Genomic DNA, 144,179 nt, shown 5'->3' with positions numbered 1-144,179 from the left:
TGTGCTTTTGTAAAATAAAATAAAACAAACAGGGCGCGCTTTCATGGTCTCCGTGGCGTGAACTGGAGCGCGTCTCAAAAATGAACTGATACACAGTGTATAGCCTCACATACATGATGAATATTTCTATATAAAGCTTGAAATGTCCACTTTTAAACGAAAAAATTCGAATCGAAAGCAAATACCGGCTGATTAGGCTGATGATATGAAAGGTGCATTTCTCTCTAAAGGCGCATCCACTTTACAGCGGAGATATAGATATGATTGCAGCCGAGCCGACACTGATTTAATTTATTTATTTATTATTATTATTAAACAATAAAAATGCCTAGTTTTTTTCCAGACATATATTATCATTAGCCTGCTTTTGCCGGTGCTTTGAGGCAATATTTATGCATGCGCTTGCTTGAGCGTGGAATAGGCTATATGCCTCCACTCAGTATTTAAGCAGAAATTAATATTAACTTGAGATTAGTCGACTAATTGCTTAAAGGAATGACTACTAGTCGTCGACTAGAAAATCTTTATTCAATGGCAATTCTAATCAATGCATTTAGGCTAGTTGACATTTATTTAGTTTTATTTAGTAGCCTAATTCTAGTATCCAGGTCTTTACGTTAAATTAGTTGAGTTAACAATTAGTTAATGAACTAAAATAATAAAACAAAGATTAAATTAAGATGCTATATAGCATTGCTTGTTCCACCACAAAAGACACTTTTTAAGGTGACAATCCGTTACACATTTGAAGATTTACTCTTGAAGATTGTTGTATTGTATTATATCTTCTGTTATAAAGATGAAGATTGACATTTCGTTAAAAAAATAAGCCCATAGGCTATTATTGTAAAACATAAACAACTTAGCCTATGTTCTGCCTTGGTTGTGGTTTTAAACTCATTTTTGTTTTGGTTTTTGAGTAACCGTCTTCTACGCGTGACTTTTATATTACGCAATGCTTTTCACTCGCCTCTAGATGTCCTTCTCAACAGCGCAGCAATACATTAAAATTATTTATTTGATTTATTTACTAGTTAATACTTTGCAACTGCAAAAAAAATCACATTATTCCTCAATATTTAACACAATTTTACTGAAAATAAAAATAAAATAAAAATAATTATTTGAAAAGAATAGACACAGTACATTTTACAGGGCCCCCTGCTGCCCCAGTGCCCTGGGCAAGTGCCCAGTAGGCCCGTGCGTTAATCCGTGCCTGTGTGAAGTATTTCCACCATAGGATTTCCACACAGCGAACATGTTGGCAGCTCAATGCTATCCTGTTAGCTGGCTGCAAACTGCGGAATGGATTTCCTGAGGGGGGGTCTCTGTGTCTCATTGAGCCGCACCTCCGTTCAGGATATCCATTCCACAGTTTGCAGCCAGCTAGCAGACTAACCGGCGGGCCGCGGGAATCACTTTTGGAGTCGTTTCAGCAGACTACGTTAAAGCGCAGACATGGCTCATGGATATCGGATATCTCCGATATCTCCGATTCTCCGATATCCGATTCTCCGATATCTCCGATTCCCGATCCTCTTTTGGATCGGGAAAATCCGATACGTGAATTACGCTGGTATCGGTCCCGATACCGATACTGGATCGGATCGGCCCCATCCCTAATGTATATGCATATTTTGCAATAAACAAAATATATTTTGAAATTAGTAGTTTTATATTTCTACATTTGTTTTTAATTTGATTGTTGTTCGCAATGCTTAATGGGATTGTAGTTCTTTTTTCTCACAACAGCTGTTAAGTACGCATTCTTGAACCTTTTGTATTTTTGGCTCGGTTATATGGCTTATAACGCTTTAACAAATTATAATTTTTTTAAATCCCTATGTGAGAAATGAATGGGAAAAAATACTTCCGGAACCAATGCCGCTGAAAAAGTGGGCAAGCACTGTTGAACCCTTTATATTGCCTTCATATCTCACAGTGTGACTTTATATCTAAAAGTAAAAGGTTTATTTCTTATTTTAAATCTCACGATTACAGTTTTTAATTTTTAATTTGAAATATCAAATATTTTTGTTAGAAGGCACGATAAAGAAATGAATTTTTTCCATTTCTTTACCATCTTCATCGTGGTCACTCTACTATGTTATTATTCTTTTTTAGAATAGGAAAAGGGACCTTCCCAACCTCTTATGCTGGTACACATTGTATGATTTTGGGCTGTTCCAGATGAACGATGACCAATCGTGGCGATTTCTGTGGTCGTGGCTCCTAAACGTCGTACAGTGAGAGAGGTTCAAAGATGGCAGTTGTCATGATCTAGCGAACAAAGATAGTCTGCGATAATTCTCTGTCAGTGTGATAAATTTAGCATAATCAACTCACAGTGTGTTTGCTGCTACGACCAACATCTACTGACTAGCCAATAAAAATGAAATGGCGTATTGATCAATGCAACATGATGCTAAAACAAACCTACTTACCTCAAGCTCCATTTGCAAAATTGGCATGCTAACTATGTCTGTAGCAGGCATTAGAGGCACACAGTTCCAATGTCATGTGTGAATATGGTGATGAGGCAGAGCAATCCACAGCACACAACACATACTCAGTCTCAGTTGGTAAGAAGACATGGAATAATAAAATGCAGTCATTTATATTTCAGTCTGAACAAATGTAAACCCTATTTGTTCAGTCAATTTGTTCAAAACCACCACAGCAAGGATATTAGACATCCAAGTACTTCAGAACATAATCATATGCATTTAAAGCACCCTCCTGCCCTCTCACCAGTCTCTACGCCCAGGTCTTTCTCTAAAAGCACATAGTCATACATTAGTGCTGCCTCTTTCCAAATCATGTCTGCATTTGATGCACAAACATACCTCCCCAATCACACAGTAGCAATTCAAATCACCAATGCCATTTGTGATATGATTTGTACTGATTTAAGACTATATTGTAGTGTGTAATGTTGCTTTTGTCATTCCCACACAACAAAATACCCTCTCTGGCTCACTTTGGCTTCAATTTGTCCTCCAGCTCATAGTGAACAGGTGCACAATAAGGTGAAAATGACAATTGAATTTGTGGTGGGACAAGCTGTCCATTGTACAACTGACATCTGGACAAGCAAACTCTCCGCAAATGCATATTTGCCCTTGAGAAGGCAACTGTGCCATGCATTCAGGGAGGCAGGTGCTGTAACATGACAGCGCAACTGCAAATGGATTTGTTAAATGAGGGTCACGGTGTTGCCAACATTCAGGAACATATTGGTCAGATGGTATATTTCCCTATTAGACAGATATGAGAGCGAGGTTCTCAGTGGAGTGTTTTGTAACTGATTAAACCAGCAATATGATCAGGGCCATGACTAATTACGACCACATCTGATGCGTGGCACATTACTTAGTGGTAACAAGTTCTTTGAAAGTTTGCCAGAGCGTATGTTATGTCATCTGTCTGACAAAGAATATTTGGAATCATCTAGAGATCCAACAAAGCCAGAGAAAAGCCACCTACCTGATATCCAAGGCCTCCCACAGCATGCTATTATACAAGATGTTTCCACTTGGTGCAATTCCATCATGTATTCTCCCAAAGCGGTCATGGTTTCAGAACAGTGTCCTTGTTACCCTGGGGACTAAAGGTGATGATACACAAGGCAACATTTTGAGCAATGTTGCTGGGCAATCTTGCCGAACGATTGTTGCTTGGGCACTTTCCCATTGAAAATGGGCAATACATTTCTATCTGGATATTTTAGATCAGTCATGGGCCCTGTGTCTCATCTGGTTGCCCGTTGACGGCAACATTGCCCAGCAACATTGCTCAAAAATTTGCCCTGTGTATCATCATCTTAAGACAGACATGAGGGAACGTTACCCCATCAGTGCATGGGAACTACTGTTTTGAAGCATCTCTGCAAACACAAAGCTTATACAAACACATAAATTACGGAAACACAAACCTGAAATGTCAAGAAACATCTAACCTCAGTGGTTCTCGAATGTTAAATGACCAAACATCATTAGGCTATGTGTACAATGATCAATGTTTTGATTGGATCTGAGAGTGAATAAAGGATTACATGATTAAGTTCTCACTACTTTTATGTCTTCTTTCGAGCTTGAACGTTATGCGTTATTTTTTGTTATGCAGAAGAAAGAAGCCAGAAGAATTATGACAGAATTTCCATTTTTAAGTGATCTATTCCTTTGACACAAACCCACTGTGACATTAAGACCCCATTTACACCTGGTATTAAAATGAGATCTGTATCCAGATAAGTTATCCGGATAATAAGTGTTCTGATCTTACCTTTGCGTTTACACCTTGTATTTTTAATGCGTTCTCGTTATCCACATTGAGTTCGGATCTCTGGCCTTGTCCACACGGACACGGGTATTTTTATAACCAGAGTTTTTCCTCCTGCGTAAAAAAAAAAAATCCCGTCCACATGAAAACGCAAAAACACGCTATCAAGTGCTGTCAAGAGCATGCCACACCACCAGGCGGCGATATAACCCTAACCGTAAAGCCACGTTGGCCAATCAGAAGCCTAACAAAAAGTTATTACAGGTTCCGGTAGCCGGATAACGGCGCAGCGCGGGCGCACACTGACGTCGCAAGGCAAAAACCCCGGTTTTACTGTCTACGCGACAACACTGTAACCGGCGTTTCTGAAAATCCTCACCCTGGCGGGGGTTTTAAATTTTTTCCGGTTTCAGTGTCCTGATACTGCGTTTCCGTGTGGACGAACGGCCGAACCACATAAAAAAAGTCACGGTTATAAAAATAACCGTGTCCGTGTGGACAAGGCCTCTGTCCTCCAGAAAAAAAATGACGTTTGGCAGGTACAAATGCCATCACGTCGTACGGATTGCGTTTACACCTAGTAAAGATCCGAACACAATGCGAGCCAGACTACCTCCAGATGTGGTCAGGCAGATCCGATCACAATCCGATCACAACGTATTTACACCTTGCATTAACATGCGTTTTTTTTTATCCGGACAGCTTATCTGGATACAGATCGCATTTTAATACCAGGTGTAAATGGGGTCTAACTTGCAGTGCATTCGTGTCAGAGGTACAGTGAGAGGTACAAGCGCTCTTCACATACGTGCGCATGTTGAGTTGGAAGTCTTACTTGTTACTTGATATTACAATACTGTAGAAAGACTGGTATCTCTACTAAATGAAAAGGATTTTTTTAGGTTAAAGTGGTATCAATGAAGTCTAAATAAGATGTCTGAAATAAGGGTGGTGTTTTTGCTACTACTGAGTCAACAGCGAGTAAGTCAACCCAATACTTCATGGAGCAAAGTTAACTATCTATGACTCAGGCAGGGAACACTCCACTCTTCCTCCTCCATTGCTACTCCAGGTGGAGAGATCTGGTCTGTATCACTAACATCTCATCCAGTGGCAGGAAACAATCTTGAACTGGCACTTGAAATTCTTAACAGTCTTTTAGCACAGTAGAATCTCTCATTCTTGTGGTAGTTGCAAATGCACCAGACATAAGAAAGAAAATGCAAATCTTCTACACACTGAACAGCTTTTTCCACATCAGTCAGGCGACTTCCATGCCTTCTGACTCTGTACTTTGCATCCCAATTCATCAACAGCAATTTGCTCCAACACTGCCCAAGGTGCCTTTCAGTTCGGTGCAGTAACAGCACTGAACAAGTTGCATATAGCACACACAGGATGTTTTTACATTCAAACACATAGACAGAGAAAATGAATGGAACAGAAAGCAGGTTCTTGAGATTATATTTTTTAAATCATTTACATGATTTAAAAGTCAAAAAATATTTTGCTCATACTGTACTGCTGCCTGTTTGAACTCATTTCTCTTTAAAGCCATTGCCTTTGAAAATGCCTACTCTGATTGGACAGTTGGCCCTCTCTGGCGTGATTGGAGTGTGTTTTGGAAATGTAACTGCACCATAATGGGGTCTCTGCTCCCGAGCCTTTATATTTATGGTAACCCTCGTTGGTATTGCCGTGCCAATTTGAACCCTATTTCTATAATGAGAGTGTCTCCTTGACATAGCAAAATCACTTTCCCAGCTGCTCTTTAAGGACGGGCCAAGTCAGTAGGCTGATGTTATGCAAATGTGTAACATGGTGATGTAGTGGTCACAGAAATAATGGCAGGACTACAAACGAGACATACTGTATCAGGCAACTGTTTTCTTTTGGTGTGGACTTAGTGCTTTGTAACTTTGCAGATTGTTTATGTACACCTATATTACAAACTAAAGGAAATGTAAAATAAATAAATAAAATAAACATAATAATTGGTGCCCTTTAAACAACAATTATATATTTGTCACTTCATAATACAAAACCGCAATACCTGCAGCGACTCCAGTCAAGCCAGACATGATTTTCAAACACACGTTCAAGTCAGGTCTGATGAAAATAAGGGTGTATGCTTGTTAAGATAATTACAGTAATCTGCATGAAGAGCAGAGTGAATACTCTGATTTATATATATAATGTTTTGTTCTTTGTTCACTGGTACAAACGTTAATGTAACTTTAAGCTACATTTAGAAATAAAGGTCACAATTTAGATTAGGGTCCAATTCTCACTAACTAATTATTAAATATGACTTTTTCCTCAATAAACTCCTAAAATGCTATGGAAGTCAATGGGGTCCATTCAACTGTTTGGTTACCAACATTCTTCAAAATATCTTCTTTTTTGGTGTTCAGCAGAATAAAGAAATGCATACAAGTTTGGAACATCATGAGGATGAGTAAATATAATATCATAAATGATGACAGAATTTGCATTTGTTGGGTGAACTATCACTTTAATGGATAAGCAAATGTTATAAAATTAATGAGAATAGATGATGACTTTACTCCAAAGACTGCTACTTTATTTACTTTATTTTATACAAATGAGGTTAAAAAAAGACTAAACATTTATCTCACTTCTCTGTAAAATTCTTTTCTCCAAACTATGGTTAAGTAGGTACCACATATTAAAGAAGGGAAGAAATATAAAATGGTAAATGCCAAAAAAGACAATTAAAACTATGCAACTATAACAATATATTTAATGATAGAGCAAGGGTACAATGGTACCCTATACCAAAATGTATTTGAAATACATTTATTTTATGATAAGTATACTACAAATAAATTTACATATTTATGTTCCTTAATAAAAATACCCTACAATTTAACTTTTGGTATACTAAACTTTTACACGTAAAGTCTGCTAAATTGGAACAACTAAATTTGTACTTAATGCACTTTAGTTATCCAGAAGTAGTGCTGAAGTTCAACTAAAGATATACTTAAGTATATTTGATTGTGCTAAAGTGGAACTATTGCAAGTATACTTTAGGTACACTGACTGATATTATACAGTGATCATACTATCCTTACTAATAGTGAAATTAAAACACATTTAGGCTTAATATTGAGAAATGTGCATTGTGCACTCCAAATAAAGTTGAATTGTCATATTTATATCAGTAAGCGTTGATATGTCAGTAAATATGTTAATGGATTTGTATACTTAGTATGAAATAAATATATTTTAAATATATTCGGTATAGGGTCTTTCGGTTCAGCGGCATGTGTACCAAACGAAAGTGTAGCGTAGTTTTAAGGACTGAACGTGTGGAACAGTTGTACTTCAATAATTCTGTATAAAATATTAATTTTGCTAAAATGTTATCCATCCAAAAGTGGAAGTACTTCAAATTGCTTCCCCCATTTACAACAGCACAACTGCAACAGCACAAAGAGTGTGTCACAGCAGGCTGCAGCAATACTGACATACTTTTCATAAAAAAGGGGGGGGATTTTGCATTATCCAGCAAAATCACATCTACTGTCCTGCAACCGAGCAATCTCCAGGTGGTCACCCTGAAATTCAATTGGGTTTGAAGCAGCAGTCATGTGAAAGGCTAATTAGTTTAGCTTGCATGGGTCTCTCTCGCATGGGTGGGGAGGTCTGTGGTTCACATCCAATTAAGACTTACACAATCAAAGAAAAAATATCTGCTGGTGGGCACATAGGAGGCCATTAGAAAGCATGAAGGCTACCTCAGAGAAAGCAGGGGATCTGTGGGCCTAATGGAAACATCTCTGCTGTAAGACTGAAACCTGCTGAGCAGTGGTTGGGATTTAGGATTTAGTGCCAGACATGTTGCTACTTTTAGTTTTAGTTTTCAAAGCATACAATATTTAGAAGCATTTGAGAATGGAAGAACAGCCGAATGAGACTCCCTGCGAGAGTCTGGGTAAAAGGCTAACACCGTAGGTGTCTAGGATAGTAAGTCTGGATGTGTCTGTTCATTCGTGTCTGTGCAAGTCACTAGTGAAATCACAGCGAACGCAACGCAAAGAAATTTAGGCTTAAATTGGACAGATATATTTGCATGAGGAACCATTACAAATTTATTGAAACTAGTCCATATTGTTTATTGGCCGATATTGATTTATCAGTATTGGCCAATGTTGGATATGTAATAGTTTCTGAATTTTTTAGGATTTAGGTAATTATCTTTTATAAATGTATATGATCAATTATGGCAAAGATTTGCTGTTTGCATGTTAAAATATTGTTTTATTGTGGTTTAATTCTTTTTTTTTTTTTTTAACAAAGCTGTATTGATTTGTATTATTGGCCATTTATTGGTTATTTGGCCATATCGTCTTATCAGTATAAACTGCAATTTCAATATCTGTACATCCCTAATAAAAACACAGTGTCCTAACCAGACTCAACGAGTTGTCGCGGCATGCGATTAGTCATTTTTCCAAGTTTGCAGACTTTTTGTCCTAACCAGCGATTCTATTTTAGAAACAGTTTCTATTTCTGGAATGTCATGACTGGAAAAACAGCGTACAAACTATGACAATGATAATCTCATGATTGTGTGCTTTATTTAATGTTAGAATATCATTGAATATTATTTTGCGTGACCTTTATAGATGGCAATGGATTGGAAAAAATGAATTCAAACTGTCAACTCTAGAGCCCCTTTCACACAGCGCGTTGATCCCATAGACAGTATAAGAAGTGGACAGAGCATCTCATTGGAACTCAAATGTGGACAGAGCATCTCATTGGAACAGTTGAAGCCCATTTTTAGCGATTTTTGAGCACTTCCGTTCCTGACGCGCAGACTCAAACCGACTCAAACTAAGCTTGATGACGTGAGCAACCTGTCTGACAGACGTTAATCTTCTAGTAGCTGTGCGTGAAAATTGCCAACGTTAATCTTGCAGAGACGGGGAACTTGAGCAAAGAGTTCTTTGGCGTGAGTGAGCAGGAGTAAGTATCCCGTTGCTTTTATGGACTCATTATCTATGGGCTTCTCCCTTGACGGGACGTCCCCCCGATTGCCTGCGAGCTTCTCCTCCTGTCTGTACGGTAACTTCTGTACAGCGCGACAGAGAGTCGAGTGGTTATGACGCAATCGTTAGCCTATTTTTACAAAATCTGTTTCTACGGGGCCATAATGTAACATAGAAGGTAATGGAGCCCTTTATACATTGTCGTGTTTCTTTAGAAATAAATCATGGACAAATGGAGTCTTTAAACGCCTCAGATGTAAAGTTATTCGCTGTCAAAGTGACGCCAAAATGAATGGGAGTCAATGGAAATGCTAACGCAAGTGAAGTTCTGCTACAAGATGGCGGCACCCGGCCGGCTTCAACTTCCGGTCGATGGATTACCCCCTTGGTTGATCCCGGGAAATTGCCGGGAAATTGCCAGACCGCCTTCTGTGTGAACGCAAACACGACCCGGGATTGATGCCGGGATCGATGCCGGGTTGGGGACCTAGTAACATTGCCGGGATCAGTCCAGGAACGCGCGCTGTGTGAACAAAAGCCGTAACCAATGCCGTGTCGTAATGATCATGCTGAAGTGAAGTGAAAGCAGGCTAGTGAAGCGGTATACGTAATGCGCTAGTTTACGAATCAGAGAAAAAAATGCACAAGCGTGGTTTCTCCAGAGAGAAATCGCAGCTCATAAGCAAACTATACACGCTGCTGAGACATTACAAGTCACATCGATGTCACGTGTCTTTACGGGATTTTTACGGGTTGTGTGTGAACGCACTCTAGGATTCCGGAAAATCACTGGCAGTGTGAATGAACCAAAATCAAACGAACCCGGGTCAAATCCCGGGTCGCTTTATCCGTGTATTTTCCGGAATCTCTGTGTGAAAGGGGCTTAGGTGTATTCTAAGACAAAGCTTTTCTGATTGGCTGTGGTTTTTGATTGATTTTGTTGCATCTCATAGTCTTGTCATGTTTGGTGTGGACAGACAAATTGCTTGTCGCTGGAATCATATCGCATCACGTCTGGTTAGGACACGGTATTGTACTAAGGCCTGGTTCACACTGAATAGCCAGTAGTGTAAGTGGTGCTGTATGCTTTGGCTGAGCTTCCAATGTTCACTACATAGAGTACTTTCTTTAATATTAGCTATTATAAAATGCTATCAGGAGTGAACTGTCTGCTCCCTCAATGAGGCATGAAGTCACTTTCCAAAACCTTCACCCTCTCTGCTCCTCTCTGGGGGAATGAGCTGTTAACACCGTGCAAATATTGCTGGCTCTTTGTCAAATTGCTTATGCTCCTCTGTTGTAAGTCGCTTTGGATAAAACGTCTGCTATAAATGCATAAATAGAAATATCTGCTAAATGCATGAATGTGAGTGGACGACTGAAAACTATTACAAACCTCATCTTTGGGAAAATTTTCGCTAACACTTTGTTTTGAGGTGATGTAGTTACACATTACTACATGTACTTACTATAGTAATAGCTGTAAATTATGCATAATTACAAGTAGCTAACCCTAAAACAAACCCTATATTAAGTACATTAATTAATATTACTCAGTATTTGAGCAAGTACCATGTAACTATATCGTCTTAAAATAAAGTGAAAGCAAATTTTCAATACACAAGGATTTGGGTCACTTTTTGGAACCCCATCTAAAAATGGCCATTCATTTACCGAGAACAGAACCCAAACTCCAAAGTGTTGCTGTAAACTACTTAAATAATCGGGATCCCTCTGGTTATCTTCGGGGTCTTTTTAACCCGCAAATGACTTTTGCTCAAATAAAAAAAAAATGTTCTCTTTGTCCAAATGGTATGAAACTTTCTACGGCTCTCAACACTTTCTAGATCTACAAAAAATAAATAACTAAATAAATAATTGGAATGATATCTGTTTTTATGTTAGCGTGAAAAAAATAGTGACACTCGATGTCTTCGGGGTCCCTGGAGACCCCGCATAGTAAATATACAAAAAATTCATCATCAAAATCAAAAACAACGCCGAACACATAAACAGAAATAAAGTGGCACACGTTTTTCCAACAATGCAAAAAAACATCCACAATGCAAAATTAGCATGCTCACCACACGCACACACACACACACACACACACACACACATACAGAGGAATACATTTTTGAGACTTTAAAAACTGTTCTCTTATCATTTGTAAAATAAACCACCACAAAAATAAATTGATGACACTGACAGATTGAAACTAAGCAAACTCACACACACAAACACACACACACAGGAATACATTTGTAAGGCTATAAAAAACGTATTTGTTATTGCTGTTCAGTTCATTGCATTTTGATGTTCATGTCATGTATTTTTACTCAAAATGTATAACTGTTCATTTATGTTAATTTTTGTTCTGTTACAGTTAGTAACTGAAATGTTGATTACAATTGTAGAATTATATTAAAAATTGATTGAAATAAATGATAAAATCTAAAGACTCCAACATTTCTCTTTATAACATCTTGTTCAGGTTTGATTCTAAGCATAATGTAACATGTGCTAAACTTTGACAAAAAGCTTCTTTTTTTTTCCTTTTTTTTATAATTGTGATTTTATAATATTTAGATATGAATCCAACTTGTGAAAAGATATATTTCGGTTAGTCAAATAGCAAATAGCATATGGAGCTCTATAGTCATGGCTTACATTAAACCATGCAAAATTATCCATGTTATTCCCATGAATGAAAGTTAGAAATCTGGGTCTTTTATAAAGTGAATTTTACATAAAATGTTGTTTTTTGTAAAAAGCCTATTTAGATAAATATGTATTTATTTATTTATAGAAATTTAAAAGACATCATAAATCCTCCAAAAACTGCACGAATGTGAGTAAAAACATTAATAAACAGAGTAAAATTACATTTGTAAAAAAAAAAAAAAAAAAAAAAAAACTATTATTCTGTTTCAAAATTAAATGTTATTGTCTGGGGTGCCTGGATACCCCAAAGATAACTAGTGTCGTCCCCAAATGAAGAGAATCAGAGGGTTAAGTCATATTTACTGATAAGAACGTGCTGTATGTGTGCCTGTCATTCTCAAGTTGCACCAATAGGGCTGTCAAATTAAAATTCTCAAAATGTGTTGAATTTAAATTTAAAATCCACATGTGAATGCAAAAACAGTGCAAACAACTTGGCCAATGGTAATATCCTGAGAAAAACAACTAAATAAATAAATATATTTTAATTAATTATTTCATATTGCTTCATAAAAGGCGATATTGTGGTGATGTATAGGTTAATAGAGCGTTTCTAACATGTCTTCTTCTGAGTTCAGCGTGATACGTGCAAAAATAACCTCAGCGCTGAAACTGTAATTTCATCTGCACTTTAGCTGTTCCTGCTACACAGACCCGCGCTGCTTATGAGGGCAGTGTGAATGCTGTAACCTGTTAATATAGGAACCAAAATAAATATGCAGTGCTTACGTGTGGTGTGAAACAGGACTAATAATAATCATTTTCATGAACATCCATCTGGCCATGAATACAAATTGTTTAAAGACTACTAATGTGATATACAGTAGTGTAACACGGCGAGCCGGTATATCCAGCATGCACTGTTAACTGCTGTTGCTTTTAGCTTTGATTTCTTAAGAATTCTATTGGTCTGTTTGTAACAAACGTTAGAGACACCATATGGTCTTGCATATTTAGATGCCACAGCATCACACATCATTGACAGTCCTTGAGAAACTGAACCTTAAGATGTGGTTGTGTGATATTTTGAGTTTTGGTATGGTTTTAGAGTTCAATGGAAGCTTTGAATTGTTCTCAGCTTTGACTGCATTTTTAACATTTCTCTATGTCTCACTCACACATAATCAGGATGGGTTTTCAAAAAGAACGTGAAAGGCTCTTGGGTGTACAAAAATAGGTCATTACAGACTAATACATTCTGACGACAATAAAACAGACGAGGGTGGATCTAATTTTGTGTCAACATCAAAACAGAAATGAAACAATGCTATTGTTGAAAGGAGGTCCTGGCCATGTGGTGCCGCTTATGAAATGCCAAGTCTATTTTAAAAACTCTGCAGCTTCTTTGACACAGCAGGGGTAGACAAAGTGTGACTGTGGAAAAAGCTGACTGACAGCAAGCCACGAGGAGAAATCTAGTTCCCCAGAACCTTAAAGACATCCTAGCTGAACACCCTAGCTGTGTTTACTGTGAGAATGAGGGAAACACGCAGTATATAGCCCATTAATCTCCTGAAGCGCTCAACTCTTACTTTAGGTATTACCTAATTGCAGAGGCAGTGAGGAAACATTAATTGTTTTATGACATCTTTCTATCATCTTTATTTGCTAAATGTATTTCCGAACACTCTTGAAGTGATCATAGCAGTGGGGCTTCAGCAAAGCCCTTTGGCAGTGCGCTAATAAGTGATTGCTTCCAAGCACTGTGTTTCAATTAATAGAACGGACGACTGACAGACTGAATGTTCCTTATCAGTAATTATTCTCAGCAGGAGCTTCTCAAGGGCAGACATGAACACACAAATACACTTATACTAGCACACATACATATTTGGAAAACTGACAAAATTGTTGCTAATCACTACTTATAGCAATCATTAGTTTGTTGAATATTAACATACATTGGAAAATAAATAGTTCAGTTTCTGAATGCTGATGGACAATAGCCATGCTAAAACAATATAGTAAACGTTATGATGTGAAGTAACCGTTATGTTCTGTTTGCAATCACATTCTATAGGGCGCAGCTGATTGGTTCCTGCTGTATCAGTAGCCAATGAGCTCGCTGCTCAACCTTCAAATACTTGGTTAGCATTTTCTGTAGCATTGCTGCGTGCTTTCAGGAACCCTCCACCTTCCCCAGCTCCACCTGTATAGATCTGCTACGAGTAATGTACGCTATATTGTACAGCAGCAGCATGTCTTACTTGCTCACAGCAGCGTGTCGTGTATGTATTGGCAGTAGCAAGTCCCGTATAGCTAACAGTATAATAGCAGCAGAAGTGTAGCAGATCTATTCCACCAAAATCAAATATGTCAACATTGTCATATCCATTACCATGCCAAACACAGAGAGTTATCATGACAGAACTACTCTCAAGCCAACAGTCAACATTCAGTTTGTATTAGCAAACTTTGGTTACCGAGTTACAAATTACAGTAATATTTTAATTGCAATTCTGCATCAGTTCAAATTCAATTCTAAATAAGTATTAAACTGTAATTTAAAAGGCATTCTCAATTCACTTTTGAATGTTGCACAACCCTGCTATATACGAATGCTGAATGTATTGATTCATTTAATAAATGTCATAATATGCGTATTAATTAATCAGATTAATCAAATGTATATTTGCTAAGAAAACCTTGGTATTGTTTATAATAATAATAATAATAATAATTAATCAGACTTAAAACATTGATTTTATAATTGCTTTCCTGCTTACAACGCTAAGGTCATGGGTTCGATTCCCAGGGAAAGCAAGACCTGATAAAAATGTGTACCTTGAAATGCAATGTAAGTCTGCCAAAATGCGTAAAATGTATAACCATAATAACACTAAAATAGTATATATAAAATGTCAATTTCTATCTGTGTTGATGAATGTATGTGTACTGTTTTTGTATAAATGCAAACATTACAGTAGACTATACGGTAGATAAGTATTTTACTAATAAAACCAATCTTTGACTTTGATTAGATGTGATGATTCTCCATTAAAGGGTATGATTCAAACAGCTGATATGAACCCCATTGTATTTTTTTGTCCATACTATTGTCAATGAGACTAAAGGCCTGTTCACACCAAGGACGATAACTATAAATATAACGATACAGATGTAGTTCTAAAAACCGTTCTCAATATTAAAGAATAGCAGATTCCACACCACAGCTATAACGATAACGGCACAGACAAACGATATCGTTGGAATCACTTTCAGAACGATTTTATGTTCAGAAGAAGAAAGAAATACATACAGGTTCGGAACAACTTGACGGTGAGTAAATGATGACAGAATTTTCATTTTGTGTGACCTATCCCTTTAAGTAACTGAGACTTGTGACTTATTCTCAAAAGCATTCACTTATTTTAAAGACACTTTCTGCGATCTGGTCATCTGCTTGTTTAGTGTCATCAAAGAAAAAAAAAAACTCTGCATGTAGAACATTTTCTGGTTGCTTGGTCAGACTTGAGCAGGGATTGCTTTCATTGATTTTAGGTTTCCACACAAACACACATATTTGCTCTTGTGTGAAAACAATCTTATTTGCTTGGGTTTAGCGCACAAATTTGCTTAGCTTGAATACATGCACAAAATATTCCAATCTGTGTTCCAACACAGTGTGATCAGACTGCAATCCATATTTCCCTCCATGATGTTAATCTTTTTGAGATTGCGTTTTTTGGTGAATGTTTGAAACATTCATACAGAGGTCACTCATGGGGGAGATGTAGGGTGAAATATATGTGACCTGCAAATGTGTATTACCTGATTAAATCCAAGGAATGCTTTGAAATGAGAATTCCTAAATTGCAATGAGACTTAAAGTACACTGGTGGATTTCTTAATCTCATTTGATAAACGACTTTAATATTAGATGAACATTGGCTATCAATCCTTCAGTCTGACACAGATGTATATTTAACAAAGTCCCACAGTGATCACCAACATTCACTTTATGGCCTTTTGGTTCAAGTATGATGGAATACACATGCATTTAACCATATATGAGATAATTTGTCTACACATGATTCCAAATCGGAATGTCAAACCACCCGTAATGAATGCCAATCACATGGAGCAGGGTTTTTTTCCCCATGTCTCTTTTCTTTGAGAGCATATTTTATTTTCTCCATTTCAACTAATTGTCAGTACCTCTGAAGCAAAGCCACAATGAATCGTTGAGGAATGGAGGGATTGTTTCAGCAGAGCACACAACGCTCAACAGGCAGATCTATTGATTAACACATTAGTTTCTAATATAATTGCTCATTCAAATGCATTCATGCCCCCAAGTGTAATTACTCACGCTATTCTCATTCAGGAGCAAGCAAACAGCATGAGGAATTGTAGACAAGAAAAGCAGCAAACGATAATCCAATAACACAGCGCTCAGTTGGGATCTCTACTGCCTGAACTCAGGTGATGTGTGGTCAATAATCTAACATCACAGAATAAAAAAAAACTTCAGTAATATTAATATGTATAAAATATATACTGTTGTTTATTCATATTGATTCATGGGTTTGTTCATTTGAATTCAACAGACATGTAAAATAAATATTCTATCTCATATTTGCCAGCTTAATGGAAAGTTGGTGGTCCTTTAAGAAAACAATTCGGAGAGTGAGCAGTTGCGACGGATGCATTTATTTTACAGTTTATGTGTACTTACTGAAATAAAATACTGTTAATATTAGATACCTACGTTGGTTAAGGTTTAGGAGTAGGTTCAGGGTTAGTACCTAGTTATTACCCAGTTATTGCAATTACTATAATAAGTGCATAGTATGTACATACGGAAACGGACTGTGAATTAAAATGGATTGTGACATTCTGGCTAAGTTCAGACTGTCAGTCCAAAAGCAATTTTTTGTGCATATCCGAGTGAAATCCGATCAGATTTAGCAAGTGTGGATGGCAAAAAAATCACATGAAATGGATTTTTTACAAATCAGTTTCGTGGTACATTCATATGTGATTTGAAATTTCTGGAAATCCGTTTCAGTCTTCAGGCTTTGATCGGATTTCGCACGGTTTATGTGACTTTCTCATGCCACACATTATCATGTTGTAAATAAGAAAACATCTGTATGGCAACCCCCTCTATATTGCAGTTGTTGTTTTTGGCGTATACCTATCAACGCAACGTCATTGCCATTGAAACCAATGCAGATATTGCGGAAAAAGAACGAGCGCATTGACACACAAATCGGATCTGAAAAGTGGGCAGTCAATACTACGATTCCATTGTCTCGCATACACAATTAATCAGATTTGGACTGAAAGTGTGAACATAGCTTTTGTGTGCTCTGCAGTATGTGTTTTTGCTGGGACTACAAACCCGTTTCCACTAAATCACCCTTGTCTACAGTCGTGTAATGCAAGTGTGCAAACCTGTCTAGATAAAAATACCAAAAAATAAATGAAATAAAATAAAATACATAGTTTGTTTGGCAAAAACTGGGACAGCATAGAATGTGTCACAACTATGCATGTATTCTGAGTATATGAAGTGAATTATTTACTCCAATTAGATACGTATGCAAATGTGGGTTTTATTAATGTTCTCTAAAGTGAAATGCCCCCTTCCCCAAATACCGCCTGCCACAGATAATATTAGCAACAAATCATGGCTCATGTTTGTGATGTAAACTAAACACTATAGGGCAACTTCAGATCTTGAGGGCCACTGTCCTATAGAGTTTAGCTTCAACTCTAATCAAACACACATGAACAAGCTAATCAAGGTCTTCACGATCACTAGAACCTACAGACAGGTGGGTTTCTCGGACCGGCGTTGCCCATCGCATTGCTAAAACGAGGGAGGAGACTTTCAATATATGTCCCATCCCAACATCCAATAAGAAATGTATTAGCATCGTAGATAAAATTGTGTTTGACAAGACATTTCACAGTGTCTAACCTAGAACATTCTGAACAAAGTATTATTCTGAGAGATGATGAAACATTGGTATACTGACCTGAAATCCTTGACATGTCTGATATTTCTTAGTGCACAATTACAGCTGGATTCATTACGGAAGCTGATGAAACAGGTTGTCTTGACCTGTACGGCCCACTAGATTGCTCTTCCCAGCCCTTTCCATTATAGATTTATTTTCAGTTTTGACATCATATACACCCACTTTTGTCTTTACTGTATGGTGGCAGCCTAATGGTTAGCGAACAAAGCTGATAAAACAGCAGCTTCAGCACAAGTCCCAAGTAGGAGGGACCCAAGAAGAGGAAAAACTGCTGAAGCCACAATACCGCTTGAGTCGCCACACTCTAAAAAATGATGTGTTGGATTTACTTAAAATATATATGCACCATTTTTGCATCATACTTTTTAAGTAATCCCAACTTGGAATAATTTTACTTAAAATTAACAAGAAAACCGTTGTTATATGTACTTAAATATTTGAGTTCACGCAACATTCTTTACTTAAAAATATATGCATCACGTTACATATATTTTTAGGTAAAGAATGTTATGTGAACTCAAATATTTAAGTACATATAACAAAGGTTTTCTTGTTTATTTTATGTAAAATAATTCCAAGTTGGGATTACTTAAAAAGTATGATGCAAAAATGGTGCATATACATTTTAAGTAAATCCAACACAGTGCAGGCCATGTGAGATCAAAACAAATCTTAGTTCTGTTAACTTAACATTTAAGCCCATTTGTATATAAAAATAAGACAATTAAATGAGCTGAACCAACCATTTTAACTTATTTTAGATCTTCAGCTATTGGTCTGCTAACTGCACTGCTCCACATTCAATGTCTTAAAATAAATTAAACATGCAAATCACACACAATAAAGCATTTAACTTTATTATTTTTTATTTTTTGCCAAAGGCTTGAAAGCCTGAAACCACACATGAAATGTAACAAAATGTGGCAAATCGACAAATGGAAAATCACTTTTAACAGGTCACTTTTACACCTTTGCAACACTTCTCAAAAGATTTACATTTTTCCAATATTTACTTTTGCAACATACAAAAAACCTCTTAAAGGACAATTCCGGTGAAAAATGAACCTAGGGGTAATTAACACATGGTTACCGAGTTGATTGTTCTCTGGGATGCGTTTTCATGATAATTGAATGTACGTAGAGTTTTATCTCTAAAAACTGTTTAGCTTATAACGCTAGTATATGGGGCATAGAATAAGCAAAAGAAAATCGCTAGTTAATACCACTAACAAGGCTCAAAATAGCCCCACACTAACACGGTAGCATAATGAGGGTCTCTACATGCAAACCGAAGCATTGAGAACTTTGTAAGTGTACAAACAGTTTAATAAGAAGATAATTAATATAGACAGTACATTATGCGTATACAGGCAGGAGCCATCTTGGAAAACAGTCTCGACCAGTCGAGCCACGAACGCCATGCTAAGTGAGATGAACTGTGACTTGGAATCTCATATGGTCCGTTGTTTCCGGAAGAAACTATTTTAATAAACAGATATAATTCATGCATTTCCATGTAATTAGTTTCACAAACGTAATTCCTATCGACCAGCTCACTTAGCACAGCGTTCGTGACTCATCACCTCTATGCCTTCCAGCGTTACCCCAGTCTGTGAAGGATCATCTGCTGAGCCACCTTTCGTGATGATCCTCAATGTGAGATGTTCCAGTTCCTCTTCGTTCCTATGAGTATATAAAAAAAAACATAAAAAAAAAACAGGAAATCTGCATTTACTTGCAACATCACTTGTTATTGTTCAGACTGTTTCAAAAAATCAATTGCATTGAAACACAGAATGAGAAAGAAATGTACCTTTATATTTTAAAATAAAATAAATCTCTTACAGCCTCTTACATTTGCAACATTATAAATGTCTATACTGTCACGTTTTTATCAATTTATACTTGCTGGATAAAAGTATTCATTTATTTTATTTCTTTAAAAAAAATAAGTTCTAATTGACCCAAAACTTTTAAATTGCATCTTAAAATATATTCAAATGGAAAACAGTTGTTTTAAATTGTAAAAATAATAATCATAATAATCACAATATTACAGTTTTTGCTGTATTTTGGATCAAATAAATGAAGGCTTGGTGGGCAGAAGAGACTTATTTTAAAAATATTAAACAATCTTGTGTGTGTGTATATATACACACATTTTTTTCTGGTTATCAAAAATATATCAAAAAAAATAATAAAAAAAAATAATTAAATGTTACAAATTAGTCCATTATTAAATGCCTATAAATATAAAAATGAGTCTATTAAACAATATCTATTAATTTAAACAAAACAAGTTAATTAATGAAGACTTTTGTCCAGAGGTTTTGAACGAATCTCTTCAAAACATTTTAACAGTCAGTCAGTCATTCACTACTGGAATAGCCAAACAGTAAATAAAGATCTACAATCTTTGTTTGAAGCCAAACTTTTGCTTAAAGGGTATTTACTTATTTTGATAATAATTTTGAAGGTTTAATAGACAGCTGTCATTTAGGAATAATATTGTGTTTGAATCAAGATCGCCATTATTTAATGATAAATCGTGCACACGGAGCTGTAGCCAATGTGTTTTCGAATTTAATATTTGTATGTTAACGAACGTTACCAGTAGGCTAACCCGCGCCCAAGGCCTGGCCGCCCCCCTTTCCCGCGATCCATTTATAGATATTAGAGAACAGAATATATGGGAATTTGTAAATATGCAAAGTAAAAAAAAAATAATCATAGCCTGCATATAATAAATGACAACTACATTTCGTTAATAAAGTAGGCCTACGAATTTATCCGTGGGGGAAAGCGCCGTCCGAATTGTCCTCTTATGGTGTGTTCAAACCGAACGCGAATAGAGCGTCAAATACGCGTCTATCGCGTCTAGTTAGACGCTTGAATCTGCTCGAGTTCAAATTTTTCAACTTGCGTGGAAGACGTTCGCGGCAAACGCGTCACCCAATTCGCGTCATTCGCGACGCCCGGCGCGAATGATGCGTCTATTCGTGTCTTTGCATTGACTTTGTAATCTACTCGCGCAAATTATTAAATTCGCGTTCGGTGTGAACACACCATTAATGCATACGTGCCAACGTCATGGTCATATATTTCGAAAAACACAATAAATACTCTGACTACTATAAACACTTGACATAGCCTATTCGATGGAAGCACACTCGCTTAATAATTCAAATATACTCTCGTGTAAAGTCACTCATTTCATACATTAACTTATAGACTACATAGGTGTTCATACCACGTTTCTAATTGTTGATGCAAAATTCGTAGCAATTCTGAAATTCAGTTTAAAATGCAATAAACGATTGAGTGTACCTTAAGTTAAAAAAAGTTAAGCTTACCTCTTTTCAGCGTCTTCACATATGTGCTTCACAAAATGGCTCCAATTTTTGGCTGGAAAGGCATCACGGGAAATTGCATATCACGTGGCTCGTATAGTTACTTAAAATGTTATGCTCGATTTACTTAATTTTGAAGCAATTATTATAGTAGTTGACATGACTTATGTTTTTTCATTTTATTTATGCATACATTTAAGTTCACCTAGTTACTTATATTTTTGTGTTACACACACTAAATATGTTAAGTAGAGGTTGAAAAGTTATGAATACTTAATTTTTTGTGTTAAATCTAATAACTTTTATAAGTAATGGTTGTTCAGCCAACGAATCGTTTTTTAGAGTGCATAGACTTTTACAAGCTCCATGAAAAGTTGTTCCAGATCAGCTGACTAGCAGGAGCCCCTAAAGGGAAGTGGTGAAGGAAAAGAAAATGAGATGGGAAGAAAAATTATCAAAAAATGCTTAATTTCCACAAGAAATTTTGCGCTCGCTCGCAAAGAGCACACATTTTCTTTCCTCAAATTTTTCACAAAATATATTTTTTCCACACATCTCATATTTTTTTCATCACCATGTCCCTTTAGGGGCTCTGTAAGAAGCACCATATCCTTGATAAATCCTGTATACTAAATTATATATGTATATACTGTATGTATTAAAATGTATATTCTTTATTTCTTTCTTTTATAGCACATTTAAAAACAACTTAGTTGCCCAAAGTGCTTCACAATTTACTTAAAAAGAAAAAGAAAATATATAAAATAATAATAAATAACAAGTAACGTACTATAATTACACACGTTAAACTGTATAACTCACAAAAATAAAAGCTGCAATTCCTGAATTGCTTCAAATGCAAGGGTTAAAAGATGCATTTTCCACAGAGACCTAAAAACCTTGATTGATGGGGTCTTCTGAATACAGAGGGGAAGATCGTTCCACGGTTTAGGAGCTACCATAAAGGCTCGATCACACTTTGATTCTTCTTAGAACAGCCAACAACATTTGATTTGATCTCAGAGTCCTTCCTGGTGTGTAAAACTCTAGGAGGTCAGTAATGTATTGAGGGGCATATGTAGTGCTATAAAAAGCAATAGTGGAATCTTAAAATCAATCATGTCCTGAACCAGCAGCCAGTGGAGAGAGGATAGCATGGGAGTAATATGTTTTTTTATTAATCCAACACAAAAATGACTTCCGTTGATGTAATTTGGCAGGTTGATATAGTCAGATATAATCATTATTGACTTGCATGAAATCAGGTAATTTAGATGTTACCTCGTAAAGCACATTAGGCTATTTAGTGTATCTGTTAAAAAAAAAATCAACTTATATTTACTGCTTACATAAGGCATCAAGTGAACTAGGACTGCAACTTGTGCCTGCTCGAAATAGGTGCATGAAGTCCCAGGGTGATTTGCATGTATCAGCAAAATGGCAAGCAACGTTAACACAAACCAGTGATTCCATCAGTTCCATCGCTATAATGATATCAAGTTTCTTTGACTTTCTCTGTCTCTCTTTTATGTGTACTTTTAATACCGACTCTGTAATGAAGCACTTCTTGAGTGGTGAATTAATGAAGGTCTATTTGAATAGTGTGAATGAGACAGGAAGTGGCCCTTCTGCAGGCGTACACATTTAGCTGGTGGATAAAGAGAAAGAAGCAGAACGATAGAGTTCGGTGTTCCTTGGCCCGACCCTGGGGAGTTGGTGACATTTCAATGGGCTTCCGTGTCACTATCACTCAAGTGTAGAGAGTGAGTGATCTTTCACCTAAACTCCTGATGAAAGTGCAGACTGATGTGAGTGTTGAGAGAGTCTTGACAGACTGTAAATGAGGAGAATAAACATTAAAAAGTCAGTCTCAGCTCTGTTCTGCTCTGTAGTCAAGCAGCACGGCATGGTGTTTTTCAGAGGTAAAAACGTAATGTTTTAAAGCAAAGATAATGAGATTTAAGAACCCTATTATGGGTGTTATAGAATTTCAATATAACACAACAAAACACAGCATAGCGCGCACAAAGAAAAACACACGTTTCCAAAGGGACTATCATGATACTGATAGGATAAAAAGCTCTGTTAGATATCAAAAGGTTTACAGAAAAGCTTCCCATGTGATTTCCTTTACCTGTCTAGCAGAAAGACATTACACCCATACAAAACAAGAGGAGTTGTGTTACAGGTCACACAATATCCAATAAGATTCATAGAGGATAAAGTGAGATTCTTACAAGATTAGGGAATGTTACTGTAGAATGTGCAGTTTTGGAAAGGCACATACTGTGCAGTATGTGCTGTATTACCCATGTACTTACTATGTACTTATTATAGTAACTAGGTAATAACCCTGAACCTACCCCTAACCCACTTACCTTATATTAGCCAGTACTTTCTAGGTAAGTACACTGTAAGTACACGTAAGTACTGTACTGTAAAAGGAAGCGTTACCTAAAATCCATGTCTTGCCCTTAACACAACAGTATTTATTACTGTTTGTAACGTCCACCAGTAACTGGTTCTCCGAATTTTCAGTAGGGAATGGGTGTAATTCAGAAAATAATAATAATAATAATAATGGGCATGAGCTGGAGTGCAGCTGTGATTTGGCCAGCCTGTTGATAAAGAGCCATATCGCACAACTGCAAGTGTGATATTACTTATTTACTACAGTTCGTCTTAAAAAAACATCTTGTTTGTGGAACTAAATTTTCTTCGGCGACGGATTCAAATCTGTCCATTGATTGTTAAACAGAAGAGGCCAAGCCTCCATTACTACTGTAATAAAAAAAAAAAAAAAAGTCACTTTAGAACTAGCAACGACAGCTTGGGCTGCTTCAGTGAAGTTATTAGTGAGAGTATACCTGCGTCTGTCTGCGAGCTTTCATTATCATAACTCATACATTTGTGAAAATAATTCAGTCTGTGTCAGCTAATGAAATCGATATCTTATTTGTCAACATCCTTTCAATGATTAAAGTGATAGTTCACTCTAAAAGGAAAATTAAGTCATAATTTACTCACCCTGGTGTTGTTCTAAAGCTGTATGCCCTTCTTTCTTTTTCAGACCACAAAAGGAGAATTTGTAAAAAAAAAAATGTCCCGCTTTCACTCGTCCATATAATAGTAGTCCCACCCCAAAAAAATTACACGTGTTAAACGCGACATATACCCCAAAATACTTGGGATGTACGACACGTGTAGCATCGGATCATTCTGTGATACTTTTGATACCTATGTCTGTCCCCATTGGGAAAACCACTCTATGTAGTAAAAACAGCTTTTATTAGTCTCTCTAACCCCCCTCAAAAAAAACAAAAAAAAAAAAACAGGGGGGAGGGTTAGAGAGACTATAAAGGCTGTTTAATTACTACATAGAGTATTTAAAATTTAAGATCCTTTGAATGCAAACTTTGACATCTCTGATATCCCAATTCTAAACTAATAAAATTTATCAATTTTCTGAATGTACATTATCACAACTTATCATTGGACATCATTAGACATTCAGTTAGAATCATATTGCAATCATTTGTGCAGACAAGTCTGTTTCAAATCCCTTCTCCAACAGTGCCATCAAGTGATTCATGTAGTCATTACAGCCAGCCAAATCTAAGCCATGAGTGGACCGGCGTTGACACAAGGTGGATTATTGAAGTTTATTTAGAGAGTCAAATAATGCTGAACATTTTAAGAGCTCCAATAGTTTATTGATGAAGTAAAATACAAATGGACTACACCATCCCAAGACTACAGCTCTATCGTATTTTCGCTCCTGAGTGCTTTCACATTTACTTAAGGCAAAGCAACACAAAGCTTTGCTGAGCTCATGCAAAATGAAGATGGTTAAATAATGAACTTGTGTGCAACGTGATGTGGGTAGGATCAACACGTGTAGTTCTTTACGTTAGCATGCAGTGTGCATAATCCTATAGAGAAACTTCTGTTCTCAGAGAGGCAAACTGCAGCATGAATGCTAAACTTGAACATGTACACCACCAACTAATACCAATGAGACGCTATTAAATGAAGGCTTACTGTACAACTTCTGGCTCTGCTGTCCCCAACAAGGCTTCTTAAAGGAAAAATCTGTCATTATTTACCAGCTTTTCTCGCATTACTTATTTTTTCTGAAACACAAATGTTGAATAACAAGGTCACTCTTTTCAATATATATGGAGATGGGTGTAACAAGGGGTTAGATATAACAACAAGTTTGAACTTCTTAGAGAATTAGGTTCAGGGATTAAATAATAAATGACCAACATCCTCCTGACATTAGAGTAAGTCTCTGTACAAATATGAAGGATTTATAAGACCAAAAAAATGGGGGAGGCTATTCACTTGAGTTGTTATTTTGGGAACAGCATTGCAACTAAAGGCCTGTTAACAGCAACACAAATGTCTTGAGAGAATGTCACCAAGATGTGTCTGTTCAATGTGTAAAGAAATGGCAGATGGACTGAATTAATGCTGCAGTTCGTAACTTTTTTTTTGTGTTCAAATATAATAAGCGAGTACATCATGAATCCATTTTCCAAACCATGTTTTTGTCTTATCCGGAATCACTACGGTACACCTATAATAAGTGTTTATATTGGGACTATTTTAGACTAGTTCCGGTCTTACCACGGCGGAGTAGCACAGTACCTGCGTGACCCGTCATAGACAGAAACAAAGAGAAGGAGCTCCGGCTACAATGTTCTTCCGCAAGACGCATGCAGTTCTGTTTATTAACCGCTAGGTTACGGACTGCAGCTTTAAATCTGAACTGAACTGAATTGAAAAATCCTGGCTGAACAGACAAGGAGGATTGGAACTATTTTTAGGATGTTGTAGTTATGGACTTGAACTTCTACTGTTTTAATTTGTTTCGAACTCGACAATTGACTACTGTGGACTTCGAACAAAAACAGGAAGTAAATACGGTTATGTGAGCTGGCTGAATTAACATCATTTTTATTAATATATTTCACATCTACTGCAGTCAGATTGACCGTGGTCACTCTTAATAACACCACTCACATGGCTGTGCACTTGTAATGACAAATCAAGGATGTTAAGAGGCTAAAATCAGGTTTAGAACTTGCCCCATTGAAGTCAACAGGGTGCGAATTTTAAAAAGAGGATAACACGGTGTAGGCAACACCGATTTTTGTCGTTTTTGTCTGTACTGACAGCACTCCAATGTACAAAAAAATGAGCTCAATGTTAAAATTGACCGGAGTTCTCCTTTAATAACGTTTTTGTTTTCTTGAGAACATTATACTATGACTTACTTTGAACGAATATTCTATTAAAGTAACTGGATATTTTTTTCATAACTTTGTTATGTTTCATAACTTTGTTACTTTGTTAGGTTCTCTACCTTATCCCATTACATTCTGAGAACATTCCCTGTTCGCTGGGCTTCTTCTGTTTGTTCTGCTTCTTCTGTTTAAAAACAGCTGGATGGACGCAACAAACAAGTGTTGAGATGCATTTTTAAAGGTTGCACTATTTTTAACTTGACATGTATTCTTAAAAACGCAACGCTTATCTACATGCATACATAGATCAACAAATAGATAAATTAAGAGTCTTAAATGTATTGTTTTAGATGTGGATTTGCTACAAAAGTGTTTTGATGGCTCAGACTGATCTCATGAAATGGCGTATGTATGACACGCCAATTCGTATTTCCATTTTTGGCGTGCTATCAACACGCATAATCGCTTTTCAGCGTGTTTATCAACGCCTTGACTTAACGTTACATTACTGTATATATAAACATATGACCTAGCCCAACCCCGTCCCTAAACCTATCCGTCATTGGGGTTAATACCATTTATGAGTCTTCCCCTACCATCCTAGGAAAAACAATGTTGCTCCACAGATGTAAATATACATTTTTCTTCGTTTCGCTCGGACATTTAACGGCGTACACATACACGCGGAATCACTCGGACGTTTAACGGCGTAGACATACACGCAAAAGATGACGGTTCGTTTCGGCGTGGACATAGGCCTACACGCGGATAGCTCAAAATGCGTATAGATAACACGCCACTTGACTTGAAAGTGACGTGTATGTTTATGCAAAGTCATGATGTCATATGTTGCGATGGCTATAGCATGCTGACAGTCTGATAGTCACTGTTAGTGTTAACCTGCTAAAGCACAGCATGCTGTCAGCACACTCACAAATCAGATACTGTAAATTCATTCCAAGCTGCTCTGCCATCAAAAATATTTATAAAATCTATAAAAATTACTAGACAAGCAGTTAAACAAGCATTAACCAACATGGACATTCATGCTATAGGCTAGTCTGATCTTTATGACAGGGTTGTTTAAGAACCATAACTCAGATCTGGTTGAGTACATCAGAATGCTCTTCAAACACTTTCCATAAGAGACAAAGATCATGTTTAATTAATGTTTCTTGCAAATGTTTCATGAGCACAGTATTCCCACATCCTGCAGCAACAACCAGGCGCTGGCAATATCCACTAGCGGTGCTGCATGTTTGATCCAATGTCATTTCACTTTAATAAAGATATTTTTTTTCTTCCTGATGTTCATTTAATATCAAAGCTGATAGACACGGGCAATCTTGATTACACTGTGCAAATCCATATCTGAGTCCTCCTGTGTTTGATCAAGTCAGACCATGATGGATCTCACTGTTTTCAGATGTGCTTCTGAACAGCATGGACTTTCCTAATAACCAGCGGTTCATTGTTTTCATTTACAGCATAGCATTGGGAACAACTGTCTCCCTCTGATCTACCCAGATTTATTTGTGGGGCAGATTTCCGATTTCAAAATTAAGTTATTTTGAAAATATTTTAGACACCTGTCAATTTTTCTGTACATTTTCTGGATTGTTAGATTTGATATAATAGACATCAGCATTGTCAAGCAGTAGATCTTAGAATTTCGATGTGAAGACAGAAGAGACGTGATGGAGAGAGTATTGCATTGTCCTTTGGATTTCTTCCAAATAAGCAATAACCAAGAATGCCTGAGACTGAGAGTGACATGTTGACAAAATAATGAGAATGATAGAGAGATGTTAGATGATGTTTACTGCAAAATATACTTTCTACAAAAAAGAAATTCAAACACTCAAAAAAGTCAGTAAAAATAGTAGCAATGTACTTGTCACGTTAGTACTGAGGGACGAAGACACAAAGATAGAGTGACAATGTTTATTTAAACAAACATAAGCAACTTCATAATACTTGAAGGCTCGTGATGACACAGGGAATTCCAAAGTCCCAGAGGATCCGTGAACGTGTGTGAAACAGAAAGAGCTTGACTGGAATCAGTGGATCACTGGATCTTACTGATAGCCACTTGAACTGCCGGAGATCAGTGCAGGTGAAACACAGGAAGGTGATCGTGAGTATCAGGAAACCCACTTCACGGATGCTGCAGAGGAGATATAAACAGGATGTTAGAATTGTGAAGAAACCACTTGAAGTCAGGCAATAACTGGAACCAGGCAATGAACACAAAGAACCAGTGAGTCACGGGTAACGGAAAGACGAGACCGGACGCTGAATGAGAGGAGACTGAAGCTTATGAACGGTGTGCATCAAGGTGAGTAATGATGAAGAGCAGGTGGGAGCGATTAGAATTCCGGGGATGATGAGCGAGACCAGGTGTGCTGAGTTGAGATTGATGGAGTGGTGTCATTGATGATTGAATCCGTGACAGTACCCCCTCCTCCACGGCCAGCTCCTGAGGGCCGTAGCCCCCGACGACGAGGGCGACCCCGCGGACGAGGTCTTGGACGATCCGGATGATCCCGGTGGAAGTCTTGGAGGAGAGCGGGATCCAAGATGTCATCCCGATGAACCCAGCTGCGTTCTTCAGGTCCAAATCCCTCCCAGTCCACGAGGTACTGAAGTTGACCTCCCTGACGTCGAGAGTCTAAGAGGGTCTGACCTGGTATACTGAATCCTCTGCGGGGTCCACTGGAGGATGAGGGGGCGTTTCGTCGGTGCTCGTTTCTGTGGTTCGAGATGAGAGGGGTGTGAAGTAAGGCTTTAACAAGGAGACGTGGAAGGTGGGAGCTATCCTGTAGTGACGAGGAAGTGTTAGACGGTAGGATACCTGGTTGACCTGCCTCTCAATCGGGAATGGCCTGATGTACCTGGGACTCAGATTATGTGAGGGCAGCCGGAGGCGTATGTCCCGGGTCGAGAGCCATACCAACTGACCTGGAGTGTAGAGAGGAGTGGCCCTGCGACGGGTATCAGCCTGTAGTTGATGCCTCCGAACTACCCCTTGTAGATGGACATGGGCTGAATCCCAGACCCTCTCACTCTCCACGAACCAATGCTGAACTGCTGGTACGTCAGATGGTTCCCCAGACCAGGGGAACAGTGGTGGTTGATAGCCTAAAACGCATTGGAAGGGTGTGAGACCAGTGGAGGACTGACGAAGGGAGTTTTGAGCATACTCCGCCCATGGAAGGTACCGGTTCCAGTGGTCCTGTGTATCGTGACAATAGGTCCTCAGATACCTTCCGATATCTTGAATTTTACGTTCCGCCTGCCCGTTGGACTGAGGATGGTACCCCGACGTCAAACTGACCGACACTCCTAATAACTTAAAGAAGGATTTCCAGACGTGAGATATGAATTGGGGTCCTCGGTCAGAAACCAGGTCTTCTGGAATGCCGAAGTGACGAAATATTTCTGAGAACAGGAGTTCGGCGGTTTTGAATGCTGTGGGAAGTTTGGAAAGTGCTAGTAGCTTGCAGGACTTTGAGAATCTGTCGACGACAACGAGTATGCAGGTTTTGTCATCAGAGGGAGGTAAATCAGTTATGAAATCGACAGCGATGTGTGACCAAGGTCGATTCGGTATGGGGAGAGGCATTAGTTTACCCTCAGGTAGACGCCGTGGTACTTTGGTCAAGGCGCAGGCGGTGCAACCCTGTACGTACTGTGTGACATCCTGGGACATCCTGGGCCACCAGTAGCGTTCTTGGATTAGTGTCAAGGTCTGGTGGCTACCTGGGTGTCCGGATCCCGGAGAAGTATGCACGGAATCCATGAGGGGTATCCGGAGTCGAGATGGAACGAAGATCTTCCCCTCGGGACCCCCCGGGGGAGCAGGTTCCGACAAGGTGGCCTCAGCGATGAGGTCGTTGAGGTTCCAGAGAATGGGACTCATTATCAGGGTTGAAGGGAGGACTGTTTTGGTGTTTTTCTGAGAGGTTTCCGGTTGGAACAAGCGAGACAGTGCATCGGCTTTGAGGTTTTTGGTTCCAGGGCGATAGGTTACCGAGAAGGTGAAACGAGAGAAGAACATTGCCCACCGGGCTTGGCGTGGATTCAACCTCTTGGCGTCTCGAAGGTACTCCAGGTTACGATGGTCTGTGATTACTTGGAATGGATAGTTTGCTCCTTCCAGCCAATGTCTCCATTCTTCCAATGCCAGTTTGATGGCCAATAGTTCCCGATTGCCCACATCATAATTTTGTTCCGCCGGTGTTAACTTGCGTGAGAAGAAGGCGCACGGTCGGAGTTGAAGAGGAGTTCCCTGCCGTTGGGACAGTACAGCTCCAACACCGTTGGAAGATGCGTCGACTTCCACAATGAATGGCTTATCTGGGTTCGGATGGCAGAGCATGGGGGCTGAACAGAAGGCTTTCTTTAGGTTCTCGAAGGCTGCAGTGGCTTCTGGAGACCAGGTGAGACGTTTGACCTCCTTCCTTACCATGGAGGTTACAGGAGCACAGGTTTTGCTCTAGTCTTTGATAAAACGACGATAAAAGTTCGCAAAGCCAAGGAACCTCTGTAGTTCTTTCAGGGTCTGAGGTTTGGGCCAGTTGAGGACAGCTTTCACCTTGTTTTGGTCCATGGAGATACCTTCTGGACGAATGACATAACCCAGGAAGTGAATGGTGGTTTGGTGGAATTCGCATTTCTCGAGTTTTAGATATAACTGATGCTCACGAAGACGTTTCAGGACTTGATGTACATGGCTTACGTGCTCCTCAAGACTGGTGGAGTAGATGAGGATGTCATCGATGTAGATGATGACGAATCGGTTGAGGAAGTCACGGAAGATTTCATTCATGAAACCCTGGAAAACTGACGGTGAGTTGGACAGACCGAAGGGCATGACCCGGTATTCATAGTGGCCTGCGGGGGTAATGAACGCCGTCTTCCACTCATCTCCCTTGCGTACGCGTACCAGGTTATAGGCGCTCCGTAAGTCGAGCTTCGTGAAGATTACCGCAGATCGTAGTTGTTCAAGAGCAGCAGGTACCAACGGCAGAGGATAGCGATATTTGATTGTAGATGCATTCAGGACCCGGTAGTCGATACACGGTCGAAGACCACCATCCTTCTTTCCGACGAAGAAGAAGCTGGATGCGGCTGGGGACGTAGAGGATTGGATATATCCCTGTCGTAACGCCTCCTCCACATATTCCTCCATAGCCTTATGCTCAGGAATGGACAGGGGATAAATCTTCCCTCGTGGTAGAGTGGCCCCAGGCAACAGCTCAATGGCGCAATCCCAAGGTCGGTGAGGTGGAAGGGTGGTGGCCTTTTGTTTACTGAACACGTCCTGAAATGCCTGGTATTCAGAGGGAACATTCGGGACAGAATCAGTGACTGGACTCTCAACAGAGGTGGATCCCAGGAAGACTGGAGTTGGAGGCTTAGACGAATTCCTTTTAACAGACAGAAGGCAGTTTTCTTTACAATGTTGGCTCCATCGACATACCTTACCGGTGGCCCAACAGATGACAGGTGAATGCTGATCAAGCCACGGACGTCCCAGAACGAGGTCTGCTGTCGAGTCTTCCAAGACATAAAAAGAACACTCCTCACCATGCAAATAGCCCACTGACAGATGTACCATTGGACTGTAATACTGGATGTTTCCTCTCCCCAAGGGTTTGCCCAGAATGGAAAGGATACTCAATGGGCGAGTTAAACGTAGACGGCGGGCTTGGAGGCGGTTGAGCAGCGATGCGGAAATGAAATTCCCCGCTGCGCCAGAGTCTATAAGGGCTTTTGCTGGAACAGAGTGTTCACGATATTTGAGAATTACAGGGGTTAGTGCCAGATTAGAAACTGAAGAGGGTAGATCAATGGTACTCACCGCCGAGCGCTTGGGGCGGACAGGACAGTCCATGCGATAGTGATCAGCAGCTCCGCAGTAGAGACACAGATTATTGTTCCGACGACGATTACGCTCGGTGGTGGTTAGATGACCTGCACTGATCTCCATAGGCTCAGGTGCGGGGAAGTTTACTGACGGGGAGTGTGGTATTGATAATTCAGTGATTGCTCTCGGGCTACTGGCCGAAGCGGATCGCGGATGAAAAGTTGTGGATGACCTGAGACAAGCAGCGCGATGTTGAGCAATCAGGATAGATCGCTGAATTAGTTTCTCAATCCCAATCGAGTCTTCATAAATGGCGAGCTGCAGACAGATGTCGGGATTCAAACCTCGTCGATAAGCGGTCATTAAAGCAACTTCATTCCATCCACTGTTAGCGGCGATAGTGCGGAACTGCAGAGCATAGTCTGCCACCGTAGAACGGCCCTGACATAAACGTAGCAGCTGATCGTGGATGGAAACCGCATTCGAGGTTTGTGCGAAGACAACTCGGAAGTGTTCCAGAAAACAACTCAACGATTGTAGAGCAGGTGCATTTGAATCCCATAACGCTTGTGCCCAATTCAAAGCGCGACCTGTGAGTAGGAAGATCACAAAGGATATCTTGGCTCTTTCAGAGATTAATTGGTGGGCGTGGATCTCCATGTAAAGTCGACACTGCAAAAGGAATCCACTGCATTCCTCATCTCCTGAATATGAAGTGGGTCGGGCCATGGGGCTACTGGATGCAGGTCTGAGACTCTGTAGTGTGCGACTAAGTTCAGCGAGAGTTTCTTGGAGTGTAGTAGGTGGAATGGATGATGCAGCGGCCACTGCGGAGAGAGGCGAATGTACCGTGGCAGTTGATGCGGTGGCGCCCTGAGCGGTCTCCGCACCGGAATGTAGAACATCATGAGCCGATGAAGCTTGCATAGTGCGGTCCGGTCTTCTGTCACGTTAGTACTGAGGGACGAAGACACAAAGATAGAGTGACAATGTTTATTTAAACAAACATAAGCAACTTCATAATACTTGAAGGCTCGTGATGACACAGGGAATTCCAAAGTCCCAGAGGATCCGTGAACGTGAGTGAAACAGAAAGAGCTTGACTGGAATCAGCTGGATCTTACTGATAGCCACTTGAACTGCCGGAGATCAGTGCAGGTGAAACACAGGAAGGTGATCGTGAGTATCAGGAAACCCACTTCACGGATGCTGCAGAGGAGATATAAACAGGATGTTAGAATTGTGAAGAAACCACTTGAAGTCAGGCAATAACTGGAACCAGGCAATGAACACAAAGAACCAGTGAGTCACGGGTAACGGAAAGACGAGACCGGACGCTGAATGAGAGGAGACTGAAGCTTATGAACGGTGTGCATCAAGGTGAGTAATGATGAAGAGCAGGTGGGAGCGATTAGAATTCCGGGGATGATGAGCGAGACCAGGTGTGCTGAGTTGAGATTGATGGAGTGGTGTCATTGATGATTGAATCCGTGACAGTACTGTATTTCCATTTGTATTTTCTTCAGGTGTTTAACCCATTTTTTTAAATAACGCATTACATTGAGTTCTTTTTGGATTAAAAGAAATGTTCATAAACATAACAGATGATGTCCTAGAAGAAATTGCCAGTACTGTTTTCTTCTTCTTACAGTGTAGCACATCACCCAACGAGGAGGCATGTTTGAATAGAAGTCAATGGAAAAGTTTCATGGAAAAATTTACAATTTAAATTAATGTATGTATACAGCAATTGGGTTAAATCACGTACTGTCATATGCCAGCTCAACTGCTACTGTAATTCATGCTTAACATACTTTGAATGAATCACCTACTATGCAGGTACTGATGAATACTATTTGTTATCATGTCAATATTATTGTGTTGGGACTGAATTAATCACAATGAAAGCAGATGTTTGTAGAGAGTTTCCACAAGCATGCTACCAATGGAGGGCCACAACTGTAAACTATGGCATTTATGTACAAGAGGTTTACTGTAGCATTGGAAATACTGTTAATGCAAGTATGCTAAATGATTTTGATAAATTCAATGGCTCTTTCGCACCATGAATTACATCGATGGTTTTCTATTGTTCATGCATGTTGAGATATTTCAGATGGGGCGAATACAGCAGTAAATACTGATACTGTCTTTAGGCCCATTCATTTATTTATGGAAGTGAAATGTATTAATAATACAGTAGGCTTTTGCTCACTCCAGGGTGGCTTTTAGTCTTCTAATTTATATAAGTTATATATTTATATTATAATTCATATTATTATTGCTGTCTAAAGATGAGAACAATGGGGAAAAAAAATATACTTTTCCTTCTTTCTTTTGTTTAGCCACTTTCATGGTGCCTAAAACCCAGGGTAGGGTAAACTAAACTGAAACATACCTGGCCACCTAAACCAGCTTTATGGTATTAAGAAAAAATGGTTCTAAACAGTACCAAATTAGGGTTCTTCGGCTTGTAACAATATCAGAACCCTTTTTGGTGCTAAATAGAACCCTTTTTATAAGGTTCCATAACTGCTATAAAGAACCTTAGTGGTGTTATAAATAAACTTTTCAACAATATTTATTTTCATTACTATTAGTATATTATCTTCATATTATTCATATTATTTTAATAATTGTTTTTTTTTTTTTTTTTTAGCCCTCTATCTGCCTGGTTTATATCTTGTTGCCTCTATTTGGGTTTTAATTGTTTTTTTTAAAAAACAGCATTTTCTTGTTCAGGCTACCTTTATTTTTTATTGACATGGCAGATTGTAGCAAAAAGGACAGTGCTCTAATAACAGAGGTTAGATGCATACATTAATAAATAAACATTTAAATTGAACACGATATAGATGTAATGAAGACCAAGTCCTAGTGAAATATCTTCACAAACCCCTATGATGTCTTTACCTCCTTCATTATGTGTGTATTCTGAGTGGCAGTTTCTCTCTAAAGATGATGAGGTTATGATACGTGACAGCATCTGAAATACACAATTGAGTTTAGAGTTACATCGTGTCTCTTCCAGGTGATTATGTAAAAACAATTATGTTAATGAAGACCAAAATGAGCAAAAATGGACAGTATGAGCCCTTTACCATGTTAAAAGGAAAAGGTGACATAAAGTCATGGTATAGCTTTAATGTTTTTTTGTTTGTTTTTTGTGACTGGGTATGTTTAGGCATAAAGTCATAATTAAAAAAAAAAAATCAAACAATATGAAAAACAAATTCCATATCTCTGTTACTTTGTGGAGAAGAAAAGATGAGTATCCTTAACTGAACAGAGCTGCTTACGCTTACATGTTCTGTTGAACTAAAAGAGAAAAATATATGATTGTTAGGAAATGATTGTTACAATTTTTAAAGTTATAATTTATTGACATTTTAAAGGTGCAGTGTGTATTTTTTTGCGACATCTAGCGATTCGGTTGCGAGTTGCACTAAGGGCTCAGCCCACTGCTCACCCCTCCCTTTCGAAGAAGCTACGGTGGCTAAAACGGGACAAACATATTGTCATCTGAGACAGCAGAGAATAGCCAGAGTAAGCCAAGAGTGTGTAACATTGTCACTGTTTCTGTACCACAGTCCATTATAAACCACATCATGGATAAAGTTTAAGCCATAGTCAGGTGAGGATCAAGGGTCTTAATATATAATATAATAATAGTAATCAGCTGATTGTCTCACAAACGTAACCAGCACATTTCTCCCCACATAGCAAACCCATAATACAGCGAGGGAGAAGAACCACATGAAACTATCCAACTGCATATTTTTTTTCTAACAGGGTAGTAAAAGTTTAGCTGGCTAATATGATCTGTTATGCTGTAGGGCTGTGGCTGAGCTGGTTAAAGCGTAAAGCATTGTAAAGCGCCTCCGCATCCCCTTTGACACCATTTACTACTTGCAAGATCGACTTGTCGACCGCGATCGACGGGTTGGTGACTCCTGTAACGTTATTGTTTTATGGTCAATAGTATTAATCAGCTGATTGTCAAAGCCATAACACAGCGAGGGAGAAGAACTAAGTTACATGAAACAATCCAACTACATATTTTACACCACTGACAAGGGAAAAGTCACTACATTTACATTTTACATTTATTCATTTAGCAGACGCTTTTATCCAAAGCGACTTACAAATGAGAACAATAGAAGCAGTTAAACTAACAGTAGGACATAGAAGAATAGAAGAGAAGAGAAAGTGTTAATTCTACTGAATCAAGTGCTGCCGAAAAAGATACGTCTTCAGCAGTTTCTTGAAAGTGGCTACTGACTCAGAAGCTCTGGTTGAGTTAGGCAGATCATTCCACCAACAGGGAACAGCCATGGTAAAGGTCCGAGAAAGAGATTTTGTGCCTCTTTGAGATGGTACCACAAGACGACATTCGCTAGCAGAGCGCAGGTTTCTGGATGGCACATAAGTCTGAAGTAATGAGTTTAGGTAAGAGGGAGCAGTGTCAGTGGTTGTTCTGTAGGCAAACGTCAGTGCCTTGAATTTAATGCGAGCGGCAACTGGCAACCAGTCCAATTTTGTGAGCAGAGGAGTGACGTGTGCTCTCTTCGGCTCATTAAAGACTACTCTGGCTGCAGCATTCTGGATCAATTGTAGAGGTTTGACAGAGCAAGCTGGAAGACCAGCCAGGAGAGCATTACAGTAGTCCAGTCTGGATAAAACAAGTGCTTGGACAAGGAGTTGTGTAGCATGCTCTGTAAGGAAGGGCCTGATCCTCCTAATGTTGTGCAAGGCAAATCTGCAGTTCTAGCAATGTGGTCTGTGAATTTCAACTGATCATCAATTACAACCCCAAGGTTCATAGCTGACCTTGATGGAGTTATGGATGACGAGCCTAGCTGAATGGAGAAGTTGTGATGAAGTGTTGGGTTGGCCGGGACCACAAGTAGCTCTGTCTTCGCAAGGTTTAGTTGAAGGTGGTGGTCCTTCATCCAGCCAGAAATGTCTGTCAGGTAGGCTGAGATACGAGCAGCTACCGTCGGATCGTCAGGCTGGAATGAGAGGTAGAGTTGCGTGTCATCAGCGTAGCAATGATAGGAAAAGCCATGTTTCTGAATCACAGATCCTAGTGATGTCATGAAGATGGAGAAGAGGAGTGGTCCAAGCACTGAGCCCTGAGGCACCCCAGTAGCTAGATGTTGGGTCTTAGATGCCACACCTCTTCACGACACCCTAAAGGACCTACCTGAGAGGTAAGACTCGAACCATTGGAGTGCAGTTCCCGAGATGCCCTTCATCTTTAGGATTGACAGGAGGATCTGGTGGTTAACTGTGTCAAAAGCAGCAGACAGATCCAGCAGGATGAGGACTGAGGATTTGGAAGCTGCTCTTGCCAGTCTCAGAGCTTCAATTAATGAGAGCAGGGCAGTCTCAGTTGAGTGTCCACTTTTGAAACCAGACTGATTGTCGTCCAAGAGGTTGTTCTGTGTAAGAAAGGAGGAGATCTGGTTGAAAACAACTCGTTCAAGTGTTTTCGCGACAAATGGAAGAAGAGATACCGGTCTGTAACTTGTTTGATGTGCTGGATTTAGATTGGGTTTCTTAAGCAGTGGGGTTACTCGAGCCTGCTTAAAAGCTGTGGGAAAGGTACCAGTGTGAAGAGAGGTGTTTATGATGTCCGTGAGTGTGGGTACAACTGAGGAAGAAATGGCTTGAAGTAGATTAGTGGGGATAGGATCAAGCGGACAGGTAGTAGGGCGATTGGAAAGGAGGAGTTTAGAGACTTCCGCCTCTGAAAGTAGAGAGAAGGAGGGTAGAATGTGTGCGTTTGTTGGTAAAATGTGTGTGTCAGTTTGTGGATTGGTAAATTGGCCGCTGAACTCACGGTGTCTATGAGCCACTACTCACGGTGTCTATGGCTTCTGGCTTTCTGCAGCTTCTCTTTCAAGGTATGAACGAAACGCGCTGTGTGTTCGCTGTCGGCTACGGTAGAAACATGACATCACAATATGTCGACCTTCATAGAAGGGGGTGCTCGCGGTTATGTAGATTTAAATGTCTCATTCTAAGGTAATAACAACATAACGGTTCATTGAGTAAGGTCTTTATACACCACTGAACACATAGTTATGGATCTTATATTGCATTTCTGTCTCAGAAATATTACACATTCCACCTTTAAGAAAGAAATCATTTACCTGTTGAGAGTATGTTGACAGTGTGTGTAGTAACTGTAGAGCTGAGCTCCAGAAAATCAGTAATGAGGGAGCTCTGACAGTTACAGATTTGAAAACAAAAAGGCGGGAATAAAGAACCCTAAACTCTAACACAAAGAACCTGGTTACAGGAACAAAGCTAGACGAGGCAATGAGAACATGAGGCCTAAACCCAAGGATATTACTACTATTATAGGCCTACACATTTCCTTGCAGTAACATGGTTGAACTCTCTCACTCTTTTCTGTAATGTTCTTTTTATTAGGGTATTTTAAAGGTTGTATCAGCGATTGTGGGGGACGTCACTTCTGTTTGTGTTTGAAGCAAGATCCCAAACAAACCAAGTTAGCTCTCCCCTCCCTCCCGTTTCGTGCATCATGAAAAAAAAAAAGATCATGCACGTGCATTTCTTAAAGCGACAAACAAACGATATTCAGATTGACGTTCTACCTCAATGATGGCTTATTCTGCTGGGTAAGTCATTATAGTTGTTTTTCTAACATAATTTCATAACCAAGTAAATATAATATCTGTCACTTGCACTTTCAATATTGTGTATTCTACGGAGCCCGGGAAGTCACCTGTGGGGGGGAAAAAACAATCCGAGGCGACGGTTTTGCAATCCGTCCCCTCAGTTTATAAACTGTACTCACGAATTCTTAAACTGTTCCCTCGGTTTAACAATTCGTGCCCACGGATTAATAAACCGTACCCACGAGTTCCTAATCCGTGCTCTCAGATTTGTAAACCGTGCCCTCAGTTTTTGCAATCTGTACCCACAAATTCATAAACCGTGCCCACGCTTTCGCAATCCGTACTCACGGGTTTGTAATCCGTACTCACGGGTTTGTAATCCGTACTCACGGGTTTGTGGCTCGTCCCCCAGAGTGTGCCGCGTGATTCAAGCAGGCCTCTTGTTTAGATGCGGGATGCATTGCATTGTTTTTAAAACCCTTTTTTTAAAATGGATAATTTCTTGCATTTTCTAAAGAAAACTGCATTTATAAATGAGTTTAGCCTATAGGCTACTTTTATCTTTAAAGTCCATTTTTTAGAGGAAAAAGCTCAGTATAATAATTAAGCAAAAAAAAATAATAAAATAATAATAACACACAGTTCAAAAACTGTAAAAGATTTGGTTATAAGTTATAAATTATTTTATGTTAGGCTAAACATATTACTGTCTTCGGTGAACTCATTCATAGTAATAAACGCAAATAATAATTAAGTATCAAATCCATTTAGGCTACATAGGCCTATTTAGAAGACGCTTTTATCCACACAAACAAAAGAAAAAAAAAAGAACAAAGCAATTCGTCAAATGTCAGTCTTAGACAATAATAATGGGCTAAGATTATAACAAACAAACACAGGTTTTTAACGCATATCCAAGTGTTTGTGTGGAGAGCGCACTGCACGTCACTGAGCCGCGGCCGCAAACACTTGCATGTTCCTATCAACAGTGGAACAACTTAAAATAATCTAGCATTTCTGGTCATACAGAAAAAATACATTATACATAATACATTATTTGCAACCACTTTTAATTGTGTAAACTCACAATAACATGAAAACGTTGTGTAGCCTATTTGTAAAATAAAATAAAACAATCAGGCGCGCTTTCATGATCTCCGGAGCGCGTCTCATAAATGAACTGAAACAAAAGCCTATATAAAGCTTGAAATGTCCACTTTTAAACGAACAAATTCGAATCCGAAAGCAAATACCGTCTGATTATAGCCTACAATCCGAAAGCTGCATTTCTCTAAAGGTGCATCCTTTACAGCGGAGATGGAGATATGTTTAGCCCGTCACTAGAAAACTGTTCATTTAAACAATAAAAATCCATCGTTATTTTTCAGAAACATTTATTATGATTAGCCTATAAATCACCTATAAATCATCTCTCTTTATGGTTCCAGAGATGTTCTTCTCATTTAGCACTGCGGGCAAAATATAGTTTTTAGAAAGTAAAATCTATTTTTTTTCCATATTAATTTGCGAAAATTTTAAATGTTTAATAAAGGCAAAAAGTCAATGGTATTTATTTTTTGTGCACAAACACTTGGATATGCGTCAAAATCTTGTGTTTATTTATGATAATCTCAGCCCTGTATTATTGTCTAACCTGTATTATGACTGACATTTGACGAATTGCTGTGTTTCTTTTTTTGATAAAAGCGTCTTATATCTAAATATGTAGCCTAAATGTAATAATAATAGCCTAATTATTATTATTAGGCCTATTATTTGCGTTTATAACTTTAAATGAGTTCACTTAAGACAGGAATATGTTAATCATAAAACAATTTATGAATATTTTATTTTTATAGGCCTATAACTTTGTGTTTGTGTTAGGCCTATATATATATATATATATATATATATATATATATATATATATATATATATATATATATATATATATATATATATATATTTATTTATTTATATGTATATATATTGTATGTGAAGTCCTTTTAAAAACAATGCATCCCGCATCTAAACAGGAGGCCTGGTTGAATCACGCGGCACACTCTGGGGGACTAACCCGTGAGTACGGATTACAAACCCCTGAGTACGGATTGCGAAAGCGTGGGCACGGTTTATGAATTTGTGGGTACAGATTGCAAAAACTGAGGGCACGGTTTACAAATCTGAGAGCACGGATTAGGAACTCGTGGGTACGGTTTATTAATCCGTGGGCACGAATTGTTAAACCGAGGGAACAGTTTAAGAATTCGTGAGTACAGTTTATAAACTGAGGGGACGGATTGCAAAACCGTCGCCTCGGATTGTTTTTTTTTCCCCCACAGGTGACTTCCCGGGCTCCGTACCGTATCCTTCTCTTCTTGGGGATTGCCTCTTCCATGTTCACTGTATCTGGTCCGTTGATAGACGCGCTGGCTTCTTCTTCAGCTCTGACTTCGCGTGCAGGCGCCGTGCACAAGCGCAAAAACAAAGAAAACCCACCCCTGTCGGTGATTGGTTGGAACACTGTTTATTTTGGTTTTGAGTGGTCGTTGTACCCATTTGTTTTTGTGTGCAGATCTCAGAGCCTATAGTCTGCCTACAGAGACGCGTTTTTTTGACAGCCTGCTTATGGGCCGGGCAGCTAGTGGATCGTTAGGAAAGATTAGATGAACGTGATCATTAATTTTTGGGCCTGAAATCACTGATACAACCTTTAAATATGTTTAACTTGACAGGATTGCATCTCAATGGCTGTAATGCAACTTGGCCAAAACACATTATGATGCAAGTTTCACTCAGAAAAACAAGTAGTAGGCTACTTTTTATTTATTAAATATGACTTAATTCAACTGATTTAAGCAATTTAGAACGTATATAAACACATAAGTTTGGGTTCCATTCTGTGTAGTTTTACAGGATTTAAATATTATCCACTCCTGGATGCCTTGTAAATCACAAGTGCACAACGCTGAAGTTTGTAACAGCTTGTAAGTATTGTACTTGTAAGACTGTCTTCACATTCTCTCCTCGGTCTCTGATGGGTGTTTTACTTGCATTAAATATCACAATAATGTTTGCCCAGTGTAAGATCTCCATCTTGTGGACAATTATTGTCAGTGTATATGTGGCTCTTTACATAGAAGTAATTAGTTTAAATATAATCAGATCTTTAGGCACAATTTGGTTACCATCAGGCTCTATTATTATTTTTATTTTTTTTATAAAATGTGATCTCTTGACATATGACAAAGTAATCATGTCATGCACTTTTGATTTGTACCTGAGTCTGTATACTTTTGGCTTGCCTTTAGTTCTATAGTGTGACCCGAGAGAAACAATTGCGGTCTGTGAAGGTGTATATTATTAGTTTGACCCACTGACTGACTACTCTTCCTCACTGAACTAGTAAATGATTTGAGTGTGACTGAGGTGATGATACACAGGGCGACTTTTTGAGCGATGTTGCTGGGCAATGTTGCCGTCAACAGGCAACCAGATGAGACACAGGGCCCATGACTGATCTAAATGATCCAGATAGAAATGTTGCCCATTTCAATGGGAAAGTGCCCAAGCAACAATCGCTCGGCTATATTGCCCAGCAACTTTGCTCAAAAAGTTGCCCGGTGTATCATCACCTTCGAGACTTGCAATCTTGTTTGTCTGATTGACTGAATGAAAGTGGGTGTGTCGACTGCTCAGCATGTCTTTCCCTTTCACAACAAAGACAGAACGAATTAATTTTTATATAATAGTTTTTAGACTAGCCCTATTTTTGTCCTTTTTTTTATATAAAATCACAGGTCATGCAATGACAATGTTGGAAATTTGATATACTTTGCTGTCACTCGTGATTTGTAGACACACAATTTAAAAAAGTATAATACTTGTTGCATTTTTTGGTAGAAATCAAATCAATTATTTACTCATAACACAGATATACACTCACCGGCCACTTTATTAGGTACACCTGTCCAACTGCTCGTTAACACTTAATTTCTAAGCAGCCAATCACATGGCGGCAACTCAGTGCATTTAGGCATGTAGACATGGTCAAGACAATCTCCTGCAGTTCAAACCGAGCATCAGTATGGGGAAGAAAGTTGATTTGAGTGACTTTGAACGTGGCATGATTGTTGGTGCCAGAAGGGCTGGTCTGAGTATTTCAGAAACTGCTAATCTACTGGGATTTTCACGCACAACCATCTCTAGGGTTTACAGAGAATGGTCCGAAAAAGAAAAAACATCCAGTGAGCGGCAGTTCTGTGGGCGGAAATGCCTTGTTGATGCCAGAGGTCAGAGGAGAATGGCCAGACTGGTTCGAGCTGATAGAAGGGCAACAGTGACTGAAATAACCACTCGTTACAACCGAGGTATGCAGCAAAGCATTTGTGAAGCCACAACACGCACAACCTTGAGGCGGATGGGCTACAACAGCAGAAGACTCCACCGGGTACCACTCATCTCCACTACAAATAGGAAAAAGAGGCTACAATTTGCAAGAGCTCACCAAAATTGAACAGTTGAAGACTGGAAAAATGTTGCCTGGTCTGATGAGTCTCGATTTCTGTTGAGACATTCAGATGTTAGAGTCAGAATTTGGCGTAAACAGAATGAGAACGTGGAACCATCATGCCTTGTTACCACTGTGCAGGCTGGTGGTGGTGGTGTAATGGTGTGGGGGATGTTTTCCTGGCACACTTTAGGCCCCTTAGTGCCAATTGGGCATCGTTTAAATGCCACGGCCTACCTGAGCATTGTTTCTGACCATGTCCATCCCTTTATGGCCACCATGTACCCATCCTCTGATGGCTACTTCCACCATGTCACAAAGCTCTAATCATTTCAAATTGGTTTCTTGAACATGACAATGAGTTCACTGTACTAAAATGGCCTCCACAGTCACCAGATCTCAACCCAATAGAGCATCTTTGGGATGTGGTGGAACGGGAGATTCGCATCATGGATGTGCAGCCGACAAATCTGCGGCAACTGTGTGATGCCATCATGTCAATATGGACCAAACTCCCTGAGGAATGCTTCCAGCACCTTGTTGAATCTATGCCACGAAGAATTGAGGCAGTTCTGAAGGCAAAAGGGGGTCCAACCCGTTACTAGCATGGGGTACCTAATAAAGTGGCCGGTGAGTGTATTTGTAAATATGTAATAATTTCACCGAATCAGTGAGCTTTTTGGTGAACAGTTGCAAAAGACTCGAGTAGCCTTCTGGATTAATCAAAATCTCTTTGTAACATTAAGCCTGAGTTTCTGTTTTTTTAAACTTTTTATATTCATTTACACGACACCGGCGTTTTGGGGGCCTGAAAACGCTAACTTTTGAAAACGGGTTTCAAAGTGCACGTTTTTGAAAACTATATAGCAATTGTCTTTTCGTAAACTACAAGAAAGATAATTTGTGAAAGCGGTGACGTCATGCGCATGTGTTTTACCTGTTCAGTCTACAGGCGCGTCAAAATGTGCTTTGTAATATTGTATGCTATGCTATGTTTGTTAATTGTTCTGTCTTCATAAAAAAAAGTAAAAAAATTTTAAAAAAAGTATACAGGCGCGTAGTGTTTTTTTTACAAAGTGACATCGCCAACTACTGGCCTGGCAGCAGAATACAGTGTTTTTAGTCGTATATTCGAGTATCCGGGAACGGGGATCATTATGATAATATTGTCGTCTGTACACTAAAACACAAACGAAAAACTTTTCCATTTTTAGTTCATCGTTGTTGTGTTCCACTCAAGCACAATATTATTATATATAATAAATGAAGTTATATGTGTTGTACCAGAGCAGGTATGTTACAATTACTTTTTAATGCTTTTTAAATTGAGTTTGTGTTACAATATGCAGAAGATGAAATCACATACTCAGTATCTTAGCTCAGCCTGTGCTCTTTTCATCTGGCAGTAGCCTCTTTGTTCTACACCTCTTTTGTCCTTATTAAAGCTTAAATTGGAAAGAAACTTGCTATAAATGTGCATTACCTTTTAAAGGGTAAAGGTATAGGGCCTTCTTACCCTAAGATGAATAATTATTATATTATTTTACTACAGTATGTAATTTTACATTTTGTGTTGACAATTAAAAAGGGAAATTGTTTCTATTTATTTCCCCTATTAACACATTGGCTGATACATCAGCATATTGTAGATGCTAAACTGAAATGCACATTAAACACATTGTTCTTCAGGACATTGTTCTTCTTTTTCTTGATGTAGTTTCCAAAACTTTCAGCAGTACTTTCCCGAATTTGATTTGTGCATTGCCAGTAAAACAATTTGCACTACAATGACTTTTTCAGCACTAATTACAGCTTAATTCCACAGATGTTTAGCTGTCACATTCTTTCAGATTGAATCATGATTTAACATTGTTAATGTTTATCGGCTGCTGAAAAGAACACACATGTACATTGTCTCTCATGGGACTCTCTTTACAAAAGAAAAAAGAACAATGCTTGGTGCATGCCACCTATGTTGAAGTGTTGCATACCAGTATTGGCACCTAGATGACACTTTAGGGCTCTGCTTAAAGGGAAAGTTCCCACAAAAATGAAAATTCTTTCATTGATACTCACCCTCACGTAAGACTTTCGTTCATCTTCGGAACACAGATTAAGATATTTTTGATGAAATCTAAGAGATTTTTGTCCCTCCAAAAGTTAATAAAGATCATAAAACTAATCCATCTGAATTGAGCATTTAGTCCAAATTTTCTGAAGAGACACAGTTGCTTTATATGATGAACAGATTTAATTGAGGTGTTTACAATGATAATGTACATGATCAACTTAATTCCTTGGTATAATGCACAATCAACATGCATTTTTTTAAAGAAAAAAGAAAAGAAAAAATTCTGATGCATTTTTTTTTATATTTTTTTTTTTATATTTGTATATATTTAGAAATAAAAATATAAAAGGCCAGCCAATAATATTCACATTACAAAACATTGTCAAATGAATTGAGGCAACTAGACCAAATACTGTATGTACTAAAGTAAACACTGAAGCTGAAAAGATGAAAATGACAGTGATTGGAAGTGACAATGAGAAGGCCTTCTCAGAAATAGCTATTTTCATTTCCCAGCAGGACAATAAGGTTTTAATCCCATCCAAGATTTGCTAATCCATAATCCCACATGCTCCTTCCTCATTTCCCCCATTCCCTCTGTAAACCCTGACCCACGATGCACAAGTCTGGATGTGAGACAGACCGAACTGCTCCTCGGATTTCGGTTTGCTCACTCCATGGCTTGTCTCCTCCGACTGGACCATCTTCCAATCTGTCATAACAAATCAGAATAAGGACATTAGTGAATTGAAGGATTAGGGAAGTGGGCCAGAGCTGGTTAGCACTGGTCAGCAGCAAGTCATTGAGAGCTTAGTTGCCAGGGATTAGCATTACAATGTGCGTGAGAGAGGAAAGTGTATCTAAATGACACCTCGATGATATAAATTTCATGTTTCCTTGAGTTAAAATTCAATTTTTCATTATACAGTATACTGTGCTTGTCAAACTTCAGTCATTTCTTTACTGCATACACATCAGACAGACACACTGAACATTATCTACTGTATGTCTTGTGACCATCTATTTACAAAGAGGCCATCAAATACACCTGCTTGTGACTGAAAGGAACACATTTTCTACAAGGCAGATAAAATAGGGAAAGATTAGACATGAATTAGGTAATGAAGCAATAGTGTTATATGCATGGGCTAATGGATTAAATAACTGCAGTATGTGTTGCCTTTACAAAATGTTCAAGGTGTTAAAATATTCTGTATATGAAATCTGTTTATACTGCATTGAATTTATATATTTCCCAATTTGAATTACCTCTTGACTTGGGTCATTCCCACACTGTGTTTTGGGTTTTCCCATCATTCTAAATTAGTTTCTCAGAAACTGGTTCCAAAAAAAATAAACAAGTTTTCCCATGTGCTTGAAAGATACTCATCCTGACCTGAGTGTTATCTTCCTCCACCCTAGTAAATAGTTTCAGTTTTACATTTTTTGCTAGCTGTTGTTGTTGTTGTTGTTGTTGTTGTTGTTTTGAAAGTTTTTCTCAGAAATGAGAAGTATACATATTTTATATAAAAATGTAATTGCTAGGGCTTTAAGTTGTAAATATTGCTGGATATATATAAATATATCCTGCTCCTTGCATTGATGACATTCTGCAAGACTTGCTCACTGGACCTCACTGAAAACATTACACATTTGTAAACTTTAATTAATATTTTAAACCATTCAATAACCCTTATTTAATTTAATATTTTATAAATGAATAAAGAAAGAAAAAAAAACAATTACAGTTTAAATTGCAACCAATCGGAGATAGATTTGTCTCTTGTTATTCACCCGCGAGCTGAGTGACATTTACACAATGAACCCATAATTGAATTTCAAAAACTGCACTTTTTATTATGACAGAGACAATCATAGTGCTTGTCCTCTAACATTTTCTTATTCTCTTTAAAAATGAAATCGGGAAACGAGGATGCAATTTCAAGCATGACTGGTACTTGCTTCAGATTCCCTTATCAAAAAAAAATCAAGAAACTACTGTGTATCGCTTTTGAGCATCAAAGTCAAAAGGAGCTGAGTTCATAGATCAGAAATTAAAAGCTCAAGTTTTCACATCAGTGAACTCAATAGTACTGCTCACAGGACTTTTCTGCATGGTTATCATAACTGTTTTATCATCCTTATCTTCTTCAGAACATTTGTGGAGTTGTGTTTAAGGGCCATTAAAGCACAGATATTAACTTCATTTTCTTGATGACATGGATAAGTAACTAGGAAGCAATGTTGAAGTGTTAAGAAAGACATGACAGTTTTAAGTTCACTGAGGTGATAAGTCAATTCTGTGCTATGTGCTAAATTTCACTGAAAATTGCATCTCATACGATGCATACTAGATTACTAATAAGTAGTTATACTAGTAATCAAAAGTGTTAGACTCACCCATGGTTGCTAATTGCTGGTTCACTCCCACATGTCTCTGCTGCAGAGATGACTGGGACCCTGGGTGGCAGGCTTAGACTGGGCCTCCTGTCTGACTGGCTTCGCCGGACGAATGGCTGAGGCCCTCGTGCTGACACTGGCAGGCGGCCACGCTCACCCCATGGGCGAGGCAGAACACTGCTACCGGTAGAGGTCCATGCCTGAGGGGGCTTGGGTGTAGGAATAGGTTGCGCCTCAAATAATGATGATGAGACTGGGCAAAACACTGAACGAGCATTACTAAATACTCTTGAAGAGTCCTCACTACTGTTTTCTCTGGACCATCGCTGCACTTTTGGGGAAGCAGGAGGTGATGGTGCCTTAAAGGGGTAGGTTAAGCCTGTCATCGTGATGGGGGTGGGGTCTTGTCGCGTTGCAGGGGTGCTTGGCACTGTTCGTTGGCCAGCGGAAGGTGGGGTGGGTAGTTTACGAACTACAGGAGGACTCGATGAAGTTGAAGATGAGGGTTGACTTTTTAATACTGGAGGACTAGGGAGTCTTCGATGTAACAGAGGTGTGGATGGTAACATGCGAGATCTGGATACAGGTGGACTGGCAGGGGTTTGGCTCCTGCAGGCACTGTTTGGCACTTGTGTTCCATTGGTACTGTTCTCCTTTTGTGAAACCGCTACATCACCTTGGCAGAAGAAAATCTGTCTGTGACCCTGCTCAGCAAATTTCTCCGTCGGTGAGTCAGAAGAATGCCTCAAGTGGATTATCTTTCTTGCTTGTTTGTAAAGGGAGGCAGCCTCCTCACTTTCCGTGTCAGTTTCATGGCTGGAATCATGGTGAACACCTTTCAGAACTCCTCTGGTGTCCTGGTGCATGGAACGAACTGGCGACATGCTAACAGAGCCCTTACACAAATTCCCCCTACTGGGTAGCACTGTAACAGACTGCAGAGAGGCTCGTAACCTCTGAGACATTGCGGCCCTTTTTGGCAGGGTGGATCGACCCCTGCTTGTTAGATTGTCTCCTATGTCCTTTGCATGTACATTTTCAAAGGAATTGTCCATGAGTACCTCAAGTGGAGGGGGTGGTAGATTGTCAATGTCAAGATCCTCTGTCCTTTCAGAACATCGTGACTCCCCTCGACCACTGAGTATACTATTTTGATTGAATGCTAATGTGCCAGGGGGACTTAAACCTGGAATGATAGGAACACCACACTTTCTTACACCAAGCATTTTTGCACTGTCTGGGATCTGTTTACTTTCCTCCAACCCCTGACTAAAGGTGTCAATCAGTTGTTTAACAGAATTCCTTTCCTTATACAATCCTGAAGATGGGCGAGGTGACGGCGGAGGGCTTGGCACAGGCATTACCTTAACAGGCTCTATGACAGGTGGAGCTTTCTTGTCTTTTTCCTTTCTCTTTTCTTTGTCCTTTTTCTTTTTTATTTCCATCTCATCCTTTGCACTTCCTTGCTCTACTTTTGCATTGTATGACTTTCTTTGATTACTTGGAGAAAAAATGTTCCTATTCAAAGAACGCTGCCTGTCAGAGGCAACTGATGAAATGGTTTGCGGTTGCTGGATTTTCTTAGAAAAACCTTGCTTTGTATTTTCTTCACACTTAACCTTGGTCATCTTCTCCAGCCTTTGGTTGAGTTCCTTTTGAGTTCTCTCAAGTTCAGTGAGTGTTGGATCTTCTGCTTTATTACGTAGAGAGTCAGCTGATCTCGACCGTTTTGTAACTGTTGTCTTTTTCATGGATGTTTTAGAGGCAGCTGTTTGGGGTCTTTTAGAACTTTTCTCACCATCCTCAATCCACTGGTGACTGCTGTTCATTGGGCTATCCGTATGTTTTGCCTTTACTCCAGGGCCTTGGGATGGCAAAAAACGAATCCTTCCACTAATGGCATCTTTCAGCTTTAATGTCATTTCAATGTTTTGTGGATTCTCTATTCGCTTTGTTGGCAAGCGATGTGGTTGTCTGAGGTCTGGAATAGAAGAATTTGATTGTTTCCTTTTTTTATCCTTGCAATTTTCCTCTTCACTACCATTCTCCGCATCATCCCAGGAGACAGAGCCAAGTAGTGATTCTGTATCCCTCTGTTCTTTTGCTGTGATAGTGCAAGTTGAGTCTATAGAGTTAAGAGAGCTGCTTTTGCTCATTGTTTTGAGAAGTCTGCCTCGGTATGACCCTTGGTGTACTGGTGTAAAACCACAAGGACTACTTGATGTAGCATGCATGGTTCCAGTTGACTCACAACTTTCTCTGCGTTGGCGTTGTCTGTCTGAACCTGCCAGGGACTCACTTTCTGCCCCAAGTCCACTGTCTTCACTAAAAAGTGCAGAGTCTTCTCGGCCAGGTTTTTTCTGTGATGCAGCCTCAATCCGAGAAAGCAACCGCATTAATCTAGACTCTGAAGCACGTTTTGTCCTGAGCTTCTCATCTAGAATTTCAGTAATGGAGGAAAAGTAATCAACTGCTTCCTCAAGAGCAGTATCCCCAATTCCACACACTGACTGACCCACTTGACGCATCTTCTGTATGGTATACTGAAGGAGTTGTTGTAGCAGGTCTGGTGGGGGCTCACTGCAGTTGGAAGAGGTCACATTTTTTACTGAGTTGGGTGAGGAGGAATTATTTTTTTCGCAAGGCCAAGCCAGATACTCTCCATTTCCTTTTAACATCATCTCCCCCTCATCCACGATTTCCTGCAGCCCTTTGTTTATTTCCTCATAGCGTAACACCATGAATGCCACCATAGGTTGCAAAGAAATTTGGGTTTGGGCTGCATGATCGAGTAACCCTAACAGATCTTCATATTTAGTGATGCTAGGGTTGAGATATGCATACGCTGCTTGATGAGCCTTCACAAGTGCCTCTGGAAAGTCTACTTTTTCTTCATTTTTTCTTTCCTTTTCTTTCTTTTTTAGTTTTACACCTTTTTGACCTTTCTTTGACTTCTTTGCACCCTTTTTCTCACAAGCCTCTCGTTTTTCTTCTTGTCTTTCCTTCCCCTGAGGTAATATATTGATGCTGATCTCTTGTGCACCCAGTTTGGCTGAAGCAGCCCCAACAGTTTCAGGCTCAGCCGTAGATTGTTTCCTCCCGAATGACGTGGAACTCGTTTTGTTTCGAATTGCTGAGTTGTTTCTATCTGTGTCCCCTCCACAAGATCCTCCACTGCTCCCATCATTAGACTGTGATTCTCCTGGGCTCTCATGAGTCCCTGGAAGTAGAGTTCTCCCTCTTCTGAACGCACCCTGTACTCCATGGAGACTGTTCCCCCGTGATGGAGAGCAGCCCATTTCAGAGCAATTACAGTTCACCTAGATTTAGCAAAAATACAGTCCAACAAAGACAAGGAGGCAGACCGCTCCATCTGACACCAGGATGTTTGAGAGTCACCAGCGGCACTTGTCATTTCCAGATGACTCTAATTACCTGACACACAGCTGACTGTCTCTATGTATCCTCACGGTAGAAGGAAATTGTTTGAAAAATAAAACTTGAAGTCCCAATGGAGTCTCTTCTCTTTCAGTTAAAATATGAAAAAAACATTCCACAATTGATCAAAAGTGTTTGCTGTTCTTTTAAAGCAAACATTGTCGAGCATTTTCTCTTTTGCCGTAGAGTCCCTCTGTACCTTCTGCAGGACGAACAGCTAAAGAGATTTGAAAGGATTTGAGAGTAGTCCTATGCATGCACATATGTCAAATAAAACACACAGTCTCAAGACCTTAAGCTCATTAAGGTAATCACGGTTGTTTTCAGGTAGCTTTTTATAGCTCAAACCAAATGGCCCACAGAAAAGTTGGTGAATAAAATTCTTCAGTGAGCATGTAAATGATAATTATTATTTATTATATAATCTTGTTTCAACATTATGAAAAGAGAAATATATTTATTAACAAAAATAGTATATTTAATTGTGACACATTGTTTTTAACAAGGCATACAAACATTTCACATCTTAATAAATTCAGTGATAACAATAACTTTTGTTACTGTTGTGTTAGCACAGTAACACAAAAACCCTCATTTAGCCATGGCTGCTGATTGGCGTTCTGACGTCAATGCCAGCAAATAATCTTGTTTACGCAGAAGAGATCAGAACCAACTATTGGATGAAGAATTCCCAATGTACCAGAACATTTTTTTTTACATTTTAATAGGACTTTAGAGGGGCATTGCATCATTTATACAGTAATATTGCAAAATGTTTACATACACTTTTTCACTTTACTTTTTTTATTTTTATTTTACTACTTAATTTTATTTTCTACTCAAAATGGTTAGCTTTGTTTTTAAATGATTATTTTACTCTCTTAAAATTACAGCAATAACTTACTGTAAACTTACCCTGCCTGTTCCTGCATGATTGACAGGTTCTGTGCAGGCGGCTGAAGCTGTGCACTGCAACTCTAATGTAATCTCTGGATCTCAAGCAATGTGTGTATTCAAGAAAAGGAACTGTCTTTAATTTGATTTTTATTTATTTATTTTTTATTACCACTCAAATAATATATATATACACTCACCTAAAGGATTATTAGGAACGCCTGTTCAATTTCTCATTAATGCAATTATCTAATCAACCAATCACATGGCAGTTGCTTCAATGCATTTAGGGGTGTGGTCCTGGTCAAGACAATCTCCTGAACTCCAAACTGAATGTCAGAATGGGAAAGAAAGGTGATTTAAGCAATTTTGAGCGTGGCATGGTTGTTGGTGCCAGACGGGCTGGTTTGAGTATTTCACAATCTGCTCAGTTACTGGGATTTTCACGCACAACCATTTCTAGGGTTTACAAAGAATGGTGTGAAAAGGGAAAAACATCCAGTATGCGGCAGTCCTGTGGGCGAACATGCCTTGTTGATGCTAGAGGTCAGAGGAGAATGGGCCGACTGATTCAAGCTGATAGAAGAGCAACTTTGACTGAAATAACCACTCGTTACAACCGAGGTATGCAGCAAAGCATTTGTGAAGCCACAACACGCACAACCTTGAGGCGGATGGGCTACAACAGCAGAAGACCCCACCGTGTACCACTCATCTCCACTACAAATAGGAAAAAGAGGCTACAATTTAAGAGCTCACCAAAATTGGACAGTTGAAGACTGGAAAAATGTTGCCTGGTCTGATGAGTCTCGATTTCTGTTGAGACATTCAGATGGTAGAGTCAGAATTTGGCGTAAACAGAATGAGAACATGGATCCATCATGCCTTGTTACCACTGTGCAGGCTGGTGGTGGTGGTGTAATGGTGTGGGGAATGTTTTCTTGGCACACTTTAGGCCCCTTAGTGCCAATTGGGCATCGTTTAAATGCCACGGCCTAACTGAGCATTGTTTCTGACCATGTCAATCCCTTTATGGCCACCATGTACCCATCCTCTGATGGCTACTTCCAGCAGGATAATGCACCATGTCACAAAGCTCAAATCATTTCAAATTGGTTTCTTGAACATGACAATGAGTTCACTGTACTAAAATGGCCCCCACAGTCACCAGATCTCAACCCATAGAGCATCTTTGGGATGTGGTGGAACGGGAGCTTCGTGCCCTGGATGTGCATCCCACAAATCTCCATCAACTGCAAGATGCTATCCTATCAATATGGGCCAACATTTCTAAAGAATGCTTTCAGCACCTCGTTGAATCAATGCCACGTAGAATTAAGGCAGTTCTGAAGGCGAAAGGGGGTCAAACACAGTATTAGTATGTTGTTCCTAATAATCCTTTAGGTGAGTGTATATATATATATATATATATATATATATATATATATATATATAACATTGACATTTATTACAAGGTGCTTATACTGTTTTATCATTTATGTTGGTGACGGTTATTCTGCATTCACCGAACACAATCATCAATTGTACATGTTAGGAATTACGCAAGACCAACAAAGCACACAGGGTCACAGCACCCTGATTGCCTTCTATATTTGTAGAAGGTTAAGGTTCGGTGTGTGCACGGTGAGGTGGTGGGATACCCCTTAGTGCCAGTCATTATTCAATTTCGGGGACAAAAGCATAGTGTGGCGGTGGCAGTTAACCAGCACCTCCAGCACCCGCTAATTTTGGGGACCAATTGGCCGGGGTTCAAAACGTTATTGGCTCATTTATGTACGGGTGCTTCTGGGTTAAGAAAGAGGCAGGAGAAAAGAGCGGTGGTTCAGGTTGGAGAGGCTTTACCGGGACCCTCGGGCCCTGTCTCAGAGGAACGGAGTGCGTCAGAAAGGGAAATCTTTTCTGACCGCGATGATTTACCTCTGGAACAGTCCCGAGATGAAACGCCTAAAAATGCGTTTGATCAGGTCTGCTTGATCGACGGATAGCCTGTCCACCCAGACCAGCCGCTCTCATATCCTTATTTTGCCGTGATAAAAGACAAGTTGTATCGGGTGACCCAGGACACCCAAACAAAGCAAGATACAACTCAGTTGTTAGTTCCAAAGAGCCGCTGGGAAAAGCTTTTTCAGGCGGCTCACTGTAATCCAATGGCTGGACATTTAGGGCAAGCAGCTACACTAAATCACCTAATGACCTGATTTTTTGGCCGGGCATTCACAGGAATGTGCGCAGGTGGTGTGCATCTTGTCGTGAATTTCAGTTGGTGAATCCACCGGCCAAACGAAAAGCACCTTTGTGCCCCCTTCCATTAACAGAGGTCCCCTTCGAGAGAATTGGCATGGACCTCATCGGGCCATTGGAACGATCCGCACGGGGGCATCGCTTTGCATTAGTTCTCTATTGGATTATGCAACGCGATACCCCGAAGCAGTGCCGCATTGCAACATTTCAGCTAAAAGTGTTGCGAGCGCACTGTTTCAATTAATCTCCCGGGTGGGAATCCCGAAAGAGATTCTCACCGATCAGGGCACGGCGTTTATGTCACGCACAATTCGCGAGCTGTACGAATTGCTGGGCATTAAATCGGTTCAGACCAGCGTCTATCACCCACAAACAGACGGCTTGGTAGAACGATTTAATCGCACGCTGAAATCCATGATTCGTAAGTTTGTGCAGGAAGACGCCAAAAATTGGGATAAATGGTTAGAACCCCTCTTGTTCGCTGTACGCGAGGTCCCCCAAGCCTCCACGGGGTTTTCCCCCTTCGAGCTGCTCTATGGACGCCAGCCCCGCGGGGTGCTGGACGTGCTTAGGGAAGCTTGGGAGGACGGACCTTCAAACAGTAGAAATGAAATTCAATATGTCCTGGACCTGAGAACAAAACTCCACACTTTGGGGCGGCTCTCTATGGAGAATTTGTTACAGGCTCAGGACAAACAAAGTCGGCTGTACAACAGGGGGGCTAAACTACGTACATTTGCACCGGGAGATAAAGTGCTTCTATTGCTTCCCACATCCAGCTCTAAATTACTCGCCAAGTGGCAAGGACCGTTTGTGGTAACACGGCGAATCGGGGATCTCAACTATGAGATTCTTCGATCAGATAGGGACGGAGCACATCAGATTTACCACCTCAACCTGTTAAAAAAGTGGAATGAGGCGGAGTCAGCGATGCTGGCAACGGTAGTGAGTGGGGAGGAGGATCTCGGGCCAGAGGCGAACTTAAAATCTCAATCCTCTGCTCTGGCCATTTGCGGAGACCACCTCTCACCGTCCCAGATCGCTGACATTCGAGGTTTACAAACGGAGTTTGCTGATGTGTTCTCGCCCCTCCCTGGTCGAACAAACCTCATACAGCACCATGTTGAGACCGAACCGGGTGTGCGTAAAATCGGTGAGAAAGTGGGTCAAGTTCACATGACAAACACCTGTTTGTGATTTCAGTAATTGGCGTGAGGAGACCGCATATAAGCGGGCCATGCTGACAGCGTTTTGAGAGAGGCTGGGAGCTCGTGCACGTCGCGTGAGAAGCTGTGACCAGTGAACGGAGTGTTGCTGAAACTCTGACACGTCAAGCTGTATCTAGCGGTAAGAGTATTATTGGAATTGTGTCCAGTGAAGCTGTGTCCAGCGGGAAGAGAATTATTGTCTACTGTTTATTTTGCCTTTTTGATATTCTGAGTTAACTTTGTTTGAGCGTGATTACGCGCCGTGAAAAGTGCACGAGTCCCAGTATTCGCCGATCCCGTGTCTCCTTCCATCACCCATACACAAACGAACCTGTTATACATCACAGATACTAATTTGCATAACATAAAATTATTCATGATATGAGCCTTTTTCTATTTGTACAGTTATCAAATGGATTTTCTCCTAGGTCTTTTCCGTATTGTCTGGTGAAGAAATTCCATATTGTCTATGTCGTTCTCTTGATGTAACACTTTCCTTGTCAATTTAATTGAACCCAAACCAGTATCAATTGAGTTAATGGTATTTTGTGATCCCGTTATACAAAAACATGGTTCTTCTGGTATCTCTGGGTTATAATCACAGTCAGTTGAGTCGATGATGTGGTTTTTGGCTTTTGCTATGTATGCCTCTCGACTAATCTCTTCTTTCTTCTTGCAGAGCACCATGTACCACTTGGGCGCAAAGTGACAGAAAATAATTCCATAACATGACACCAAGATAGCAGCTGCTTGAATTGAATAGCGCTCGTTTATCTTACCAATGTAAACTGGGGTGAAACAGACCCACACAAAGAGGTATACTAGCATACTGAGGATGATGTGTCCAGTCTCATTGAAACGCTGAGGTACCTTTCTCCCTTTAAAGGCCAGCAAAAAGCAGATAAAAGCTAGCAATGCAATATAGCAAAGCATTATGGCAAATCCAATGCCAGAACCTTCATTGCACTGTACCATAATCAACATGCTTTGGTCAGACTGAATGGTCTCCACAGCTGGAGAATCAAATATCATCCAGAAGATACAGATGAGGACTTGAATGAGAGTATTACAGGTAATAATGACACTGGGGTTGTAAGACCTTCTAAAACGCCTCAGGTGAAACGGTAGAAAGGATACAAAGGTGCGTAGAGCTTTCACCAAAATACATGAGACTGTGAGGGAAAACCCTAAGGCATACAAGATCTGTCGAGCCCTGCAAATGTGAACATTGGGTTTGCCAATAAACAGTATGACACTAGTATAGCTGAGTGCTAACCCTGCCATGATTACAAAACAAATGTTTCCCCCTGCCTGTTTCATGACTTGTTTTCCACAAAAGACCAAGAAGATAATCAGGGTGCAGAACAACAACAGATAACCTAATGCAGTAAATGTAAGCAGAACGATTGCATGGGACCCATCCCATTTCCAATAGTCATCTTCCTTCGGCTTACACGAAGTCCATCCTTTCAAAGACCAGGTACCATTTTCACAAGGTAGGCAATTTGGTAAGTCTGAAAGAAAGATGCACAACTACTTCAGAAATTCAGATTTATGGTACATTTCCATCAAGAAAATGTCAAGTGTCTCAGCATTATGGTTTTTACCTTTTTAAATTAGGTTAATGCACTCTTAGAGTGCACTAAATTTTTCAGTGGCATTGGATCTGGAAGCATTTTTTCTTTCGTATTTTCCATGAAGATTTGCTTTTTTTAAGTATTCGTTAAAGCATTGTAAGCAATGAACCAAGCCAACCAGCAATGAGGTGAATCACAGCAAAAAAGTACATGGAAATCGGACAAAAGAGGCAAAGGTACAGCACTGTGTAATTAACGGCAATCCCTCGTGGGAATTGTGAATGACATCATCGAATTAAAAATGATGGAGAAATATAAAACCATTCATTTAACGTATTTGATTATTTATAGAAACAAAGTTTATTGCAAAATATGCACATAAATAAGTATTTTGACAGCATTGTGAGAGTTCCCTGCAAGCTCTTTTGGCGCAATTTGCTCGAAGCGACTCTGATTTTCTATACAGATTCATGGGTAATATAGTTTTTCCCCACAAATATTTTATAATATGTTGAAATAATTCAAACGGATGGCATATAACGATTAACAACCTCTGAACTCACAGTAGGTCTGTCTTTAAAGGTTTATAAGTTGTTAAAAAATTTATTTCCCTATAGAAAATGAATGGTGTTTTTACTTCCAGAACCTGACTATTGCACTCTATTGACGTTTTGAAACATACAATTGCAATTGCAAGTAAATTTCAATACATTTTTACATCAGTTGTGTATCTACTGCATGGCTCAAATTGTCATTTCTACTGAAAGCTTAAACAAGAAATTATACATAAAAAACGTATTCCTTATAATAACACTATATATTTACAATTTAATACTTACTTGTTTCATTAGAGTAAGTACCCTCTAAACATTGTGTGCAGTTATGGCAGCATGATGTTTTGAGAAGTTTCTTAGCTGTACCAGGAGGGCAAATAGCAGAGCACATTGAAATAGGAACCTAAAATAAAATGCACAGAAGCGTGGTTAATATGTAGTCTTTACTTAAATATGTAATAATACCCAGTTGAACAGACACCCAGTTGTTTATGTGCATGGGATTCTGGAATACTGACTGGCTTATCAAGCAACCTTTGGCTAACCATAAAGACCATGCTGGTTGAAACAACATGGCTATTCTGGTCCACCAATAGTTTGGTTCAGCATAGAAATTTGTGCTGGTCTAAGCTTTTTCATGATGTTACTATACATACACTGTACTGCATAACTGATACGTTTTTTATAATCACTTATAATTAGTTATTCTCACCGTATTGTTTGGATTACTCCATGTTATGGGTGCCTTAATGTGAACTTCTTTTTTCGTCAGTTTGTAATTTCCAACAACGACAAAACGTCTCTGCCCAGTTGATTCTTCTGGTTGCCAGTTAATTAAATCATAGCCATTCATGAAATTTCCAGATGCATTGAAATAGAATGACTGACTGTCCATTGTAAAATTGACCTTTTTCAGTTCCTTGAGGAGCTTTTAAACAAACAAACAATAAAAAGTTAAAATCTTTTTTAAAAATGCATAATCATGGATTTTTTTTTTTAGCTTAAAGGCATCTCCAAAATTGGATGTAAACATTTTAAAACTACCTTCCATGGAGGGAAGTCCCTTTCGCCAGGGCAATCGGTCTCACTGCAGTTTAGAAGACGTTTCAAAGCATGAGCAATGGACCAAACAGCTAACCTTTCACCATAGGTTATGCTGATGTCGACAGCTTCCGTCAGAAAATCTGTGTCTTTCCCTAACTGCTTATACTCCTCAAGGAAGAGGTTTACAGATCCCGGAGCAAGAGTCAGCTGCTGCAGAAACTCCTTAAAACCAGGATTAGGACCAGTGATGAATGTGAACCCAAAAATGTCACCAACTCGATTTATTCCATCCATTCGAGATATATTTCGTGACATTGACCAAGCATCACTTGCAATCCAAGTACGCGAGATGTTCTGCCGAATCATCTCCTTGAAGAGTTTAGAGACCAGTTCTTCCTTCAAGATAAGTAACACAACTTTAGCTTCAGATGAGCGGATTGTTTCTGCCACCTCTTGGATCCTTTTGTCGATTTCATTGTGAGCTAGGTAGTGAGGCAATGCTTCTTTAAAAGCCTGGCAGATATCTGCATCTTCTGCATCTGCCAAGAAGCTTTGGAGGGCATTTTTCCCATAATCATCATCCCCATAGACCACCCCAATCCAGTCCCAGTGAAAACGTTTCATGAAATTAGCTAGAGCTTTGGTTTGGTAAACATCACTGGGAATGGTGCGCAGGAATGCTGGGTATCGTACCCTATCACTAAGCGTTTGTGCAGATGATGTTGTGCTTATCTGAAAGAGAAAATATGAGAGAGAAAACAGTTCAGGAATACTTGTTGTTTTGCCATTTTTGCTGTTGCTGAGAAATTGAGATTCATCAAGAGTAATGTTTGACTCCCTGAATCAAAATCGGGGGAAAAAAATTTTCATCAGGTGCTTAAAGACTCTCCGAACATTCAGGGCTTTACATTAACTTTTTTTGCTCAAAATCCACGGTGGCTATAGTGGCTTTCCAAAGTTACTAGCCACTCATCATTTTCACTGGCCACAATTTTGACAGCGATACGCATGGGGAAAAACTGCCATAAATATATATATTTTTTATATTATCTCATAACTTGGCAGCTGTTATATTAGGCTGCTGTCACTTTAAAACCTGACACTGACCCTTTACACTTTTGCACATTTTATTTCTCAACTCTTTACGTTCACTTAAAACATTTCTGACTGTGTTTACATGAATGCTCGCCAAGACCGGCATTTTGACATTATTTTGTGTGTATTATACTGTTTACGCACAATAAGCAGCAAAAACTCAATTTAGTACTGAGAGGCAGCTTTATGTGCGCACTTTGGGTGTGAATCAGTCAAATTATGCAGAATGCACACAATCCCACGCCAAAATTCAAACCCTGTAACAGCAAAAATATTCATCCGGAGCAAATGAAACGAGTGAGTGAGGCGAGGCGAGTTACTATGTAACTCGCTGTCGTGTATCTCTTCTGAGTATTGGAAGAGTTTCAGATATTTCAGTATCGATATTTAGTAAAAAATCTATAATTTTGACAACACTGCATTGTACTTAGTTTATTATTTCAGATGCCTTTTTAAAAGACTACAATTGAAAAATGTATAGGCCTATATTATTTAAATTCAACTCCTACAAAGTGGCTAGTAGGAGTATTCGCCACAGCTGAAATACACCCGCATTTGGTGGGTTGGCGGGCGTTAACATCAAACCCTGTGTACATGATAATGTTACTCACTTGTGGGACCATGTATAGACTCAGAAGTCTAGCCACTGCGAGGGAGTCTTCTGAGAAGCGTGCTCCAATGATTGCTTTTACATTAGGCCTTTCAAGCACCTCACATTGGACAGGCAGTGTGCCGTTCACAGCGAGCAGGTGCTCAGTGCTCTGAATGGCTTTCGAGGCATCAGAGCAAGTGTCACAGATGTAGTAGCCCAGTCGCACACCCGGGAGGAAGCTGGAGTTATTGATCGTTTCAATTGTATGCACAACAGCGAGAGTCCTTAGTGAAAGGAAATTTAACCTACAAGGAAATGGAAATCTTTGTTAGAAAATACAAACAAAAACAATAGCATTGTTTTTTCTAATCTAAGAAATCTTAAATTTTTTATAGTAAATTCTAACTATGTTTCTGTACCTATGAGTTTACTTATTGTAATTATTCTATTGAATTCAAATATTCTTGTAACAATATCAATAGGCCTGTTTGTGACAACGAATGACAAACATTGCCACTATTTTTACTTTAGCATATATCAGAAATATTATTATTAATAATAATCATTGCAAGTTAAAACACTAAAAAAAGTAGCTGCCTTCATTTTAGTACAATCAACTTAGCTGTATAAGTCACTTCAACTTAAATTGCATTAAACTGACTTAAATGTGTTGTTGACTCATTAAACAGTTCAAATTTGCTTAACTTATTTTTATGAGTTAAAGTAATGTAAAAACATATGTTGTCATAACTTATTGGTTATTTCTTTTTTTTACAGAATACAAAAACAAATATAATGTAACAAATAGAGTAGGAGGTACACTGTTTTGGAATGCCATTTTTTTCTTTCGAAACTGTATCATGTCCTCAATCTCAACTTAATAAAAAACGTCTCGGTTACGGATGTAACCCTCGTTCCCTGAGTAGGGAACGGAGACGTTCCGTCGGATGACGACGAATGGGGGTTTCGCTTAGAAGCCAATCAACTTCAAATACTTCAAAACGAGCCAATGGCAAAGAAATGCCATGGGTCTGCGGAATTTGCATAGCGTAACTCCGCCTCACCTCGTGAGTATATAAGGAGAACGCTGGCAGCAAACCGGCATGTTTCTTCGCTGAGGAGCCAACCTGAGTTCAGGCGATCCCCGCGGTACAGCGGAAGTGGCAGGAAGACGGAACGTCTCCGTTCCCTACTCAGGGAACGAGGGTTACATCCGTAACCGAGACGTTCCCTTTCGTTGTCACTCCGAGTTCCGTCGGATGACGACGAATGGGGATACCAGTCTAATCACGCCACTTCTCGGCTGTCTTCCAGTGCCCTGCGTAAATCTGAGATCCCTGTCGTGAGACTAGCACGGACGAAGGACTCCTATTTAACACAGGAATACCAAGGTACACTGGGGAGCATATCCCAGGTCTTAGGGAAGTATGCAATTACTGCCAACCCAGAGGGGGGGACTTAGAAATACACATATGACCCGAGGGATGCATATGGGGAATCACTGGGGTATCCAGCCGCAGGTGGAATATTTCAACCCCAGGGGTGGCAAGGTGGCTTGCCAAGGGAAAGACACATGCTCAGAGAGGCTTACAGTGGGAATACACATGTGGGGGTAGCTCCGGGAGGTACCATGCACACGGGAGGCACCTAGCCGACGCGCAGGCAAGAGACACTGGCGCCGACGTCAGGAGTGCTGGAGGAACTCAGGGCTTTCGGAGAAGCTCACCTGAGGAGAATATCGCACGTATCCAGTCCGTGGAGTGGAGTGGCGAGCAAGCGAAGACACCTGAGCGGGTCCGGTACTAGCTGGTTGAAGCGAGTACATGAGAGGACACTGGCTCCACTCGGAGATTGTAGAATCTGGCGAATGTGTTAGGTGTCGCCCAGCCTGCAGCTCTGCAGATGTCTGTTAGCGAGGCGCCATGCGCTAGAGCCCAAGAGGATGCCACACTCCGGGTGGAGTGGGCAGTCACACCAAGGGGGCACGGTCGACCTTGCTGCTGGTATGCCAAAGCAATGGCGTCCACTATCCAGTGAGACAACCTTTGCTTGGAGAGAGCCTTTCCCTTCAGCTTCCCACCATAGCAGACAAAGAGCTGGTCTGAGGTCCTGAAACACTGCGTTCTGTCTACATAGATGCGGAGAGCACGTACTGGACAGAGCAGTGCCAAGGCTGGGTCTGCCTCCTCCGGGGGCAGCGCTTGCAGGTTCACCACCTGGTCCCGGAAGGGAGTGGTAGGAACCTTGGGCACATATCCAGGCCGGGGTCTCAGGATCACGTGAGAGTAAGCCGGCCCGAATTCCAGGCACGCTTCGTCAACGGAGAATGCGTGCAGGTCCCCTACCCTCTTGATGGAGGCCAATGCAGTCAGAAGCGCCGTCTTCATTGACAGGAAGTTAAGCTCGACTGACTGTAAAGGCTCAAAGGGAGCACTACGCAGGGCGGATAAGACCACTGCGAGGTCCCAAGAGGGAACGAGAGGAGAGCGAGGAGGATTCAGTCTCCTCGCTCCTCTCAGGAACCTGACGATCAGGTCATGCTTCCCCACCGACTTACCTTCTATAAGATCATGCTGTGCGGCAATAGCGGCGACATAGACCTTGAGGGTGGAGGGAGACAGCCTTCGCTCCAACCCCTCTTGAAGGAAGGAAAGCACGACGTTGATCGAACATCTCCGGGGGTCTTCTCGGTGAGAAGAGCACCAGTTGACGAAGAGGTTCCACTTCAACGCATAGAGGTGTCTCGTGGACGACGCTCTAGCGGAAGTGATGGTAGCCGCCACCGCTGGTGGCAGGGTACTCAAACCTGCCTCGTCCCGTCCAGGAGCCATACGTGGAGGTTCCAAAGATCGGGACGAGGGTGCCATAGGGTGCCCCGTCCCTGAGAAAGTAGGTCCTTCCTCAGAGGTATGGGCCAAGGAGGTGCTGTCGCGAGGAGTACAAGTTCGGAGAACCAGGTCCGGGTGGGCCAGTACGGCGCGACCAGAGTGACCTGCTCCTCGTCCTCCCTGACCTTGCGCAGGAGTTGCGCAAGAAGGCTCACTGGGGGAAACGCATATTTGCGGCCCCGCGGCCAGCTGTGTGCCAGAGCATCCGTGCCGAGCGTGCCCTCGGTCAGGGAATAATACTGGGCGCAATGGGTCGAGTCGTGAGAGGCAAACAGATCCATCTGTGCGTCCCCGAACTGGTCCCAAATCAGCTGAACCGTCTGGGGATGGAGTCGCCAATCTCCGGGGAGGGGCTGAAGCCGTGACAGCTCGTCGGCTGCACAGTTCAGGGCTCCAGGGATGAAAATGGCTCGAAGCGACCTCAGATGCTTCTGACTCCATAAGAGGAGGTGGCGGGCGAGTTGTGACATACGGCGGGAGCGCAGACCACCTTGGCGGTTGATGTACGCTACGGTCGCGGTATTGTCTGATCGGACTAGTACATGCTGGCCCGAGAGCACGGCTCGGAAGCGGCGCAGGGCGAGCTGTACAGCCAGCAACTCGAGGCAATTGATGTGCCATAAGCGGTGGGGTCCTGTCCAGGAGCCCGCGGCAGCACGTCCATTGCACATGGCACCCCAGCCCGTGGTGGAGGCATCTGTCGTTACAACAACATGCCGGGAAGCTCGTTCCAGAGGCACTCCTGCCCGTAGAAAGCTGAGGTTCCCCCACGGGGTGAAGGTCTGACGGCAGGTCGGAGTAACTGGTACTCGGAGGGTGCCGTGTTGCCATGCCCACCTCGGGACTCGGTCGCGAAGCCAAAGCTGAAGCGGTCTCATATGAAGCAATCCGAGCGGCGTTGCCGCGGCTGCAGATGCCATATGCCCCAGGAGCCTCTGAAAAAGTTTCAGTGGAACCGCACTCTTGCCCTCGAACTGTCTCAGGCAAGTCAGCAGTGACTGCGCGCGCTCGCTCGTAAGCTGCGCGGACATGGCGACCGAGTCGATCTCCATACCGAGAAAAGAGATCCTCTGCGCGGGGCAAAGTTTGCTCTTCTCCCAGTTGACCCGAAGGCCCAAACGGGCTACATGGCGGAGTACCAAATCCCTGTGTTCGCAAAGCTGATCTCGAGAGTGAGCTAGAATCAGCCAGTCGTCGAGATAGTTCAGAATGCGAACCCCGTGTTCCCGGAGGGGAACAAGGGCTGCCTCGACGACCTTCGTGAAGACGCGAGGAGACAGGGCTAGCCCGAATGGGAGAACTGCGTACTGATATGCCTGTCCCTCGAAAGCAAACCGTAGGAACGGTCTGTGTCGAGGGAGAATGGAGACATGAAAGTAGGCGTCCTTCAGGTCGATCGCTGCAAACCAATCCTGGTGCCGCACACATTCGAAAACGCGTTTGGCGGTGAGCATCTTGAACGGCAGCCTGTGAAGGGAGCGGTTCAATACGCGCAGGTCCAGGATTGGCCGTAACCCACCGGTTTTCTTCGGGACAATGAAGTAGGGGCTGTAAAACCCGGACCTCATTTCGGCTGGAGGGACAGTCTCGATCGCACCCTTCGCCAGCAGGGTAGCAACCTCCGCTCTCATGATAGGGGCATTGCCACCGACCATAGTGGAGCGGACTCCCCTGAAGCGGGGAGGAGACCGCGCGAACTGAATCGCGTAGCCGAGCCTGATCGTTCGTGCGACCCAGCGGGACAGGTTGGGAAGCTCTAGCCAAGCTCCCAAGGACTGAACCAGCGGGGTCATGCGAACCACAGACTTCCCGTCGGTGGGGCAGCGAGGCGGTATGACTGACCCAGACGTGGACGGCATAGCGGCCCGGTGTGGGGGTACAGTCATAGACCGCGTCCTGACAGAGCAGACCAGGGAAGGACGAACGTTCCACGGGGGTCTGCTCTGCCAGGGGTCTGGCGACAGAGGAGGATGAGAGCGGCACGGTCCGGGGACGGCGCGCACTGTCATCCGGCTCTGGGACAGAGGAGGACGAGGGGTGCACGGCCCGGGGGCGGCGCACCGTGTCGTCCAAGAACTCTGTGTGCTCAGGGATGAACGTGTTATTTCTTCTTTAACCACATTAGGGTACTGCCCACCCGTGGGTGAGCAGCGGGGAGTGGAGAACAAAAGATTCTCCCCCGGCCCTCCACCGGGGGAAGGAGTGGTCCTGCAACCATCTCCTGAGAAAAACACGTCATCCCTGAGCAGCCCGTCTCAGGAGCGCCGCTTGGCCCGGCGTTTAGCGGGGGGCGGGGCTGGAGAGGGCTGGGGCGCCTTCTTGCGACTTCCTCCGCGACCGGGCCCGGGTGGAGGCTGCTGCTTGGGCCGGGCGGGAGGGGCGGGAGTCGCAGGAGGGCGCCCTCGGCGGCGAACAGACTGAGTATTCTGCCCGGTCGGCTGGGTGGAGGCAGCAGCGGGCCGTCGGGGCAGAATGTGCTTGATCGCCTCAGTCTGTTTCTGAGCAGTCGAGAACTGTTGGGCAAAGTCCTCGACTGCACCGCCGAAAAGGCCATCTTGCGATATGGGGGTGTCGAGCAGCCGGGACCGCTCGGCATCCTTCATATCGGCAAGATTGAGCCATAGATGTCTCTCCTGGACCACGGCTGTGGACATCACCAAACCCAGGGAGCGTGCGGTCACCTTCGTCGCTCGGAGAGCAAGGTCGGTGGCGGCGCGCAGCTCATTGAAGAGCCCTGGGTCTGTCCTACCCTCGTGCATGTCCCTGAGCATCTGGGCCTGGTAGACCTGCAGAATGGCCATGGCATGCAAAGAGGTGGCTGCCTGTCCCGCAGCTCTGTAGGACTTCGCCACTAACGTAGACGAGTACCTACAGGCTTTGGATGGGTGCTTTGGCTCACCACGAGACGAAGCGCTCTGAGGACACAGTTGCATCGCAACAGAGCGTTCGACCGGGGGAAGCCCAGTGTACCCACGGGCAGCGGCCTCATCGAGGGGAGGAAAGGCGGATGAAATCATCGAGCGGTCGCGGGAAGACATGGGAGTCTTCCAGGACTTCGAGATTTCATCATGCACGTCCGGGAAGAAAGGTATCGGGGCCTGACGGGGACGGGGATCCGCAGCCTGACCCAAATACCAATCATCCAGCCGCGAGCGCTCGGGGCAGGGCGGAGGGTTCCACTCTAACCCGATGCTCGCGGCGGCTCGAGACAGCATGGCCGTCATCTCTGGATCTGACTCTGGCACAACTGTAGTCACACCCGAAGGCGGCAGCTGTGATGAGTCTTCACTTCCAGCAGACTCAGACCCACCTTGTGATGCTGCAATAGACATGGCATCTTCCTCTGGAGCGCCAAAGGAAACCCGCGGGACACCCGAAGATGATCTCGCCGGAATCCCCTGAACACTCACGGGTTGCAGCATTGGAGAGGGTGCGGCTGGGCACGGACTGATAGTCGGCGCTTGGTTCCAAACCGTCACCCTCAGATCACCCTGGCCACCAGCCGAAGTACTAGCTCTATTTCTAGAGTCAGTAGATCGGGGTGTGGATGAGGGGACCCTCACTCTTGCGAGATCACCGAGTCTTGACCGTAATGCTGCGATGGTCATGTTCCCACAGAGAGAACATGAGTCATCCACGAGTGCTGCTCTAGCGTGATCAATGCCCAAACACACTATGCAGCACCCGTGCCCATCAGAGTCGTCAACCAGCCTACCGCAACCAGAAGTGCACGGGCGAGGCATCTTTAAAAAGACGTGCCACGTGCAAGCTCTTTTGTGAGAAAAAGAAACCTGATTGTGTTGAAGCGCTCGGGGAGAACACACTCGCTGTCGAACCACAGACAGATAAGCAGGAAGTGCGCGCTCGCCGAAGATCGCCGTCACACCAACACCAGAGAATCTTGCTCGTTTGAAGAACTGACAATTTCAGGAATGGCTTGTGGAACGAAGGATTAACTTGGCTCCAAAGCGAAAACATGCCGGTTTGCTGCCAGCGTTCTCCTTATATACTCACGAGGTGAGGCGGAGTTACGCTATGCAAATTCCGCAGACCCATGGCATTTCTTTGCCATTGGCTCGTTTTGAAGTATTTGAAGTTGATTGGCTTCTAAGCGAAACCCCCATTCGTCGTCATCCGACGGAACTCGGAGTGACAACGAAAGGGAACAAGTATTTATGAAAAATCAATAATATAAATAATTTTGTTTGACATATTAAGGTTTTGAACATCATCATTATTATTATTATTATTAATAACATAAATCAAGTAGCATTTGGTGTTCCACAGCGTTATTAACATAACACCAATTTAAAAAGGTACATTGAGTTACAGATATTTAGCTTTTATTATTGTGCATTTAGATGCTGGATCAAAAAATATTCTAAACTGAAAGTCTTCTAGGTTGCAAGGTAACACACCACAAGCATAGATCACTGTACATATATGACAGAAAAACAACAGATACTTACTCTGTGCAGTTGTATTTTTCTGGTCGTTCTCGCACCTGTAGTGTCTGTACTTTGGAATGACAAGAATTGAGCACCCCTATCCGTATATCCCCATCTGCCCAGGCCCCGCACATGCCAGGGGAGTTTTCACAGGCAGACCCAGAACCAGCTAAAATAAGAATGCCTATTAAAACCCTGTACATGACCTGTAAATACATGGCAGACAACCTGACTGAGTACAATAGTTACTCTTGAGATCTGTTCAACTTGGCAACAAGGGTAAAATGCAAATGTAATCTGACAGTCTTTCTGGTTTAAATAAGAGAATTGTGCAAGGGGGCTGGCTCATTCCGTCCGAAAACACAAAAGGTGTCAAGTGATTGTGTTGCTGAAACACATACAAACATCAGCCATACATACCTTTATTCCTCATCATTTCCCCACAGACCGGTTCTGTGTCATCCTTAATAACTCAAATTACATTCCTTTTAAAAAATGAAATTTGAAGCAGCTGTAATTCGCTCAGCAAAAGTGTGGAAATTCCTTATGCATCTATGTATTGAAAATGGCACTGAGAAAAAAAAAATATGTGAAACAATTTTTACAGATATTATTTGTAAATATCACAAACAAACAATTAAAAAGAAACCACAAGTTACATTCATTTTAAGGTGACATTTTGAAGTAGAACATTTTTTTAATTGTAAAACATGCTCCAATAATCCTTGTTTCATTTAAAATTAAAATAATAACTTTTTTTTTTTTTTACATTTTCTGTTTCCATCCACCTATTTTTATGCATTTTTCAAGTGCATTACTTTGCCTCAACAGCGGATGTGATTGGATAACTGGACTAACCAGTGGACCAATCGCATCACAGCATCTCAAATGTTGGTTTGATCATTCTAAAATGCATGCGTCAAAGTCTGTCATCAGAATGATTTGGTATAATGAAGATTATCACACGATTCTCTTCCCAAACACCAGCATCCGAGAGCTTTTTTGTTTTATGTAATATTCCAATTTTGAGCATATAGGTCAAATTCACAACTTTGGATACAAACACAGAGTGTGTTTGCATGTGTGTGTGTATGAGCTGATATGTATGACGGCAAATCAATGCCTAAAATAACCGAGCGCACAACTGATGCTGGCGCGCGCGGTAAATGACTTCCGCGAGAGGACAACAGATCTACACGCGAGGAAACGGACAAACGTCTCGGTTACGTATGTAACCCTAGTTCCCTGATAGGGAACGAGACGCTGCGTCAAACGCTGCGGGAACGCCCCTGCGTTGTGCGTCATGAAGCACGTATGGAATCAGCCCAATGGAGAGATGAAACGTCATAGGCGGGTGACGTCATCGACCAGGAAACTATAAAGCACCCCTAAAAACACAAGCGCATTAGCTTCTGATAGGCTTGAAGGAAACGCTAACGGGAGTGCCGGGAGTGTGGCGGAGCGACGCAGCGTCTCGTTCCCTATCAGGGAACTAGGGTTACATACGTAACCGAGACGTTCCCTTTCAAGGGAACTTCGAGCTGCGTCAAACGCTGCGGGAACGCGAATACCCAAGTCGCCATAGGACCAAATGACCACCATGTGAGAACTAGCGCACAGAGGACGAGAGCACCTGTGCCCCAGGGGTAGAGCTTAAGTCTAGGTCATAGAACTTAATAAAAGTATGCGGTGAAGACCATCCAGCCGCATCACAAACATCACTCAGGGAAACCCCCGACAAAAGAGCTTTTGAAGCAGCCATACTCCTGGTAGAGTGAGCTCGAACAGCCAAAGGTGAAGGCTGGCCAGCCGACTCATAAGCAAGTGAGATAGCCTCGACCACCCACTTGCTCATTCTCTGTTTAGACGCAGAACACCCTTTCCTGGGTGGCCCGAAACATACAAAAAGTTGTTCTGATTTCCTCCACAGGGCAGCTCTGTGGACATAAGCGTCTAATGCCCTAACAGGGCAGAGTAAATTAAGTTTCTCCTGGTCCGATGACATAAATGGAGGAGGACAGAAGGCCTGCAGAACCGTAGGTCTAACGACATTAGTAGGGACCTTAGGAACGTACCCTGGTCTAGGATGCAGAAAAGCTTTAACCATGCCAGGCGAGAATTCCAGGCACGAGGGTGAAACCGATAGAGCCTGCAAATCTCCGATTCTTTTTAGTGAAGAGATAGCAAGTAAAAAGATAATTTTAAAAGTGAGAAACTTCTCGGGAACTTCTTCGATAGGTTCAAAAGGAGTTAGGGAAAGACCTTCTAATACAATGGCCAGATCCCAAGTCGGCACCCTCGTACGAACTGCTGGCCTCAGCCTCAAAGTGCCACGGAGGAAACGGGTTATAAGCGGGTGTCTCCCAAGAGAAACTCCACTGAAAGGGACGTGGTAAGCAGCTAGTGCCGCCACATACACCTTTAGTGTGGAGGGGGATAACCCAGTGGAGAAGCGCTCCTGCAGGAATTCCAGCACTGCACCCACTGGGCAGTTAACTGGGTCCTGCAGGTGTTCTCCACACCAAGAAGTGAAAAGTTTCCACTTCAAGGCATAAAGCTTCCTCGTGGATGGAGCTCTGGAGCTAAGAATGGTCTCAACAACCTCGGTTGAGAGACCGGAGTCTATGAGCTGGGCCCCCTCAGAGGCCAAGCCCACAGTTTCCACAATTCTGGGCGGGGGTGAAGTATCGTGCCGCCCGCCTGGGAGAGTAGATTCCTCCTGATCGGGAGCTCCAAAGGAGAACCGTCCAGGAGAGAAATCAGGTCCGCAAACCATACTCGGGCCGGCCAGAACGGGGCTACTAGTAGTAGGCTGACCCCGTCCCGGCGGACCCTCTCCAGAACTCCTGGTAACAGAGCAATCGGGGGAAAGGCGTACAGGCGTGACCTCGGCCACGGCTGCACCATAGCATCCAACCCCAGGAGGGCTGGATGAATGATGGAGAACCACCGATGACAATGCGTGGTCTACGTACTTGGAAGCGAATAGGTCCACCTCGGCGCGACCGAAACTCAACCAAAGGAGCTCCACCACCTCGGGGTGGAGTCTCCATTCCCCTGGCCTCGGCCCCTGCCTCGACAGGGAGTCTGCTACCACATTCAAATACCCAGGAAGATACATTGCTCTCAGAGATAGTAGCTTCCCTTGGGACCACAGGAGGATCTGACGGGCCAACTTGTAAAGCCGGCGAGACCGCAGGCCCCCCTGATGATTTATATAAGAGACCACCGACGTGTTGTCTGATTGAACTAACACATGATGGCCTCTCAGGTCTGTTAGGAAGTATTTCAGGGCCTGAAACACAGCCAACATCTCCAGACAATTTATATGCCACGATAGATGATGATCCTGCCACAGACCTTGGGCTGGGCGACCACTCATGACCGCCCCCCACCCTGTGAGGGAAGCATCCGTCGTTAGCGTTTGAACGTGCGGAGCGGATTTCCCCTCGGGGAGAATCCCTTGGTCCTGAGCCACCACTGTAGCGGTCTCATGTACAACAGGCCGCAAGGTATAACGTTGGACGCTGCTGCCATCAGACCCAACAGTCTCTGAAACTGCTTCACAGTGAGTAGCTGGCCTAGCTTTACTTGTTTCACAGCTGAGAGAATCGAAGCGATGCGGGTCGGAGAGAGTCGCGCCCGCATCGAGACCGAATCCCAAACGACACCCAGAAAAGTGGTCTTCTGGGAAGGAGATAATACACTTTTCTTTGCGTTCAGCCTCAACCCCAACTTTCTGATATGAGCGAGGACGACATCTCGATGCCGAACCGCCATCTGCTCCGTCTGAGCTAAAATCAACCAATAGTCGATGTAATTGAGAATACGAATGCCCTGAAGCCTCAGAGGCACTAGTGCTGGATCCATGCATTTCGTGAAAGTGCGGGGAGATAAAGCTAGGCCAAACGGAAGAACCCTGTACTGGTACGCCTCGCCCCCGAAGGCGAACCTCAGGAACTTCCTGTGTTGTGGAAGGATGGAAATGTGGAAGTACGCGTCCTTCAGATCTATCGTGACAAACCAGTCCTCGGATCTGATTTGAGACACGATCTGCTTGATAGTGAGCATCTTGAATTTTAGCTTCCCTACCGAGCGATTCAATAGGCGCAGGTCTAAAATTGGACGCAACCCCCCATCCTTCTTTGGAACGATGAAATATCGGCTGTAATAACCTGACTCCAAACTGGGAGGAGGAACCCGTTCTATAGCCTCCTTTTGAAGGAGCGTTTTCACCTCTTGTTCCATTACCAGAGCCTGCTCGGGGCCCACCACTGTGTGCAGAACCCCTCTGAATTTTGGTGGACGACACCTGAACTGGATAGCATAACCCTTTTCTACCGTCTGCAGGACCCAATGAGATATTTTTGGAAGGCTTTTCCACTCTGCCAGAAATTCTACTAAGGGTACCAGTCTCTCGAGACTGGCCTCTGGTGTAACTTGAGCAGCAAACGCAGCGCCCTGTAACGGCGCACCGGCAGGGAACAACTGGTTTGACCGCTCTGAGACCCTCCTCAGAGGGAGCGAGCGTCCCTCGGGAAAGCGCTCGCTGGGACCGTCTGTGCCCCGGCATGAAGGCGGGGTTGGCAGAACGATCCCCTGAGGGCACCGAGGAGGAATGGGCACCGTAAAAAGAGGTGAACACCTTTCCGCCTCGGTGGGGACCACCCTCAGAAACCTGAACGCCTTGGCGTCAGGACTTCTTCTTAGCCGAAGCCTTCTTCGCCAATATAACTGTCCTCAGATCAGTTCTATTGCTAGAAGGCTTCGGCTGAGAGTGTCGCGGCTGAGCCCACTGTCCAGCAGGGGGAGCACGAGACGCGACACTCTGCCTCTGCTGCGCTCTATGTGATGAGCTCGTAGACGGCCGGGGCTGCTCCCGCCCAGCAGCCCCGGGGACGTGAACTTTCAGGGGAAGAAACTTTTTAAAAGCTGCAGTTTGTTTCTTTTCTTCCTGGAATTTGTCGATAACTGAATTTACAGCATCACCAAACAAACCCAGGGGAGAGAGAGGAGCATCTAAAAGAAAAGCCTTTTCTTTTTCTTTAATATTGGTTTGATTTAACCATAAATGTCTTTCTGCGGCCACCAGAGCTGCCATAGAACGACCCACTAGCTTGGCCGATTCTCTGGTGGCACGCAAGGATAAATCAGAAGCCTGACGTAGTTCGCGAACTACATCAGTACTGACTTCCTCACTCTCACCCACGTCCCTTAGCAGATCAGCCTGGTATGCCTGCAAGATTGACATAGTATGCAGGCATGACGCAGCCTGACCTGCTGCCGAATACGCTTTACCCACCAAAGCCGAGGTGTTTCTTAAAGGCTTGGTGGGTAATGCCGGTGCCTTAAAAGATGATGCTGCATCGGGGGAGAGATGGCTCGCAAGCGTCTCTTCCACACGAGGCAAAGCACCATAACCATGAGCCTTAGCTCCCATAATATTTGCATATGTTGAAGTTTGGGGACTAAACACTCTATATGACACCGGTTTTCTCCATGATTTCGACACCTCGGTGTGGAGATCGTGGAAAAACGGCAGGCTGCCGTTGTGGAGGCTGCACACGTGACGGCAAAAATCTCTCATCCAACTTTGATTTAGAAACAGACTCCTGTCTAGTCACTGGCCATTCAATATTGAGTTTTTCAACAGCTCTTGTTAAAACCTCCATAAGCTCATCACTCTCGGGAGTGTGGGGTGGCGAATCCTCCACATCTCCCTCAACACTGACAACATCCAGCTCCTCAGAAGTATTGATCCAGCTGCAGTATTGGTGCCTCAGCCCGAGCGGAAGAAACCGCAGCGCGTGCTTCCGAACCCGGGACTGAGGCACTGGATCTCACAGGTGAAGGGAGAGATAAGGCAGAGCCCGTCTCAACCCCCGCTGAGAGATCCATCTGCGATCCCCACGATAAGCGCCGCCGCTCTGCCTCGGCAGAAGCGGGACCCGAACCGCGGGGAGCGCGCACCGAACCGCTCTCCTCAAAGAGCGCCCGGCGGGAGCGAAGCGTCCTTAACGGCAGACGCTCACAATGCTCACAGTCAGCTCCCTCGAGAGCTGACTGGGCATGTTGAACTCCCAAACAAACAACACAAAGATCATGTGTATCCCCGCCCGTTAGATAAAGCGAGCAGGGAGGAACACACTTCTTAAACTGTTGTTCATCCGCCATATCTCTCAATATATAGATAAATTGTTTGTGTGGTGCAGGGTATGTAAAGACAGACAATATCACACAGGGACAGATTCACATGTAGCGCGACTGAAAGCACAGAAGCTAATGCGCTTGTGTTTTTAGGGGTGCTTTATAGTTTCCTGGTCGATGACGTCACCCGCCTATGACGTTTCATCTCTCCATTGGGCTGATTCCATACGTGCTTCATGACGCACAACGCAGGGGCGTTCCCGCAGCGTTTGACGCAGCTCGAAGTTCCCTTGAAAGGGAACCCTGCGCGCGCGCAGGACATCTCTTATATGTTTTGATTAAGGTAAATTTTGTAAAGAATATGGTATTTATATTTATTTATTTACTTATTATTTTTTATGAATTTATACTAGATTGTATGTATGTGTGTTTTTTTGTGTATGTATGTACATATATGACATGTGTATATGTGTTGATTGTGATGGTTAATTGTGCTTGTTATGGACCCCAGGAAGATTAGCTGATTGCACAGACTTTCAGCTAATGGGATCCTAAAAATAAACAAATAAAATCTCCTCTGCACTCAATACAAGCCCTTGCGCGCGCATGATCATTCCCCACGCTCTCGTGTGGAATGATCATTCCTCCACGCTTTTCGTAAGTCAGTTGTGATTGGACGCCTGTCCAAACTTGAGACATGAGACATCACTTACTGTCACCTGCCCGTATACGGGCAACCTAAATTTACTTCACTATATTAGCCTACCATTAAATCCTAATCTAGTCATGACAAACTATATATCATTGGAAAGGTCTAAGACTCCTTAATAGATATTTTAGCACTGTTTTTTTCTTACAAATTATGTATGAACAGTAATATATGAATTTATGACAAGAGTGCACCTCAAAAAATCGACGTCATTACAGGACTTTCTGACCTTTGTCACAAAAAGTTGACACACACACTTTTAATAATTGAAACTTTGGTTTTTAATGCTAAAAGTTCATAATAAAACATAATCTAGTATTTGTCAATAAAAAAAGATACAATTATATTTTAAAAAGTAAAGTAAAAAGTCCTCTAAAAAGTATAATATATATTATATATATATTTATAATTTTTTATTATTATTATATCACATATTTTAGTAGTTATCATAAATTAGGTATCATTTGAAAGCTTAAGAACTCAGAATTCATCGTGTGAAAACCGTTTTGAAATTGGACGTTGCGTTACCATAGAAACGGTATTTTTTTATTAGGCCCCTCCCCTTTTGGGCATTATATTTCATAATTTATTATAAAAAAATGTTCTAATCTTGACAAAACACATATTGTCAGAAAGGTCTGAGTCTCAAGGTTCCATATTTACTGACAGAAGTGATATTTGGATAGAAATTTCTTACAGTAATTTGTTATGGCAGAATGCATACAATTAAATTCAATGGAATGCAATGGCACCCGGTGGGTATTTTTGGTATTACGCCTAAACAAAATCTCATGGGAACTACAATGTTTGTGATATCAACTTCAAATTTGGAACACAACTTGGTTAGATATATGGCTTTGACTTTCTGTCATTTTTAGGCTGAACCCTATATTAATTTATATATATTTTTAATAAAAGAAAAATAAATATTTTAATATATTTTCATAACAATAAACTTAAACTTCAATAACTTTTAAATAATTTAATTATATTAATTTATTCCACTTCAGCAATAATCTGCCAAGAGTCTTCTTTTAAAAGAGACCAACCGTAAGTCTTTAGTACAAAGGCTTCATGAATTACAACCGTTTAAGTTTGGGTAGTGCATTTTCACGTCAATGCTCAAAAAGGGGGGTGACAGCTAAAGGGTTAAAGCTGCAGTAAGGAGTTTTGAGAAAACGTTGACTTAGCCTGAAAATTTGAACAAGCACAACTTACAGGTCCCACCCCCTTGCTCTCTGCTGCGCTACAGCCCTCCCTCCACAGCTCGTCCTCCACAGCGGAGCCCGTCGTGAACGCGCAGGCTAGTAAACAGGCCCACCGATAACAGCGGATAAAAAGTTATATGGCACATTCACTAATAGGGACTAAACGTCAATAATAGGCTTTACATTGACTATGGCCTGCCCATACTTTGACTACAAACTTGGTCCTCAAATCATTATGTATTTTGCAATAGCCTACATGTAACTTTATAACGTTGCACTCTTTCTATAAGTTATAAATAGCTAGTAAGATAACGTTAATATAACGGTAACTAACGTTACAGTATGTAAGTAATTATTCTAGCGATATATAATGCTAGATAAGGTGTGATAGTACATTATTTCAGCAACATGACAAGCCAGTGAATAAGCAGGTTTCAATTGTTGCTTAGCAGAGTGCGTGACATTTTATCTACATGTTATGCGGCTAGAGTTTTGACACCGGAGTCAATGGGCTCTGTGTAATTCTTTCTTTTTCGCTTGTTTATCGTCATCGGTCTTTTTCCTTTTACCTCTTTGTTTTATGAGCAGGTGTCACTCGAGAATTGGCAGTTTAGGTTGTTTCTCCGTCATAAGCACAGCTGCAGCACGCCGGCAGTCTTGAGTTTGAACGACGGCTCGCGCTGTGCAAGAGAGGGGTGTGATCAGCGCATACATGAGCGTGATTGACACTGCTAAGACATTCCTCCTGGCTCTGATTGGTTGTTTCTGACCAGGAGCGTGTATTTCTTGCAAATGGCAATAGGACCACTGGGAGGAGCCAGAAGAGCTTGATTTTTACACAGATTATCTGTCTCATATTCTACTGTCAGGACATAATGACAGTTTTTTGCAAATACAGTTTTTCAAAAGTTACCTACAGCAGCTTTAATTTGTTTTATTTATTGCTGTTTATTAATGTGTAATGTGATTTAATGCATTGTTAATAATATACAATAGATTCTTACCAGATACTTTATTAACAGGGAGTCTTACTGTCACGGAGCGCTCAGCGACTACGTCCTCCATTCCCTCCTTCAGGGAATGGTGGGTTGCATACGCAACCAGGACGTTCACGAAGGCTGACGGACAAGACCACGTGGTAGACCCCGCCGACAACCAGGTCCTCGCTTCCGGAGCCGCTCGCGGGGGGGGGGGGCTCTGTCACGGAGCGCTCAGCGACGCCTCCTCCTGGTTGCATCAGATCTCTCTCTCCTGCTTACAGGACTGCATTTCCCATTATCCTTCCCTGCTCATCATCTCCTGATTATCCCCTCATCATTTCATTAGCATCACCTGTGCCCCATCAGCTCCCCTTTATCTGGACTGTTCTGTTCATTGTAATTTTGTGAAGTCTTGTTTTACCCAAACCTCTGTCACAGTTTGTATCTCTTGTTGCTTAGTACTTTGATTTGTTCTCGTGTACTTGAACTTGGATTTTGGACTCGTTTGTGAACCTCTGCTGCCTGCCTCTTACCACTGCCTGTTTGACTACGATTCTGGATTGCCCCTTTACAAGATTTGAGTTTGTCTTCTCCTTTAATAAATCTCTGCAAATGGATCCGACTGTCTCTGCCGCAGTGTCACACTTACTAGTGATTGCATTGTTGTTAAGAGATATTTACAGACTGTAATGATGCATTTCCACGGTTATTCGCATTGTAAATGTACCAAAATTCTTAAACATTTTACGTAATATAAATGGTTAATTATATTTTCTATTAAATGTAAAAGGGGTTCTGGCTTCTCAAGATAAGATGCAGTACACAGCATGAATTATAGCTCACAAATGTAATTTTACATTTTGTGTTGACAATTAAATAGGAAATTGTTTCTATTTATTTCCCCTATTAACACATTGGCTGATGCATTAGCATATTGTACATGCTAAACTTAAATGCACATTGTTCTTCAGGAGGGGTATTTTCCCATTTTCTCCTCGATGTACTTTCCAAAACTTTCAGCAGTACTTTCCACATTTCATTTGTGCATTGCCAGCAAAACAATTTACACTGTGACTTCTCCAGCACTACAGCTTAATTCCACAGATGTTTAGCTGTCACATTCTTTAAGATTGAATCATGATTTAGGGGCGGCAGTGGCTCAGTGATTCATGTAGGTTGTCTACAAACCGGAAGGTTGGTGGTTCAGTCCCCGGTTCCACCTGGCCAAATGTCGAGGTGTCCATGAGCAAGATACCTAACCCCAGCTGCTCCTGACGAGCTGGATGGCCTTGTATGGCTGACACCGCCGTCTGTGTGTGAATGGGTGAATGTGAGGCAAACTGTAAAGCGCTTTGGTGGCCATTGGGTCTGTGAAAGGGCTATATAAATGCAGTCCATTTACCATTTAACATTTTTGAAAACTTGATCTTAAATGATGATTGTTTTAAATGTTTATCAGCTGAAAAGAACACACATGTACATTGTCTCTCATGGGACTCTCTTTACAAAAAAAAAAAAATGCTTGGTGCATGCTACATATGATGCAGTATGATGCATGCATGATACAGTAAGTGTTGCATACCAGTCATGGCACCTAGATGACACTTTAGGGCCTGGCTTAAAGGGAAAGTTTCCCTGAAAATTAAAATTCTTTAATTGAAACTCTCCCTCATGTCAATCCAAACACGTAAGACTTTCGTCCATCTTCGGAACACAGTTTAAGATTTTTTTGATGAAATCTAAGAGATTTCTGTCCCTCCATTGACAGCTACTCAACAACCACTTTGATGCTTCAAAAAGTTAATAAAGATCATAAAACTAATCCACATGAATTGAGCATTTAGTCCAAATTTTCTGAAGAGACACATTTGCTTTATATGATGAACAGATTTAATTTAGGTGTTTATAATGATAATGAACATGAGTAACTAAATTCCTTGGTATAATGTACAATCAACATGCTTTTTTAAAATAAAAAATAAAATGTCTTTGAAGCATTTATTTTCTTTTCTTTTTTTTTTTCTTCTTTTTTTTTTATATTATAGAAAAATGCTTGGTGAATGCTAGCAATGTTGAAGTGTTGCATACCAGTCATGGCACCTAGATGACACTTTAGGGCTCTGCTTAAAGGGAAAGTTCACCCAAAAATGAAAATTCTTTAAGTGATACTCAAGAAAATTCAGAAAAGGCATTTGTAAGCTATAATTCATGCTGTGTACTGTATCTTAACTTGAGAAGCCAGAACCCCTTTTACATTTAATAGAAAATATAATGAACCATTTATATTACGTAAAATGTTTAAGAATTTTGGTACATTTACAATGGTAATAATAACCATGGAAATGCATCATTATAGTCTTAAAATAAATATCTCTTAACAACACAATGCAATCACTAGTAAGACGTCCTGTTAATAAAGTATCTGGTAAGAATCTATTCTATATTAACAATGCATTAAATCACATTACACATTCATAAACCACAATAAATAAAACAAATTAAGTGATGTCTCATGTCTCAAGTCAAGTGAATTACGGGTCATTGGACAGGCGTCCAATCACAACTGACTTCCGGAAAATGCGAAGTAACCAATGACATTTGAGGTTATTAAAACAGTATGTCCCGCCCCTCGACTGCCAAAAATAAAAGTGTTCGAGCAAACAAAAGCAGCAGGTGAGAGCAGATAGAGCGCGAGAGCGTGGGGAGTGATCATGTGCGCGCGAGGGCTTGTATTGCGTGCAGAGGAGATGTCATGCGCACGGGCAGGGTTTGAATGAGCTCGCAAGTTCCCGTTTCCTCGCGTGTAGATCTGTTGTCCTCTCGCGGAAGTCATTTACCGCGCGCGCCAGCATCAGTTGTGCACTCGGTTATTTTAGGCATTGATTTGCCGTCATAGATATTGCTTCAGGATTCCTGTGTGAACAAAACATCAAACAAGATGAAATAACACTAACTTGTATCTTCTACCATTGCTTAACAACAAACTTGCACACATTCAGTAATGGCACGGGGTGGGCCGCGCTGGTTCTCAGCTCGCCGCCCCAGTGCTTTTCTTTCCCGAAGTGCATGAAGAGCTAACCAGGTTGTGGACAGCACCTTTCTCTGTCAGAAACTGCCTTAATAGGTTTTCCCCCTCACTACCCTTGATAGAGGAGCGGTGAAGGGTTGTGAGGCTATTCCTCCAGTGGATCAGTCTGTCGCGACTGTGTCTGGCGGCCGCTGCTTTTTGGGGGATCCTCGTCTCCCCCCTAAGGCATGTGAGTTCTCGTCCGTTCCAACGGGCAGAGCTTTTTTTACAAGAGCGATTGCAACTAGCAATATTGTCTGCTAGCAAGATGGCGCCTTTGTTTGGCATGGCCGTTGCTGCATAACATTTGTGTCGTTTTTATTTGTTTGTGTATGTCTCTTTTATGGTCACATTAACCTTGCCTTTAAACCACTGTGTCAACGCTGATCTGACATACGATCGTGTCACCCTGATGAACATTGGAGTGTATATGGAAGGACTCTGTAACAGCTGGGAGAGTTATAGTCAAACTTTTCCACCCCCGTTGGTGTGTGTACCCAGCCTATTTGATTGCCGATTTTTGCTTCCTGGGACCGATTCTTTTCCTTCTGTATATACTCCCTCTAGGACAGATAATAAGCCAGTTTCAGGATGTCTCTTATCACTTGTATGCAGATGACATTCAGTTATACTGTTCTTTTAAGCCTACTGAGTTATATAAACTGTCATATTTAATCAACTGTCTGAGTAGGATCAAGCAGTGGCTAAATGACAACTTTTTAATGCTGAACTCAGCCAAGACTGAAACTTTAATCATTGCCCCTGACCTGAGCAGAGCATCCCTCAGATAAAACAACATATCGGTGCCTTAGGTTTGTCTGTTCAGCCAAGTCTCAGGAGCTTACGTGTTGTTTTTGATGCGGCCATGTCTCTGGAGAAACACTCGAAACAACTTATTTAAAACTGTTTCTTTCAATTAAGGAACATTTCTAAGATAAGAGCCTTGGTCTCAAAAGCCGAGTTGGAGATGACCATTCACGCTTTTATCTCGTCTCGTTTAGACTATTGTAACAGTCTTTTTATTTGCCTTAATAAGAAAGATCTTTGTCGTCTCCAGACTGTCCAAAATTCTGCTGCTAGGCTTTTAACCCACACGAGTAAAAGGGCACATATTACTCCAGTTTTAGCTTCACTTCATTGGTTACCAGTGAAATTTAGAATGCACTTCAAAATTTTGGTTCTAACTTTTAGAGCCCTACAAGGACAGGCACCCCCATACATCTCTGACCTGATACAGCTGCGTACGTCCTCACGTAGTCTGAGATCAACAGGCCAGAGACTATTTGTTGCCTCTCTTACACATTTTAAATCTAGGGGGGACCGTTCATTTCATGGTGTGGCACCCAGGTTGTGGAACGCTTTGCCTCCTTCCATACGCTGCTTGGATTGTGTGGAAAATTTTAAAACCCAGTTGAAAACTCTTTTTTTTTTAAAGAAGCTTTTAACTAGACTGTAGGGTGGTTAGGCTGATCTAATGTGTACGTGTGTTTAATTTGATTATGTGCTGTAATGTATTTATAAGAGTTGTGAATTCTTTCTTTTGTTGTGAAGCACTTTGTGATTTTTATCTAAGAAATGTGCTATACAAATACATTTTACTTACTTACTTACTTCCTTACTTACAAAGCCTGTGGGCAAGCCACCTCCTCTTGCGTGGCATGGCGCTGCTACAGGTCTGTCAGGCCAGTGGTCCAGGAGCGCCATCGTTGGCTCAGCCTGGTTGATATGGCGGATGCGGACAAGGTTTGGTTCCTGGCCTCCCCAATTTCCTAGATTGGGCTGTTCGGTGACGTGGTGGAGAATTGCGTCCAACAGTTCTCTGCCGCCCAAGCGCAGACGAAGGCCATCCGGCACATCCTACCCCGGCGGCCCGCTGCTGCCTCCACCTTCTCGTCGCCAAGGGTGTTCCCATGCCACCTCAGCATGGAGCTGGCCGCAGTAGGGACGCCCTGCCCGCTCTTTCGAAAGCATTCTGCGGGCAGCTCAGGGATGGAGGAGGATGCTCTTGGAGTTGGTCACCGATCCACTCCTCCCCCCAGGTGAGGGCTGGGTGAAGTCTTTGTTTGTGTGTGTGTCTGATCCACCACTGCTCCCAAAAGAAGCGGAGCAAGCGGTACCCACACTTCAAAGAAAGAGTAAATTCCTCAGTTCCTTGGTCCCAAGAGGGAAAGTCTCTGAGTACCGATATGAGTACCGGCTTCTATAAACCCGTACTTCATTGTACCCAATATATGTGGTGGGTTATGGCCATCTTGGACCTGTGTCAATTGAAACGGGCCCTTTTTCTTGTGTCAAGGGTACGAAGTATCAGTACAAGTCCTACCCTTCGAGTGCTCTATAGCCAGTTGGATCTTCAGGTCAACTGGGAGAGAGTAATCTGCCGGGTAGCAGACCTCTAGGCTGGGTCCATATGCTGTGATCCCTACGGCGATCCCATATGTGTATTCTTCCAAGGCATGGCTCCCTGCGTAAAGCCCGTGTCTTCCCTTGGCAGAGCCTGCTCTGCCGTCACTGTCCGGTTGAGTTTCCCCCCTGTCATAGGCTGGAGCCACCCCAGTGACATTCCATATGTTGTACTGCCCAGTCATCCGCCCAGTTCATATGTGTATTCTCTACATGTTACCTCCCTTCGGGCAGGATGTGTCTTCCGCAGCGTCCCTTCCTTCCTTGTACAGGGAACACTTTCCCAGTGGTCCTGCAGGAACAGCAGTGACTTCCCTTGCCTAAGCCCTGTCCCTTCCTGCCTTAAATTGTGGGGGGATCTGTGGGCTTTTGTCTAGGAACTGGAAGGTGGTAGCTTTAGTGGCGTGTTCAATGGTTATCCCCATTCAGTCGACGTCGACTACGTCTGACGTCCTCGACTGAAAGGGTACGTCCTGGTTGCGTATGCAACCCACCGCTCCCTGAAGGAGGGAACGGAGGACGTAGTCCCCTTGCCACTACAGCTGGACCACCGCTGACTCCGAGTTACGCTCGGCTCCTCAGCAAAAAAGCAACGAGTGCGTGCATCCACTTCCGTATTTATACCCGCACCGCGGGGGCGGAGTGTGTGATGTCATCACGCACGCCAATTCCATTCCCATTGGCTCGTTCAGTAGTACTCGAAGATAATTGGCTCCCTGGCGTGATCCCCATTCAGTCGACGTCGACTATGTCCTCCATTCCCTCCTTCAGGGAACGGTGGGTTGCATACGCAACCAGGACGTTCACGAAGGCTGACAGATATTTACTTACTCTGGACAGAAGAGGGTTAAACTGGTACAACTGGTAAGTAAAACAGAGAATTATCAGTCTAGCCTTTGACTATCATTCATGCAATCAATGAGGTTTCATGGTTCAGAGGTTTTTCACAAAAAGAAGTTTGTGAACCTGTCTCACTATCTTTTAGAGACACACTTAATGGTATTTTGAATACATTCAATATCGCTTTTTTATCAGATTAAATGGCATACTTTTGACATTTGTTCTTGGCACTCAGGTGTTTAAATGCCAGCAGGTAATTCCTAGACATCATTACTGGAAATGGAGCTTCACAGGAGGAAATATGCTGTCAGCTGCACTGCAATATAAAAATTCAAATCATTTCCATTATGGCTAATAACAAATTAAAGCCAATATTAAAATAAAAATATATATATATTGTAAAAAAAAATTCAAATACATTTTTGGAGTTTTATTTGGAGATTACATTTGACCGTATTATTAACTCATTAGAGTTTTTTAAAGATACTATTATAGTTTGTATTAATATTTTATATAAACACACACACACACACTGCACACACACACACACACACACATATATATATATATATATATATATATTTAAAAATGTAAAAATATATATATATATATATATTTCATTATATTTCAGTTAACGTTTGTTGTTTATTTTATTTTAAGTAACATTTTTATTTTTATTTTAGTTCACTATAGATATACTGTGCATAATATTTACTCTTAATGTGATGCTATGGTTAGTTCTATACATTAGAGTATTATGAAGCACGAAACACAATGAATTAACTCTAGTCTTCCTTACGTCTGAGAATTCACGTCTGGATTATGCATTTATTTTAGTTCAGTATTTTAGTTGTTAAGAAGTTGAGATGCTTTCTATTATCCTAAAATCATACCATTTAGTCCACAATTACGTCTTTTACAAAAAAATCTAACAAAAAAACAACATTTGTTTTGTTGACACATAGGGATGCTTTTAGGTCAGTGCCGCGTTTCCACTGCCGGGCCAGGGCCGGGCCGTGCTAGTGCGTGCCAGGGCCAGTCGCGTTTCCACTGTCACTTCCGGGGCTTGATCGGGGCTTACTCGAGGCCAACGGCCAGGATTTCTGGCCTGTCGAATACCTTGGGCCAAAGCGGGCCAGCTCGGGCTAGAGGAGTGGTTACGAACAGAGGCGGGGATTACCTGAGTCGAGAGACAGGAGCGCCGAATGATTCTGTCAGCATTAAAGACTTTTAAAATAATTTAACTCACTTTCATGTTTTAATGCCTTCTGTTTGTGATCCGATGTGGATTCTGATCACCGTATAAGGTAGAAATATTTACGCGATGCAAAAGAATATGCGCGCTAACCATTACCATAGTAAACGCTTGAAGATACGCATAGTAAAAAAAACATGGTGAACGCTTGAAGAAGTCAGACCAATCATAAAGGCTATCACAATCATGTTTTTATTTGATCTGTCAGTAGCCTACATAGCCTATACTACGTAGCCTAGTCTCTTTATACCGGACTATCTACTTTTTTTCGGGAGCTTCCTGTTTCTCTGACTGAAAATATATCTGTAGCTACTGGGAGTCGAGACTGTGCTAACGCTCCTCAGGTCGTATTTTTGGTGGCATATAACATTATTTGTAGAAATTATCATTGTTTCTAAATGTGATATGTCCTGTAACTACCAATAAACAGAAACAGCCTCGACTGAATAATGTAAGTGTGTCCTCTTTCTTTTGTGAAATAGACCTAACGTTAACGGTCATTTATTTCTGTGTGACTAATGTGCAATTTTGACATAAATTAATTCATTATGATCAATGTATCACTTTTTATTGTAAACCTGTGGTAAAACAGCGATGCTTGGGTTTTAAATATTCAAGTAAACAACAAAAATGCCAGCAAACGGCCGCTTTTATCATGTTTGTTTTGCGATGCACGCTGTTTCCAGTGATTTCTTTCTGATTAGTTTTCTGATAAAACTTCCATTTGTTGGTGAAATGATGGGTTAGTGTGACGTTGTTCCAGAGAGGCGTGTTGCGGGCGTGTTTTAGTGACGCGCTGTGGAGCTTCTGGCCCGACAGTGGAAACGCAGGCCAGGTGCTACTGGCCCGAGGCTATTAGCCCGGCACGGCCCGTTTAAAGCCCTGGCCTAGCACTGGCCCGACAGTGGATGTGCTTGGAAAGGGGTTACAATTAAATTCATATTGGGGATCTCCAATAAAAGCATAGTGCAAAAGTATAAAAGTAATTCCAAAATCATTATTATTATTTTACCCCTTCATTGCAATATTACAGATACTGAAGGTGTTTTTTTGTTTTGTTTTTGCCATGCGCTGAGTGACGTCTGAATTACGTCACGATGTCGGAAGTGAATCCGGACAAATCGAAGGCGCTGAAACCAGAAGATAAAATGAAAACATGAGCACGAAGCTAGCGACCCAACGAGAGAAACTGCGCTTTTCTGTTTCATTAAGGAGCAGGTATTTTATCGCCGTGTCAGAACAGAACGTCTCGACCCTGTCATGTCTGTGTTTGCTGTGTATTTGAAGCAGTCGATGTGTGAAATGATGCATGGCCCTTCAACAAGCTGTTGCAGTATGTGCAGAACTCTAGTGATGTTCTGTTTAGTAAACGAACATGATAGTTAGTTTCAGGGGGAAACAATGCATGCAATTACTTATTTGTGATAACAGTCTAAACTGGGCAATAATCAGGCTTTAATCTGTTTCTAATGCTCTGCTGATCCATTGCATTCAAGCACTGTGTTACGAGCTAATTAAAGGTGTTTTACATTTACGAAGGTCAGTCAGACAATTTTGACAATAAACTATCACATCCGAGTGCTTAACAAGACAAATACTTCATGATAAAGTGATAGTTTGAGAAAGTGAAGATGCATAGTATCAATTACCATGATACATATAGTTATATATGTCCAAAAACACACAAGGAACTGATTGTTTAAAAAAAAAAAAAGTACTGAGTAGTTTAGTTGTTTAGTGACTCGCTAAAATGACCATATAACACTAGATATTGTCCTGCATTTATGTGGATTTTGATTATATGTAGTGATTTAATGATATACTAGATGGGCCAATTAATTGTATCTGCCTATTTTGAGATTATTAGAGATTAGGCACATCGTTTCAAATTATGCAGACAGCCTTGTTAATTTTGTTTTGATTTAAATTGTCAATTGTGAGTAAATTGTATGTAAAAAAAAACAAGTGATTCATTTTAGCAGTGATCATTAATATGCATTATACTGTATCTGCATTCTATTGACAATCATCCGTTATTGTTTTCTTTGGAAATAAAACATTCGGTTGTAACTAGTAATAACTAATGTGTGCGTTAAGTCAGTTGCACACTACAAGACTCAAGCTTCAATTTCAGTTTCATATTTGTTGATCCTGGAAACAACATTTCAATCAACCAATCAAATTGAATTAGTTAATAGTTTATGTCAAGTTTAGGCTTACAACCAGGGTTAGGTGCTTCTACATCTAACACTGATGTAGAAGCCTGTCACCTGTCATTTCCCTCTGATTTTAGGGATACGTTATGGGTAGGGTTAGGACTACATTTTTGGAAGGAAAGTTGTTCCAGGATCAATAAAATATGTTGACTCAGCAACACATCTTAGTAGGCAAAATCACATTGACCGTTCACTGACTCGATTAGATAATGTTCTTTTTAAGTTATTTTTATGTCGCCTCAGAAAAACCTCCATGCAATGTTTTAGGAACATTATTTTATGGTTGTAAATAATACAACCTAAACATTTTTTTGACCTTTATTATTGTGTTCCCAAAAATAACCAAATGGGAACCAAATACTCGGGTCATGGGAATGTGCCGTGTTTACTGGGGAATCACTTTTTTCTCTTCGGATCGTTTTATTGTTGTTCAGGTTTAGTAGAGTAGCCCAGCTGACCTGACCAACAAAGCAACAAAGCAAAGGTAAAGTTGATAGTCATAACAAGCTCTCTCAATACATAAAACTCTGCAGTAGGTAACTTAAATCCTGTCTTTGTGCAGTCATCTGTTTGTATACTTCAGTATAATCGTGTCTTGTGTTTAGCTGTCTGGTCACTATTATGCTGTCTTTGTTACTGAAACCTCTGATCTATTAGAAGAGTATTGACTCAGGTTTTTGCTGTCCAGACACACCTTGAGCTGCTCTGAGCGGTTCGCTTATAATGGACATTATGCCACATACTCTTGGTCATTATTAATAATTCATTGCCATGCAAAGGTAATAATGGCACAGTGATTCAAATGAGAGGATGAACTGTTATATCTGTAAAGATGACAGAATTATGAGTTTATTTAAGCCCGGCTTGTGAAGTACACACAGACTACAAGTGATGGGTCAAAGGTGCAACTGGGCTAGTATATAGCCTACAAGTTAACAACTTAGAAAAATAAAACTTAAAGACAGTACTTTTGTTTTTTATGTAGGCCGTGCACATTCAAGGCATGAATGTTGATTAATCTCAAAATCGTAATTGCCTAAAATTTGCCTGAAATATTCTGTTAGATTCTTAAATGCTGTTATTTTTCACAAAAATTCAATACATGGATCTATGTGTAATTATGTACATTGATCTGTACAATTTAAATCACACATATTTGGCATTATGTAATCACACATATTTGGCATTATGCAAATCAAGTGAACCTAGACTGTTTTGCATTCAGAAGGAATCTCCCTAGTTGGGAATCTCAGTTCAGTTTTCAAAATATCTGTCATCAAGGGGCTTTTTACACGACACAGTTTTCAACTAAAAGTGAAAATCTTCTCGTGTTTTGGCTGCTCATTTACATAGCAACAGCGTTTTGAGGGCCTGAAAACGCAAACTTTTGAAAGCGGGTTTCAAAGTGAAACATTTTTAAAACGACAAAAATGTGAATTTGTGAAAATGGTGATGTCATACGCATGTCTATAGGCAAGTTCTTTACAATGTGACATCGGCAACTAACTACTGGCCTGGCAGCAGAAAGCAGTGTTTTTAGTCGTTTTCGTGGATCCGTGTTAACAGGGATCGCTTTGACAACATTGTCGTCTGTATGCGAAGGAAAAACTTTTTTAGTACATCCTTGTCGTGCAAACATACCCTTACTCACCCTCATTTCAAATCGGTATGCTTTTCTTTCTTCTGAGGAACACAAAAGAAGATATTTTGAAAATCAATGAGGTCTAAATCATTTTGGACCCCATTGACTTTCATTGTTTTTGAAAACAAAAAACATTTTCCACTCATTCATTTACCACAACAATTTTTTCCACAAATGAAAAGTTGAATGACATGAGGGTGAATGTTATTTTTTTCATTCTTAGCTTGTTTTTATAAGCTTTGTAACCTTGTTTTTTTTCTTTTTCATTTTTGAGTCAGTCAGGATTCTTTTCTGTGATAATAGAAAGCGTGTTACAGATTAGCTCGTATTGGACCCATAACATTCCTTTAAATAAATGCAAATTTTATTTGCAAATTGAAATTAGGGTATTCAACGAACCAACCAAACACTTTTTCTTATGCACACGTTTCACACACTTTGTACTTTCCATGCCACCAAATCTCATTCAAATCACTCGGTCACATGGGCCAAATGATTACTTAATTATAACTACATGTTGTTGCTGTGCTGACAGTCCACTTGTGAATGTAACTTCAAACCTCATTATGGATATACCTGCTGTAACCATACATTACTGACTTACTGGTGGACCTCACTAATCAGTAATAAACTTGTTAAACGACTTTTCCCATCTCTACTAGTTAGTAGAAAATCTAAAAACATTCAAACAAAGAGTAACCCTGCCCTTTCACGAGGGTGTGTTTCATGAATAGCCTCATGGACAGTGGCTGGTGATGGCAGAGTCCGCAGAAATGCAGAACTTGAAGGGTTTACTCTGTTGAGGTTCATTTTAACCCATCATTAGCAGGACAAAACTACCAAAATGTTAGTTATTGAGCAAACGCAAAACAGACAGCCAGACTTCCGTGATGGTGAGTGTTGTGTGCTCATTGTTTCTTTTTTTAATGAATCCTAACCGGTTCTGTATTTGTTGTGGATGCACAATTTGAATTCGTCTTTTATATTCGCTTCAGCCTTCTCTAATCTGTTTTTCGGGCGCAGAATAAGTGTTCTTTTATTACACCCAAAGCTGAGCGAGTGTGATATTTTAAGCAGCTTTGTAATTCAGTGTGCTGAGGCTCACAGTGATGCCGTGGCTAATGATGTCGGTAAATTGAGATTGCGAGCTCTGGTGACTTTATTAATGACTAGGGCTGTCTGTTTTCATTTTAATGTTATTAATTACATATGCGTATTAATTGCATTCATTGAAGTTAATTACTTGTATCATCATTATTTGAAAAGAACAACAAAAAAATCTAATCAAAACAAAATTAAGATAATGTAGGACATTGTATTATTGTGGATGGACAAGTAATGCCTTATTCTCACTGACAGCTATTTTAGAGCATCACAGTAACATGAACGGGATAGTTCACCAACATCATTTACTCACTCTCATGTCAGTCTTGAACTTGTATGACTCCCCCCACAAAATTACGTCAAAAATGCCGGTCAAGACGAGTATCCTAGTAAACATAGTCTGTTATATCATACAATTAGTTGAGAAATAAAACATGTGTAATAGTATATTGGATCCGTGCAGCTCTTAAAGGGACAGCAGCCTAATAAACCTGCTGCTGTCTTTGTTTTAATAACAAAGGTCAAAGAAAAAAAAGAATACAGTACCATTCAGTATAACTTTTAAAATTATTATTATTATTAAATAAATTAAGCAAAATAAGAAATTATTGTAAAACTGCATTGTATAAATAATTAATACAATTAAATAAAATAATAATAATTATTAATAATATTTAATACAAAATAATTTTATTTTACAATACAACTCTAAAGTGTAAATACTAATTTAATGTCTTAATTTCTTTAATTTTAAACTTTAAACCATCAAGATTTATTTTGGTCACATGTTTTTAACATTGGATCCCACTAATATTTATTGTATTAAAACATTTTTTGGATGATTGGACAGAAGGGTGTTTTTTATAGATCAGTTTAGCATAGCTAGTGTGTACAATGTCTGAGGAAATGATTTGTGCTGTTAGGAAATAAAGGTTCAACAAACAGTACAATTGACTTTCAGTTTTATATTTTACTCTCAACAAACTATTTTCTCCACATTTACAAAGGCAGAAGAGAGTAATACAGCAAGTTTGAAGGTCCTCAGACCTCAAATCTAAAAATACAGAACCATACTTACAGCCATATGCCAAATCGAATGCACAATTCTGATGGAAGAATGGAAGATCACATAATTGGAGCAACAAGATGTGTTCCACTAAGTATATGCAGTTAATTATTTCATACAGTGCACTGTATTTTTTTTTTTCAGACTTTTACATTTACATTTACATTTATTCATTTAGCTGACGCTTTTATCCAAAGCGACTTACAATTGCTATATATGTCAGAGGTCGCACGCCTCTGGAGCAACTAGGGGTTAAGTGTCTTGCTCAGGGACACATTGGTGTCTCACAGTGGATTCGAACCCGGGTCTCTCACACCAAAGGCATGTGTCTTATCCACTGCGCCATCACCACCCCACTTTTCTTAGTAATGGTCATAAATCCCAGGGTGACTCTTCTCTTCATGGAGAACATTACACCTGCATGCAACATCAAGCTTAAACTTATTTAAACTTGCATATCAAATACACACATCAAATATCATCATATTAATAAATCATAAAAAGCATAACATGAATGAATGCACTGAATTAAGTAGACTATGATTACATTACAAGAAGGGGATTGTAAATACACATCTTATGTACACTTAAAGTCAGCATTAATACAAGTTTGCATAATGCTACTTTTTTGTGACATGTCTGAGTGAAACGGGGAAAAAAACACGTAGGGAACAAATTGATTTTACCCATGGGTTGTTAATTGAGTTGTGAAAAGTGAGAATTGCATATCATGTGGATCATGTGACACTGAAGGCAATAGAGTTATCTTAAAGAAAATAGCTTTTACATTTTAAAATACATTACAATAAATACAAATGTGTGAAATCATATCAGTATTTCCAAATATTACTGTTATAAATAGGATTAATATTGATTTCACATTGAATTTAAGCTCTTACAGTTGTAATCAAAATGATTCAGCCCCCATTGCAAATAAGCTTTATTGGCGACATTTACAGACTGTCAGCTGCTTGCAATGAACAAATCTAACTAAAGTAATTGAAATAGCTCAACACAACAAATGTTTCAAGTGGTTTCCCCAAATTCAACTGAAAATGCAACTGACTCTTGCAGTCTCAAAATTATTCACCTGAATCCCTCACAACAGCACAAATTTGCAAAACAGGTGTTGTCTCAAGTACACCCATGCAACTAATCAAGGGATTCATTAGTTGCGCCAGGTGTGCTTGAGCTAGAACACATGAAATATCTGAACTGGCTGGGTTTGTTGAGTGTCACGTTTGACTCTATGTAAGAAATATTGCTAAGTCAAAAGAATGATCCAAAAAGTTAAGAGAAGATTTCATCACCCTTCATAAACAAGGAACAGGATACAAAAAGATAGCGAAGGCACTAAATGTTCCTAGAGACACAGTTGGAAGCATAGTTCACAAGTTCTAAGTTAAAGGAACATTGGTTTCACTACCTGGACTAGGCAGAATAATAAGCTATCAACAGCTGAAACCAGATTTATGAGAAGGCAGGTTCAGACAAACCCTAGAGTGACTGCAAAAGACCTGCAGCAAAACTTGGTGGCGACAGGTACTGAGGTTTCAGCTTGCATAGTAAGGCGCGTAATAAACGCATGCGGTGTCCATGTCAGAACTCAAAGACGTACACCACTACTGACCCAAAAGCACAAGAAAGTGCTCAAAATCATATAAATAAGCCAAAGAAGTTTTTGGATTCTGGTCTGTGAAACATTTTTTTTTTTTTACTGAACACAATATTGCTGTTTTTGCTGTATTATGGATCAAATAAATACAGAAGAGACTTTTTTTTAAAACCGATCTTACCGATCTAAAACTTTTGAACGGTAGTGTATATTATTACTTGGATCACTGTCAATACTGAAATCGTATATCATTTATTTATCGTTGTTATCCAGTTTATTTAGCCTATAATGCCTCCCCTATATGTGACTATTACTGTGTTTTGTTCTAAATATATGTGTGTTTAGGTGGTGAGGGGGCGATGACCAAGGAGGATGTGCTGAGGGAGTCTTCAGAGGGAGACTCGGTCCTGCGGCGGTACAGTATTATTACCCATAACTCTGAGCGACCGGTGATCCATCAGGTGGCATCAGCGCCCATGCCTTCAGACTGCGGTGAGCCTGTGGGTCTGTACACGTCGTCAAGTTTCAGATATTCTTTCACTTTCAGTTAAACGTTTAGCTTCTGTGAGAATGCTCTAATGCAAGCTTTTAAGTAGGTCACACAAAAATGCTGACACTCAAGTTATTTTTCACATCAAATTCCGCCCGCGGCTGTACAGAGATGGATTTTCGGGGGGGTTTTTTTTGGTCGTAAGGCTTTCTGGCCAATAAACAAACAACTTATTTAGCTGTTTTGTGAAGTGTAGCTTTATTTATGGAGTACATTTTTAGACCCTAAATTGTGGACACTGCTTAAGCTGCTGTAAAGCTGAAGTATTGACAAGGTCACAGAAATTCTTTTCCAATTTTCTGCCTGTCAGCACTGATACATCATTCTCTCTCTGTACTCGTTTCTTATTCACTCTCACACTTCACTTTAATTCACTTCAAACTGAGCTGTTTAACTGAATTTGAGTGATCGGGGCTCTGGCTCAGCATGGATAAATCGAGATGAATAGGTTTAAATGATTTATATATTGACTCATGCAAATGTTTAGTTTGATTGAACCGTTCTGTTTTGCAGAGTTCTCGTTCTTTGACCTGAATGATCCTCTGTGTCGGGAGGTTCTGTTGGATCCTCGGACCACTGTGCCCGAGCTCTTCGCTGTTCTCAGGCAGTGGGTTCCCCAAGTCCAGCAGAATATCAGTGTCATTGGCAACGAGGTCAGAATCTCAAACTTGTGGTCTTTAAAGACAATGTGAGACATAATGTAGCCCGTCTCGATAATTATTGTATCGACTTTTCACATGATATACTGTATCTATGGAAGCTTGTTTCCGCCACAGAATGAAAAATAAAAAAGGTAATTGTGACTTTATTTCTCACAATGGCGAGTTTACATCTCAGAATTGCGTGATATAAAGTCAGAATTGTGAGAAATAAACTCGATATTCTGATTTTTTTTTCAGAATTGCATGTTTATATGTTGCAAGTCTGACTTTATAAACACACAATTGGGAGATTTAAAGTCATAATTGTATGATATAAAGTCGCCATTGCGAGAAAAAAGTATCTTTATAATTTTCAGAATTGCGAGATGTAAACTTGTAATTGTAAGATAAAAAGTCGCAATTATCTTTTAAAATGTTTTATTCTGTGGCGGAAACAAGCTTCCAAATATATCCCCCTGAATACCAGGAAAAAAGGTTTGTGAATTTCGTTTTTTTTTTTTTTTTGACCATAAGAAACATATGAAGAAACATTTTTGTTTTTTAAGATATTTTATTCATATTTTATGCTATATCCTCTGTACACCAGGACTACTACTTATTAAAAAATATATATATACAGTATAATACGTACAGGCAAAAACAATATTTCACACTTTAGTTTAGGGTCCAGTTCTAACTTTTAACTAACTATTAACTATGACTTTTGCCTCAGTAAACTCCTTATTACTGCTTATTAATAGGTAGTAACTGTAGTTGTTAAGTTTAGGTCATACCTGTCAACACTCCAGTTTTTCCCGGGTTTCTCCAGTTTTTTAGCCCTATCTCCCGGACCCCTCCCGGTTTGTTATTTCTTCCGGGAAACTCCCGTAATTTGCATTGCCCAAACTCCTTTATGAATAATCGGACCAATATATTTGTCTAATGTTGACCAGTTGCAAGATCTTGTATTAAATGCATTATATTCACACAATCAACACACCATATACAATTTCAACCCTTTTGTCATCTCAACCTGGCAACCTATAACCCAGTTGCACAGTCGCGGAAAGCTTAACCCAAAAGCTATGACAGCTATGGTTTAGGTATTGGGTAGGATTAAGAGATGTAGAATATGGTCATGCAGAATAATGCTTTAAAATGTGCTTTATAAGTACCAATAAACAGCCAACATCCTATGCTAATAAGCAACTAGTTAATAGTGAGAATTGCACCCTAAACTAAAGTGTTACCATAAATACTGTAACAAATGTCTTGCTCATTGTTAGGTAATATGTTAATAAATGAGACCTTATTGTAAAGTGTTACTAAATAAACCGAAAGGTCATTTCGGTATTTTTCGGTAGCTCATTTTCATGCATTTAAACTTGATATACTAGATTTCCAGGATCATCAAATGTGTTGCAGTGAGTTTTTGTGGCATATAGTGGTTTAGAAGAAAATCAAATCAAATGTCCCTTTTACACCAGGGCACCTTTAGCCTAGTGTGCCCTACTCTAATAAGCATTCAACAAACATAAACACTGTACATACATAGACACAGCAATGTTTGTGCCCTAAAAATGCCTATATAAGCGGGTTTTAGGTCAGAAACCCTGCAAACTAGGTTTTGGACCGAACAAAAGACTATACATGACATGTACGAATTTAATTGGTGTTTTTATTTTTCCTTAAAATGTTTAAAAGGCAATGAATGTAATTACATTTCAGTGAAAGATTGTGAAAGTAAACTTATTCTTCTTCTTTCGAAAATAACAAGGACAGGGACATTTATTCAACTAAACAGTCAATTTTAATTTCACGTTTTCTTGCATCTGTCATAAAACACACTCACACATACCCCACCCCCCCCCCCCCCCCCCCCCCGTTGTGCGTTTAGTGTCAGGCTTTGTGAACTGCAACATTATCTTTCTAGACAAGTGTGTGTCTCTGTCAGCATGTAATCTTTAGCTGGATGTCCTTGCTCTGTATCCATTCACGTGAGATTTGCTTTGCTCTGTAGATTCTGAAGAGAGGCTGTGGTGTCAATGACAGAGATGGTCTTACTGACATGACTTTGCTTCACTACTGCTGCAAGGCAGGAGCTCCTGGAATAGGTGAGCGTGTATTCCTATGCTCACGATTGAAAATAAATCTCTTTGATTAACATGTCTGTGATCTGAAGGACAGATCATTATTCGAGCACTAGTGAAAAGAAAAAGGAACATGTCATCTGATTGCAGGCGACGCTGAGAGCGCGTCCAGTCTGGCCCGTCAGCTGTTGTCACTGGGAGCCGAGCCGTCCTTACGCAGCCGTTGGACCAACATGAACGCTCTCCACTACGCCGCGTATTTCGACGTCCCTCCTCTCATCCGAGTGGTTCTGCAGGCGTCACAGCCGGGAGGTGAGGAGAGATAATGGAAAAAACAGTGGGAATCGAAATCTCCATTTGAGTCCCTTGGCAAGCGCGTGTGTGTGATGATGATGATGCCTGTATGTGGTGTGTTGGGTTTCAGAGGTGGATGCGACCTGCAGTGATTTTGACTTCGGCACTGCTCTACACATCGCTGCCTCGAACCTGTGCATCTCTGCGGTGAAGTGTCTGCTGGAGCTGGGAGCCAACCCCGCTTTTAGGGTTTGTGATTTTCGGTTACAGCTTCTAACAAAGCAAACTGCGTTCTTTGTTAGTTTTTTAAGTTTTTATTGTTATTGTAGCTCTCATGCTCACTATGCAGGAGAGTCGTGTCTGCAACGGAAGTCTGTGTCCAAACTGGTCTACGTCATGCCCGGTTAACTTTCCCTGCCCTTTACTATCTACTCTTTATACTGTAGCATAAATAATTCAATATTTAAAGGTGATTGTATATTTTCTGATAATAATGATTGCATTTGAAACAAAACTAATATGTATATATAACTTATAACAGTAGCATTTGTACTAGTACATGGTTTTAAAAATGTGCGTCACATTTTTTAATATTAATAATACACATTATTATATATTATTAATAAGGCCTTTAAACACATGCTTAAAAAGGTATTATGTTTCATTTAGCAAGTGTAACGAATGAATCCACTGGAGGCAAGCTGGTAGAGAACCCAAATGCAACTTTACTTCAAAACATAATCAAACATAAAACAAGGGCATGGCAAGGCATGAAACTCAGAACTCAAACCAAGAACCTGGACAAACAGTCAATACTAGACAAAGACACACAGGGCAAACATGAGGGCTTAAGGCGAGACACGGCAGGCAAAAACATTGTTTTTTTTTCACTGGTCACTTTTGAGATTTTGGGATATTTGTCTTCAATACCATGTCTACTTTCAGACTTGTGGTGGAAAAAAGTCCAAAATACACATTTAGGTCTTTATTTTACTACACTTTGTCTGTTTGCATCTGTAGATTTCTCATAAATTCATCAAAAGTTGGCGATATAAATCATCCCGCTGCTCCGCGATCGCTGTCTGCACCCTGTCATCACACACACCGTTAGAAAGCTCTCTCTCTCCTGTACAATGCTGTCGGATCCAAATATGGTCATTTCCTTTTTATCAGCAACCAATCGTGATAGTAAAAGGGGGGATTTAACTCTAAATGCGCAATCTCATTGGCTGATGCTAAATCTTTAAAGCCCGTTTTCTCAAAATGACTTTTCTCTCACACTCCCAAGTCCAAAATCTCCACTTCAGTAGCACCTGTATACACCAAACTTTCCAGTCGTGTACCTAGTTATATTATGAAGACATTTACTGAGGGATTTGTAAATATATTATTCCTAGCCTGATTTATATAACAATTTTTTTCCAAAAAACATGGCGAAAATCTTTTTTTTTTTTTTATGGCTATTGACAGTATATTCTGATCTACAGAATAACAAACGTAGATATCCATAAATCCCTCTGTAATTTTTTCCCCATCTAATATGTGAACAAAAAGAATTTTGAACCTGGCTTTATCCAATAGTCAGATTTTTTAAATATATGCAAATTAGCGCATATTTAATTAGATAATGCCTAACAGAAAACTTGTAATACATTTTTTTTTTCTCATCTTAATGTAGGTAATCAACTGGGGAAGTTTCATGGTGATATCTGCTAGTTAAAAAAATTACCCTATTCATAGTGTCTCGCCTTAAATACACACACTAATTACAAGACAAGGAACACCTGTGAACAATGATCAGACGATTAAAGGAACACGCCGACTTTTTGGGACTTTAGCTTATTCACTGTATCCCCCAGAGTTAGATAAGTCCATACATACCCTTTTCATCTCTGTGCGTACTGTAACTCTGTCTGACGCACCCACCGCTAGCCTAGCTTAGCACAAAGACTGGAAGTAAATGGCTACAGCTAGCATACTGCTCCTAATACGTGACAAAATGACACCACAAGAACATACTGTGACTATACAAATCACAACATATAAATAGGAAAATGTTGGCGTTATTTTGTCACGTATTAGGAGCAGTATGCTAGCTGTAGCCATTTACTTCCAGTCTTTGTGCTAAGCTAGGCTAGCGGTGGGTGCGTCAGACAGAGTTACAGCACGCACGTGTTGGCGTGTTCCTTTAACAAATGAAGAGACCCATGGCAGGATCACATGACAATCAGGGAATCATGTACAAGAAACAAAACCCAAACCGTGACAGCAAGCCTGTAACAATCTAGATCATAGACCATTTACAGCCAATACAGGTAATTTACTAAGGAAATATATGGTTTTCAAAATTGTTTAACATTTATAGCACCATCTATGGTTAATAATTTAATATTTAATGGTTAATAATTTTATAATAATGGTTATATTTGGTAATAGATTTATTATTATTGTTGTTATTATTATTATTATACATGGTTTTAAATGTGCATCATCACAGTGTGGGGAAGTAGATACCATTTTTAGAATAATAATATATTTTATAATAACAGGCTATATTTTGAAGAAGAAATAAATATAAACTTTTATAAAATATTTATTTTTATTCTAAAAATTGTATGTACTTCCTTGCACTATGATGCACATTTTAAAACCATGAATAATAATGATAATAACTATTATTTATTACATTATTTAAAAGTGATTGTGTGTTTTCTGTTAACAGTGATTGTATTTAATAACAAATAAAAATGTAAGTAGTAGTAGTAGTACTACATGATTTTATAAATGTGAATCACATTTTTAATAATAATAACTCAAAATGGTATCTACTTCCTTGCATTATGATGCACATTTTAAAACCATGCATAATAATAATACATGTATTATTACATATATACATTATTATTAAATTTTAAATTATTATTATTAGTTGAAGTAGTATACATTGTTTTTAAATGTGTATCATAGTGTGAGGAAGTAGATACCACATTTGTAATAGTATATTTTATAAAAGATTATATTATATTTTTGTAATATATTTCTACATAAAAACATTACTACTTATAATAATAATAATAATAATTGTTATTATTATAACATGTTAATATATATATATATATATATATATTTTTTTTTAAATGTGTATCTTTTAAGAGTGTGTGTCATAGTCTGCATTGTTCCCTTAGACAGACAGACGGACGGACAGACAGACAGACAGACAGCTTTATCATTTCCCTTTCAGTTTGTCCCATCAGCACAGCAGTGAATTAGCCATGCTCATTTCTCTCCCTGAACTCATTTTAAACTCACGGAGCGTCACTGCCAGGGGTCATTCTCCTCACAAACAGCAGATGTCACTGAATAATTGATATTATTTAAACTTTTGTAAAATGCATGCATTCCATTTCAGCAGGCCTTTTAGTTGGGTGTTAGTCAGAGCGGTGTGTTTGCATGTAAAGGGTTTATCAGCGCAGCTGCCAGCACATAAAACAGGAACTGGGCGAGATGCTCGACTTTCACTGTGTTTTTCCTCTCTGTTGTGAGGCAGCCAGAGTTTCCCATCCTTCATTTTTTACCCCGTGTTATCTCTGCCAGTAGTGCGGCTTGTCTGTTGCCAGTCTGGGCATCTGTCCATTTATCGTCAGTCAGGAGATGTTTTTTTTGCTCGGTTTTTGTTCTTCACCCGGCACCCTAATAGAGATATCATCAGTGTGTGAAACAAACATCAAATCATCTGATAACGTTGTAACAACAGGCTTGGCAGGCTTTCGTGTCAGTGGAGAACGCTCTGGAGTAGCTGAGGTTTAGGCATAAAAATATGCCTTGTTGCCAAGCAACAACACTGATAATAGGTAGAATATGTGGGGAAGGAGTTTGGGTAATAGCAAACTATTGTTGCTCATTGTTTTTAAGCACACTGTCACCCAATTACACCTGTTTTGCTTTGCCATCGCTGGACAAAAACTTTTTTTATATTGCTCAATGTGACAATTTCGAATAGTGTTTGGATTTAGTTTTTTCGTCCCTTGTCTCTTGTGTTATTATTTCAGACCCCTGCTAGTGGAGTTTTATTACCATCTCAGTGAGTCATCCTTCATCTGACAGACATGAAGCTGTTCATCGTTATGATGCTGAAACGGAGTAGCGGATCTTTCTGCGGGTGCTTTTGTTAACCACTAGGGTGCAGTCTTATGTAGTGAAAATGAGGTTCACTATTAAGGGAGCACTGAAATGGACTGAACCTTTTTTTTAAGGCAACGTGTCAGCTTCAGTTTCAGGAAATATAATTGTTTTATTTGCTCTCTGATACCAGAGGAGCATAATCAAATATCACCTTTGAATAATTGTGGAAATTCCTGCATTACATAAGCAGTGATCGAGGCAATGAGCCGTTTCACACTAATTCTGTTGAAAAAAAAAGAAGGTTTTAAATAAAACCGACTGTATTTTCCAGCTTGCTGTGGTCATGTCAACGCTGAGCTGAACTTCATCTTCTGAGCATCATCATTAGCAAACCGCTCAGGCCTGCCCAACAGAAGATGCTTTCATTTGGTGACTCGAAACGATGACTCAGCAGAGTGTGCGTGTTTCTACATGTATGCGCTTATACTTTGTATGCCTTTTTGTATTTATGCATGATTCACTGTACAGGCATATATGGATTAGAAAATAAGTAATCCATAAACCTCTGATTAAATTACCATATTTTAAGGACATAGCAATCGACATTTATCCAAAGGAGTTTTCCAAACTGCACCCATGCTGAGTACCATAACAATCTCCTGTCACGGGGATGGTGATAAACCTTTATACAGCAGCACCATTTTGGATGTAGTTCAGCATTCGCTGAGGAAGATATAACCTGAGCACAGGTTTGAAGGGTACCACATGTCAGGACATTCAGACCTACAGTCAGCATTTTTCCCATCACTGTTCGCCTGCACCATCCATCTCTTGGTTATTTTTACTAACAGTAACAACCTTTCAGTTTTCTTTGATTCAGCCAAAAAAAAAAAAAAGATCATAGTTAAGGATCGTGTGTGTGTGTGTTTATGAGTGCACAAGCACAATTTGCAGCTTTGTGCAAAGAGAATCACCTGTAGAAAAGCACTCAGAACCTACTTGCTTTGTACTTCAGTTTTGATGCTAATGCTAGCACTTGCAGCCAAACGCATAGCCTTTCATGGTAAACTTCATTTGACAGCGTGTGCGAAAACAGACACATGCACATTAGCAGGTGTTATCCTTGTCCAGCGATTGAGCTATTTCTCTCCAGCGATACATATAGAGTTGTGGGTATTTTTTAACCCTATCACATAAGCACTTACCGTGTGCTGTTGTTGCGGTCTGTAGTTTGTTGTTGTTGTTCTGTCTCATCCATTTCTTTTACAACTGTGAAACACTGGATCGGACCAGTGCTTCTAGTTTGTGGACAAACTAATTAGTGCAAAAAAATTCAAGGCACATTATGTTAGCACACTAACATAGCTAGGTTAGAAAAATGTGTCTGTGTGCATGTGGTGCGCATGTAGCTGCTATAGTGATGATTAAGTTTACATCACTGTACACATACCCTAGCGTACGCGTAAAAACGTTGTTTAGTAGCAGGCAACCACTCCACATTGGAAAGTTTGATGTTAGCATGTTGCTAAGCTAACAATGCGGAAAGAAATGCTAAATGCAAGCATTACCATGTCAAAAGCTGTACGCCCCTTCAAAATCTACAGTGTTTTAATGCAAATTTAACCCTCAGACGGTCCTCGGTCATTTCTGACCGAATAATTTTCTGTTTTCAATTTCTAAATATCACAGCTTCATCGGAATGTTATGAAACTTGGTGACTTTTATGGCATTAGGTATGTAAATACAAAAAAACAACTGAGGTCATGATCCGAGCATGCTAAGTGGTCGTAAAAAAAATAGTAACGATTTTGGTCTTCGGTCAAAAATGACCGACCCATAGGAAATTAATGGGAAATTTACAAAAACACAACAATTCTCTGAATTTTTGTCAGTACAATCTACAAATCGGCCACGATTCTAAAAAAAAAGACACCGCAGTAAAGGGGTGACACTCTATAACATCAAGAGTGCAAAAAATTCACACCCACCCACACACACACACATACAAACACTTTTATACACATACACACCAATAAATTCAGATTACAAAAAATCTGTTTGAATTTTTAAAAATCACAGCTTCATCGGAATGTTAAGAAACTTGGTGACTTTTCTGGCAATAGGTATGTGAACACACACAAGAAATTTAGTTCATGATCCGAGCATGCTAAGTGGTCGTAAAAAAATTAGTCACGATTTTGGTCTTCGGTCAAAAATGACCCCCATAGGAAATGAATGGAAAATTGACAAAAACACAAAAATTATCTACAAATCGGCCACGATGCAAAAAAAAAAAAAAAAGTGCTCAGCAATGAAGGAGTGAAAAACATAACATAATTAATAATTATAATTAATGTATATATATATATATTTATATATAATTAATATAATAATTATTAAAATAATAATTAATAAAATGTTATAAACCTTGGCAAAAAGTATTATTTGAGAATTTCTAAAAAAAAATACATTCAATCCACATCTTAAAAGTAAGTAATTTGGTCCAACAACAACTAGAATTCACAAGCATCTCCATTTAGAGCTATACAGGCATCTAGTGGTAAACCCATGGAATAACATGATTTATTTAATTTTATGTTTAATAAATTGATTTATTTTGTAAAAAAAAATTCTAAACGCCTAGTCTCTATTTTAACCGAAAATACTGCATAGAAGAAAAATAAATAAAAAATAAAAATAAAATAAAAAATTCATTATTTTCAATGGCAAAAAATTTACCATAAATATTGCATAAATATTAATAAGTTCAATCAAATTGTCTCAAAATACTAAACTAAAAAGAATAAATATTATAGAACAAAAATAAATTGCATTGGTTTTACTGGGATGGAGGAAGTTTCATTTTTAGGTGTCCGGTCACTTCTGACCGGGAAGGCCCAGGATGTGACTCCGAAACGAAGACCGTCTGAGGGTTAATTAGCCGCGTTTCCACTGTCGGGCCAGTGCTAGGCCAGGGCTTTAAACTGGCCGTGCCGGGCTAATAGCCTCGGGCCAGTAGCACCGGGCCTGCGTTTCCACTGTCGGGCCAGAAGCTCCACAGCGCGTCACTAAAACACGCCCGTAACACGCCTCTCTGGAACAACGTCACACTAACCCATCATTTCACCAACAAATGGAAGTTTTATCAGAAAACTAATCAGAAAGAAATCACTGGAAACAGCGTGCATCGCAAAAAAAAACATGATAAAAGCGGCCGTTTGCTGGCATTTTTGTTGTTTACTTGAAAATTTAAAACCCAAGCATCGATGTTTTACCACAGGTTTACAATAAAAAAGTGATACATTGATCATAATGAATTAATTTATGTCAAAATTGCACATTAGCCACACAGAAATAAATTACCGTTAGGTCTATTTCACAAAAGAAAGAGGACACACTTACATTATTCAGTCGAGGCTGTTTCTGTTTATTTGGTAGTTACAGGACATATATCACATTTAGAAAGAATGATAATTTCTACAAATAATGTTATATGCCACCAAAAATACGACCTGGGGAGCGTTAGCACAGTCTCGACTCCCAGTAGCTACAGATATATTTTCAGTCAGAGAAACAGAAGCTCCCGAAAAAAAGTAGATAGTCCGGTATAAAGAGACTATGTAGGCTATGTAGCTAGGCTACTGACAGATAAAATAAAAACATGATTGTGATAGCCTTTATGATTGGTCTTACTTCTTCAAGCGTTCACCATGTTTTTTTACTATGCGTATTCAAGCGTTTACTATGGTATACCATAGTAAACGCGGTTAGCGCGCATAGTCTTTTGCATCGCGTATAAATATTTCTACCTTATATGGTGATCAGAATCCACATCGGATCACAAACAGAAGGCATTAAAACATGAAAGTGAGTTAAATTATTTTAAAAGTCTTTAATGCTGACAGAATCCATCGGCGCTGTCTCTCGACTCAGGTAAACCCCGCCTCTGTTCGTAACCACTCCTCTAGCCCGAGCTGGCCCGCTTTGGCCCAAGGTATTCGACGGGCCAGAAATCCTGGCCGTTGGCCCCGAGTAAGCCCCGATCAAGCCCCGGAAGTGACAGTGGAAACGCGACTGGCCCTGGCACGCACTAGCACGGCCCGGCCCTGGCCCGGCAGTGGAAACGCGGCTATTGTCACTTGGTAAGCCAGCCAAATTAGGCAAATGACAAAATGGACCATTTCCTTGATCTTGCAAGTTTCTCAAAAACCTTGCAAAGCAACCCTCTCTGCACACCTTGGCAATAGAATCGCCATTGGATAGTACATTTTTTGTCTACTCGCCAGACTGATATACTATATATATATATATATATATATATATAGTGTGTATGTATATATATATATATATTTGTTTGCTCCAACTGATTTGCTGAAATCAAAACTGGGACGGTAATAGATGAGCGCCGGCCAATGAGATTGCAGTTTGCGCATTAGTTCCGCCTACTACCGGAGAAACCGACATATCTCATGCTTGTTCTTAAAATACAACAAAGCATATCGTTTATATGTAGCGCGTCGATTCTGTGTGGTATGGAAAACTCTCGCTCTCTCTTTGCATGTGTGTGAGAAACAGCGCTCTCAGCAAAGCGACGGCGAGTCGTGCGTCTTCACACTAGAGTTTACGGTACGTCAAATACAGGAGCTGCACTGACATAGTACACAATCTACATATTGCAGGACGGAGAGCGAAACTCTCAAGCGCTAAATCAGTGTTCAGCGAGTGAAACTATATCTATGCTAAACATATACTTAGCATCTAACACACACACACTGGCGATTTAGTATTTAGTCGCCCAGAGTGCACTCAAATATGGTAAACGCAAGCTCAACCGCACATGCTTGATGCACAAGAACAAATCTCACGGTTCTTGCGGAAGCTCAACATACACGTTTACGAAATGTGAGTGCTCTGTGTAAGTTCGCTGATCAATGTTTATATCCGGATAAAAGCCTAAATTAAATCACATATAAAGCGATCGTGTCTCTTTAGAAGACTTGGATCAACCCGCTGGTTTCAGATATGGATTGATTTTATGTTGTCTTTATGATTGTTTTGAAGCATCAGAGTTTTATGTGAATAGACTTTCAATGGAGGGACAGAAAAATCTCAGACTTCAATAAAAATATCTTCATTTGTATTCCGAAGATAATTGAAAGTCTAATGGTTTTGGAATGACATGAGGGTGAGTAATTGATGACAGAATGTTCATTTTTGGGTGAACTATCCCTTTAATGTGCTTTTTAGGTAGGTAGCTCCTTAGTGCCATTGTCTCACGCTCTGATAGTAAAAGACTCAGTTGATGTATGGAGCTGCATGAGGCACAACATCACCCAGCGCTGTTGTTTATCTATGATCCCATTACAAATTGAGAGCCCTATACTTTCCAGTTGTCTGGATCCGTACACTTATATGTGTCTAAAGATGGAAAACAACTCCTACTCACCCTGCCATCTAAGAAATGTGTGGTGCATCCAAACCTTTTAGCTTTTCTTGATGTGAATAGAGGCTCTCAAAATGGATGTCGCAACCATGGACCCCCACCCACATATTAATGAGCATGTCGAAATGGACAAGCACATTAAGTCTAAAGCCTGCAGAGAGCCAATGGGCTGAGGAAAAACAAAACAGCCACAGTTACTGCTCACTAGCCAAGCCATGTCAAGGACGACGCATTTGTTTTGGCCGTCTTCCGTGTTTGGTTCCAGCTCGGTGGCTGCCACAACACATTGTTGGATAAAACAGAAGGGCAAGAGAAGTCCACTACTCAGGCAGTTGGCTGTGTAATACGTTTAAAAATGGCGTCAGGCCGTGCTTCAGCAAGCGTTGGGCTGTTTGGCCGGAGGGGGCTGATGTGACATACTGATGAACATTTTAATCTAGTGTGTAACTTGCCCTGGTACATCCTGCATTCAGTGATTCAGTTTCACTTGCACCCGGATTTTGGCGTAACTACAGGATTTTTCCAGAAAATAAGTCGGGTCAGATTGCATTTTGTTCAGAAAAAATATTCTAAATACTATAATGATGTATCTGAGCTCCACAACACATCCTTTAAATTTAACGGGATGCAGAACAGGAATGAAAAATATAAGTAAACACTAAAGCCTAAAATAATTTAATACTGGTATGTGGGAAATGCATTATACGAATAAACTTGAGCTCACCTACGTATCTAATTCGGCTCAAATCCAAATGTATGCACTTAAATGTATTTTTTTGGGGGGGAGATTTAGGAAACATGCTATGTTCAAATACTTGTTTCTCTGAAAAGCAATGTTACAGTCAATTATTCTACTTTGAAATGTGCGTTCCGGGTCGGAATGTCTTTTTTTTGTTTTGGTCCGTGTGATCCCGCCCACTGCCTATTCGCCCAATAGTATTTCGACACCCCGGGTTGCCAGTTGGCTGAAAACACAGCATATTGCAGTTATGGAAGCCAGCAAACGAACTGGCATCCATCCTCTGCATTCATCTAAAAAGCTTAATGACCTGAGGCATAAATAAATACTGGAGAATTTGTCACAGCTTAAAGAAAGACTGACTTGGCTAATTTTCATCTTTATAGGTAAGCATGTGGGAAATGCGTTATACAAATAAACTTGGGCTGACGTACATCTCTCGTTTGGCACCAATCCAAATGTGAGCGCTTTGCACGTTTTGTGTGCTTGATGTTAATCGCATTATAGAAGTCGCTTTGGAATATAAGTCACAACTCACAACATATTTCAGATGATAACAAGTGACTTATATTCCAGAAAATGTGATAACTAAAAGAAGCAATACTTCTCATTTTTTAAGAACCTGACAGTTCAGCTGTTTACAAAATAGTGTAGCTTTTCCAAGAAGAAGCTTTTATCTTCAAAGGTAGAGATGTGGCATGACAAAACGCTACATTGCTTGGCTTTGTATGAGATGTTGTGTATCCCGGGAGAAATCTGAGGTAATAATCAAACACGCTCTTCTAGAAAATCCTCTCTGTTCCAGGAAGCATTGGGAAGTCCCATTCATTTAGTGAATTGGTTTATTTAATTGAATTTATTTACGTACGGTAATTAGTTTAGCGTCAACTACTACCCACCTCCCCCTGCCCATAAATAATATAATATTTATAAATGTATACATTTAGTTAAAACACTGATGTTATTTTAGTTGTATATTTATTATTTTTGCTTTTATTTAGTGTTGATTATGTGTTTGAGTTTGAGGCAGCCGTCCTAATTGAGATCCTAATTAAGATCGTCATGAAAATACAATCAGTTGTATAATTAAAAAGATGTTTCTCCTTAAATAGCTTTGACACTTTATGTTAGTAGCTGTTAGTGAATCGAAATGCTTTTTTAAAAGAGTTGCTTGACTGCAGCTTAACTACTTGCATTATGAGAAGCTTGTTAGCTGCCGTTACAAAGCAGTTTTCCTAAAGATGGCTCTTGGTATTTGTGGTATACATAATACGGGTGACAAATTAAAGGAAAATCCATCCTGCAAATCAATACTAAGTTGTTCTGAGAGATCACCTTCATTCTTTAATTCTGTGGTGGCCCAACACTTTTCTAAGATGCTTTATGTTGTTTTTTTTGTCACTATTTCTTTTAGGATCTTTTTTAAACCTGTGTGTTTCTTGTCTTACCTCTTTAGAATGACAAGGGCCAGTGTCCGGCTGATGTTGTTCCAGAGCCTGTAGATATGCCTCTGGAAATGGCTGATGCCGCAGTCCAGGTTAAAGAGCTGCGCACACTGCTGCGGGACGTCCTGCCCAGACCAGACTCTCCTCTCACTCTCCTTCTCCCTCTCCTGCCTGCCAGACCTCCAGGTCTCCTCTCGGACAAAGCTCGTGCCCAGCTTTCAAGTATGGGCCTTCACCTTGGAGACAAAGTTGTCATCGCTGGTCAAAAGGTACTGCATAAGTTCTGCATTTCTGTGAGCATGTAATGAGCACAGCCCTCACACTGCTGTTCAGGAGCAAACATATTTTATTTATAATTATATGCCACATACAGTGGCCTCAAAAAGCATTTGGAAACATTTGGACATTTAAGTCATGCTTAATTTAATCTATCCATCTATCTGTCTGTCTGTCTGTCTGTCTGTCTGTCTGTCTGTCTGTCTATCTATCATCTAATCTATTTTTTCAAATGTATTTATTTATTTTTGAAAATACATAATTAAAAATACATATATATTATATAAACACAGACTTTTATGTTAGATGCAATTAATCATGATTGATCGATTTGACAGCACATCTCTCTCTCTCTCTCTCTCTCTCTATATATATATATATATATATATATAAATAATACAAAATATACACACACACACTATTTTAACATTTACAGCATGTGTGAGTCCAGTGAGACCAGTGTGTGTGAGTATTATTGTAACTTAAGTACACTATTTCACAGTTTAATGTGCTTTTATTTTACTAGCTTATAAATCATACTAAATGATGTTTTTAAAAAATGTAAAAATGCAGAACGTTTTCTCTGAGGGTTCTGTTAGGGGATAGAATATACAGTTTGTCCAATATAAAAAGCATTACAGCTACAGAAAGTCCACATAAAACATGGAAACCCAACCTGTGTGTGTGTGTGTGTGTTGGGAAAAATGTACATCTGTCTGCTTCAAAAATGAAGGAAATGTGTGTACTTGCTGGTCCTCACATAAAATATAAGGACAGGGGTTACGGCTGCTAGTGTTCGAACATAACAGGTTTGCTGTGATTGATATTGATCGAAGCCGTTGAGAAATCAGATTTAATAGAAACAGGCGCACCCCCCACACATGTTCCGCAAAATGAGAGTTGTCAGGAAGAAATCACTTCATGCACTGCTCCTAGCAAAGAACTCAAATGTCAGTGAATGGTATCCTAAAGCTGCCACCCAATCAAATCTGTCCTACATGCCCATTGTGACATCATCAGTAATGAGCAGGGAATCAGCTGGGACTCTCAAACCCATTTGCAGTGGGTAAGGATAATGGCGGGAGTTAAGAGACCAGAGTGCATGCTCTGCTTTCTCCTTGCAGAAATATTTCCTTTACATGTTTTTTTAGTTTTTTGACCAGCTCCCGCACTCGCATACCTACACACCAAATTACCCATTAATGAAATCTTCCACCACCACATTGGGACTAAAGTGAGCAGAGTGCCGGGATTCTACAGATTGGCTAATCAAAACCCCATTATCTTCAGGGATCCTTGGCGCCGCTGGCTTTCTTTGATCCCCATTTTACTTTTAACGTTATTTTTATCCAAGCTAATTTGCCTGTTTATGAATTTCGGCGCATACGAAAACAAGGGCGGCCTGTCGAACGAGCCTAAATATGTGCTGCTCTGTGTGGATGCACTTGTTTGTTTCTGGAGTAAAGAAGTAATCACTTTCCATTGCCCTCCGGAGTACAGAGCAAGATAAAGAGAGCATGAAACGGGTTTATTGAACATGTATTATCACCTCGGCAGCCCACGCGGCCAGAAAACTATTTCTCACACTGTCCCCACAGAGTTCTGCAGGATGCTCTCGTGGTCCCAGGATTAAATGCTTTACGGAAATGTGTAAATCTTAGTTTAATCTACCCTCTGGTTTGTTTTGTAAGGTCGGGACTCTGAGGTTTTGCGGTAGTACCGAGTTTGCTGGTGGTCTTTGGGCAGGGGTGGAGCTTCACCAACCAGTGGGCAAAAATGATGGATCGGTAGCTGGCGTCCAGTACTTCACCTGCCCAATTAAACATGGTAAGAGTTTAAATGTACATGTTTTTCTCTTATTATAGTTACTTGCAAACAGTCATGTTAAATAATTAGCTAACTAGTTAGTGTAATGCTAACATTACATTGCAACAAGCTAGCCAGTTACAACACAATTAGGATGAGTCATGTCTGTTCCATGTTAATGAGAATGTTTGTCTTAACCAGCTAACCAGACTGTGACAAATGTGATACTGTGATATTTGAACCCAGCTCGATAACTATTAAACATAATGTTTACTAACTAGCTAATCAGGGGAAACATTATAAAAGGTCAAGCAATAAATCAAGTCTTTTTGAGTTTTTGTCTTAACCAGCAATTGTGATAAGTGAGGTATGACGATATTTGAGCATAAATAGGTAGGGTAGGTTTACAAACTAGTTAACCAGAGGCAACACAATAGAGTGCTTGACAGAGTACTATTCTGTGTTGATCTGAGTTTAAGAATATGATAGTTGTGACCTGACACTATATAAGCATAACTAGGTAGTAACTAACTAGTGAGCAAACTTTACTAAACAGGTACAACAAAGCACCAAGGAATGAGTTTTCTCTTCCAATAACCAGCTACAACTTTGACAAGTGTGTTACAGTGATATTTCAGCATAACTAGCTAACTAGTGAGAGTAATGTTTACTAACTAGTTAACCAGTGGCAACGATCATGACTCTTCTGTGTTGATTTAAGTTTTTGTATTAACCAGCCACAAATATGACGTGATATGACCATATATAACCAGTTAGCAACATTTTCACTAACTAGCTTACCAGGCACAACAAAGTCATGCCATGTCTCTTCAATAACCAGCTACGACTTTGACAAGTGTGTTACAACAATATTTGAGCATAACAAGCTAGTGAGTCTATTTGACTAACTTGTTAACCGGAGGCAACACGATAGAGCACCAATGAATCATGCCTTTTTTGTTTTGATCTGTGTTAACCAGCCACAACAGTTACTAGCTAACAAGTGAGTGTAATTGTACTAACCAGCTAACCAGGCACAACAAAGTCTTGTCTCTTCTAAAACAAGTGGGTTACTACAATATTTGAGCATAGCTGGTGAAGGGTAATGTTTACTAAGGAGGTAACCAGATAAAACTTTATAAAGCATCAAACAATCTCTTTTAAATGTTAAGTTTAGTATTTGTCTTAATCAGCCATGATTGTGATACGACGAAACAGCGCTGAGCATAACTAGTGGCTTGTGAGTGTAATTTTTACTATGTAAGTTTGTTCATTTATTAACCAGCTTGCTAACCTGGAGCAATTAAGTTGTCTCTTCCAAGTAGAACATTTGTTACATGACATTTTAGTGGTCACATGCTTAATACAATCATATATTGTTAAATACAATGATAGGTTCTCTGAAAATGTTACAATGATAGGCCTACTTAAATCCTTGCATTGTGTTTTTTTTTTTTTTTTTTTTTTTTATGTGGCACACGTTCGGACAAAAGTTTGCCGTAATTACGATATCGACACACATTGCTTTTTCGCATTGCGTCACACAAATTTTATGGAATCTTCACATATGTAATACAATTAGCCCAATGTGGATCATCATAGCATAAGGTCATTGGTGATACCCGACCCTTTTTTTTTTCTTTTTTATCAGCTGGCCATTTGTCATTGCCAGTTTTCATGTTTTTCAATTCTTTCTCAGCTTACAATTCAGCTCTTGCTTTCTTTATCTGTCCTCAGTTGCTAACAAAATGATTTCTCTCTGACCCTCTCCAGGAATCTTCGCCCCCCTCTCCAAACTCAGCAAACTCTCGGAACGACGGAAAAACAGTCCCCGCCAGCCCTCCGCTCCTGTCCCCCACCCTAGACGAATTGACTTGGCGCGGGTCACGTCCAAGGTCAACACAGGTACATTTCTCACTGACCCGGTTGCTTAATGACCCTCTTTACAGCTCACAAACCCGATATCAGGAGGAACCCAGTGGCCACCACAGGCTCAAAGCTAATTACCATCCCAGAGGACCTGCTTGATAAATAAACTTACACGAGCGTGAACAGCGATAGTGGTGATAAAGCTGTTGGTGTTACCGCTTTATTCTGTCCCCTTCGGGGTTGTAGAGACAATAAAAAGCCATGAGAGCACTGAAGAAATGGAGCAATCATTGAGGGAGCTAACGTCACTTGTGTGCCATTACAGCGTTCACCCTAGGGGCCGTTTACACAGACGTGACACCCACCGATGTCTGCAGTGAATCACTCTAACATGCATAAACTCTCTTTTTTGTCACATATGCACATGAACGAGGACAAATGACTCATTTAAACTCTTCCATTATCATCCATGACAGACAAGCCTCAGAGGGATTTTATACAAGGGAAGTTGACATTTTGAAATTTGGACATGTTCTGTAGTGAAATGCTACGCTTGCTCTAAAACTATTTTAGCATTAGCTAATTTCTTTATGGTAATTGTTTGTGCAGCTTTTGTGACCTTATATTAATTCAATAACTACATGGAATATTTATACCAAAAAAAAAAAAAAAACTAGGGCTGTGACAATTTCTGTTGGAGAAACGTGCAGATCATTGGATTATTCACTCAACCAATTTGTTCAAAAATATTTATACATTCAGTTACCAAATACCACTACTGTATGTCGCTCAGAGACATGCAATGTTTGGAACTTTTTCTAAATTGCAGTCCTGCTTGGCTGTTATTATCTACGGGCGAATAAAAGTCATGCTGATTTTCAGAACAGCATCTCTTGCTGACATGATGCTACTTAAAAAGTCATCATGAGTATTATTATTTTCATATATTCATAGTCTGGCCTACACTACAGGACCATATAAATTGTGAAAAAGCTCATTTAATCATGACCAGTTGTAGGACCTGTATCTCGAAGTCTAAAATTGTGATGTTGATGGGGGGGAAAAAAGATACATTCCATTAACTACTGACAAACATATCTCCCACACACAGTGCTAAGGGCATCAGTTTTAGGTACAGTAAACATAACACACCTAAATATCCTGTAAGCTGCCGAGACTGCCGACACGTTATCATAATATACGTCTGCAGAGAGAGATAGTGTTCCCACACAGGCTTCCATTAGTGCACTAATGCTGATGAACAGCAGTTCCTCTCATCACCTCTGTTACACTAGAGACTTGCCCTTGCTCTGTCTGTGTGTTGGGTGGTCTTTACTCCAGATTGGTGTAAATTTGTTGATCTGTTTTCCTAGACAAGCATTTCCACCATGTTCCTCCAGGGCTCAAGTATTGTCCGCTCAGACAGCTAAATGCAGACATATGGGTCTCAATAGCTTTGTGTGGCAAAAGCACTTTTATGAAAAGCCCTTAAGGCATTGCGTTACGAAAAATGCTTTTTCTGCTTCCTCTCATACTTTTTTTTTTTATTTGATTGTTTTTCCTTCCCCTTTTGTTTTTATTACCTGTCTGTCTGTACTTTTAGAGTTTCATAAGAATTGAGTGGCAAAGTTTGCTTAATTCTCATAAAAATATAACTCTTCAAAATCAAATCGTTATGTCCTAAAACTAATAATTAATATTATTGTTATTATTAAAATTATAATGTTGTCTTTAGTTAGTGAGTCAAACAGCAGTGTTATTTTAGTATCATTGAGATACCATTATAGCTTTTTATAATATTTTGAATTAGTTTTTATTTGATTGTTTTGTATGTTTTTATTAATGAAACGCACATTATCTGATAAAATGACACAAACATACAGTAATGAAATTATTAAAACTTGAACTAGCAAGTGACAAAATTGTTTTTATGCTTTAGTTTTAGCTAACTATAGTAGTCAGTTAATTATTCGTTTTATTTATTGCTTTTATTATTATTACTTTCGAAGGGAGAGAGAACCCAGACAATTGTTTTCTCACATTTCATGTGATTCACACCAAAATAGGTACTATTTTTACATATTTGTGAATAATTAATCACTCTTTGTAATGAATTCATCAACTTAAATTCTTTCACATCTTTTCAAAGAGGCACAATCATATTTTATAAGCAACCTTGTTATGCCCACCCACTGTTTTTTGTTCTTAAACCTCTTTGTCATGTTCCTCTCTATCTCTGCACCTTTTTACATTCTTGATTTTCATTTTGGTTTGAGGATTCAGTGTTGAGTCACGCTGTCTGCATTAAAACTAATACGCACATCCAAGGAAGGAGTCCGAAGCCATGCTTTCTAGAGCACTTGTGAGTCACTTGTAGGCCGACTTCAACTATGACGCACGCACATTCAAACACACGAGCACCTCCAACGTGCTCACAATAACCATATCCAAGCAATGCATTGTGTTTATAATGACACTTTAATGATGTCACTGTCCTCGCAGCCACCGCGGAAGAAACGACAGCTCCATGGTGTCCTCTAATTAGTGCCGTTTCAAGGTGTTTTTTCCTCTCTCTTTTTTATTCCCGAGGTGATTTGAATAGTGGACCTTGGTGTATTTCTGTTCCCTGTTGATTGATTGTCCAATGAAGCCAAGCTTAATGAGCAGTCCTCACATCGGTCTGAACAAACTGGCAGTAATTTGTCATGGAGAGGAACGGGGGATAGAAGCGGTGTGTTTGTTACTGCTTTAACCCTTTATATTTGATCTGGTTGTACAACAATCTCAATTTCCTTTTGAAGTAAACTTGATATTTGGCGAATGATTGTTTATAGGGGTCCGAGATGTTCTAAACATTGTTAATATATGTTGCACGTGGAAATATTTTGGTTGAAAACGTGATTTGAAAGAAAAAAATGAGGTTCACCCAAAAATGGAATCAGTCCAATGTATTTTATTTTTGCAATAAAGATAGAAACCTAGCTCACATTAAAGTCTCTAAAAGTTCAACCACATAATTTGCAAACTGAGAAAACTTTTTTATATATTTGATTGAAATGATGTTTTGTTGATTTCAGTATGATAAAAGGCTATTTCTTTGAGAAATGTGATCCATAAAGACAGATGATGAGCCTAGCGCGGGTTTAATGGTTTTGCTTTAGGGTGGGCCATAAATGTTTTGGGTGGGCTGCATAAAAATGACTTTCATAAGATGCGCCATGAATGTTTTACTCTCATTTTGAGCATCTTTAAAACACTCACGTACTACATTTAAATGGACTGAACCAGATTTCATGGACTCTTTTATAATTCATTTGCAGTTTGCTACTTGTGGTTCTTTAGTGTTTATTTCGTTCAGCACATCACAATGCACAATTTATGCAAGCTTTATGTTTTAATGGTGCCGAAATTGCTTGTCCTCAAGATTCAGCTTGTCAAAGTTAATTAGGACTTTTCAACGGGAAATTCTATTTTATTGACATAGCATATGTATTGTTGAGAATAAATATGTTCTAAATTTATTCCTGCGAGTCTGAGAACGTATTGGGAAACTAAAAGTGTTTTACTGTCTGCATGAATAATGTTCCCAAACAAATCTCAGTCATACTTTATTCTTTTCATATCCATCTGTAGTGTCTCAAGTCTCATTTTCCTCAGATGAGCTGATTTTAAAGAAGTTTTTAAAGCAGCCAAAACATAGATTAATAAATAGAACAAACTATTTTTTTTTATTTTTTATATTGCTTAAATATTAATTGGTGGAGGAATTGTTAATTCTGATTATTATTGTGTTTAACAGGTAGTTCTGATAATTCATTAAACATTTATATAGCTTTTTATCATATTGCTTTTGCCATTTTAGAATCGTTTTTTTTATTTATTTAATTACATACATTTAATTAATTTTAAAAATATGATTTGTTTTTAGATACTCCACTTTCTTAGCCTGGGAAAACCCAGACAACTTCCGGCAAATTTAGATTTGCTCTGAAAGTTAGTCTGGCAAAGAGCTCATTCAAGCCCATTTCCAATCCGCCGAAATCGAGGCACCAATCAGAAACGTTGGGGCGGGCTTTACACGATGACGACAGCGCTGGGATTTTGAAGCAGATTTTGTAGCCTACATTACAAAGATGGATGCCGCCGTCGAACATCACTCGTTCGAATCAGCTATCGCGTCTGTTTTAAGCAATTTGAACGTTTCCTTTTAGTTAAAAACCGAGCAAAGAACAACACTCGGAGATGTTTCTCCGCCGCTCTGCATACGTCATCTCCTTCATCGCTCTGATTGGGTTTAGGTCTATCCGCGACGTCCGTTGGTGACGCCCCTCTGGAAATGATTTGTCTATGACGCTTTGCCAGACCATAACTCAGTTACAACTGAGAATGGTCTGGTTTTAACCAGGCTACCACTTTCTTTAAGAACACTCCTTAACCGTGGTAAAGTCACTGTGAAAACACACTATATTTCCTTTAAAATCTTACCTGTAGAGCACCAGCAAGACCTCTAGTGTAGCCAAGTACATTCAACATGATCTACAGTGTTTGCTCTGCTTTAGTAATAGCTGTCTGTTTATGCAATATTATTCCAGAGTTAATATTGAACTGTTTAGTCTTAATAATGTTTGTAAAGGTCAGGGATGACACCATCTTGGTTGTTTTGGTGTTCTCACTGTGCATATATTAGCATTTTAAGGGGTCCTTGGGGAGTGTGTGTCGTAACACTCCAGTGGATGTGACTTCTTTGAGCGGGCCTTGTGTACGGCACTAATGATTCTGATGCTTTTGTTTTTCTGGTGTCGAACACGATGTACATTCCCTGTTTTACATGCTTCATACGATTCGGAACAACTGTGGTCTCGAAACTCAAAAGTATTTGTATATACTTACTCAAAATGTAATTGCACAAGCTAAGACTACATCAAGTAGCATCTGCAAACAGACATATTTCTCAAAGCTAACATTTCCTTTTTGCCTAACTCTATCTATAGGTGAAGTTTATGACATTAAAGGTGCAGTAAGGGATTTCTGAGAAACACTGTTGATATCTGAAATCAGCCCAAACAAACACACCCCTCCCTTCATTGCTCCGCCCCTAAAATAATGCTTTCTGAAAAATAAAGTGAAGATGACAAATGAACAAAGAAGAACAGAAATGAACATACAGTTTACTGTGCTGTTGTTACTAGAGCTAACATTACAACAACAGCATATCTTGGTTCTGTGAAACAGCAAAACCAATGGATCAGAAACAACTCAACCTCACATCCGTTTTCAGGCCTTCACACTTAGGTCTCTCCAGCGCTGGAAAGCTTTTCTAATATTAACACGGGTCCTAAAGCTCTTGCCTGATCATAACCCTTCTTTTTCCAGTGATATTCCTCTGAGCTTTTCTTTTTTGTAATGTCTCTCAGCCATCTCTCTTTCTACAGTCTTTCTTCAAATCTCACTCTCTCTCCTTCCCTATCATGAGTGGACACTGCTGATTGGCTACAAGTGTGTTGTGCTGCTCGGTCCGATACACTTTCAACAGTGTTTCTCATAAATCGCCTATTGCACCTTAAGTCTATGCTTTTCATGCTCTCTACCTCCAAGAGCAGTAAAAAGATGATGTCCTTGAATTTTAATTCTTTCAACATTCCTCCAACACCACTGCCATTTCCTAAATGAGTGTGGTCCAACACTTTGGGTTTAGATAACTTTTTTGGACTTTTAACACCAGACTTTAAATTCCAAATGTCTTGGCTATCGCTTATCATTTAGCTTCTAAACTTCTTTCATTAATGAACTCTTTAGCCCATGAAGGTCTGTGAATATGATGGCTTAATGAGAGACCTCATTCCAAACTGCTTTCCAAGAGCTGGAAGGTTAAAGCTGCTTCTCTCATGTGGCCTATTTCTTGGTCATTTAAGTGCAGTAGATAAAGTTTGTAGGTCTTGTTAGATGTCTGCAATTCTGTGCCAAGGCGTGGGCACTTTTCCATGGTTCCATAAGATTAACATTTGGCTGGAACTCAGACAGCCTTCAAAGACTACATTTAAAAGGGCTGGAATGCTAAAATAATTAAACAAAGTGACTTTGATAAATGTCGGTTTCTGGTATGTTATTGGTAATTTGGTGTTTTATTAGAATTTACTGTAAGTGCAACAAATATGAACAAACCTCTTACCCTACAGTATGTATTAAACTTTGGCATGAATATCGTCCTGCACCGTTTGAGCCGTGGACATGGATTAAATCAAACTCAAATCAAGTTACTGCTTGTTAAGGAGATGATATTTTTCAAAGCAGTAGTAGTAGTAGTAAAAGGGGAATCCGTTGGAATCCATTGGAAAAGGGATCCGAGCCATACCTAGAGATTATATACACTCACCTAAAGGATTATTAGGAACACCTGTTCAATTTCTCATTAATGCAATTATCTAATCAACCAATCACATGGCAGTTGCTTCAATGCATTTAAGGGTTTTGGTCCTGGTCAAGACAATCTCCTGAACTCCAAACTGAATGTCAGAATGGGAAAGAAAGGTGATTTAAGCCATTTTGAGCGTGGCATGGTTGTTGGTGCCAGACGGGCCGGTCTGAGTATTTCACAATCTGCTCAGTTCCTGGGATTTTCACGCACAACCATTTCTAGGGTTTACAAAGAATGGTGTGAAAAGGGAAACACATCCAGTATGCGGCAGTCCTGTGGGTGAAAATGCCTTGTTGATGCTAGAGGTCAGAGGAGAATGGGCCGACTGTTTCAAGCTGATAGAAGAGCAACTTTGACTGAAATAACCACTCGTTACAACCGAGGTATGCAGCAAAGCATTTGTGAAGCCACAACACGCACAACCTTGAGGCTGATGGGCTACAACAGCAGAAGACCCCACCGGGTACCACTCATCTCCACTACAAATAGGAAAAAGAGGCTACAATTTCCAAGAGCTCGCCAAAATTGGACAGTTGAAGACTGGAAAAATGTTGCCTGGTCTGATGAGTCTCGATTTCTGTTGAGACATTCAGATGGTAGAGTCAGAATTTGGCGTAAACAGAATGAGAACATGGATCCATCATGCCTTGTTACCACTGTGCAGGCTGGTGGTGGTGGTGTAATGGTGTGGGGGATGTTTTCTTGGCACACTTTAGGCCCCTTAGTGCCAATTGGGCATCGTTTAAATGCCACGGCCTACCTGAGCATTGTTTCTGACCATGTCCATCCCTTTATGGCCACCATGTACCCATCCTCTGATGGCTACTTCCAGCAGGATAATGCACCATGTCACAAAGCTCGAATCATTTCAAATTGGTTTCTTGAACATGACAATGAGTTCACTGTGCTAAAATGGCCCCCACAGTCACCAGATCTCAACCCAATAGAGCATCTTTGGGATGTGGTGGAACGGGAGCTTCGTGCCCTGGATGTGCATCCCACAAATCTCCATCAACTGCAAGATGCTATCCTATCAATATGGGCCAACATTTCTAAAGAATGCTTTCAGCACCTTGTTGAATCAATGCCACGTAGAATTAAGGCAGTTCTGAAGGCGAAAGGGGGTCAAACACAGTATTAGTATGGTGTTCCTAATAATCCTTTAGGTGAGTGTATATCATTATTATATCGTATCAGCCATATCAGCAGCTACCTTTGAATTTTTTATTATTATTATGTATCTGTAGACCAACGAGGTGATGATTTTGCCAAAAATTTGGATCTGAACATAGTGTTATTATGGCCCCTCTTCCTATAATGTTAGAAATAGAATATTACTTTGTTATTTTTCAAGGAACGTTTGAAGTTTTGTCATTCAGCCAAAATAAATCGTTTGAAATTCGCCCAGTCAACTGGGAAGCAAATTGTTTAGCAGCATTCTCATAACATGTCACTTGACCTTTAGATGTTGCCAGGCCTCAATTTCTGTGTCAGATACTTGCCTGTTCAGTTTTTATATTCATTTTTCTGTGAAAAAAGGGGCTTTACTCACCTGTTTTATCATGCTAATTATTTAGCACGATAATCACTGGTTAATTATTTAATTCGTTTGACCATTTAAAATGCCATTTTTAAAGCTTAGTTGGATTAAATCTAGTGTTAATTCATGCTTCTCCTGCAAATGGCAGCTTAATGAACATTTAACATTTGTCTCATCAAGGGACATTCATATTGACAGCAATATGCAGTGTCAAAGGGGCCAAAAGTCAGTTCATTTCAGTGAGAGCTTACAATATTGGTGACACAATTAACAGCGTGGGGGTGTTAAAGTCTAACTTATTGTAAATGAGAGGTAATACTACGTTGCAAAAAACAATAAGAGTGGAGCACACGTGATCTGCCTCGCATTAGATACTGTTTTCTAGGCAAGAAGGAAAAGTTAATGGTATCTGGGAGCAATTTTCTTGTTCTATATAATTCGATTCTGTGTGATGCATGAAAAAAAAAGATTTTCATGATATCATGCAGAAAATTTCCACACATCAAACTCAAAATAGACTCACTTTGAATGCATTTTACTGCAATTTCTGTGCACTTTCACCTTCAGAATCAGTGGCACCTCCACAGTTCTGAGAGACTAGAGTATGCAACTGTATTGCTGCACCTCGATTGATAAGGAAATCCCAATCATCAGGCACATCCTAAACTAGGTGGCGCAACAATGTGGGTTAGTAATAAGCTTATAAAATGAGTTTTTGGTTAGAATCAAAATGTCCCTCTGAAATCTTGCTATGTGCCTTCAAACCTTCAAACCAAATGGTCTTAAACCCCCCAAGAAAGCAACATTTTTAAAAGTTTTTTGGCTTTTGGTATGAATATGTTAGCATTACTGTTATCCATAAGCTAGTGTGCTGCTATACAATGATAAATTTCACATTTAGAAGAAATAAGCATTCAGAACTTACAGTCAGGGGCGTCACTAGGATTTTCATTTTAGGGGGGCTAAGCCCCCAATATGATTTTTTTTTTTTTTAAATAAAAAAATGTAACACTTTAGTTTATCTAAAGATCACTATTAACCATTTTCATTACGATGCAAAGGCACGGTTTTATAATAACTGTGGTCCCTAATGTGAGGTAGGGCAAATAAGGGGGTTCGGGGTCTCCCTGAGAACATTTTGATTTCCCTGAGCTACATATGTGCATTTTAAGATGTTCTGAAGGCCAAAAAAACTTGGATAGTGGGCAGCTGATTATTTTTCTCTCCTCATCAGCATCACACTCTTTTTCTCTTTGTTTTTATCTTGCCCTGTCTCTTCCCCTCCTAAAGCTGAGCTTTGACTGATATAGGCTTTTCATTTTTGTCTGTCAGTGAAGAAAGTAAACATGGGGTCAATTGATAGGGTGATTTTGCCTATGAATCATTTTCTCAGACGCGTTTATTTACTGAAAGCTACTAAAGGTAATTAAGTTTATTAAATGCATTCACAATATGTAGGCTACACATTTATTATTGATCTTATGCCTAATACAGGGCCGTAGACAGGGCTTTAGTCACAGAGGTCCTAAATTTGAGGTTGGTAGGGGGTTCAAATTTTTTATTTCTCTGATATGTGCATTTCAAGACAATTGAAGACCAAAAAAGGATAAGAAATAGCTTTAAAACCATGTCAGTGGGCGGATTATTTGTCAATACCTGCTCTCTTCTCATCTCCATCACTCTTTCTTTTTTTCTCAGTCTCTTCGTCCCTTTCTCTTCCCCTCCTAAAGCTGAGCTTTTTTAATTTACTAAAGGCTACAATTTGTATTATATCCTCAATATGTACACATTCATTATTAATCTTGTGCCTAACATGATGAAAACGGCTTTGTTAATGTTTCTTGTAAACTAATTATTACATTACATGAGTCACGTTACATAGGCCTATTTTCAGTTCAAAATGGCGAAATTAGACAAAACTATATTAGTTTGCCTGATTATTTTTTGTCATTCGTTTAACATTTATGACCTAAAAAAAGTAAAATATGAAATGTTAAGTTTAGCTACTTACATCTTATCTCGCACTTGACCGTACGCGTCGAGTCGCACTGTTAAAATTCGCGCTCAGCAGCGTCTGTGAACATAAAGCCTGCCTACTTTGATTTGATTGGTCATCTCAAATATTCTGACATTGACGAGCAGTGACAGACCAATGAGGCTCAGATGAACACACATGAACACACACACACAGCCTGTCCTCTGTTTCTGACGTGCTCTCTGTCGGCGCCGCTGCGGATTGAAGATGAAGAACGCGCTGAATCTGATTATAACAAGACTGAAGCGAACACGAATTTGTGTAGCCTACATTAATCTCACATTTTTAGGGGGGCTAGGCAGAAGTTTAGGGGGGCTGAAGCCCCCCTAAAAAGGGCCTAGTGACGCCCCTGCTTACAGTCCTCACTTCCGTCAAAATGGATCTACGGTTTTGATGACAACACTCTGCACTTCAGCTTCTCATCAGTGTTTCTGTCCAATCAAATGCACTCTAGAATCTGAAGCCCCGCCCCCTACATTATAAATAAACGCTGAAGCTGCGACTGAAATCAGTTACTTGTTCACACATTTACTGTTTTCTACATGGTGAATGGCACAGTGGACTATATAGGGGATAGGGAACGATTCATACAGTGTAAATATGCTTTCGATTGGGGCGAATGAAGTCTAGTTTTACGTTAGTGTCACATAAACCGCCGCAGCGGACACACAGTATGCTCCGGTCCAGAGACACAATAGCACAGATTGAATCATATGTGCGAGTAGGCGCAGACCAGTGTAACAACTGAGACCAATCTTATTACTTGTTATTAATCTTACCTAATTTGTTACACCAGAAAACGTATCGGACCCATTTCAATTCTACACAGAACGCTATATTTTAAAGCGATATGGCTATTAGAGACAGTACTGATGAGTTCAAGAGGTAACGCCGGTGTCATGCACCAACATTAATTACACACTTTTCAAACTGCACATTGTCAGCATGATTATGTTTCTCTGTTTTGTTTTAGTAATAGTTTTAGATTCAATCTAAAGGGGGATTAATTTATTAGCCTGTGGATGTCAAGCTGTCAAATGCAGCTTTACCAAGCTCAACGGCTCCGGCACAGCTGTGATATGAACAGAACGCTATTGGCTATTTAAAAAAAGGGGGAGGAGCTGAGCGATGTCCCGCCCTGTCTTTGTGTTTAAGTGTAAATGATGTCAACACATTGAAAAACGCTGCACGTTTCAAGGCCCATTCCTTTGTTCTGCAAATTTTCACAGTCATTTCAATAGGATTCCACGTGATTTTGCAGCTGTTCCAAGCTGGTCATGTGAATGCGTTGACCAACAGAAAGCTAATTGGTTTGAAAGTGACTTCTGTGTGAGCTGTGCTTCATGTATCGCAACACGATTTACAGTAGACAGTGAAACTTTTTTGCCTGCACAATTTTGCTAATGTGACCATACCTACAGTATATGCATTTTCCATTCCTTTTTTTTTGCTGTTTTTTTCTATATCCATCCAAACAATGTCCAAGCATAACAAAACTTGGTATAGACATCAGGATATTCTTAGGGTGCATGTCAAATTTAGTCAAATTCTGTTCGTAGAGGCTGCTAATATCCAGTAAAAGTATCATAAATTTCCAACTTTGTCAAATTTGTCATGGATTTTCTTGTTCCCCCCAAATGTGTGTGCCTGTAATCCATCTTTAAATTGCATCAATTGTGGTAATCTTCTTCATTTTTTAAATCTGCTTTGTTACAGTTCCACTCTGTCCTTTCTCACCTCTGTTCTGTCTGTCTTTTCTGTCTGCACAGGTCTTCTTTCACGCAGTTGTTCCACATCCTCTTCTTCTTTGGACTCCAGACAAGCTTCCAGACGACCACCAAGACCGCCACCACGACAAAGACCACCTCTGCGCCCATGGCAGGAACGGACTCCTCCGAGCACCAGATCTACTCCTACGCCCTCCCGTTCCCTCACCGCCACCCCACACTCTGGTACATTACTTTTGACCATCTACAATAATTAGCCTTGAATATGTATTTGTAAATAGCAATATGCACCCTAATGAGGGATCAGGTTCCAAACACAGTCTTGCATCACCCTCAACTGCAAAGACTAATCCCAGCAAATAAATGAACATAAATGAGTTGTTTATCAAAATTATTATTCATGCATTATCCCTTTGCAGAGTCTTTGCAGTGTACATTATTTGCATTGTGTAAAGATATCAATAAGCAAGCCATGAGAAGGTTTTTTAATGTAAGTAACTGTAACCTTTCTGTAACTTTTTCTAAGTAACCTTTCTAAGTATCTGGTCACATGACACATAAATATTATGATACACGTTAACGATTGATGCAACTTACCCTAGTCTCTACTAGGTTTTGAATGTAAAATGTGTGATGTTTTTAGATGGATATTAAAGGGATAGTTTTGAAAATTAGCCCATGATTTACTCACCCCGAAGCCATCCTAGGTGTATAAGACATTCTTCTTTCAAACGAATACAATCGGAGTTATATAAAAAAAAAATGTCCTGGCTCTTCCAAGCTTTATAATGGAAGTCAATTTGTATATTTTTTTGGAAGTCCATCAAAGTGGATCCATCCATGATAAAAGTGCTCCACACAGCTCTGGCGGGTTAATAAAGGCCTTCTGAAGTGAAGCGATGCGTTCGTGTAAAAAAAATATCCATATTTAAAACTTTATCGACTAAAATAACTAGCTTCCGGCCAGGGCTTGACATTAACACCCGCCAACCCGCCAAATGCGGGTGCATTTCACCCGTGGCGGGTAACACAGTCACTCTCACTAGCCACTTTGGCGTGTTGAAGATTTGTAGTCTTGTCAAAGGACATCTGACATAACAAACGAATTGCAATTTGACACTATGCCACTACCACTCCCATGAGTACCACCTGCACATAGTTTAGTGTTTGCTCATTGGTCCATTCGTGAATCCTCTTGAACGACAACACTGCAAACAAGAAGACACGCGGAGATTAAACTCGCGGACTGTGCGACGAACTGGGCTGTTTTAGTCTGCCCTTAATTATCAACTTAATGTGGTGATATAGCGATCTTTTTTTAATAGCAGGAGAATCCAGACCACCGGCGTGTCTCACGCTCTCCTGCAGTGCCGCTGCGCGAGGGTGCGCGCGCCAAACAAACGATCATCACACGCGACTGGTCGCATACACACACACATCAACACAGCGTTCAGTCAGTTCGTGAGTGTGCATGGCCGGTATTAAAGCAAAAATCATCTTCATGATTAAGGGCCACGGTGTAGGCCTAACTACTAGCAGGGCTGCCCTTATGTCACGTCATATCACAACTATCTTTCCAGAGTTAATTCTATGTTTTAATAAAATTAATCATGCCATGAAAGAAAGCAGGAGATGCGCTTGTGGGAATAATCTGGAAAATAAAGACCTGTAGGCCTATACTTGTTTCAGGTGGACATATCTCCAGTTACTCAGAGCTTCATGATGATAATTATTAAGTCAGAGCTCTGAGGAAAAGCTGATGCAAAACAAACAATCCAAAGTCCTATATAGTCCTATATAGCCTATATAAAGTTGTAATCCTGGTGCTTTAATTGTGGATTTTTTCTTTAAAATTATTATTTATTCTTTGCTCGTTGTTTCTAATGCAGATAATTGTTCTACTCTGTATTGCAGTATTTACTGCTGTAAAACAAAAAACAAACAAACAATGCAGCACTTTTATTATATACAATAAGAAGCTATTTTATGTGTGTATCTTAGACAACATGTTATCAAAAAAGGAGCTTAACAACCTTATCAGAGCTAATGATAATATTAGTTCATTTTAGCACGTTTTCAGCCCCATTGTCAATTTTAATCATATAAAACGTACAACAACAAAACTGTGGCTAGTAAAAATGCTGCGTGGCTAGTCATTTTGGAAAACCACTAGCCACATTGGCTAGTGAGCAAAAAAGTTAATGTCAAGCGCTGCTTCCGGCAGACGGCCATACACAAGTCGACTTAAGCCAAAAGAGTAACATACTTTTGGGTGAACTATCCCTTTATTAGTGCATTTAGAGATTATGAGATGTTTTGAAATATTAAAACTTTTTTTTTTCACCAGGAATTGCTCGCAGCAGGACCCCTTCAGTCAGCAGCACAGCATATGAGAGCTCAGATGTGCATTTAGGGGAGCGTGTATTGGTGGTGGGACAAAGGACAGGGATTGTGCGGTTTTACGGGAAGACCAGTTTTGCTCCAGGTATGACACTATCGCCTTTCTAACAACCTCCTGCAGTGTGCGATAGCTCAGGAAAGTGTGCTATGGGTCGGGGTTAATTGCACATTTAGAGATATTCAATGGCTACTCCTTTGTCAATGTACTTGGATCCTTCTCCTTTATGTAACCTCTGGATGAATTAAAGCCATATTTCAGTAGCAGCATAAATGTTCCAAGACGTTCAATATCACACAATGGATAAAGAAACATTTTATAAATGAGTAAAAGGCCAGCCACTCAAATTCACTTAACGCGCACATTACCTGTGTTTCTGCTGGGACTTTATGTCTGCAACTCTGCCAGGTCTTTAAGTTGAATGCAGCAGTTTTTAAATGTATACCGTATAAAGGTTATCCGCTTAATGGAACTGGTACTCAGGTGAGCTCAGCAGTTCTTCAGCACTGTGAAGTTAGTCACTGTATTTATTTACTGCAATACATCGGACATTTTGCAGAATTTCAAGGACACTCGTTGTATTCCAAGAACCTTCAGCTACATCCTTTTAGGGCTCAGATTATACAAATGAAAATGCATGCCATATAAAAGAAATGATAAGATTGCAGTATTTGTATTGTAAGTAGCATGTTAAAATGAAGAAAAAAAAACATGTACTTATTTAATTTAGTAATAACAGTAAATACTGCATAATTACAAGCAACTAACCCTAATCCTAACCCTAGCACTATAGTAAAAACATGTTAGTAAAATATTACAATGCATAAGTGCACCCTGAAATAAAGTGTAACCCCATTTATTACTAAAGTCAGGCGTTTTAAAGTCAGAGTGTATGCTCTGAAAGGACTGAATGGAGAACAGATTTATACGGATTGGTGAACTGAGAACAAAATTTATTGCATATTGTCCATGATTGTGAATGCTGACTCCGCTGATATTGAACCAAATAAAATCAAGATTCAGGTTCAGCGAGCACTCTGGATTATGAACAGTTGAGACACAGTTTAATACTTTGAAGCAGGGAGAGCAACTCAATACTGTTCATTCTTTGAAGGATCGATATTGTATCATCAATTTGTATTTAATTTGTTTAATAAGCCAATGTGCCATTGTGCACATGAGCTGACGTACCACTGTATTAAGGCTTGTGTTTATGTTTATATATATATATATATATATGTGTGTTTGTGTGTGTGTATATATGTGTGTATATAAATATATAAAATATATATATTTGAAGATTTGTAGATTAAATACATTTTATTTGACATAATGTGATTGAATATTTATGCCTGAATGCTGCTGGTTCATGGTTTGGAAAACAAGAGTAGCTAAACTATTCCCATAAAAAGCCTTAAAAGGCTTACTCTAGTCTGCTAATTAATGACCCCTGAGTGCTGTTGAACTCCGAGTTTTTTGTGGAGAGCACTTTCATGTAGCAGGAAGCACAGTAATTTCATCAAAATCAATTGGAAAAGCTAAAAACAGATTTGGAGAGAAGTCAGGGATAGCTTACTACAACAAATATTATATTGGCCAATGCTATTATATGCACAGAAGGGACAACATATAATAAAATACATTTTGCAGTCCTGGTCAGAATTATTAGCACAATTGGTAAATGGGAACAGAGAAGCCTGTGAAAATAAATCTGCATTGTTGATCCTTTCATTTAAAAAAAATCACAAAAATCGAACCGTTCGTTGAAGTAAAATAATTGAAAATGGGAGGAAATATCTTTATGAAATATGTTTTTCTCCAAAACACATTGGCCACAATTAATGGCACTCATTTATTCAATACTATTTGCAACCTCCTTTTGCCAAGATAACAGCTCTGAGTCTTCTCCTATAATGCCTGATGAGTTTGGAGAACACCTGACAAGAGATCAGAGATCATTCCTCCATACAGAATCTCTCCCAATCCTTCAGATTCCCAGAACCATGTTGGCGCTTCTTCTCTTCAGTTCTGCCCACTCATTTTCTATAGGGTTCAGGTCAGGGGACTGGGATGGTCGTGGCAGAAGCTTCATTTTGTGCTCAGTGACCCATTTTTGCATTGATTTTGATGTTTGTTTTGGATCATTGTCTTGATGGAAGATCCAGCTGATTTCCATTTTAATATTTCTAGCAGAAGCGGTCAGGTTTTGAGTTTTTATCTGTTGGTATTTGATAGAATCCATGATACCATGTATCTGAACAAGAAGTCCAGGACCTCTGGTAGAAAAATAGGCCCACGCAGGGCCGAATTAAGACAGTGTGGTGCCCCTGGGCACTATACCTCAAAAGGCCCTCTATATTCAAATATCTCAATTCAAAATGTACATCAATTTATTGACGCTGTCAATTCACGTTTGTCCAAAAATAATAATACATTTATCAGGTTTCTTACCTTTACAGGCATGAAAACGGGTCAGGGGTGAAAAAGGTGAGAAGGTAGGGGGGTCCTCTAGGGGGGTCCGGGGGCATGCCCCTCCGGAAGAAATTTTTAAATATTCCATATTTTAAAGCATCAATCTGATGCATTTTGAAATGCATCTTTTGCCAACCTGGGGAGAGTTGGAGAAACTTAACTTCAGCCATGAGTCAAAAATATTATGGCCTCCGTAGCGTTAGCTAATAATTTTCCACCAGAGCTTTAGCTAGCTGGCTAATGTTGCGTTCTCTCCTGCTGTGTTCAACTCAATTCATCAAGCTGTTGCTAATGTTAGCTAAGCCTATGTCAACAGAGCTCCTGGTTAACTTAGATATAGCCTACCAGAAAATATTAGGGATGTCCTAGCGGTGAACTTCGAAACAGCAGCGCATCAAATACCGAATTGAACAAAATTATGATATTGTACCATTTGAAATATAATATATACCGGTATTTTTGCAGTACCGGTATACCGCGCATCCCTATAAACAAGTTATGTATGGTCTTTCAAGAATTTCAAGTTAATAATATAACAATTTACGAAAACTATTTTTAAAGCTTGTGTCATGTGGTGCCCCCCTAGTGGTTGTGAATGGTTGGTGCTCCTGGGCACTGGCCCAAGTGCCCTTATGGATAATCCGGCTCTGGGCCCACGGCATTAAAGATCTAGCATTTTATTTAACCATGGGCATGGGGTACTTTTTTTCCATGAAAAACTCATCTGTTGGGTTTGCTACCAAAAAGCTATTGTTTTAGTTTCATCTGACCAATCTGAATATGCTGGAGTTTGTTTTTGGATGATAGAAAGGATTTTTTTTCTCGAAACCCTCCCAAACAACATGTGGTGATGTAGGTGCTGTTTGATGACGCTTTCTGACTCCAAGACTACAATTCTCCAGCTGTGATCCTTGGAGAGTCTTTGGACACTCAAACTCTCCTCCTCATTGTGCATTAAGACAATTTGGCCTTGTTTCCTCATATTTATACTCCTGTGAAACAAGAAGTCATGACTGGAAAATTTCGTGTTCCTAGTCAGCCTGGTGTGCTAAAAAAAATGTTAATATGAATGGGAATATACTTTAGAGATATTTTACTCTTAAGAATTTCTAGGGGTGCCAATAATTGTGGCCAACGTGTATTAGAGAAAAAAAAACTGTTATTTCATAATGTGATATCCCCCCGCTTTCAGTTGTTTTACTTTAGTGAAAAGATTTTTTTTGTGAATTTTTAAAAAAATTAAAGATCAAAGGAATACACAATGCAGATTTCTTTTCACAGCCTAATCTGATCATATTTACCAAGGGTCCCAATAATTCTGACCATGACTCTACACATGACACAAGCATCTACCATATCGTTTAAATAAAACTAATGTCTTTATATATGGTCAGACACCTGCATGTGTCATTATATTAGTTACAATTTACCAACATCAAGCTGAAATTGAGATTTTTAGACATATGTCTTTAAGGCAGTAAGTCCATCGGATTATGTTTTCATCAACTCACAGGTTATAAAGTGTATTTTAGCTGTGTGGGCATTAAGCATTTTACCAAAATCCCATGTTACTAAAAATGAAGTGATATTCTCCACTCCTCGAGTACATAAAGACTTGGAAGTGCCCAGTATTGAACTGAAAACTAATATCTTATTACCAAATTATATGAACACAAATCAATTATATTTCAGGCAGGATGAGAGCTATTGCTCCGTAAGCACTTCCAACGCCTGCTAAGGTTGACCATCGTTACACTTCTATAATGAAACACATGCAGCATGAAGCTTGACAGCTTTTTCAACCGAACACATGCCAGGAGTCGATAGTTGCTTATGAAGGCTTTGGACTTGGAAATTTAAGCAGCTGACTTAAAGTTTGCAGCTGGAAAAGAACCTAACTTAAGTGCCCTCACACTTTCTTTTGTCTCTATAAGAACGTGGATCTTATCCGTGCCATTTTACTGATAGGGCACCTTAAGGTGAAATCCATCTTCCTCTCAATGTGCCCTTTTCATCTGCTATTCACACATTTATAGAATACAACTCACCCTGTGCTTTGTTCTTTGTTTACTAAAAAAGCAACTGTTTGTCCCTGCATTACAAAGCATCACAAAGCGTTTGGAAGGAATAACTGGATTTACTCAAATCGCAGGATTTGGTATTCGTTTGTTTAGGCTCGAGCTGAACTGAGAGATGACAGATTGGAGATTGTTTACCAAGCTCAGGTCGGCAAGAGAATCGCTACATTTCTCAAAACGTGTGTGCTTACACACGATGTGTGTGTGTGTGTGTGTGTGTGTGTGTTTGTGTCCCTGACAGGATTTTGGTTGGGGATTGAGTTGGACAAGCCGAGCGGGAAGAATGACGGATCAGTTGGAGGAGTACGATACTTCAGCTGTCCTCCTAAACACGGAGTCTTCGCCCCACCCTCACGAGTTCAGAGGCAAGTGCAGAATTTGCAGCCATAACCGCATCTTAACTGAGTCTTATTTCTGGTATCTTGCTGACTTTTAGCGTGATTATTTCTAGCCGACTGTGTCTTTGATTGTTGAACTGAGATTTCGACCTTTCTGTACAGAAGCATTAATAAGATTGTGCATCGACATTTGTAAGTCATTTCTGCATGAGGGACGTAACGGTCCCCACAGAAAATAACCGTCCTGCCCTTGTCCTCAAAAGACATTTACTTTGGCATCACAGATAAAATTGTCGGGATACTTTTTGGCAATTAGACTTCTGGCAGATAATAACATTTGTGAAAAATTCAATAGTATTTAAAAGAGGAGTCGGAAGCCTTAGAAATTGCATAGAAATGCCCTGGGAGCCACCCAACCTAAACTGTAGCATTGGGCTGGCAAGTTTGGTCACATTTCTTCATAAAGTGTAGTTTATATTTGACTTTTACTTCTTTTACTTTAATTTGACAGGAAAGGAATGACTTTCTTTCTACTTTCTTTTAATTAATTTTAATTCCAGCCTTTTTTTCTTTGTATTCGATTTACTTTTCTCCAGTCAGTCTTCCATTATGAGTTTAATCCTTCCCATCGACAGCGGTCTGCCCTCCATTTGTCCCTCTGTACCTTTTACTGCTTTTATTCCCCTGCTGGTTTTTCAACAAATGATCAATGTTCGTATCTTCTCCATCTGTCATGAATCATATATTCTTAATTCAGAACCATTCACCTATGCCATATTCCGCTCTTTCTTTCCCATTGTAATTTTGTAAAGGGTCTGAGCGACTGATAAGCTCATTGTTCTAAATGCTTTCTTTCGTTGTGTCTTCTTAATTAACCCTCGGGACAGCCTCAGACACGCCGGCAGAGAGATCCCAACCGCTTCCATTCATTTTGTCAGAGGCTCTTCAAATTGAAATAGCCACTATTTATTTCTTAAAGACCCACTCCGATGAAAATAATGTTTTTCTATGTGTTAACATGTTCTTGTGGCATTTTTCTTATGTTAGAGGACATATCTTGAGAAAAATAAGCTCAAAGTTGTATTTCTGAGTATTTCTACATTCAAATGGCTGTGAATCAGTAGCAGACGCTAAAATGCTGGCTAAAATAGACTGGAGTTGTGACGTAGTAACTCCACTGGGCGTCTCCACACGCGACGTCTTGGAGTGAAATAATGATCGGTGATAACTTTGATTAACTTCGGATAATAATAATTAACGTGTATATAATACTGTTGCCCCACCGGTATTGGGGGTGTAAGCTAGCGGGAGAGACAGAGCTCTCGGCAAAGGGCAGGGGGAGGGTCGTCTCCGTGCCAACGGCTCCGCCCACAACGCAGAGGCGAATTGCTAATGAGCTACTGCCGCTCTGCTGAAGCGAAGTCCCAGAAAACGGCACAGGTTTTGTGATTTTGGCTAAAAATGGCATAATCATAATTTAAAGACCACTGGGAATGTTTAAAAATAGCTCAAAATATGATCGGAGTGGGACTTTAATGCATTTTCCTCGTATTAAAAAGATTCTCCAGCCAAAGATGAAAATTCTCTCTTTCATTTACTCAACATAACGCCATGCCAGATGACTTTTTTCTGTGGAATACAAAGAAAGATTTTTTAGAAAAACAATTAAACTCTGTGAGTCCATATAATGCAAGTGGATGGAACCCTCAAAGTTGACTCTTCAAAAACCACACAAAATGAACACGACAGTAACCCACATTACCCGATCAATGTCTTCTGAAGCGAAACTCTAGGTGTGCGTGTGAGAAACATACTAATGAAGTGAACATTCATAGAGCTTCCGAACAAATCTTTGGGGGGCGGACTGGTGGGAAAGTGAACCCGAGGTTACCTACTGAGTCAGTCCTAGAGCTCCTCCTGTCGGATTTTAGGGAAAGATACGGTCTATTGGAGAGGTCCAATAGATGTCTTAAGGCCTGTTCACACCAGGACGAATTTCCCGCGCGATATTCGCCGACGTTTAACGCCTCGTGACTAAACAAAGGGCGCCAATGTGAGTGTGCACACCGACACGAAAAACGCCACGCGTAAAAGCGTCATTTTTTAAAAAACGCCTCGGGTTCGCGCCGCGTCAAAAACTATCCGACCAATGAGATTGGCGCTTTTGCTCACGTGTCTGGAGCTTCTGAAGTTACAGTAAAACACAACTTGGGGACGCTCAAACACAAAATGGTCTTGCCGAGCACATATACGTAACGGCGAAGAAGATATACGCCAAGTAGCGTCTACACTGCCGGGAAGAAATAAGACGAGGAAGATGCAAGGCAAGATCTAGCTGCTGGTCTCGTTGCTGTCGGAACATAAAGAACTATATGACAAACGCGACAGCGACTACAAAAATCTTGATAAAAGAGAATGTTATGGAGTGGTATTGCAGAGCAAATGGGCGCCATCTAATGTCAGGGAATGAATTTGCATGTTCACTCGGCTCATTGTCAGCGAAAATCGCTTGGGTGTGAACACAAAAAAAGCGTTGAAAAACGCGCGCCGATATTCGTCCCGGTGTGTACGAGCCTTTAGGCTCGCAGAAAGAACACCACAGACACAGTGAAATCACCATGGGAAAATCTCAGAGTAAAACTGGGAGTTGTGAAAAACATGATACACCGGTGTTTTACCAGATGAGCAGTTTATCGATGTATCATCTTTTTATTCTTTTACTTCCTTTTATAAATGTTTTAATTTTCCCAAAACTTGTTTTGCCTTGCCTAATATTTGAAACTTATTATAACCTTTGAAACAAAACGTATAAACTGTAAACTTTATACTATAAACCATTACTACTTAACATGATCACCATAAGTTTGCGCTTGACGAAAACGTCTCCGTCAACAAGTGACGTGTTTAATGTGGGTTTTTCAAACCGTGGAGTTACCTGAGCCTGATTGAATGCGGTAGAGAAAATGCCAGTGTGGAGAGATGTGCTGAAGTGTGTGTGTGTGTGTGAGAGTGCTGGTAAAAGTGTAGGTGTGAGGGCATGGGATCTAGAGGGCAGGTGGTAGGGTGACTGGAGAGGAGAGGTTTAGATACTTCTGCCTCAGCGAGGGGAGAGAAGATTGCTGGAGTTTTGTCAGTGAAGAAATGAGCAAAATCATCAGCGGTTAAAGAGGAGGTGGCTGGTGGCAGAGGAGAGAGTTGAATGTTTGGAAAAGTGTGCGTGTGTTTGAAGCATGTTGTGGAAATATGAAAATTGAGCAGATGAACTTCAACAGAAAAGGATGAGAGCAGAGACTGATACATATTCAGGTCAGATAGGTCTTCTGATTTGCGCCATTTTCTCTCTCCTGCCCTGGGGCCATCCTTAAAAATATTTTGGTTTGCAGTAACGGCAAAAAAAAAAAAAAAAAAGGTAGGTAGGTAGGTCTATATATATTTTTTTTTTTTTTAAAATTCAATGAAAAAAAGAAAAGGACAATTTTGGTCATGGTGATTACGTCGGTATGAATTTAAACAAATTTGCATAACGTGACGCCACTGACTGTGTCTTCAACCCATGCCTTTGGGCGCACCATTGCGAATCTCATTCTGATACAGGTTAGACAACAAACAATTTGAAATCTTTGTCAAAAAACATGTTTATTGCATTAATTCCAGCTGCATTCATTTGGGGAAAAAGAGTGGATTTTCAGAGGGAAACAAATAAATTAAAATGACTAATCTCACCAGCGCCGCGCCGACCAATAAAACAGCGCATTTGGCACTATTCGTTTAAATTGGACCCATAAACATCTGCTATTATTAACGGAAATCAGTGAGGTCAAATGGCGAGGCGCATTGTAGAAACTATATTAAGTAGTCCTGACATATTATGGAATGGTCGATTTTCTTTAGTGTAATTTAGTACATTTCGGTATGGGATGTGCTGTTTTATTGGTCAGCGCGGCGCTGGTGAGATTAGGTCGCGCAAGCAAACACTTCCTCCCTGCGCTGTCGAGTCTGTCGCGCTCGCGCGTCTCGGTCCATTGAGCCGCACAGATTACATGTCCGCGCTGCGCGAACCGCGCCGTTTCGTCCCACTTTTGGTGTGTTTGGCTTCCCATACTTATGTGTGTTTGTCAGAGCCTGCAGTTGCTGTGTGACGCGCGTTCGCGGCGGCCATATCGTGACGAGCTGGACGCGCTCCGAGAAAAGGCCGTTAACATCTATTCCCTATTTGACCATTAAGAATTTCGAATAATGAGCGCCTAAATGTAGGCTCATACAGACGTATTTCACAAGCAGCCGCGCCGCAGCCATCACCGAGCGCGAACCATTGACCGTGAATGAAACGAAGCGAACGCACAGGCCATAGTGTGACATGCGTAAACCAATGGTGTAAACATAATCATCATAGATGACGCCACGGGTTTTTATTTAAAAGAAAGAACGTAGCCTATGCAATTTATATTCACAATACTTACTATAATATAATTGATATTTTATTGCATTTATATTAGTTGTTTGAAGAGTAAAAAAAAAATCGGTCGGTCTTAATGCAAGTTTACAACCGGCAAGTCGGTCGGACTAAAAGGGAAAAAAAATAAAAAATTGGGTCGGTCCTAAATTGACAGGGTCGGTCGGGTTACGGCAAACAAGAATATTTTTAAGGATGGCCTGGGTTTGGTCCGGTGTTCACGAAGAACATCAGATAACCAGGGGTTAGAGGGAGTAGCATGCGCTGGCCTGGAGGAGAGAGGAAAGATATGGTCTAGGAAAGATGTCGAAGTGGAACATAAAGTGTCCGATGCGGTGTTCACATCCAGAGATGAGAATCGTGTGGGTGAGGGACACAACAGAGGAAAGATGGGAGGAGAAAGTGAGCGCAGGTTTCGTCTGAATGTAACTGATAGAGTGGTTGCTGGTGCACAAGTAGTAAGTTGTAGATTGAAAGTAATGAAGAAAGTATCTGAAATGTGCAGAGGTTTCACCAAACTGGTGTATGTGATGCAGACTACTGTTTCTAATGTTGTATCTTTTGTAATGTTGGTTAGCAAAGATCACAGTAATAGCAAATAATAAACAGAGCAATTCCAAGAGGGTCCTCACACCATCGGTGCTCGGGCCCTAATAAAGGTATATTTAAAAAGAACTAAAGCTCTTCAGGTATGCTGAGATGTTTTGAAGTCTTAATAAACACTTTTTATAGTAATTTAGTCCATAATTATTTTTAATATATTTTTTGAAGCTCTTCAAACATTTTTTGTACTATTATAACGTCATTTTAAATGTTAAATATAAAAAACAAAAAATCGAATTGACCGAACTTGACCTTCAGCCCCCACATCCTCTTGATAATGCCTCCTCAAACGGGGTTTGTTGGCAGTCAAGTCAACGTGTTGTCGTCTTCAACAATTTACTGCAAGCTCATATTTAAGTCTGGCTTCCATCAAATTATGGAAGTAAAATGGATTTCGAGTACCATTTCATGTTGACTTCAAAGATATTTATTTCAAAGAGTTTTTACCTGTCCGTTGGAGAAGCATTCCGTCCCCCCAGTCCTAACGTGTAAAGGTTTGTGATTTTGTTCCTGCTACATATTTACATGTCAAATTGCTTGTGACAATTTTGACAAGCATTTGTCAAAATAAACCCATGTGACTGTCACTATTTTGAAGTGATAAATTTGTTGTTTGACAGCTACCAGAGTATACGCAAGGGTAAAATAATGTGTCTTGACAGTTTTCTGCCAGAGCATCAGTTGTTCAAGTGCAGTGGTAGAAGTAATACTGAACATTCACTTTGTTTTAACTAGCAGGATTCATGGCTCAGTAGACTGTCTGTCAGAGCTGTCCTCGTCTCGGATGAACTATTCCTTCACAGGTGAGCCATTCCTGCTGTCTGATTCCCTCTCCGCTGTCAAATCTTGTATGACTGACGTATTGCCTTTTTTTCATATAAAACTGTCGTTTTTCAGAGATTTGGTCATTTTTCAGTGGATGTTTGTGTTTGTTTTATTAAAGGAATTCGACGCACTCTCAGCACTTCCACAGCCATCGCTACCCAGAGAGAACCGAGTCGTAAAGGTCAAGCAAGCAGGTAGAAATAATGTTAATACGACTGTAACTTTTTTCAAGTAAATAATTTGTTGTGGCTCGGTGGTTTAGTCCATGTGTTCCGCATACATTGAACCTTGGTGCTCATGATGGAGAAATGTTGGTTTGAGTTATATCATATCATTTTCTGTCCTCATTTCCATGATTTTTTTTTTTTTTTTTTTTTTTTTTACCAAAATCTAAAGATGCCCAAATCTCAAAGATTCCTTTAGTTTCCAAACAGGCACTTTTTGGTAGAAATGTATGTAGTAATTAGTATTAATTCATTTTGAATCTCATAAATGTTTGTATTACTTAGTATTAATATTTTTTATTTTTTTACTGAAGCTGAAATTCAAGTTTTCATTTAGTTGAAAACTGAAACTGAAAATAAATCTTATTTAATAGTCAATCAATTCATTGCATTTATGTATTAACCAACACTCAAATAAAAACAAATGGTTGTATACAAACATTTCAATTGTACATATCAATGATGTATTTATGTCTCTACTCCAATTCGTGGATTAAATATAAACATTTAAACGATGACTGTAACTTGTTTTCATGACATATTTATTCAAACATAAATAATGAAGGCAACAGGTTTAGTAAAAATGACTAATACAGTGAATATATTTAGCTAAATGAGTCATTTTATTTCTACCTGACATTGAATTGGACATTGAATGGTTTTCTTGAGGTAGATGTAACATCACTTGACATATTGTTCACAAGCTGTTTTGTTGACGACTTTCTGCGGTTGAAACACTTTAAAATAAGTGTCAATTTCTAACATTACCCAAGGTTAATAAAAGTATTGTTCATTGCTAATTTCAACATTTACTAATACATTTTTACATGAATTTGTATCTCTTAACACAAGTTAATGCATTATAAACTAACACGAATGATCAAGGTATAATAATAGATTCATATTTTTCATGGTTCAGTATTGTTTTGAAATTTTTGTAATAAAAGTTCGGCACTTTTTCATGTGTTATGTCTGTTTTCATACAATTTCCATTTTAAAAACTATCAGTCGATTAGTCGTTATCGGCCAGCGTGGTCCTAGTTATCATTATCGCTAAAATCCACTATCGGTCGACCTCAATGATTTTTCGGCCCAATAAAAGTGTTTCGACTGAAATCGAAAATTCTTTTTCGCCTTTGTAGCGTTAATTAGTCCCTTGCATCCCATTCTCAAATGCTCTTTGTCGTCTCTCAGGAACCGTTCCAGTAATTTGCGGCGCCGTTGGAGCACAGTCAGCGCTGGCAGGGGTACATCAAGGGCGAACAGCAGCGCTGGCCCAGGGCCTAACCGAGTGGGTGGCACCAGTTCCTCTGGCTCAGATGGCACTGTCAAACTCCACCTGGGCATGCAGGTCTTGCTAATTAGTGCCAATGAGATGGGCACCATCCGCTACGTTGGCACAGCTGACTTTGCCCCCGGCCTCTGGCTCGGCCTCGAGCTGCGAAGCCCGAAAGGAAAAAACGATGGTTCCGTGGGCAACCGACGCTACTTCAGCTGCCGACCTGGCCATGGGGTTCTGGTGCGACCCAGCAGGGTCACGTACCGTGGTATCAACGGGGCCAAGCTGGTGGATGAAAGCAGCTGAGACCGCCACACGCTGGAAAATGGGCTTCCCATCTCTCAACCCATTCATTTTTGTTTCTATGGATTTGTTTTGACATTTTCTTTCTAACTGCACTAAGACTCAGACGTTCACTGGTGATAAACTGTTTACTCCGTTTTGTGATCTAACTAAATATTATGTTTGGGAGAAAATATTACATTTGAACTCTTCTGAGGTTTTCATTTTAACTGGAGGTTTGAATTCATATGCGTCTGATGAAGTAAACAGTAGCAATATCGGAGCACTTTAATAAAAGTCTGTGGGCGAAGACAATGAGTTGCAGGATTTAAGAAGTTCAGACAATTTAATAGCTTCAATAACTGTGACAATATTAGCTCCTCAGAAGTTCTCTGAGAATGAAGCATAGCTTAGTTTGTCTACTCTTGTCTGCAGGTGCGAGTCCCTTCAGAACATGGCACTTGCGTTTTCAGAAACTCGTAATCTTTCCTCTTGATGCAAGAGCAGTTACGATGAAATAATAAGCACTTTAATATTATCATAATCCAAGATTTAATCAGCTCAGAGAATCAAAACTTGATTGTTTCACAGATGATGCAGCAGTTGTTACAGCTGACAGGTTTTTGTTCAGAGATACCTAATAGAAACTTGCGTCAGTTTTATGAAGTCAGTCAACGGAGATAAACAGACCAAACGATGAAGACTAAATCAAGCTACCACTAGTAGTTTAAACTCAAATCAGAAGCTGTTTTGTGGATATTGCTTTTCTTCGGGATGTTTTAAAGGGATAGCTCATCCAAAAAGGAAAGTTCTGTTGTTTCAAACCCGTAAGACTTTAGTTCATCTTCGGAACACAAGTGAAGATATTTGTGATGAAATCTGAGAGTTTTCTGTCCCTCCATTGACAGCTACGCAACTACCACTTTGATGCTTCAAAAAGTTCATAAAGAGATCGTGAAAATCATCATATCAAGCGATCGTGTCTCTTAGCAATTCATATGGATTAGTTTTACGATCTCTTTGGGAACTTTTTGAAGCATCAAAGTGTAGTTGCGTAGCTGTCAATGGAGGGACAGAAATCTCTTTTAGATTTCATTAAAAAAATATTCATTTGTGTTCAAAGATGAACGAAAGTTTTACGGGGTTGGAACAACATGAGGGTGAGTAATCAATGACAGAATTTTAATTTTTGGGTGAACTAACCCTTTCAGGTCTGTAATAGCAAATCAAACAATTGTTGAGAAGAACCATAATAATGAAGCAAGTAGTGTTTTTCATACTTTGAAGATCATTCATATAAGTTAGTTATATTAGATAATAAAAGGCTTAGAGAAGAGACTGACAATAATTTGGATAAAATCGTTGTTTGCATCTTTTTTTTCAAAGGCAATTGTTCCAGTTTTATTTAATTGGTTTCAATTATTGATTCACTTATATTTTCCATCCCTTTCATTTTTAATTCCTTTCCAAATTCTTAATTAAATAATGTCTTGGATGAGCTTACAGTGGGTATAAATGCAAGACATACAGATGAATGATTCCTCGAGAATCATATCATTTTGCACTAATGAGTTGTTTATGATATCAGAACATTCTAAAGAGAAACACATGAGATTGAAAAATGGCAACAACAACAAACAACAAAAAAATCAGTAAATGATAAGGATTATAAAATTTCCAATGGAAGTTGAAGTGTAATTGCACATTTCAGCCTGTATCCACAGGGATGTTTTGTGCTGTCTGTACATGATCTGCTTAGCTGTGTGTTGGGTGTATATTTTGTGTGAATTTAAATGTAGTATTTTAGCAATAAAACTGATTTATTAAATGTAATGCACAAAGAATGTTTGTCAATTTTGTCAGCTGATGACAATAAAAAGTTCTAATATTTTAAAATCTGTTTTGTTTTCTACCTAACCTAGACTTCATTCATACTATTTAGAATGTAGATTTTTACAGTTGCAAAGTTCATTCCTCATTAAATATAAAACCTACTCAGTATGCGGTTTTGGACGGAATAAATGTGAGTTTTAGTAGATGTAGTCAGTTCCCATCAAGTTCATCACATTAACTATTCTGATCCAAATAGCAAATGTTCTAAAACATACAAAGAAAATAAATGTAAATAATCAATCAATAAAATTTTTCTTTTTGATGGTAATCAGATGTTTATCCTCAGCATCTGATAACTGAGCACTGGTTTATTTGAATGAATTTATTTAGTAATAGGATTAATAATAGCTGGGTTTCAGTCACGTGATTATGATGACGTGCGGAATTCAGATGGAGGGCAGGGAGTGAAGAGCGCAATGGACGAGATGGAGGAAAGTCCGTACTGTACTACTTTACACGCTATTACAAGAGAAAGATATAAACAAAAAATCAAACATATGTTGGACGTGATCCTTACGTTATGAAGAGGAGCGATTTTTCAACTGAATTGAAAGATTTTCCAGCCATCGAGGCGGTAGATATCAGCAACTACCTCGTCTTACAGACATACTTTGACTTTACAAAGTTCGTAAACGTTACACAAACATAGCCACTTAAGTTGTATTAACTCACCTTTGACGGAGTGATCGCTGCACACACGGGCATTTTCCCATTCGGCTCCTCTCAACCGCAGACGTAGGTTTGCAAGCCGTTTTTCCGGAGTTTTTAGGTCAATTTCTTGCATTTCCCCCCCTTATGAACAACAACTTTTGGTACACGATAAAAACTCCTCGTGGTTTGATCGATTTAAGTAACCATAAACGACGCAAAACATAGGCATTTTGAGTTTGTTATAGTGCTTTCTAAATACAGCAAATCACTTCCTGCCCTCCATTTGCATTTCGCGCCATGGCAACGCAGTGGCGTGACATCATATGAAAACAAGCTATTGATTCAGTAAACCAAACCCAAAAGCTTGAAGCATGGGATTTGGATTTGAGCTGTGAAAAATGAACCTACTGGTACAATCAGTTTGTTGTCTACATACTGAAGATCCTCTTTGTGCACTTATATAACCCAGAGTTATAACTTTTGGAAATTTAATTTTGCAGCAACTCGTTTTAAATTCATATAGCCAATTAACGTCCACTTTATCAAGTAAAAGGTCACCTCTCCCCCTTTTTCTCCTTGGTCCACTTTACATCTTATTTGTGTCAAGAATCATCCAGTAACTCAGCGTGTATAAACATCACATCATGCTGTTTACACGGAAAGTGAAACAGCATGACATAATAATCGCAGCACATCATAAAATATGAGCAAAGTGATTTTGACCAATGAGATCTCATGAATGGCAAGGCTTCCCGCCATGACGCTGCCTAAATAAAATAGCTTTCAATATAATATATAACTGCTTGTCATGGTTGATTAGGACGATATTAGGAATTGGTCAGGAAATACCACATTGTGACCATGGGCAGCCATCTGCTCTATGTTTACTCGATACCGTACATTCAGGGGAACGCTCAGTGCATTGGACTGCCATTGGACTCATATTCATGGAAACAGCTTGAAATGATTTGTGACATGCTGAATTAGTATCCATTTGAAAATGGGTGGACCACGGCCATGAAAAGACTCGCGTGGTCAGCATGGAAGCTTTGCTATACCGTGACATTCACACTGGCTCAAATGTTTTTAATAGGCCTAATTTATGAGAGGAACACATTCCCGAGACATTAGACACTATAGATCAATAGATTCCTGCTGTTAATGCCAGATTCTGATCCTGCCATCTGCATGTCAAAGCAAAAATTAAGATTCATCAGACCGTTTGTTAATGTTCAATTATTCAGTGTGTTGGTTCTGCCCTCTGTGACCTTGATTGATAGGAGAGAACTCTATCATAATGTCCTGCTGCTCAAGCCCATCAGTGGTGATGGTTTGACATACTGCACAGTCAGAGATGACCTTCACCTCAGTGTTGCAAGTTTGTTTCTTTGTGGTCTTTTTTTACTGTATCAGATTGAACAGATCTAAGGTAACTAAATGGGTTAAGGGTAGGTTCAGGGTTAGTACCTAGTTATTACCCAGTTATTGTAATTACTATAATTAAGTATGTACATGGGGAACAGGACTGTAAAATGAAGTGCTACCAAAATAATTTGTTAGCATTAACAAAAGACTTGTCCACTGCCATGTTTCACATCGACACATCCCTTCAATTTAGCAACTCGGGACTCCTCTAGTCTAGAATACTGAATTTCCCTACATGTAATTACGACTTTAATGTGCTTGGATCTAGTAGGCTATATACCACATTTCCGACTATTTGACTAAGTTGGAATCTTTGCTCAAAAATCTGTGTAGTAATGAGCACACTTAGAAAGTACCAATTGCAAAACTAAAAAGCATTCAGATTTAGATTTTACATAATATTTTCCTTCAAGAAAATGCAGCTTTTATTCCGTCTTTAATTTTCTTCTGTAGTGGACAGCAGGCCTTCAAAATCCTATTTTCAAAGTCCAACTTCAACAGGATCAGCGTTTTATGGTCAACATAATCATGTCCTTTGTGTTCAGATAAGATGTCGCAACTTCTAAGGGAGAACAGTGGGGTTAACATTAACACAGCCAATCACAACAACTGTATTTCTGTCAGGACCACTATCGTCAAATACGATTGACAATTAGCATATAGTTAGGATTGGCGGTATGGTTCTGTTCTGGGCAAGAACTCCCTGAGCATCCATGCAGCCTAGCATAGATAAGAACAGGGAGAGCAGCAATAACCCGCCTTAGGGTAAACAGAACAGAATCAACATGAATGTATTGCAGATATAATTAATTAATAAAGATTTTAATGTACAACATAATTCGAGAATTTATTCTGATTCAAAGGACAATCAGAACGCCAAATCCGGACTGGACAAGAGGAGGAGCTGGGGATGGAGGAGGGTAATCAACTCCTGAGAAGCACAACAGCTGCTGATAATACTGAAGGAGCTTATACACTCACCTAAAGGATTATTAGGAACACCATACTAACACTGTGTTTGACCCCCTTTCGCCTTCAGAACTGCCTTAATTCTACGTGGCATTGATTCAACAAGGTGCTGAAAGCATTCTTTAGAAATGTTGGCCCATATTGATAGGATAGCATCTTGCAGTTGATGGAGATTTGTGGGATGCACATCCAGGGCACGAAGCTCCCGTTCCACCACATCCCAAAGATGCTCTATTGGGTTGAGATCTGGTGACTGTGGGGGCCATTTTAGTACAGTGAACTCATTGTCATGTTCAAGAAACTAATTTGAAATGATTCAAGCTTTGTGATATGGTGCATTATTCTGCTGGAAGTAGCCATCAGAGGATGGGTACATGGTGGCCATAAAGGGATGGACATGGTCAGAAACAATGCTCAGGTAGGCCGTGGCATTTAAACGATGCTCAATTGGCACTAAGGGGCCTAAAGTGTGCCAAGAAAACATCCCCCACACCATTACACCACCACCACCAGCCTGCACAGTGGTAACAAGGCATGATGGATCCATGTCCTCATTCTGTTTACGCCAAATTCTGACTCTACCATCTGAATGTCTCAACAGAAATCGAGACTCATCAGACCAGGCAACATTTTTCCAGTCTTCAACTGTCCAATTTTGGTGAGCTCTTGCAAATTGTAGCCTCTTTTTCCTATTTGTAGTTGAGATGAGTGGTACCCGGTGGGGTCTTCTGCTGTTGTAGCCCATCCGCCTCAAGGTTGTGCGTGTTGGGGCTTCACAAATGCTTTGCTGCATACCTCGGTTGTAACGAGTGGTTATTTCAGTCAAAGTTGCTCTTCTATCAGCTTGAATCAGTAGGCCCATTCTCCTCTGACCTCTGGCATCAACAAGGCATTTTCGCCCACAGGACTGCCGCATACTGGATG

General features: G+C 40.1%; 3 protein-coding genes across 4 annotated transcripts; 1 reads left to right on the top strand and 2 right to left on the bottom strand.

Annotated features, from left to right (window-relative positions):
- Positions 1 to 46,110: 46,110 nt before the first annotated feature.
- pcare1 (photoreceptor cilium actin regulator 1) lies at positions 46,111 to 51,815 on the bottom strand. The gene is made up of 2 exons (XM_056255079.1): positions 48,122 to 51,815; positions 46,111 to 46,433 (listed from the first exon to the last, which is right to left on the bottom strand). Exons 1-2 carry the CDS (start codon positions 51,418 to 51,420, stop codon positions 46,301 to 46,303), a joined length of 3,432 nt encoding a protein of 1,143 aa, XP_056111054.1. The 5' UTR covers positions 51,421 to 51,815; the 3' UTR covers positions 46,111 to 46,300.
- Positions 51,816 to 56,311: 4,496 nt separating this feature from the next.
- LOC130088368 (G-protein coupled receptor family C group 6 member A-like) lies at positions 56,312 to 81,936 on the bottom strand. The gene is made up of 7 exons (XM_056255085.1): positions 81,844 to 81,936; positions 68,143 to 68,327; positions 60,805 to 61,090; positions 59,099 to 59,830; positions 58,767 to 58,982; positions 58,340 to 58,457; positions 56,312 to 57,437 (listed from the first exon to the last, which is right to left on the bottom strand). The coding sequence occupies exons 1-7, from the start codon at positions 81,934 to 81,936 to the stop codon at positions 56,332 to 56,334; spliced, it is 2,736 nt and encodes a 911-aa protein (XP_056111060.1). The 3' UTR covers positions 56,312 to 56,331.
- Positions 81,937 to 85,810: 3,874 nt separating this feature from the next.
- Positions 85,811 to 138,379, top strand: zgc:103755 (uncharacterized protein LOC449988 homolog). 2 transcript variants are annotated; one of them, XM_056255078.1, is made up of 15 exons: positions 85,811 to 85,948; positions 92,719 to 92,865; positions 93,437 to 93,576; positions 95,585 to 95,678; positions 95,805 to 95,966; positions 96,079 to 96,197; positions 107,709 to 107,966; positions 109,665 to 109,800; positions 111,553 to 111,684; positions 123,408 to 123,590; positions 125,713 to 125,850; positions 130,555 to 130,678; positions 136,446 to 136,510; positions 136,651 to 136,726; positions 137,951 to 138,379. In XM_056255078.1, exons 2-15 carry the CDS (start codon positions 92,733 to 92,735, stop codon positions 138,339 to 138,341), a joined length of 2,151 nt encoding a protein of 716 aa, XP_056111053.1. In that variant the 5' UTR covers positions 85,811 to 85,948; positions 92,719 to 92,732; the 3' UTR covers positions 138,342 to 138,379. The 2 variants fall into 2 exon arrangements, with proteins under 2 accessions (XP_056111053.1, XP_056111052.1); XM_056255077.1 differs by having other exon boundaries at positions 136,443 to 136,510.
- Positions 138,380 to 144,179: the final 5,800 nt, after the last annotated feature.

The sequence above is a fragment of the Rhinichthys klamathensis genome, unplaced genomic scaffold, assembly GCF_029890125.1.
Source record: "Rhinichthys klamathensis goyatoka isolate OS25496 unplaced genomic scaffold, OSU_Roscu_1.1 h1tg000117l_1, whole genome shotgun sequence".
Classification (NCBI taxonomy): Eukaryota; Metazoa; Chordata; class Actinopteri; order Cypriniformes; family Leuciscidae; genus Rhinichthys; species Rhinichthys klamathensis.
The sequence above is the reverse complement of the archived record's forward strand: the minus strand, read 5'-3'. Positions and strand labels throughout refer to the sequence as shown.

What these genes read in the sequence shown, in the direction of transcription:
- pcare1 (XM_056255079.1), bottom strand. Translation starts at nt 51,420, where the DNA reads ATGGGCTGCTCTCCATCACGGGGGAACAGTCTCCATGGAGTACAGGGT. An exon ending in CCAGCAATTAGCAACCATGG is followed by an intron (nt 46,434 to 48,121) that starts GTGAGTCTAACA and finishes TTGTTATGACAG; the next exon opens with ATTGGAAGATGGTCCAGTCG.
- LOC130088368 (XM_056255085.1), bottom strand. Translation starts at nt 81,936, where the DNA reads ATGGCGCTCCTGGACCACTGGCCTGACAGACCTGTAGCAGCGCCATGC. An exon ending in GGAGTAATCCAAACAATACG is followed by an intron (nt 58,458 to 58,766) that starts GTGAGAATAACT and finishes ATTTTATTTTAG; the next exon opens with GTTCCTATTTCAATGTGCTC. An exon ending in TACTTACTCTAATGAAACAA is followed by an intron (nt 57,438 to 58,339) that starts GTAAGTATTAAA and finishes TCTTTCTTTCAG; the next exon opens with ACTTACCAAATTGCCTACCT.
- zgc:103755 (XM_056255077.1), top strand. Translation starts at nt 92,733, where the DNA reads ATGACCAAGGAGGATGTGCTGAGGGAGTCTTCAGAGGGAGACTCGGTC. An exon ending in CACCTGCCCAATTAAACATG is followed by an intron (nt 109,801 to 111,552) that starts GTAAGAGTTTAA and finishes GACCCTCTCCAG; the next exon opens with GAATCTTCGCCCCCCTCTCC. An exon ending in CACGTCCAAGGTCAACACAG is followed by an intron (nt 111,685 to 123,407) that starts GTACATTTCTCA and finishes CTGTCTGCACAG; the next exon opens with GTCTTCTTTCACGCAGTTGT.